The sequence below is a fragment of the Centroberyx affinis genome, unplaced genomic scaffold, assembly GCF_046629955.1.
Source record: "Centroberyx affinis isolate AG114_WGS23_722 - 3 ecotype Tasmania unplaced genomic scaffold, CSIRO-AGI_Caff_v1 ptg000198l_1, whole genome shotgun sequence".
In the NCBI taxonomy this organism is placed as follows: Eukaryota; Metazoa; Chordata; class Actinopteri; order Beryciformes; family Berycidae; genus Centroberyx; species Centroberyx affinis.
In genome coordinates, this window is record NW_027278891.1 from 13,800 (window position 1) to 157,978 (window position 144,179).

The 144,179-nt window shown below is 44.5% G+C and overlaps 3 protein-coding genes across 4 annotated transcripts; 1 reads left to right on the forward strand and 2 right to left on the reverse strand.

The window, feature by feature from the left end:
* Positions 1-14,281: 14,281 nt before the first annotated feature.
* On the reverse strand, positions 14,282-54,430 carry fermt2 (FERM domain containing kindlin 2). Of its 2 annotated transcripts, XM_071538567.1 has the most exons (16): positions 54,162-54,430; positions 53,052-53,209; positions 37,800-38,033; positions 30,943-31,071; positions 25,972-26,197; positions 25,699-25,801; positions 25,095-25,202; positions 21,957-22,091; positions 21,266-21,315; positions 20,505-20,629; positions 20,113-20,219; positions 19,299-19,520; positions 16,703-16,723; positions 15,570-15,694; positions 15,295-15,436; positions 14,282-14,461 (listed from the first exon to the last, which is right to left on the reverse strand). In XM_071538567.1, the coding sequence occupies exons 2-16, from the start codon at positions 53,206-53,208 to the stop codon at positions 14,288-14,290; spliced, it is 2,058 nt and encodes a 685-aa protein (XP_071394668.1). In that variant the 5' UTR covers position 53,209; positions 54,162-54,430; the 3' UTR covers positions 14,282-14,287. The 2 variants fall into 2 exon arrangements, with proteins under 2 accessions (XP_071394668.1, XP_071394675.1); XM_071538574.1 differs by lacking the exon at positions 16,703-16,723 and having other exon boundaries at positions 54,162-54,429.
* Positions 54,431-59,914: 5,484 nt separating this feature from the next.
* LOC139660500 (phospholipase DDHD1-like) lies at positions 59,915-84,287 on the reverse strand. The gene is made up of 13 exons (XM_071538663.1): positions 82,981-84,287; positions 80,535-80,711; positions 70,826-70,954; positions 69,782-69,929; positions 66,597-66,706; positions 65,841-65,947; positions 65,418-65,680; positions 64,388-64,463; positions 63,251-63,400; positions 62,817-62,881; positions 62,442-62,614; positions 61,030-61,224; positions 59,915-60,878 (listed from the first exon to the last, which is right to left on the reverse strand). Exons 1-13 carry the CDS (start codon positions 83,834-83,836, stop codon positions 60,691-60,693), a joined length of 2,637 nt encoding a protein of 878 aa, XP_071394764.1. The 5' UTR covers positions 83,837-84,287; the 3' UTR covers positions 59,915-60,690.
* Positions 84,288-128,333: 44,046 nt separating this feature from the next.
* bmp4 (bone morphogenetic protein 4) lies at positions 128,334-139,091 on the forward strand. The gene is made up of 4 exons (XM_071538582.1): positions 128,334-128,351; positions 132,837-132,959; positions 133,720-134,084; positions 136,678-139,091. Exons 3-4 carry the CDS (start codon positions 133,727-133,729, stop codon positions 137,535-137,537), a joined length of 1,218 nt encoding a protein of 405 aa, XP_071394683.1. The 5' UTR covers positions 128,334-128,351; positions 132,837-132,959; positions 133,720-133,726; the 3' UTR covers positions 137,538-139,091.
* The last annotated feature ends 5,088 nt before the right edge of the window (positions 139,092-144,179 follow it).

The window sequence follows — 144,179 nt, forward strand, 5'->3', positions numbered from 1 at the left end:
GTTTCTGCGGAGGGACCCGTCTGTCTGGATGGGAAACCAGTAGCAGGTTCCCAGCCAGACGGACCCAACCGCCAATCACGTACAGTACAGTTAGTCACCACGTAGCCTGTTACACATTTTGTGGGAGTCTCTTTGAAGTGCAAAATTTTAAAAATAAAATAAAATACGCAGGCTAAACAATAGGTATTATAATGAGGTGTGGCATATTTTTGGCAGAGACAATGGTAAACATGAGCTGCAAAGTTACCTTTTTTTTTTTTCTTTTTTTTTTTTATCATTTTACATCTACTGTGTTGTACTGGCAGCCTGCTTTAGTTTTTGAGACTTAAATCTCAAAACAATAATTTGTAGAGGCTCCTAATACTTTGCAGAAGCTCCCTACATTCCTAATAACAGCTAAATGAACAGCAGACGACCTGACTGTTTCCCTTATGAAAAACAACTATAAACAACTAGTAGCCTACAACACCTACAGTAATCCTATAAAACATTTAGAAGGATACCATACAAACATCACAGAAAACTAGTCCCAACAAGTCCCAATAGGAATGTCATAGTGATAGATAGGAGATGAAAAAATGCCATAACTATGATTAGGTCATTGTGGAGGGGACTCACTGTTGAGTACTAACAGTCACACTATCAGTCCATATGGGGATATTATTGGACTATAACAATGACAAATGAATATTTAACCCTTTTTATCACCTGCTTTTGACTTAAACATCAAAGAAATCCTAACAGTAGAAGACACAATGGCTAAATGAGCAGTAGAACTTCTAGGTATTTCCTGGAGTAACTGTGAAAAACAAAAATAGCTTATGACTAACTTCTTTGGATTACTGGTTTAGACCAGGCCTACCTGAACATTTTCCAGCAGCTCAGTGTGGGAGATGTTGGAGGTGTCAGCCACTGTGCTCCTGACTGTCCGAAACTGCCAGCTGTTGGCCACCATGCATCCTTTGTTCCTACAACCATGCCAACAGCATGCAGTTCCCTAGAAATTCACACACATGCAGCGGCACTGTGCGCGTGTGTGTGTGTGTGCGTGTGTGTGTGTAATGTTTTGCTTGGCTGGATGTGAGTCATCCAGATTCCCCACAGAGCTCTAATTCCTGTCCTGATAGAGTTTAGCTTCTTTTATAGGCTGTGTATCCATTTCAAACAGACTTGGACGCCGTCGCCTCATCTGAGATAGTTCAAGTTTTATCTTTGTTTCTTTGCCGCTGGTCATTAACATGTTTTAATGAACAGTGATGAACATCTTAGCCATCGTTATTTGTCATTATAAGCGCAGAAGACCAGCTGTACCATGGCAGATGTCCTTGTGTTAATTGAAAATGCCAAGGTATTAAATTCATGACAAAGAATCAACCTGAGAAGTGATTCACCCATACAAGAAAAATAAATCTTACTTGGTGGTCGGCACACAGCAGTCCAGTAATCAAATATTAATATTCCTTACTGGCCTTCAAAGCTTCATTGGGGACATTTTACAAGGCTTTGTCTGGGTTTGTACAGTATTTCTACGCTACAGTAAACAGTTGCAACACTTTATTCCTCATAAGATGTCACTGTAAGCACATAAGACCAAGTGTATTAACGGCAGATGTCACTGTGTCAGTTGACAGAAAAAGTAAGGTAGCCTATTACATGCATGACAGAGGATATGACAAAAACAATTCAATATCTTGGAGAACTGATTTCCTAATCCATGTAAAAACAAAAAAGTTATACTTGGCAGCTGGCACACAGCAGTCCAATAATCAAATAAGAATGTTCCTTATTTCTCTGGCCCTTCAAACTTCCTTGGGATCTTTTTACAGTTTGTCTGGCTTTGTATTTCTACGCTACAGTAAACCGCTCAACCATCTGGTTCAGCATGTGGAAAGAGTTCATTTCAAGAATTTAGAAATGAAAAGAGTTTGCCAAGTCTTCTGAGACTGTTTTTTTATATCCTTACCTTCAGACTATCCACTTTGATTTACAGAGGCTTTTCCATTGCCTGTAAATTTGGATGTGGAGGGGGAGTGTTTTGCTGTTATAGACACAAGGCCGTTGGGACAGAGAGCAAAAAGGTACAAGATACAGCGTAAGACTCTCTGTGACACTGTAGAAATACAGAACTGAGCCTCTGAGCTCCCCTACATGAACAAACACGCTCAGAGTAATGAGTCACTTTCTCCAGGTTGAGGAAAAACTGTGAGTGGCCAACGAAAGAAAGCAGATATAACGTGCGCACACACACACACACACACACACACACACACAAACACGCACACACACACACACTAGCAGAAAGGGTTAAAGGGGCATTAGCTGTTTCCTGCTGGCGAGTCTGGGAATTCAGGCAGCTGAGTCTCTCTGGGGAGAGATTGGCCGGTGCTATGCTCTGATGAAAGAGGCAAAACACTGCATTGAACCAAGTCAATGTTACTATGGCACTACCAGCCTCAAAACAGTCAGCAGAGTGATTGCCCAACAAACATGTTGAAAGCCTGAAACTGGTTATTGCTAAATTCTATGCTGAGGTTACATCTTGGATGCATGAATCAAACCACAGAGGCTGAAACGTCCTCCAGGGTTTTGCTAGCATGGCTAGAAGTTTCCGAGCGGTGTTAGAGGGCTGGAGTCTTTAGGACTGATGGAAAGAACTTTTTGAGTAGGTTTTATTTTCTAAAGCATCTACTCCCTCTTGTGCTTGAGTTTTATTTTTAGACATAACGGCAGTGAGTACAACAAGACCTATTATTTACAGTAAAATGAAGTAATTCTCGACTTTACCTCCCATCATCAATACTCATTTTTGATAATATTAGAACTAAACTAAAGCCTCATACTGGCCTAGTGATTACTTTTTCCAGGGCCATGCCAAAAATGGGTATTTGTTTAATATTTAGTGCAACAATTTTTGGAACACACGCAAAATCTTGTGCAAAGTGAGTACTGCTATGTGAGTTAAGCTACTTTGTTTGTGAGATTTTGCTTTTATGTGAGTCACTTTCTAGGTCAGGACTGTTTCCCTTTCTTTAGTACAATTTAACTCAAGTATCAGTGACGTTCCTTCAACATGAGTGAAACATATCAGCAGTTTTCCCATCCCAAAGGAACTCCACCACACACTCCCTCTCAGCTGACTCCATCACCTCTCCTTCCCTCCCTTCCCTCCCCCTCTCCACACACGCCCTCTTTCCCTCCGCCCCAAAGCGCCCTCCACAAGTGGAAAACGTAAACATCCTTCCTGCCCATGACGTGACAGGAGGAGCCGTGCGGGCCGGCTGGAGGAGGGAGAACTAGGCGCCTCAAGTCCCTGTGGAGAGCAGGGTAAACACGGAGATCTGACGATAGAGGAATGGAACGGTGCGATGGACCCTCATGCTCCAACCGCCGGCTGCCTCTCATCTCCCCACACGGCCAGATGGCTGCCACACACACACACACACACCCACACACACACACACTCCCCTGATACACTCTCTCTGTCTCTCTCTCTCTTTCTCTCTGCTGCACCAATCAAACGGTGTATTCATGTGGTTTGTTGTTTATTCTGTACAGTGTGCTGCATAAATCATGAGTTCATACACTGGTTACAGAAGAACTATGTTAGAGCTTACTAAAGAATGACACGTCTTGTTCTTTGTTAGTTAACATCCATACCTTGCTTCAAAAAGTGTGTACACTCAAACCATGTGTTTGAGTGTAAATACTGTATGACTTCATGTTTGAGTTTCTATTGTGTACATCTTTGCACCAAACAGAGAATATCAAGCAGCACATGTTTTGTTTTCTTTCATCCGAGTTGTTCTCTGGCTCTCGTTAACTCAGAACTTTGTGGAACACGTCAGTCTCCATTTTGAGCAACATTCAGGGAGGTGGACTGTGTGTTTATGTGAGGGGGGCGTCTGAACCTCTTGTTTAGATTTCACTTGTCAAGCCAGGGAAAGTGTGTGTGTCAGTGTGTGTGTGTGTGTGTGCTCCTTTCTACACCTTTTCCTGTACATTATTAAACTAGGTCAAGTGTAACAATACACTTTGATAATCATTTAGCAGTGTGAAATGAGAAGATATTAAGACCTCGGCCCCGACATTGATTTTACCTGCAAGAGCCTGACAGAATATCTTCACACATAACCCCTAACCAATCACATTAGATACACACCTAACCATTCACATTAGATACACACCTAACCAATTGCATTAGATACACACCTAACCGATCGCATTAGGTGCACAATAAGGCAACTTGTGCAATGCAGAACTCTGAGGTGAATAAACGACTGACTTCGGTTTTGTTTCTGACACTTTGTCTTTCCGATTGACGCTTGCCCATTTCGCACATTCAATTAGGCTTCTTCGCCTGAGTGCACTTCAGTCCAAATCCACGGGTAATCAGACCTATTTGAATACACCTGGAGTAATCAAGCCCCTTTGTTGCATGCAGAATTGTGTGTGCTGTAGCGTGGTAAAACAAATAAGCTTTCACAGAGAACACTGTGCTGAGCAGAACCACTTTATACGGACATTTCATACTTTCCAAGGCATATATTTATTTTTAAAATGAGTCATTGTAGGACAATGGTTGTCAAAAGACTTTATTTGATGAGCCCTCTGTCTGGGTGAAGAATTATCCATTTGACCTTTCAATCACTGTGGGATCAGACAGACCTGTCACTTCTTTAAAATTACCCCAAGTAAGTGCAGCGCTCATACTGACGTCGGTCTCAAACATTGTTTCCCTCTTTGAGTGTTGAATTTTGTGACCAGTTATAGGAATATTCCTTTGCCATGTTAATTAAATTTGAAGCAGATATTAACCATCAATCATCTGACTGTCAAGCCAGCCACAAGTAATAGCTTTCATATTCAGATCAATCATAGCTGCTATAACACTCTCTGAAATTATAGTGAAGAAATTTGCTTTGAATCCTTGTTTTGAATTCTGCATTGATCAACAAAACTGATTAAATGGTTGCTTGTTCAAGTCAATCACTCATTTAGTTTTAATATACAAAATCAATATTTAATTAAATAAACACTGTTGGTCTACAAAGACAAGGAGGAGGCCTCACTCAACTGGCACCATTAATCTATTCTATCTTTTCACATAACTGGTTGGTCAAGACTTTCCACTTTTCAACCTATAGTGGATTGTTTGTCCTCTATCTCAAACCATATGAAGAAACAACTTCCTTGAACTAAAACGAAAAAACGCCTTTCCTTCCTCCGCCTCTTTCCTTAATTTACATAACAATTGATGAACAAGGAAGACGAGGAAAGGAAACAATTCAAGATGCAACATGTGTCAGTGGAGGAAATGCATGTCTTTGTGCCACCTGGACTGATGTCAAATAATAGGACACATAAAGGAGAAATCTTGTCTTCTGTAAGACTATACCGCTGCTTCACTATAATGCAGAAAACAAAGTAAATGCAATGTGGAATGCAAGACACTTCATAGCTGTGAAATTAAGCATTGGGACTGTGCTCTAGTCAGTCTCCTCTGTTTCTCCTTACCTCCTATGCATTGTGCCAGCGCTGGAAAAACATTTAATCTCCGTTTGCCCACAGGCAGCGGCTTAACTCAGGGGTGAAAAACAGGATTTTGAGAAAAAGAATCCATCTTGAATCAAAGTTAATACTCAGAGGTGTGCCGAAGCCGAATTATAAAGCAACTAGCCGGGCGATAGACTCTGTAATGGAGACACACGCCATTAGCCGCCACAAACTGCATCCATCTCCATCATGACAGTCTCCTCAGCTGACTGATAGGTGTGTCTGTGTGTGTGAGTGTGTGTGTGTGTGTGTGTGTGTTACTCCTCACTCCACCAAGTCACCTGTATCATTACAGAGGATTAAGATGGATACTGACAACCTCATTTGACCCAAACGGCTCACTCAAACTCATTTATACTGGAGAAACTTTGGCCCTCTATTGTCGCAATGTATATCATGTATCCCATATCATAATCAATACATACAGTACTGTAAGTGTAAAAATCTGCCAATGGGGTGAGACAATTTCACTTCTTTCCAATGCAGAGTCACTTGTTTTGGGAATTTTCTAGAAATGAGCATCAAAATCTTGCACTACTATCAAGAAAATGACATTTGATTCTACAAAAGTTGATTTGCATTGGAAACAAATGAAATTATCTCACCCTATTGTCAGATGTTTTCACTTGTTTTAAGAAAATTGGAATTTTAGGACTCAATAATAGACTAAATGACTTGTTGATTCTTGCAGTGTAGAATTGATAGTGTTAATACAGGATGTAATACATAGTGAGGGTCTCTACTAGGCTTCATTGTCCTCTGTCCCGTGTCTCTGCCTGGCAGTATAGCCCGCTCACTCCCGGCCCCTTATCCTTTCTGTTGCCAGATAACCCTCAAAGGCGGCTAATTTAGCCGATCAATGAACACAGCCCTCTGGGTATCACAAAGAGCAGAGGATCCAATTTTATTTTCCAAGTCCAATTTGATCTTTATTGCAGGTGGGCGAGTGGTGTCACACAGAGACACTCTAACGCCATAGGGGGATAATATGGAGATGCAGAGATGGACACAGGGGCGCTGGCACCTTGGGATTAACACAGATTTATTTCTTATTATGTTTTTCTATTTGGGCGCAATCGAGGGTAAATTAGTAGATGATGAAACAGAGAAACAGCACCAACGGGGCCCTTAAGGTGATGAGGAGTCAAAGAGGGCAGTGGACCTCTTGTTGGTGTCATTGATCTGATGAGAGTCATTTATAGACATGAATCTCAATTCAATCACTACAATGAAGAGACCAGAATAAATGGATACAATGTGAAGCAATACAATAGCAATAAATATGAAAAATTGCACAATAAAAGCTGGTGTACAAATCCGCCTATTATTGTGGCCTAGCTCATATTAAATATGATGTCTGTATTGAATGAACCTGTCTCATTCAAGACAGCGCCTCTCTATGATTTTCTTGAATTTGGACTTATATTACAGGCAATGTTTCAGATGAGGATTCCTGTCGTCCTGTATTATAATTCTAATAAAAACCCTCCCAGGCCCCTGCTGTGCCCTCCTAGTCAGATGAATCAACAGACTCGTACTCCCAAAATGCCCCATGGGACAGACAGGCTCCGCCACCACACAACAACCAAAACAAAAACACCGATCCAGACACTTGTGTGTTTGTGCCAAATGTATTCCCCAACAACGACAGCCCTTTAAATTGTATTAGCTTGGGAGAGAAACAAGATTTAGCAGAACCAAAGAGGTTTTAGTGGGCGAGGCAATGCAAATTAGCCAATTTTGTGCAACAATGCTTAAAGCCGAAAGGTGCCCAAGGAGAAGTGGATTACCTTAGAAAAGACTCCCACAGCAAATAGGTGGATACTAAATGTTTGTAAGTGAAAATTCAACTTGAAAATGTTATGTAAGCTGTAATACACAACATCTTTATATAAGCTGCAATTCAATAGCGTACTGCACAGTTCACACTTTTTTACCATACTTGGCCTTGAACACTGAGTGACAATGTTTGGCACTGATAGTGAATGGTTAGAGAACACAGTGCCTATGTGTGTGTGTGTGCGTGTGTGCATGTATCTATTTGCACTTGTGCAAGCCTGTATATACACATATGCACACTTTTACACAGTTGCACAATATGTGTATATTGTATGTATGCATGACCGTGCAGTTCTCGTGTCCTGAAAGTGATGATGTAAGCGTCTTGGCTCACAGCAGGCTCTATAAACTCTATAAACACCATGTGACATGACCTCACCAGCTGAGAGGACACCCTCCATCCACCCACCATCGGCTCTGAGACTTTAATGACATGATTATAATTTCTCGACATCCTGGACCTCAGGATGAGACTAACAAGGTGGTAAGTGGATGACCTTAGGCTTCCAATACTTGTCCAGCAGGTGAGATTCAGTGGTGTCAAATCCTGTTTATGGATGAGACTGGTTCCGTGTCCCAGACTCTTCTGCACTTCACCTTCCACTGAGACGAGGACAGGTAGGGTAAAACTCCCTCTAGTACACATAAACAACACTGCTGTTACTGTGTGAGAAGGAATGTTAATATGCACTAAGGTGAACTCTGAGACACAGTCAAGAGGCAAAAAAAAAAGGTTGACGTGAGGAAAATTACCAATACATCAACCACAACCCATAAAATCCACCTAAAAAAGAATTCCCATGGTTTTTCCAAAAGCAACATGAGCAGGAATATCTTTCTCCAAAAACAAGAAATCACAGAACACAGAGATACTCATCTGACAAATTAATTGGGAAAGAATATGAAACTGATTTTGTGGGCCCATAGAATTGTTGTTTTAGCCTTTAAGCTACACTGAGCTTTGATTCTCGGTGGTGCTAACTCTTCTGAACCAGAACATGTTCTGTCACAGTGTCCTTAAAGTCAGTTTAGCAGCTCCAGAGCGTAATTGATGACATCAAGATAAGAGTCTTGGCTCTCGCGTTTCCAGCTTTGAGAGAGACTTTTCCATGGTAACAAATCTAGACTGAACTGTCCAAGATAATAGGAATAACATATGTGAGTTTGTTTCAGGGTGGATATTTGCTTTAACAATATGTGAATCCAAGAGGTCAAGCACACTCAAGATCATGATCTAGTGATGCTGCATGCTATATTGAAAGTTGCTGTCAGCAATTGGAAAAGAATGGAAAATGATTTGGAAAACATGATGCATCGGACATTTATGACTCCATCCAGATTGTTTGTTTGCACACTTTTTGCCTGTTATGGTGAATGGGATTTTGAAGTACTTGTACATACTACATTCATTTTTTCCACTAGACTGGAAAAAAATAGTATGTGCAGTGTTGCCTTCCAAAGATTTTTGGCTTGTAAAAAGCAGCATGAGGGAATTCATGCAGCACACGCATTGGAAACACATCAGACTACTTAGTGATTCAAGTTTATGCCCTTTGTTGTAGATGAAAAATACACAACTGAAATATCCAAGGCTCCCTATTATGCTGAAACAACTTTATTTTACAAATTTGGAATATGGCAATGATAAAAACAATGTAGATGGTGTTTCAGCTCCTGAGAGTCTGTTCATAGCTGTGCACAGCAGGCAATCTTCAAAAGAGAGAAGGAGGGAGGGAAGGGAAGAGGACTGACAGCCCAATCTGTAAGATCTCATCACTTTCTTTCATCGTGGCAGCAAATATTTTAACCGCTGTGCCACTATAAACTGTGTTCTGACACGTAGGTCTTGACAATCGGTGACAGCGGTTATTGAAAAAGAATACAAACCATTTGATCTGGCCAAAAGACTGGAGGTCTGGAGGAAAAAAAACTGAAAAAGAGTTGTTTCTTCACAGAAATGTCTAGGCTTACTAGAGAACTAGCTTATCAGCACATCTGCTGTCACATGGCTGACATTATCCATAGCGATGCATTCACCGCAAGACAAAACTGTGGATGTCAGCAGCACTTTCAAGACACTAATCTCCATGACATGAACAATGGCTTTAACAGGCTGTGAAGTTGTTCAGGTATGAGGAAAACAGAGCGCTACTTCTCTGGAAATGAACTACGCACTGGGTTCAACTACTGAAGAAAGAGGGAAGGCAGCAGCTGTCTCAAATTGCAACAGGTGCTATTGTACCTCATGTGTGTGTTTCCAGTCTTTGCTTAACCGCCTGCAGTATTTTCACAATCCACCAATTCCGCCCTTTCAGAAGTCTAGCAGTTGGCATCCGAGTCTTCTCTCTTTCAGCACATCAAGGTCGTCATCCACCCTGTCCTCCCCAGGGGTCTGAGGAATTCCACGTCACTAGGTGGAGCGACCGCTGTCTTCCAGGATGGAGACGTCCCAACTTCCCATACACACTGTGAACACACAATGGGCCAATTCCCCCCGGGGCAGGCTGAGGGAATATCAGAGGTAGTGGTCAGGATAGGAGGTGGCTTGGTGCGAAAGGGGCGAGAGCATAATAAAGACATGTTGAAGCCATTGCACGCACGAACACACGCATAAGCGCACACACCGGTCTTTGTAATATGAGATATTCAAAATTACAACTCTGAATCACAGGCAGGAGTGAGCCTTGATTAGGTGTGTGCTTCAGATGGAGCCTGGGATGTTACTGCAGTCGCTCTCTAAGTGTCAGACTGAGACTCATCTCAGACTTCTGCAAAGGACAGGATGTTCTGGCAGAATTCATTGTTCCCTCTGCAACGCCGCACACCTCATCTAGTCCCACACCCGGACCTGGAGGGTGGATACTGGTGAACAGGCTGCAGCGTAAGATGTAGATGGTTAAGTTGGACTACTTTGAAACCAAATGCTAAATGGATGAGGTGTATAATAGTGTGCAGAGCAGATGTACAGTACTATGTGACTGGGAAGAACGATCCTCCACACCGTCAGTGTTTCTCAACCATGTGCCATGAAGGCCCAAGAGTCTGTAGAGGCTGTTTTCATCCCAACCAATCACTACACCACCTGACTTCACTGGTTTGCACATCTTCAAACAGAGAAAGGAGGAACTAATTAGTGAAATCATCTGGTGTAGTGATTGGCTGGAATGAAAAGCTGCAGACACTTGGACCTCGAAGGCACGTGATTGAGAGCCACTGCCACACCATCTGTGACACCGCTTGAGAAAGGAAGATGTGAAGAACCTGATATGTTTCTCTGAGCCCCCTTCATCACCACGATTGCCCACGCTTTCCTTTCGATTCGTCTGTCCTCTATCATCCAACCCACACCGGCCATCGACTCACCTGTTGCAGCCGTCACGTGTGCTCGCAATCATCCTTAGCGTGATGCCAATACCTTCCTTGTTTAACCCGTGCCCCCCCTGTGCTGCCACTCTGCATGACACCAGCGTGGACATCAGGTGGTGTGAGCAGCTCCTCGGTTATCACGGCCACCACCTCCGTGTCCCAGCTGCTCAGCAGGTGACAGACGGGTGTACGGCGTGCCACTGCGGGAGAATGGGCCAGGGCCTGCAAATAGACAGACTGTCTGCAGGCATTCTCTGGTCTAATCTCCTCTTCAATCTGGTACTCTGTTTCCACTGGGATGCCAGGTAAACATGTCAGATTTACGCACAGAAATCTTTGGAGAAGTTTGGAATCCGCCTAGTATGAGACTGCAGTGGAGAAACGGAGAGTACAGATGGTTGTATACTGCCCTCTGGTGTAGATATCTACAACTGCCTACATCTGTACCTTAAAGAATGGATGTACTGTATGGTATTTAGATATGTATGATGATAGTAAAATTTGCAAGAATATGATGTTTGGAATGGAAAATCTTCAATGGTGACATCATTGTGTACCAGGAGACGTACATAAACATTCCAGCCCATAAAACCATCAGATTTTAGAACAATCCTGCCCCTCCACCCTTCCCATCAAATAAAACTGCCTTTTTCTCCTTTACTGATATCCCATTGGTTTACATTTTTCAATGATCCTTTCCTGTGTTATTTCCCACCACAACATCCTGTTTCAACAGGAAATACATCACATTAAGGAAGCAAGATACTCTCAAAATGTGATTTCATTGTGACTTTAATGACTTTTATGTTATTGTCTGTGGGCATAACTATGCGATCTATGTTGGACAACAATATGAATATAGCGTAATATGTGAAAAATTAAAACTCTTGAGGCAAAGATAGAAACAAAGACACCTTAGCTTAAATAAAAATTACTTTTATTTTTTAAAATAAATGCATTTTTACAGTCTGAAAACAGCAGGCCATGCACTGCTGCTCTGGACACTGAGGCAAACAAAAAACAACAACATTAGAGGAAAAAAAACATAGGCTAGGCTTGTTTTTCTCTTACTTCTGTTCATTTTTGCTGATTTGTCTCAAACTCCAGGGTCTAAACGATGTGGGTCTCCTTCATACTCCTTCATACATTATTAAATGACATACCTCAGTTGTGATAAAACCAGAACATTAAGTGATATATTTTAAAAAGGCACTGAACAAATAATTAAATTTGCAGCAAATCCATGTACAGTATCATTGGTAATACAAAGAGTGAGCTGAAAAAGCAACTCAGTGCCACAACTGCTAGAAGAGAAAGCAGAAAATGAATAACACTTAGAAGTAGAGAGGCAAGAAAAAATAAAGCACAATGAAAAGGTGTACTTATCCATACTTTAGAAAAATGATATGTGAGGACAAAAACGGTAATCAAATCCTATAAACCTGGAGTTTGAGACTAGTGTTATCTTCATATATATTCATATATATCTTCATCTGAAAACTCAGTAAGACCATAACATTGGCAGGCACAAATCTGGATACTACACATGTTGACAGATGGCTTTCCCCCCTCTTTTCTGGAAAAAATACACTTCCAACCCCCCAAAAAGCAGCAACAAAAGAACAACTGTACAATTCTATAAAACCTGTGTTTTTACATTAGTTACAAAAAACTAATACTTCATTTACTGATCCTTCATACTGAGGACGAAAAAAAAAAAGACTTTGCATATTCATTCTTCAAACTTGGTGACCTATTGCTGGTGTGTAATGATAAAAATGATAATAATACTATATGGTGTAAGAAAAAGGATGGCAATAAAGTAAAAGAGAAGGTGGCACAAGGGAATAATGATAGTATCCCTCCTGTAATGTTGTGTACATGCACTAAGCAGACAGATGGGGCTTCAAATCTCTGAATGCAATTCCAAACATGCTGTCCACAGAGACACATTTGGCAAAATATTACTCCACGTTGGCACAGAGTGTTCCTTGATGGCAACATAAAAATCTGCATTCTCAGTTCAATACTTTACTCTAGAACATTTAGTGCCAGGAGATGAAAACTCTTGCCCATCTGTGTCTGACTGTGGTAAAAGCTTGGACAGGATAACCATTAATGGATATGACATCCATCTTGACAAGCTATTTAGCCTCGTATTGAGTCTTAAAATAGTTTTCATACAACAAGTGAACAAAATCTGCCAATGGGGATAGATATTTCCAATACAAATCAACGCCATATCAAGTAATATTATCTTGATGTGAGTGATCTGCCTTATTTTAACATATTGTTACTCGTTTCTAGTGTAACAGTAAGGATGAGTGAAATTATCTCACCCCACCAGCAGATTTTTCACTTGTTTTCAGGAAAACAAAGACTGAATACGAGACTAAATTACATGTTAAGATGGACATTTTTTTTGCAGTGAGGACTTTTAGGTCATTTACCATTCCGATCTTCAAAACCACAGGACGCTTTCATCCCAGTGCACTGAACTGTAGTGTGTTTTCAGACATGGCAACTATCGACAGTCTATTAAAAACAAAGCAAGACTCCGTTCAAACTCTCAGCGTCGCACCTGTCAGCATAGGTAATGAGAATACAATGGAGAGACTTGACAAAGAGGAGACACCATTCACTACCACTGTAGACAGACAAGCTGTGATGAGACAAAGCAAACAAAGACATTAGAAAACAAAAGCAAAAGGAAATTTAACTACAGCTTATTCATTAAAGGGACTGTATACTGTAGAAGTGCTTACACGTGACTTCGAAGAGATAAAAAAGTGAAAATCCTTCAGAGAGTGGACAGGATGGACATAATGTGCCATTGCAGCTTGCGGATACCCCTTCGATTGGATTCTTTGTGTAGGTGTGTATTTTACGATACATAATTAGATAGAATTGGAGGTATCTGTGGCACCATCATCACAATATATTCTAGCTGGTTGGCTGGCAGATCGATGTTACTAGCTCCTTCAGTCCAGTTCCAGAAGAGAGACAGAGAGAAAGAGAGAGAGAGACAGTGAGAGAAAGAGAGAGAGTGGAAGAGAGAGAGTCTTTGGGATCGAAAGGACTCCTGGCGTTTGACAGGTTTTAATGGTTTGTCATGGACGTAAGTTGGTGAGCATCACTCCAGGAGGAGGGGAGGCGGGAGAGCTGGAGAGGGGTTTGCAGGAAAACCAAGACAAATGTCCTGCTTACGTTTCTGTTAGGCCTCTGCTCGATATATGGGGGCCACAGGGTTTGATGTTCAGAGTTCATCTGGACTGCGTTCAGCAGAATATTAGTGTTTTAACAAATGACTTTGTCAGCGTTAATGCAAAAAAAAACCCTACAATAAAAACGGTGTCAGCCATGGCAATAGTGGTGCTGCGCCGGGCTCTTTAGCACAGTTCCAAACAATTAAAAAGACCAAGAAATAGTAGAATAAAATAAACCCATAACATCTAGTCCCACCCCACCCAGCCGTGCCCCTCCTGACCCCTGGCCTGCAACCGCTGGCCCCCTGGTTGCCCGGGGCGACTCAGACCCAGCCGCTGGTCAGCTTATAGAACATCTCCTCATCTAGAGACTCGTTCTGGTCCTTGGCGCGCGTGGACAGGAAGATGTAGCCGCCGATGAACTCGTGCACCACCTTACAGTCCACTTCGGCACAGATGAAGGACAGGCTGGGCTCGTCTGCAAACTCTACTGTCACCTGAGCACACAGAGCGGATCACATCAGTCATGCTTTTGGGAACATGGTCATAATGTACTTGTGTTTCTTGCCAAAGTAAAGAAGATTTTGTACCAAGCATAGCACTTGCTATAAATGGGCCTGCTTATGGATACTCTTACAGTGTCATATATCATCAATCTGAGATGTCTAATGCATTTATATTATTTTGTGATGAAGTGTTGTAATTTACGTTTTTGTTGTACCCACTTTCCCTCAACCTGCCTTGTCTACTTCGGTGGTTGTCTTTCAACCACTGGAGAACATCTCTGAACAGGTTGCATTCAGTATGTGTAGGTGGAGAGAGCAATAGCAATAGTATAGAGCAAGAGAACAACAGTTTTTCTAGTAAAGAAAAAGTGAGAGCCCCTTACTCAAAATGCAATGCTCTTGCTCTTTGATTCTGAGGGACTGACACCAAAACCTGGGATTTACCGTTGATGTTTTAGACTTAATTTTTTTTCTGGTATCAAATTCCATTGTAGCTGCGCTGGAAATATCTCACTGTGACATCACATTGTCTATGTTTTGCCAGTTATCCGCATTAATAGAAAAATACACCACCAAAAATTGAAATGGGCAGAGAAATGCAAGGTACATCACCGTTTTGTTAACAGTGTTTTAGGGTGTATTTTTCCTTTAAATTGATACTAGGGTTGATTATCAAATACGATGCCTATCAGTAAGGCACCCACTTTAGGTATCAATATTGATTTTGGTATGAAATGAATGAAAAGTACTGACAAGCTTCAAAGCTCTCTGAACCTCTGAGTAAAAGCTCTGATATTAAACTGTATGTTTTCAGTGTCCCCTACCATCTTGATCTCCCAGTTGACGTTCCACTGCTTCATGTTGCTGAAGCGCCAGGTCTTGATGGCGTCTCCGGTGCTGGCATCCATCCGGATCAGACGGTTGTAAGTGATGCCGATCAGCTCCTCCCGCTTTCCACCCTGGAACCTGCAGACGACAAGAGGGAAATGACCAAATGAGTTGCCGTCAACACAAAATACACCTGAGTGTGTGATAGAGAGAGGTAGAGATAGACGGACAGATAATTTATTGAATTTTAGGAGGCTGTGATGGGACTTACTTGGCAAGGAAGTGGGTGATTCCGAACTCAGGCAGGGACTGCCACGCCTGGATGAAGCGCATCTTGGCCTCAATGAGACTCATCTGGGCCACATTCTGGTGGGCCTCGAGGATCCGGGCCGAAATCTGACAAATACACATACAAAAAGCTTTATAAACACGACTGTTCAATATACTCACACCATTAAAGTCGGCACAAACGCTAACACACTCCCACTGTAAACAAATGTATCCCATTCACCACACTAAAACCATCCCATGAGCCCAGATCTACAGACACCCAACACGTAAGAGGAAGCCCCGGCTGTCTCCATAAAGCCAGGAGGGCATCCAGGGTCAGCCTATAACCAGAGGCTGCCACAGTAAACATCTACTTCACACAACTAGAGAGCAGACAAACAAACATGTAAAATATATGGCCCTCTTGAGGAGCCAAACTAAGGTTAATGAGCCACAGTAAGCTTCCACGCTGTATGTGTGTGTGTGGGGTGTGTGTGCATGTTCCTTTACAGCCCTTAAGTTGTTGTTGTTGGCAGCCCAGCCGAAATTTTTTGCGTATGATTCAAAGGGATCAGCAGAGCAACAACAGAGATATCAAGAGCAGCTTCGCTTTCTAAGATCAGGATTCTGTCATCATCTTTGGTGAAGTTTGCTTGTTTCAGTCTGTCAATATTGACTGTGTCCATGTAACTTGGTGAGCTTATCTATATATGCCTGGCTTGGGTTTTTCTTTCCTCAGTTACATTTCATTGAATATGTTCCCGTTAGATGTCCGTCTTACTACTGCTACGTGTTCCTATTGTGCAAATGAATAAATACACAAACACAAAATAAATGCTCCATTGTTTCATTGTTGTATCAATAAGGTTATGTGTCATTTGTGTGTCTGGAATATTTCGGCCTTCTGAAAATGTGTTAGAAGTTGAAGGAGAAGAAACTAATGAGAAGTAACATCCAGAAACTAGAAAGAAGAACACAGTCTAGACTCTACTGACACTATCAGCCACTACAAAATGTTAGATAGCTACTTTTGGTTAAGTAAGACAAGGCAGACACATAGACAGTTCAGAGTTTACAGAACCGTGCACATATCTATGGCTTTTAGGCACCCAGTGGACACACAACTTAACTTACCAAGTCCCTGATATAGCCTGGCTGAAGAGGGGAGGCGGGGATGGGAGAAGGACACAGAGGAGTGAAGGAGATGCATACAGGGAGAGAGAAAAGAAAGAAAGATAGGACAAAGAAAACAAGCAAGTAAGTCCAATGTTGAGGGGAGAGAGATCCAAAACAACAAAGTAGCAGGCCGTAATTGTAAAAAAGACAGAGGGGAGAGATGCTGTGAAGCCTGGGGGGTGGGGGGTGGGGGGGTGTTCATGCAGTATTCAGTCTAAAGAGGGAGAGAAAGTACAGTAGTAGCAGTCAGACACTGTATAATCTGTAAAAGCAAGGAGAAAGAGTTACAATGAGAAATTTGTGTGGTTTCACATACAGGAGGTTGGCACTGGACCTGTACATTTCATGGTTGGACAATATATAGTTGTTGATTCAGTAAAAAGTAAAAAGTAAAAAAAAAAAGTAAAAAAGTAAAAAGCCTCAGTACTAGATGGTTACACCCATAATTGTAACCTAGGGCAATCAGATATCCCTTTACAGACTTTCATAATGTGTCCTTGTAGTAATCAAACTACGTGTCTGTAATGCCCTTTCCATCCACAAGATGGCGACGTGTACCACAGCAGCACACAGTGGAAGCAGTAAGCCCTTGGAGTGCCATGTCTCCAATCCCCCCCGAGTTTATTATGCCTTCATTGTTTAATTTCTCTTATGTAAAGCTATATGTTTGGCCCCACAAGTCCAAGTGATCTAAAAATCCCTGTGTGTATCCTCTGGGAACCGTAGCACGGAAGTCTCTTTGGGAGAGTCTGATGAGCGGAAGTCCAGTTAAGGGAGGGAGTGGGCGGGGGGAAGGGAAAAGGAGAAGAGAGGAGGGTCGGCGTCCTGCATGGCTCCCACAGCTGACTGGGAGCGAGCAGCTTTTCCCAGACGCTTCCCGCCCAGCGCTCCCGGGCACGGCTCATTTCCTGATGCCCCACGCCCACGACATGAGCACATATGTGCGTGACTGCATGGGTACACGCACACTGTTCTTTCATTTCGTGCCTGGGGATACCCTCGATCAGACTGGGTTTGTGACTGAGACTGGAGCCGGGCCAGATGGAACCACAGCCCCACACACACACGCACACACAGACAGACGAACCCCCTGGCTGAGGGAGACGAAGAACAACACTGGTTCTTGCTGCGGTCCACTATAAGAAAAACTGTGTGCTTTGAGTCTCCTTCTTACACAGTCAACCAGAAATGCTGACACCCTATTTCCCTGAATGTTCTTCATCTTGGGTTGTGAGCATGAGTCAACACGCCCTCAATTTCTGTTCCAATAATACTTAAAGGTTCCATTTTACAAGCTAAATACGGCAGAACCCCCTCTGGCTGTTTTTGGTGCATCCCGATTCCCTTCCCAAACATTTCCTGTTTGATGGCCCTTCCCTGTACTACGAGAGTCACCCATCCAACTCTTCCTCTCTTTCTGTCCAGCTCTCTTCCTCGACATCCAGTACACGTCAGGCTATGGTTACGGCCCAGACCCAGACTATTTCTGAGTCATCACTTACCAGCATCCTCCCAGCATCCCTCCAACCCCCTAGCAACATTCCACGTTTTCCTATACAGCTTAAACAAAACCAGATTGAGTGAGTACACAACAGGGAGGCAGACCGCCCCCCCCCATCCCATCCCCAGTTAACACAGCTATGGCAGGCGTGTACTCAGCTGTTCCAATGTACACACACCAGCCTATTATTTACATGAGAATCCATTGGGCACGGGGTACAATTTTCCTATCAGTTACAAGAAAGTTAATCCGTGCTTAGTGCTTAAATATTACACCTGGTTATTAAGATGTCTGTTGGTGGTTTGCCACTGATAGCTCAATGGTGACAACTCTATAATGTTCTGTTTGGACTGCTAAGTCTGTGCCACGATATTTTCCGATTTCTCTCCTCCGTGACCACAGATCTGGAGGTGGAGTGAGCGTAAGCAGTCCAGTGGACAAGATCGCTATCCCTCCGTTCCTTCTGTCTACCAGTGCAAACAAAAGACCGAGAGACGAGGTAAAGTATCCATTACAGCACGCGCTTGGGTCTGACATGAGCGACTCTACTGTAAGCAAGTTGAGTGGTTTGGATTGTCTGCTGTCCTGGTTTCCCCTCAGAAAGAGATAGAGAGAGAGAGGGGAGGAGGAGGAGGAATGGAGGGAGGAGGAGGAGGAGGAGGAGGAGGAGTGGAGGAAGGGGAGGAGAGGGAGGCTACATTCCAAAGCAAGACAACCCTGATGCCAGGAGGCGCCCATCTGGGAAACATCAGACACTCCTCCATCTAACCCCCACAACCCATGCATCAAACGTGTAAACAACCTCCCCCAAAACACACATAAGACTAGATAGTTACTGCTTTCTCTCCGTCTCTTTCATACCAGTATATTTAACATGTTATCTTCCATGTTGCTGTAGCTGCTGCCTACAGTGCATCGCAGCGGACACATCTGCAAAATCAAGTGCTGGTGCCAGTACAAGCTAGTAGTGTACCATTAAGTTTCAGAGGTTAGAACATGGACAAGAACTTGGCAGTGCAGTGAGACCGCCAGCCTCTCTGCTGCATGTTTTACCTGCTTGTTCTTGTACTTCTTCAGATAGCGTGGGGACACCAGGCACTCTGGGTTGATGTCGGTGGTGATTGGCTCAGCAATGAACGTTGGGTCAGGGTTCATGTGCTGCATCTTGAGGAAGGACAGAATGTTCTGGACCTCCAGGTTGTATGAGCTGTCAGCCATGGTCTTGCCTTTGGAGGCCAGGCGACACGCAGCCATCCAGTGGGCGTACTGTTTCTCCTGGAGGGGAGAGTCAAGCGGGAGGACTGTCAGGTCGGGCTGATGATGAGATACCTACTCTAGTGCATTGCCGATTCGATAACTGTAAAAGCACCGTTAAATTGTATGGAACCAGAGGTGGGGACTCACATGACTGTCACAATTTTAATTGCTTGAGACTTGACTTGAGTTCTGACTTCGGACTTGACTTTGAAGTCTTGACAAAAGATTGTGTGTTTGGGTAAATTAATTAGATTGAAAGTTATGAGATTTGCTCTGCCAGACAACTGAATTTAAATTATATTTTCTGAATTTGTATGGAATGATTGAATTTATTCAAGTTGAAACCGCACTTACCAGGTTTTTATACTGTTTTTGCATTGAGAAGTCCTAGATATTTTGTTTTCTTTAAGATATTTATACTGGACTCTTGATTTGTTCTGACTTGACTTGGTGTTCTACATTTAGACTTGGGACTTGACTTGAGACTTGTTCCTCAAGACTTGAGACTGACTTAGGACTCAAGCAAAGCTGACTTGCTCACACCTCTGTATGGAATGATAGGATTATGATGCATGTCTGATGGTATGTTGACTTAATTAAAGAGACTCACCGTATCACACCGAAGCCAGATCTCATTCATGCCGTCAGCCACAGGGATTAGCAACTTGATGTTGAATTTCTGACCGGAGATGTTGACATCTGGAGTTACCTCACAGCCTACAAACGGAAGCCACAGTTCAGAGGGGAGCGAGGGGTCAAAGGTCACACCCATTCTTCACGCTCACCAGCATGGATCACATACTTGTGTCAGACGAAGAAGCATTGCATTCTTGTATGAGCATGCACTGGCTTCTTTTGTGTGTGTGTGTGTGTATGTATGTATGTATGTATGTATGTATGTATGTATGTATGTATGTATGTATGTATGTATGTATGTATGTTTGTGTGTGTGTGTGTGTGTGTGTGTGTGTGTGTGTGTGTGTGTCTGTTGTGCACATGTACCTCTAAGATTCATTTGGTGAGCAGGTGTCCCATGTGCCTCCTCTTTGCTCTTGTAACAGGAAATTGTGATATCCTTGAATGTGCACCAGTACTGCTTATAGCCTTTCAGCGTCAGTTTCTTGGGTCTGGAAAATATACAACAGACAGTGGGAGACACGTCAGACCTCGGATGGAAAAAAACACCAATTTTCTTTATTAGTGGTCAAGAGTAAGCCTGGGGGAGGGGAGATAGCAAGTAAGCACAAAGGAAAGGGAGAAAGAGAGAGCTGCTTCTCAGGCTTTAACGCAAAGTCAGCACCCTGAGCGGGAGAGAAGCCAGCGTTGGGCGTGAACATAAATGGAAGACCATTATAGAGGAAATGCCTCTTGATATAATACCCCCCATGGTTTATATATTTTATGAGGCAACCAAACCACAAGGGCCACCTGCCTGTCAGCGAGGGCTTACATCCAAAGAAGAAATATGCTTTAAAATGCTTGATCCCATTGTAATCAGTTTCCAAACCAGAACTGAAAACTCAGCTTGCAAATGTCCTTTGGCAAACAATCCAGCCCATTTCGCTGATACAAAACAGGCAGCCAATTTATCCAGAAAACCTTATTTCCTCCTTTGCCTGATATTAGATACTAAACATCCTTTGGACAAATGCAATCTTTGCACGCACTCACATACAGTTGTGGGTTTTTCAATAACACCAGGAAAGGCAAAGTGAATGAGTATAGGGTTTTATAGTATGGAGAAGCTGTGGATGTGGACTTACTTGAAGACTTTGACATAGTCAGCTAGCTCAGGAATAGATGTGATGTCACCCTAGGAGGAAGGGGAAAACAAAACATAGTTAGCGTAAGCTCAAGAAGTTCTGGTGTGAAAGAATAAGACATGGTGAAACATAACCAAAACAATGACCTCAGGCTCGACTTCATACATTTCCAATGTCATCGTTCAGTGTGCTTAACACAACACTGCTTATGTAATATCTCAAAGCTCAACTTCCTCTGATAAGCTGTATAAACTTCACTACTTTTCAAGGCGGGGCAGCCTGAACAATGGAAGCGTATAATATCAATCTACCCATATAAAATGTAGCCTTCGTTGGGTTTGTTTTAGCGTCAAATATCTCACCCCCTCGGCCCTTTTGTCAGATACAGGCTTCGTAAATAACAGTGTGAAATTTTGCACTTGCACTGAAATTCATGATTTCCCCTCCCCTGGGTCAGCGCATGTATGCTGGTTATAGCTACTTTTTAATGCTATTGATGAAAGCAGACTTCATGAGAATGTCTGTAGTTCAACATAGAACTAAGCACCAAATCCACTGCAAAATCTTCACTGTTGTGAAAACAAACAAATTCACACCTTGTGAGACTGGATGAAAGCACAAGGCCAGTAATCCCTAACTTCATAAAAGTATTCCCTGTAGTGAATATTAAGATATGGTAGTGTTGTCATACCAGTGTGTTGGATGTCTTTCCTCCCTCCAAGGTAATCTCCAGGTCTGACAGAGCTGCATCCACCTCATCCACCTCCTTCTCACTGTTATTCATGTGGTTGTCTGAAGACATGATTGACAGCTTGTTGATGTGGTACTGAGGAAGAGAAAGGTAAGGTGGTAAGTTAGGCCTATTTTTTAGCACTTAACTTGCCATATTACACCAGGGTTTTCTACACATATTTCCATTTGGAGATTGTTGATGTGATTCTTGAAATTTTGTGAGTAAATATCAAGATTTTGTTGGTCTTCAATAACATTGTGATTGGTCAAATGCCTACACCATATCTCTCTATAACTGAAGAATTAATAAATACCAAAATATGGTAAATGACAGTGGGTTCACAACTACATACAATGTGCAGTCATGTGTGACATAGGACTGAGCAGCAGTATTTATCCATAATTTTCCACAATTTTGTCCAATTCCAAAACTTTTCAAGGTCAAGCAATGATCAAATTCATTTTCCATATGTTTCCAGACTTTCCAAACCTGCACAGCAACCTTGTTAAACAGAGTAATTTAAGACTATGTTTCTTCTCACATCCATCTGAGACCCACATGTGTTCATTTCACCAGAGGTGTCAGAGAACAGAGGCAGCTAGGAGGAACACCTCTGGATTTGATACGAGTTCGATGTTTTAAACAGCAATGTTGTTACGGAAATCAAACCTGTGATCTTCCAGTTACAGGACGGTCTTTAACTACCAGGCGTATGGAGATACAGTCTGCTAGCAATTGTTAGCTGTTCCAACACCTTGGTCAACAGTTTTGCTGATTTCTATAAAGCGTCCTGCTATGTGTGCTACTGGTGTGCAACCACCCAACTTTTTCTTATAAACCTGAATTTGTCTGTGATAATTACCAAATAAATACTTTAAGACCTGTTTGGCATCTATGTTAGCAAGTGCTGCCAGTGCACACTGCGCACCATGTAAAACCAGATAAAAAGCAGATACTGTGTTTACCTGTGAGAAAACAATGACTATATGTGTGAATCAGAGACACTAGCGTCAGGATGAGGGCTGGGGGAGGTGATTGGAGCTGATGATTTACTAAAGGAAATGAGTGGGAGGGTGTGGATGCCATGTTCTCAGCACATCTCTCATCTGTCGCCCACTATAAATGTGTCTTCACTGGGAACATATGTGAGACTGGGGCAGTAGGACGGGATAAGGGACTGTACGTTCTTGAAACAATGGAAATACCCACTCAACTGGTCGGGATGGGACCATTACCAAAAACCTGACCATGGTTTCCCCCTAGCGTGAGTCACCGACACTAAATACAACTTGTTGACAAATGGTATTTATAATGTCAACCCTTCCCCAACCCCCCCTATACATGAATGAACAGCTGTCGAGAGAGAGCAAGAACGAGAGAGAGAGAGAGAGAGAGAGAAAGAGAGAGGTGAAGCTATAGCCAGCTAAGGTTACAGAATGTGGGACAAAGGCCTCTGATGAAACCATTTCTCCGCCTGTTACGCCTATGCTCTAGTGACAGTTTTTAAAACTTGCTCCAATGGGGGGCTGGTTCCTTGTCTGTGTGAGCGTGTGTGTGTGTGTTAGTGACTGAGTGAGAGTGTGTGTGTGTGTGTGTGTGTGTGTGTGTGTGTGTGTGTGTGTGTGTGTGTGTATAAAGTACAAAGTACACTGACTGACCAGCTGTGCCCCGAGTATCTTTTCTGGGCAGGAGTATGATGCTGATTACTGTTCTTGACACTGTGAGCTAATCGCTAATTCCTATGCATCGCCAAATTGACACATCCAGGTGATAGCATGCTAACACTAGCCAGCCAGCTACTGGATGTGGACAATCACTGGTCTTTATTTAGACCCTAGGATCCACTCTCTATAGCCGGCTCCCTCTGTGAAGCTCAACCCACTGCACACCGCGTATCCTCGTCAGTGAAACCTTACCCATAAACCTTAAGCTCATACTACCCAGCTGAAACATAGTAAGAGAGCTAGCACAGCGCTAACAGACAGGTAGCGACAGACTAGCCACCAGTCTAAACACACCGATCGGATTAGCATCCCTTCACTGAGGAGAGTAACAGGAAACCCGTTACGTGTAATTATAACCAGTCTGATGAAACACACCTCACACCTCACAGTGTCAGTGGGCTTTTATAGGAATGTGAGCAGGTCTGTCAGACTCTCTCTAGCTGGGGTGGGTGGTCTGAGCTGAGGCGCTTCGTCCTGTGGCCCAAGATGCTCTATAATTACCCCGGGGGTGAGGACAGGGTGGCGTCCTCAGGTCTTGGCACCCACGCTTTATGAGGGTCGGAAATAGCAGGGGCACCACCCCTCAGACTAAGGGGGCAACCCGAGGGGGCAAAAGGGGCTCACATCCATCTCACTTCCCTCATTCCCCTATAAATCTACACTCACCCTTTCTCTTCCTCCTGCTCTTTCATTACACTGTTCATAGAAAACAAGCCATGTGTCTGATGCCACCGGTGGTTGTAAAGTCCAGGCCAGACCAGCTCTTGAACAAGGCTTAAGTCTCAACAAGGTGTCTGGAGTCTTGTAATGTTAGTAGTCTTGCTGTATGAGTGGCTATAACAAGGTGCCACAAGAGCAGCTTGGTCTACTACAATTACTCTGTAAGCTAAAGCTAATAGGCTTGGCACTACAGTAGAAACCTGCTTCAAATCACTTGAGACCAAACCTTATTGAGAGAATTTTATGTTGGGAATATTAAAATGTTATATCAACAAGTCTGGGGCAAGTGAATTAATGTCTTGCAAGTAACAGCAATTAATCATTCATAAGGGATATTTTGTTCAAAAGCCTAGTGATGGTGTGGCATACTGAGGAGTCCAGTGGGAGTATGGGTGATAATACCCTTATTAGCTCCTTCTGCAACAATGTACAGTAGCCAAGTTTTAGTATGCATGCTGCAGCAGAATAGGCAGCCATATGGCTCAGCTCTGGGCTGGAAGCCCATCTAATTCATTAGCTTGTGGTTGAGAAGGCAACGTGCCCAATGAGAAGAGAACTGCAGGTCTTCAAACTTCAGACCCTGACAAAGCAATACTGAACAAGGCAAATTAAGATCAGACACACACTCACAAACACACACACACCTCCTTACCTGCAGGGCAGCAAACATCATCATTTCCTCCTCGGTGCACTCGATTTCCTCCAGCAGAATGGCCCACTTGGCCTGTTCATAGAGCTGGTTCACCCGGATGGCATCATACTGCAGGGGAGTGGAAATAACAGTTACGTAATCACACAAACAAATATTTTATAAAAACAGACTCTCTCTCCCTCTGTGTCACAAACACACACACAAACACACACACGTCACACACACAGCACCAGACCTGGGTGAAACAGTAGCTGGGGTTGGGTGCGGTTTACGGCATCACAACCATTCAGATAGTGTAATTTGTCAATCACAGAAACATACAGTAAGGTGACTTTCAAATAATTTACTGTGGAGGTCTAAATTTGAAACTCAATATATTGTCATATCATTATCACCCATCTGGCACATAAGTAGGCTAAAACAAATTCTAAATAATTTTGAAAATATTGTTTGACCCAAATCTTGACAGCACAGATGTGATTCCATCTGTACTGTAAAGATTTTGTGCTGCTTCATTATATACTGTAGTATTAAGCAAGGAGACAGGAGAGAGACAGGGGGCTCTGAAGCTGCCTACTGTGAAGCTGATAATGAAGTGTTGTACCTTAGGGTTGAGGTCAAAGAAACTGTGGTATTTAAACCTCAGCAGGAGCACTTCATTCTCCTTCACGTCCTGCTCCATCAGAGACCTGGATGAGTCCAACCACCTGCACAGACAGTAAATATGGCGATTTAGAATACCTAGTCTGTCTGAAATAGCCTCTTGCAATTTTTTGATCAACTGCACAGCCCTAAAATATGCTGCAATCTGCCATAGCATTTCCGACTACGGGCAGTTTTGCCAAACCACCACACCACTAAGCAAAGTTTAACTCACCCCTGGTTGATTTTGGCTTTGTCCAGCAGGGACTGGGGCTTGTACAGTTTGACCAGGATGTCTGGTGAGGAGATTGGCTGGCTGACAGCGAGGATGCTGGGGTTGCCCTCGGAGAGGGGGCTGTCCCCAAACCAGGCGGAGGTGGGCGACAGGGGGCTACCGTCCCTGGAGTCATAGGTGGGGGTCATGGTCTTACTGTACAAGCCTGGGCTGGAGTAGATGCTCCCTGGAAACACACAGTCATCAGTTAGTCACTTGTAGTGGACTGAAGTGCAAAGAGAAAACGATACACACAACAAATGAATCAAAGAAACAATAATCATATACTTTGTGATATCTACGTCTTATACTGACAGTCAAATAATCTCATGAAATATCCCATTTCATTGCAAAAGTGTGCACATTCACAAATACATAGTCAAAACAAGCATCTGGGGAAAAAGGGTGAATACTTTTCACAAGAGCACACACACTTGCAGCCTAGCCAGGCCAGCTAGCGGTCAACAACACAGTGTGACTACCAGCCAGCACTTTGCGGATGAGTGGCTTCAACAAGGTCCTCCTGCTGTTGGCGGGACTGATGCGAGTCAGCATGCAGATGATGCACAACAAGATCAGGGTCACCCACTTACTCACAGTCAAAAAACCTGCAGGAATGCATCGCACACAGCAAACTACTGCACAACTAGCCACAGAGAGGAGAGGGGGAGCGCAAGGATATGGGAGGAGGATACATGGATTGTAACACCAACGCAAACATGTAGGGCTGAAAAAAATTACACCACAATTTTTAATTTAAAACTTCAATAATTAAGTCTCTAAATATGTTGACCGCTGATCTGCATGTGTATTTGTCTTTTTGTTTTTCCATGTATAATCTGAGTCTTTTGGCTCATGCAAAAATAAGCAAGCCACCAAAGTGAAGCGGTTTATATTTCCTGTTGGCTGGCCTTGTGTTGTATTTTTGGCCCCATACTCTCCAGTCCCTCTCTCCCTCTGTAGGGCCTAGGTCAAGCAACACTGGCTAAACCACTAAATCTCTTCTAAATCAGGAAGTGGGCTTGGTTTGTGTTAGTGTGTGTATGTTTGTGTGTGTACTGAGGTCATGAGAACAGGGTGCAGGCTATGGCCACCCATCCCTCGTGGGGGAGGGTGTTATTTAGTGGTTCTTTCAAGGTTTTTCCCCAGTGTGGAGTTCATTAGGTCAGGGAGAGTACTCCCATCTCCCATAGGGTCTCCTGAAGAATCCCAAATATCCAGAGAGAGCATTTATATAGTGAAAGTTGGCAGCCCAGTAAAAACACAACCAGGCACCCTCCATCCTGTTGACGGACTCTACAACCTAGGCTAAAAGGCATCAAGAATGTTAACATGCCTTGACTCCCTAATCCTCCCACATTGGGGACTCGTACAGGGTTTAGATGGAGGGAGCTGGACCACCCTGGGCTGTGAGACTATATGTAAACTCTGAGAGCGCCATCAACAAATGAAAGTGTCTCTTGTGTATCTGACTTTTACACACAGCTTGTGTGTGGGCTGTTGGTTGAGGTGTGTAGCTAAGATACAATTACAGACCAATAGGCAGGATCACCTTTCTGATTTCTGGACTACTACAATTGTACAACAAGAGCATCATCCAAAACATCTAATAGCAATTCTGTGTATACCAGACACAAAGTTTCCCTAACGTACGTCTGGCCATCTCACTAACCACCTAAAGTTTCCTCTAGCAACACTTCAGGGATCCTGGGAGCTAAAAAGCGATCAGCTGTCCTGCAAAACAGTCAACAGGCACAGTGAGCAGACCTGGAATAGCTTTAAGAAAGAGTGAGCTTTGAGCTGAATTCTAATAGGAGGCAAAGCCTTTATCATGTGACCACCCGAATCAGCTGACTTCCTCAGAGAGAGCAGTCAGGTGACTCGGCTGCTAGTTCCAATGGTTATGGCTTGTCAGGTGACCTGAGCACTCCAGCTGTGGGGGTGAAGGATAGGGAGGAGGGGGAGGCAAAGGAAAGGGGTGAGAAGCAGTGCAGAAGAGTAAGGGACAGAGGAAGAGGAAAGCTTACCTTTGACAGGTCCGATGTATATTATCTCAGAGGCTAGGATGGAAAGAGAAAGAATAAGAGAAAGAAAGACAGGGAAGGAGTGGAAAAAAGCACTGGAATGGGAACAAAAAACATCAAGTGGACAGATTAAAGATACTGAAAACTCTACAAAGGATAGGGGGAAGACAGAGAGGAGAAAAAGACAAATAGGGAAATACAAGAATGAGGAGATCCATGGCATTTCCATGGGCAGTGCCAACTGCCAGCCTCAGAGTAGATGACTCAGTTTACCCTCTCTGCAGAGGGAGATCACCCTGGCATGACCAGTGATGGTTCCATCGTTTCCACCCACCCATTCATAGCCATCCAACGCGGCATGACTGATTGAAAACCCAGGCAAGGCGTTGGTCAACGTGACCCAGCCCTGCATATATACTGCAGCACAGATGAGTACTGGACGTCCAAGGCATGTCATTCTCCATGCTGACAGGAAAGATAATTAAATACAACAGGGACTGTAGACGTGGTCGACCCAGTGGGACCCAATGAGCCGGCATCATGACCATGAATCTGGCTCTAAGTCTGAGTCACAACAACAGCTGAGGATTAATAACATGGCTTTTCTACCAAAACGACCAATTCTGTGGGTCTCGTTACACGAGTGTGTAGACAGACAGGGGGCACTGAGTTTTCCAAAATGGCACACTTAAAGATGGAGGTAGAAGTTGGGGTTTGGAAAAAGATTGTAAGGCCAGTCTTAAAGTGGAAAAGACTCCTCATGCACTTTTTATGACCTTAGTGTTGACCATCCACCCACTGTCCTTCGCTTCAGAGGTCAGTGCGTACTGCACTGAACATTTTGTGTTTGTGTGAGCTACTATAAAAAGGTATTTAATTTATGTTTTTATTCACTGTTTTATTTAACCAGCCTGGTCAATTACAGACAAATTCTCATTTACAGTGACGGCCTGGCAAAAGGCAAAAGCCCTCATGACGCGAAGGCAATTAGAAGCAAACTGGAGAAACGGGAGAAAAAAAAAAGACCAAACATATAGTTATGAAGAGATTTAGCCCTATAATAAAGTTAGTGGCACAGGACTTTGGTGAGCCTCTGGGCCTCTCTCTCTCTCTCTCTTCATGTCCAAGGTGGAGTGGAGTGCACAGGAGCAGTTGGCTGCAGAGGAGAGAGGGCCGTGGGTCTGGTTGATCTGCTGTGTGCTGATTACATCGCTGCCTCCCTGCAGAGCCTGGCCCTTGTGATTCCTATCAGGAGACCTAGGCTAAGAGGCCGGCCCTTCCCCACAAGGGACGGAATAACTCCCTACAACTTGGCCATGAAATGCACACTCTATGACTGTAGCATGTGATCTGATAGGGGGGACGGCAGGAGGCGTGTGTGTGTGTATATGTGTGTGCACGCGTGTGTGTGGGTACATGTGTGCGCAAGAGACACAAAGATAAGAAGTGTGGTGTACAGTAAACAGATTCTGCACATTCCTGTTGATACTGTTCCTTTCCACCACTGTAGTGTGACCACAGTCACCCACTGGGACCAAACCAGTGTGTTTTTTTAATCAGTGAAAAGAGGATGGCAAAAATTCACATCTACACCAATGGGAAGCACAAGAGAGGCACTAACAAAGCAACACCCTTGAAGAAATGTAATGACGCAACACTGGGTGTGATTATCATGTGCTGGTTCCACAAATAAACATGGACTATAATTGAAAAGTTACTGTGTCTTATTATTTACTGACACAGAGACGTATAGATACATAATCTGTTTGGGAGTGCACTTCATCTACGAGAACTGAGATAGTACTCTCCCTCACAAGTCAGTGTGTGCATGTATGTTGAGTAAGTCCAAGGATCTAGTGGATAGACCGGGTCAGGTCAGGGCAGGAGAGGCTCTCAAACCAGACAATTAGACCCATTCACCCCGTCTTATAGTGTTAGCAGTTTTGGTAAATGCCAACTGTGAGACAGCAGTATGGCCTGTTCTGTTCTGCTCCTCTCTGCTCACATGGCTGCAGCTCTCTCATCACTGGCAGAGGGAGGGAGGGAGGGAGGGAGGGAGGGAGGATAGGAGGAGAAGGGAGGGCTAGTATAACTGCTGTCGTGTAGCCTGGTTTGGGTTTAAAATGGCAGCGTGACCAACTATGTGTGGAATCTCAACCATTCTTCGTCCTCCCTGCCAAGGAGCAGGGAGTCAGGTCTGCAGATCCCACGCTGGCCTCAAACTCACACATTCATATTTGGTCACTAGAAACAGGGCGCAGCAATCTGCAGTTATCATAGTGGTTTTCGAACCACAAGGGCAATTAGAAAAAAAAAAAGAATATGAAAGATGCTCCGTGGGAGCCAGTGGAACCTGCTATTCAACCTGCTGCTGAGGGGAAACAGATCATTACACTTCACAACGAAATACAGAAAATATAACCCACTACTGCACAATTAGTGCAAAGTAGATCTTGAATTGAAAAGAAAAACGTGACTCCATAAAGTGAACGGGTCTGTATAAACCAATTCTCTTTACACTCAATCAGTTGAAAATGTAAAGTGCAACTGCTGTTTACTGGCTAATGATAAAGAATTTTTTTTTATTTTAAGGGAAAAAAAATACTTCCTAAATTAGCTCTAAGTGATTTGATTCCATCCCTGGCATAAACTAACCTTTTTAAATCGAGCTGGAAATCTTAGGACAAACCCTGTAACGAGTGACGTCTGCACTATTGCAGCCAAATAATACTGTATGTGCAGACTTTTGCTCTATCAGTGACAGGCCATAACTGTGGTAGTTTGAAACAGAGCAAACTGTGCTCTTGGAAAGGGAGTTGAAGATGTGAGGATTATCTCCGCTGGTGATTTGGAACCGACAGGTATTGGTGCTACATCTCCATGTAGGAGTTCCCATCCGCCAGCTCACCTGATCCAGGGGTTAACAGAGGACCCTCCAGCTCCAGAGCCTCCTCCTCTGCCTCCTCCAGCTTTTTCTTCTTCTTCTTGGGATCACGGGGCTTACGCAGTAGAGATAGCTCCTCTGGGTGGCGGATATCTGGAGGGAGGGAGAGAGAAAGAGAGAGAGAGACCTGAGTTCATTTGATGTCACACAAACACAACCTTGCCTAGCAACATGGCTAAAGCCAACCAAGACCCCATGATGGGGCAGATCTTGTGTCACTCTGTCACTGAAGTCATAATTTGTATTCTTTCAACTACAGGCATCAAATAAACAACTGAACCTAGGGCCAAGCGCACAGACAAAGTGTAGAATCTGCGACGGGGGTGAATATGGGGAAGCTGAGGCAACTTCTACTGAAAAATGGGTGAGAGAGGCAGAAGGGAAAAAGAAGTCGTAAAGACAGCAGAGGGACAGAGGAGGATTGTAAACAGCTGTGCACACGAGGGGTGGAAAATTGCAAATCCCTTTTCTCAGGGCCCCAACAAATCTCGCTCTAAATGTAATCCCCACATGAGACAGGGAAGACACAATCTCAATCTCTCTCCCTCCCTCTCTCTCTCTCTCTCTCTCTCTGTCCCCCTCCCTCTGTCTAACCCTCTCATACACAAAAAGCCAGTATTTGGTAGCTGTCGGTGAGTAATGGGGCAGCCTTTGTCAAAACACCACCAATCGATCCTTGAAGATGATACTACAAATGAAATAATCGTGTCCTGTGTATGTGTGTGTGTGTGTGTGATCCCAGTCAGACAGTAAAGACACATACACCACACATTCAATATGATGACTAAAACAGAGCAGCCTCCCTCCCCGGCTTCTCTCTTCTCTCTTTTCCCTCTCCTCCCTTGGGCCGGAGGAGGCCGGGGAACCATCACTCAGCGGCAGCAATGACGTTTTAGGATGGGCTTGGGACGGTTCTGATGCAGTAGGTGAGGCGGCCAGGACGTGTCAGACTAGAATAGATGGAGCGAGTCTAGAAGCACAGCTGGATCCTCAGCTGGATTTGCTCTTCTCTGCTCTAGGATTCCATATAAATTAGGGAGGCGGCTGATATGTGAGAACTATTATTTCATTATTTTCATTAATGTCACCTGCAGAGGAGTTGTAAAATTCTAATTTTCTCATATAAATCTCTTCTCGCAAGCTAACCATCTCCCCTAATTTTTTAAAGATAGGGAAAGGTGTTTTAGACTGAGTAAGCGATTGTACAGTAAGAGAGAGTAGGAAGGAGAGAGTGGAGGAGTTTAAATCCTTAGGGGGAGACAGAACTTCTTGGCTTGGCGAGAATGCTTGTTTAGTTTGTGTTACTAAAGCAAAAGCATTCCAGGGGTTTTAAGAACTACCAGATGGGAGCTCACTCTCTCTCTCTCTCTCTCTCTCTCTGCCTCCCTCCTTCCTCATTCTCTCTCTCTCTCTCTGCTGTAGCAGTGAAGCACAATCCCTGTGCCCTTATACAGCCATGTGAGTGCAGGCGTGCTGCCTGGCTTTAGCCCTGCTGAGCAGTGCGAGGAGAGGCACCATGAAGTGTGTTCTGGCCTGTGTGTGTACGTGGGTACGCCTGCGTCTCCTGGTGAGGCATCGCAGAGGCATGTGGCATTTTACTACGATGTCAAACAACCAAGTCACTTCCATCATTCATTCCTATTACCTCATTGTCAACACCAGGAACTTATCCATAGGGAAAATATCAGCCATGTATTGAGCACCCAACAAAATTCAGTATTATAACCCTCTATAAATCAAATTTTAGACCAGAAAACTAAGACAGATTTTGTTCAGAAGTCTTTCCTCTTAAAAGGTCTAGTGCACGGTGTGAAAAATAAACATGCGTCATTGTGCTTAAATCCATTTTTTTGTGACAAGCTTATCAGGGCACTATCAGTGGAGAAAATGCAGATACCATAATATCTGGGAAAGGCCAATTTCACCAATTCACCAATATTTTAGGCCCTACTATCAAATCCCTTTACCTGATCATCTGAAAAACAGGAGAGGAGGTGGGAAGTGGGTGGTAGATGAGGTAAATAAATTGGCAGATACTCTCTATTCCTCACTCCCATGAAAGGAGCGCAGGAGTAGTAGACATGATGGGAATACCACGTCAAAGCTAACTAGCATATGGAACGGTACAGGATGGAGATAAAGAGAAAAGAAGACCAAGACAGGCTAAGGTGACAATCCAAAACAATTGTCCACAAGGATTTCTCAAACGAGCAAGAGTTTAAATTCAATTTCCATAACCACTGACTTGAGTGTTGCACTGTACTGTATTTGTGTTTATGGTGATAATTTACGAAGTATGATCTGGTTGAGAAATCAGCTCTTACGCTCACTAGGTAGCGTCAGAAGAGGAAGGGGCGAGCGATGGTCGAAGTGCTTACAAAAGCTCAGTTGATTTCCATTAGCAGACATGACACCTACACAATAAGGCCCCCATCTTCCATCTTCCATGCTTGTGGCAGTAACCAGGCTCGGGGCCAGGGGGAGAGGGACTGACTGAGAGCCAGCTAGGCCTGCTAGGTCTACTCCTTGGAACGCATGATTCACTGGAGTGAGTAAGGCCGGCCACAGAAGAATCACAAACACCGTCATATTCTAATTTTATAGCGCCATAGTTTACCTTCTAAAAAGATAGAGACCCTACATGGAGAGAAAAGTAAAGAAGAGAGATTTTTACCATCTTTCTTCTCTTGCCTTTACTTCTAGATCTGTGTTAGAAAGAGCTGCTCACTGGGCTGCGAGCCTGACTGATCAGCTAATATGCTGGAGCAATAAATCAAGACCTTGTTCCAGGGTGGACTGAATAACACTGCAGCGACTGAGAAATAACTAACCTATAGTCTCAGTTCAAGGGGAAAGAGATAACAACAAGGTACATTGTGCAGACATTTATATTTTAAGGATTTCGCTTATGCAGAGTATGACTGTAGAAAAAACTTAAATTCCTAGATCAGCAAGATTATAAGAAACCAAAAGTAAAGAGGGAAAGAGCCATAGTGCCCTGACAATATTGCTGCAACCGTTCTTTCAACCCATTCTTTGTCTTAACCCAAAGGTGTGGGTATCGTAGTTGATGTTACCATGTCAAATGGCAGATCCAACCAATAGACAAAACTTTATAGCAGGAGCTACATTTCGGATTTTGCTCTAGCCACATTTACATGCAAACAAATAATGTGACTATTGCTCCTACTCTGATTACAAGAATAACTGGATTAGGTTATTTGCATGAACAATATAAGTAAATACTCCCATGTATATGCTGCGTCACATTAACCTGACTATTCAGTGTAGAGGCTATGTCTGGTGCCACCCTCCATATGCTATAATGTATTATATAGACTATAGACTCCAGGTGAGCTTTTACCTCCTTTCATTCAAACTTCAGCCATGATTCTCCTGTGCAATGCCCTGGTTGTAATTTTCCTACAATGGCAACATACTTGTTATCTCAAGCACTGAGTACTCAACTCTTAAAAAACACTATACATCAAGCTTAAAAGCACCTTGATGACTTGCTAAAGTTCAACAAAGCCAATGCAACAGGGTGTATTCCACTCTTTAGCCAACTGAGTGTCAGAGCATCTCCTCCCCCGTCTAACTGGGGGCTGAAAGGTGCTAATAGGCCAATAGAAAGGGATAATAACACTCTTTAATTTGGGAGTTGGAGCTGAGGCCAAACCACACTCCCCCTGTGTTATGACAACAGTGGCCGGGACACTTGGGCCAGTCAAGCAGACCGCAGGTTGATGGGCCATAAATCAGCCGGACCAAAACGATGAAGCAACAGTCCCACACAAACCCAGGCCAGAGCGTCCTGACCAAACCCGTCACTGCCCTCTCAACTGTCACCCTTGTCTAGCCACTGATCCATCCTCCTCCTTTGTGCCGGTCATCCCAGTGACCAGTGACATGTTCAGAGCAGAGCTTACAAATGCTACAGGTTACAGCGCTTCCTGCCTCTTACATTTTCCAGAGAATCAGGGGAAAACCAAGACACAGTAGCAGAGGAGTGCTTACTAAACAAGACACAGTGGTTAAGTGGGACAGCCTGACTGTTGTTAGTCATAAGTAGTGTTTAGTACCTTGCTGAGAGAAGCAGCCTAACTTCTTGCCACCTCAGGCCCCCAGGTCCACAGTCATGTGTTAGTCATTGGTGAAGACTACATTTCCTGTCCTGGCTTACAGGAAGAGTAAGACAGACAACAGCAGGATGAGGATTGCATGTGTGTGTGTGTGTGTGTGTGCGTGTGTTTTTAGTGTACACATGTAATTGCGTTTGAGGCGACTGAAGCGAGTCCAGGTTGTCTAGACGGGACAAGCTCGCCAGGTCTAAATGTGACTCTTTGCTGGACAAACGAAACTTTCAGAAAACCTGAATCAATGCCAACCAGTGCCATTCCTGCTGTTTCACAACTACATACTCGCCTTTTGTACAGCGTAAATATTTCATGGGGCCCTTGTACAGTATTTCAACTGGCACCGTGACACACCAAACACCATAGCAGAGAAATTCTTTGGACTTCAAAAAGCACACATACTTGAGATCTGAGAATTCTCAGAAAAATATGATCTTATAACTAAAAGCGGAAAATCACTCATGCCTTTGCTTCACTATCTGTGTGTGTGACAAGCCAAATAAGCAATGCAGTGCAGGATATGAGGGCTGCCAATGAGAATCAGAGTTCAAAACAGGAGTGGAGCTGAGTTATTTCAACCAGTACAGTACATTGGCCATTTGCTGAGGTCTCTTCCTTCCCAGCCAGTACCAGATGGGTCGTTTCTGTGTCAAGGGGGTGGGGACTGTACACAGCTGCCTCGGACATGGGAGAAGTACAGCAGGGATAATTGGTTTGATACATTTAACTTGGGAGTGGTAGATATGCTCTGCTCATGTATGGGAGACTCACTGTCAAGGCTGGAGTTGTGTGAGAGAGACAGGGAGGAATAAAATGTGAATTAAATACATATGTGAATATCAGAGTGTGTGTTATTCTGAAACAGTATCTACTCGAATGGGAGAAAGAAGTAAGGAGGAGGAGGGGATAAGATGTCCAACTACTGCAATGGCGGACTGAACTTAGAACTTGTTTTGGAACAGGGAACAGCTTCTGTGTGACCAACTGACTGGACGGCCCAGAGCAAAAAGCCCCTCCAAATAAATCATTCTAATCATCATTGCTGAAAGGAAAATCCAGTCTCCTCTCTCTCTCTCCTAATATCCCTGCCCCTCCCTTTTCTCTGTCTGGAGCGAAGGCCAGTTGGACAGGCCTCATCTCTTCCTGTCCCCTCTGATTCTCTATGCTCTGCAGCTCCCAGGCAGTCAGCAGAAAATACGCGCAGGAAATTGTAAAACTGCACTGTTTTCCAGATAACAAAAAATGAAATACTTCCAGGCCAGGCCAGCTGTAAGTCCACAAAGTCAGCTGTCATAGCCTCCAGTTACAGTTAGGACCTTTCCCACCATCCGGTATAAGAAAATCTACTTCCCGAAAGCAGCAATGTGCAGTGAGGTAAATGCAACAGCAGAGGCGCGTCACACCGCATGGCCCTGCACAGCCACCGTAAGTCATCTCGCGACGTCCTGGCACGTGCCAAGTCAGCCAAAAGCAATTTGTCCTGAATTTCTGTGGAGCTAAAATAGATTTATTACAGAAGCAGTAGACACATTCCTAACTAGGACTGGTTGAGAGAAGGACTGCTGGCCTGTACCCTGCCTCCCGTTTCAAAAACAACCTCTGTGTGTATTTATACTCCATTAAATGTGCTATTTGTTCTCTTCATTCCACAGAACTGCTTTGCGGGCCTCTTTAGCCTTTGGAAAAAACATTAAAGTTCCATTCCTGCCAAATTAAAAACAAGGCAAAACGCTACCTGTAGAGGCCAATAAAAACAGGAAAGCTGCCACTGGAGCCCCTGATCCTGCCTTTTGAACACAGTCCAATGACAAAGACCCAACAGGTGTCCTGAACGCTGCCTGATGGAAGGATTTATATGGGGGTTTCTCAAAAACCTGCGAGCCGTACTGGAGACAGTGACTAAGGGGCAAGGGCAAGGGGCGAGGTCTGGAGCCAAGGGGTGAGGCTGGGAAAAGTGGGCGTTCCAGGGTCAGGGGTCATCAGGCTCCGGTGTGTGACCTTTGACACGTCTCTGACAGGGCAGCGTGGTGCCAGTGATGGAAGATATCGATAGTGGATGGTGAGTGACCCCTGGGTGCTACGCAGATCATGGGGGGGACAGTTAAATTTGGACGCTTTGATATTGGTTGAAGGGACAGTTGGGAGTAAGCGAGAGAGAAAGACAAAGAGAGTGAGAGTATTTATGTGTATGTGAATTTGCACTTTTCTCATGTGCCTGTGTTATAAGGCCGAGTCAGACTGATAATCTCTGTTTACTAAACAGAACTGCGAGACCGATTGAGCCCAGGTGCCAAGGACTTGTCTCCAGAACTCACAGCGGACCGCCGGTCAGGAGAGGTGACTCCGGCACGCAGAGCTCAGGGTCTGTTTAATAAACACAACAAATGGCTAGGGATAAAAACAACACGAGGAAGGACATGACTAGCTGGGTTTGCACTTCCAGAAGGTTTCCAAAAATAGTATTAAAAGTAAGCGCTTAGGTTGTCTCAGAAATGTGGGCAACTTTTGGATTCGGCCCTCCATTGGATTTCCAAATGGATTTTAATTCCTACAGCTCATTACAAATCTGTCACACCTCATCTCACATTTGCTTCGTGACCGCTTTTCACCTCTCCAGTGAACATAAGATCCCCATGAATGCTGCCCTACCCGCTTTCTTGTAAAAGCGTCCCGCGCGGCACTTACTGAAGGTTTTGCAGATGTCGGAGACGGCCTTGAAGACGCGGTCGGAGAAGTTCACCTTGACCTTCATGTGCTTCATGTTGGGCAGCTGGAGGCGCAGCAGCTTGTGCTGCGGCGTGAAGAGCAGCCTGGCGTCGGCCTGGATGCCGTACTTGTCCAGGGTCCAGTGGGTTTTCAACAGCCACGTCTTCTTCTTCTCCCACCACAGAGCGTGGTCCGACCAGTCCTTCTTCACATCTAGGGAAGGGGAGAAAAAGAGTGTTGACTTTTGGTCCTTGCACAGTTAGCGGCGTGAAAACTGCTGAGATGCAAAAAGAAACACTACAAGCGATTCAGTAGCTGTATTTGTCTGATCTACATTCTCTTTGCTCAATGTACAACTCTCTTGGTTGCTACTGATCAGATTAGATTAGATTAAATTCGATTTTATTAGATCAAATTAGAAATTCCAATTAGATTTTTTTTTGCTTAAACACAGTTACAGCAGACAAAAGTTATTTCAACATTCAAACACACAAGTATATCACATGGAAGAAGTGGAATCACTTAATAAAATAAAATGTACAGTACTGTACCACCCTTTTGTTTATTTAATTTCCAGTCAATTGGACATTCAGTAGAGATTATTTATTTTTTGGTGTCAAACAATAATGCAGGAAACATATTTAACAGAAAATGACACAAAAGCCTCCAACACTAAGTATAATATCAAATCAGTATTTATTTTTTCCACTTTCCCATCCTTCCAATCTTAAAACTCTAAAATGGCTAAAGGCGATATTTCTAATGAGATTAGATATAAAATAACACACTTGCATAACGAAGGTGAAAGTCAAAATAAGTGAAAAAACAGGAGTTTCCAAAACTGGAATTCAAAAAATTTGTAATAACGTTATAGAGAAGTAAAGTTATAGAGTAAATGGGACTCCTAAGAACCGTGCAAGACCTGGTAGACCACCAAAACTATCACCATCAGACACACACATATCAAGGTAAAGTACATACTATAAAGTTTAGACAATTTACCATATGTCCAGATAAAGTGCACACTGCATAATGCAGCATCAGATTTAAGTGCAAAATAGTTGAAAATATCATGAGTTAAATCATTTAAATGAAAGAAATGATGATCAAGACAAAAACAAGCCAGCTAAAGCTAAAGTGCATGCAGCCTCAGGGGTAAAGTGCATATTGTTCATAGTATGTCAAGCTAATAATACTGGTGCCAAAGGGCCTTAGCATGCTGGAGGACAGAGACAATGAAAGTGTAAGTAGAGCCGTCTGTATGCGTCACACCGTAGTGACCTGAGCTCACCAAATATGTCCCTCCCAGGCAGAGGGTCACGTTTAGGGTGAAGGGGGGGGGGGGCACTGGGGCGTCTGAGTGGGTGTGCGTGGGGCGGCGGTGAAGTCAAAGTGAGAAGGAGGCGAGGACTGAGAAAGTGTGAAAGAAGCTGCTGTTTGCGTGACACTGCGGGGATATCGGGTTCATACCTCCCTCTTTGTTCCCGAGTCACGCTATGATCCGTCTAAAGCGGAGACAAGCCACCAAAACCCCACTTAGCTCCCAGTCCCGCGCTCCGCAGGGGCTCGACACAATGGGGATGGACCCGAGGTCTCATGGTGTGTGTGTCTGACTTCAGAGGGAAGGTGAAAACCATAGGGATTTGGGGGAACTCGAAGCAGCTGTTTTGCAGATCACCTTGCTCTGGCTCCTATATGAGCAGTATTGTGATGGGCTGTATGCTGAAGCTGAGTTTTTTTTTGAGCTGTGAATCACTTCAAAGCCCAAGGGGGGAGCAGAAAATGCAGAAATCCCCCTCACTTAAAGAGAGACAGAGAGTGCCTTTACACCCATGTCATATCTATTTATCCTGCTAATGGCAAATATTCACAATATAGCTGAGTACTTTAAGCTTCAGGTCAAAAGGTATAGCAGGCCGGGGCGCCCCGGTGGCTCACCGAGTAGAGCGTACCATAAGACTCAGTCCTTCCCGCAGCGACCCGGGTTCGAACTGCGCATAGACTATCTGTGTGCATGTGTGAGATACAATAAGCTCGCTGTATTGTTTAGCGGAATATCTGCTTGTTGAGATGGAGGGCGTATTATACTTTTGGATGCTCCCTGAGTGGTGATGTCATTCGTCCGGCATTAGTCCAGGAAGGCACTTCCCTGAACGGTGTCTCGTTTCCTCCACCCACGTATCCCTTGGTCGCCTCTCCAGCCTCTCCTCTGTCTCACTCTAGGTCTCTCTCTCCTGGCTGCACTGAGTCACTGTGTCTGGACACAGACGTCCGTCTGCTCAGTCATTCGTCCATGGGGGCAGTCTAAACTGTTTTAGCTTTGTGTGTTTACAGGCGGGCACATATCCTGATCGAGGATAGCATGTTTTCATCATGATGGCCCGTTCATAAAGATCCCAAATAAGATAATATTATGAATATTACCATGGAAACAGAAGTTAGGCAGATGACAAAATGCAACAGCAAATGGGATAAGGGATAAGGAGTATCCTGGCTATATCGCAATATCACAGCTATCATATTCAGGTTTCCAATAACCAACATATGAGCTTATCCATACTACTGCGAACAGGTTATGTTAACATGTGCCAACTTTTAACTGGAACACTCTACTCCCACATACTATTATAATTGTATGTCAACTACCTTTAAAATGAAACCAAAATAAATGAAAATATACCAAAATCTCAGGGCTGGAAATCTCTCTATATTGGCACAAATCCATACTGAACCTTCCCCACACAGAGCTCATTTTACTGCAATTCATCTGCTTAACATGCGAGACTAGTGGTCATTAGCTAAATGCAGAATTAACATATTACATCTATTTATTACACTGGGAAGGACACAGCTACTAAGTGACAATCTGGAAACCTCTCTTAAGCCATAATGGACTATATTTACTTTCTGACACGGAGCTAGCTAATCGGCTAGGCGAATGCAACACATAAAGACTTGTCTTCAATATGGCGGTGTGATTTTTCTCTCCATCCCCACACCAGTTTCAGGATTTCTGATAACCACATATGAGATTTAAACAGGATTTACGCTTCTGCTGTGTCCAGGCGCATTCTGACAGGAAGATGATAATATGATGATAGGGAGATGAAGGAAGGAAGATGACAAGGGGTGGGGGTGGGGGGGCAATCTCGAACGTTACCCTAAGTTGACCTCTTCCGTCTGTCAATCAAACCACAGGGTGCCATGGTAACCTAAATCTTGAGTAGCCTTCTGTTTCCATGTCCTGTTATTGTTTTCCCTGACCTTAACTTGCATAGGGGCATCTATATGCATTGTTGACACTCTCCTGCTGATCCCCTCTAAAAGCTGAATGAATGGGGTTAGGGGGTGAGTGGATGAATGACAGAACGGCTGCTTAGGACCAGTAAACAAGACCGCTGTGATGCAAGTAAAGCAAACCCGGCCGAGGAGGAGACACACCAGGAGATTACACTGGTGATTAGGACGGAGGGAAGTTTAGGGAGAGTGGCCACCAGCATCTCAATTCAGATGCCATTGTGAAGGCCCAGGGCTGCATGAATTGAAGAGGAGGGGGGTTGTTTGTCAAGCTGTTGGCTTTTAGACTGGTTACTTCGGGGCAAACACTTGGTACTTGAGTGAAAACATTCCAAGCTTTCTTTTCGGGACCCTGTGTGTGTGTCTGTGTAGGTGTGTGTATGTGTGTGTGTGTGTGTGTGTGTGTGTGTGTGTGTGTGTGTGTGTGTGTGTAGGTGTGTGTGTGTGTGTGCTACTCTAGCAGCATGGGGTCTAGCTGTCAACACTTCATTCTGATGTCTCAGCTGTGCAGAATACAACTTCATTGCTGCCATCACAGAGACTGCTCCCCAAAGCGTAGGCTATTACTGAACTGAAAATAATGAGAGGGAGTAAGGAGAGGAAAATTTAAAATAGATGGAGTGTATTTTCATAGCCCTGCTCGCAGTTTTTCCTCTTACAACCTAGTAATTTCTGGTGTCTGAGAGCGTTGCAGAGCAAGCTAGCCAGATTAACATTTGGCAACTCAGGTCTTGACCACAGTCCACGTTCTATAGAAGCTTCTGTATACTCAGGATACATGACCAACATACAGTTTGTGGGTGCTCACACACACATACCCCAAAGCAGGCAGACATGTACGCACGTCGTGGTTGGTGTCAGTTACCCTCACCACTCTCCCAGTGGCCCCTGCTCTGTCTCCGCCCACCGCCGAACCCCATTGGCCATAGCCTTACTCCTGCTTCGCTGTGTCATCACGCAACGGTCCGACGATGTGATTGGACGAGGGCTGCCGTCCACTGGGTTCTTTCAGTAACAGACTGGTAATTCAATCCGCAGAGAGGGAGGGAGGGAGGGAGGGCCAATGGCATCTCCCAGCTAAAAATACAGCCTGCCAGGCCTGACGTAATGCACCAGCTAGAAGAAACGGGGGCCTAAGTAATTGGGTGCATTAAATGCGGACCCGCAGTCCTTCAGTAGAGTGGTGTGTGTGTGTGTGTGTGTGTGTGTGTGTGTGTGTGTGTGTGTGTGTGTGTGTGTGTGTGTGTGTGTGTGTGTGTGTGTGTGTGTGTGTGTGTGTGTCTCTCTCTCTCTATAGGACATGGAGGGCTGGAAAGACGAGGGGAGGGGAAACAGAGGGGGAAACCATGTTTTATGACCTCTGCGGGAGAATGAAAGAGGATACGGAGATTGTGTGAATGTGTGTGTAGAAGTGTGTGTGCGTGCAGGAGTGGGGTGTGTGGGGTGCAGGGATTTGTCAATGGGAGGGTGTTCTTATCCATCCATCAGTTACATTAGCTCTTTGCATGTCTGCGTGTGTATGTTCTAATGAGCTATATTAATCCATAAATTTTGTCTAACCGAGTGCTTTTCATTCACCATCACCACAGCAGCCCTTGGATAACAACTCTCGACCAAAACCTCTTCCTCTGCTCTATGCACCATGTACCACAACTAGAAATACTGCTCTAAAATCACATTGAATAATACTGCCATATAGTACATGCAGCATCTTCAAATTAAGACGCAATTAAGCAAAAAAAAAAAAAAGCAAATGGGGAACAGTAAGGATGTATGAATCATGTTGTATTTTGGGCAGAGTGCCCAGTTTGAAGGATTTTGTTGGGAATCCTTGTTGAACCCTCCCACTCTCTGTCCCTCCTTGGCTCATTCTCTCCCTATCGCTCCTCTTTACTCCCTCCATCCCTCCCCTCCTGGTCAGAGTGTCTGTGGTGTTTACATTAGGAGACAGCCATGTTTATGGAGGCCTGTCTGTGAGGGGGGTTGGGAGGTGATGACGGAGGAGAGGACAAGAGAGATGGAATGAGGGATAGGGCTTGAAAAGGAGAGATGAAGATGAGCAGAGGACAGGGAGAGCGAGAGAGATCTGTGTGTGTGTGTGTGCATCTGTTATTCCATGTTATTCTCATGTCCATGAGAGAGAGAGAGAAAGAGAGAATGTCAAAGTGGAAAGAGGACTGCACTGCATGTCGCATTGGTTCGTTTGCTGATCATTTGCTATACTAATTATAATCAAATGAGGAATGAAGAAAATCATCTCAGACATTTCAAACCAGACCGATATTTGAATACCGTACAGTCTTGCCAAGTTGTGACATTTAGCTTTTTTGTGCAACACTCCATACAAGAACTAAAAAGGGGAAAAAAATCCCAAATATCCCTTTCTATTGCATGTCTACTGAGTGACCCAAGTTTACCCCTTACTAGGCTGTGACTGCTTCAACAACCACAGCCATGGTAGTCAGCTGATGCCTCGAGAAGATTTCAGGCCCATCTCTAGCATCACAGATGGAGCTGACAGCAAATCTAGAGAGAAGACAAGCCTATAGGCCACATGAACCAAGTGAACTTTGACTTCTTGTTCTATTTGTTTGTGCTTTCAATGTCAGTCTTTTCTCTGTTTTCCATTAGTTGTTTGTCTCTGATAGCCACGGCCGTGCAGTGTGAGGCTTTGTGATTTTCAGCAATCAGCTGATAAAATCATTCCGGCCTGGTGAGGCTGGTCATGCCGTTTCCTTGGCGACTCCTGGCTGACGCCGCGGGGGCAGCGGAGCAAGGCGACAACTCTTGTTTTCATACACAACAAAGACACAGGCCTGCAGGTCTTTTTCTCTCTCGCATACACTCACAGTTGATCCCCCCCTCTACAACGTGAAAGTCCTTGTCTTTCTAAATATATTCCATGTCTTTGAAGCAGGGTGAAGGTTAGTATTGACAAGCGAAGACACAGGAAGCAACTGTTCTGCACTGTCCTTAAATTAGATCTACTGTAAATGGCCTATAGGTACTCACTTGCTTGCGGTCTAGTGCAATAGAGGTAGACAGCATCAGAATCAGATTTCCAGCACATGACTAAGAGAGGGTCGATAGAGACAGGTGATGACAATATCTATATAGTAGACAATAGTACAGAGTCACGCCAGGATTACAGTGGAAGATTGAACTCTGATACAGTGAATTCAACAGCATCTGGGCTTGTGCTGAAGACAATGCGCAAAGCAACAAGTAGTCATAATCACTATTGTGAAAATAACAAAGTACGTCAGTGAAAGGACTGACGTCCAAAGAGCAGACAAACTCGTTTCTGGACTCATGATGACTGACTGGCAGATATTAAGCTATGGTAAATCTCAGATCTTGTAGCAAACAACAAAAGCACTACTTGTATTGCATCTCTTCCATCTCAATGTGCATCTAGCGCACAGACAAGACAACAACGCATGTGGAATACTGTAATACTGGTAATACTAGCGCTTGACATCATGTTCCCCGACTATGACAGCAGCATGAGGTAAAAGCATTGAATAATGTGCTGATCTATTCTGGCTATGTCCCTCAGGTATTCACCAACCAATACTGTTAAAACTCAAAGTGCTTTCCATTGACAGGCTCCGAGCTGAACAAGGTTAGCCAAGCTTATTTCAGTCCCTTATTATACAACAGCCCAGTGTCCTGCCAATAGCCAATCAAAGACCAACAGGCCATTTATCATCCATGCAGGTATTCAATATGCAAGACATACAGCCTTTGAACCCAGATCCTCCCGACAAGCAAAGAATCTGAAACCTTTCAAGCAGTCTAACTTTACCTGACCCAGCATGTACACAAAGAGACACTTAATGAGGCCATCAAGGCCTTTTAGGCTACAGAAATGAGAAACAGGCATTCACCCAGGCTGTGACCTGTGTCAATGACATACACACACAGACACACACAGACACACACAGTAAGGTCAAGGCTGTCCAAAAAGGAGTCAGGGGACAAGGTGACCGTTATTGATCCTATTGAGTGTACCCCGACCCCCCTCCACACAGCCTAAGCCTAGCCGTAGTATTATTTTTCAGGGAGTTAAGTGCTGTCCAAGTATATAATGTACACACAAACACACACACAATGCAAAACACGCACTCATCCATCTGCAGCCTGAGGATTAGAGGAGGAGCCAGTGCGATCCTTCAGGATAAACCCTGCCAAGGGCTCGAAACACCTAGGCTTTCCCTCTGAGTTTGGCCAGTACCAGAGCTTTGGTGCATCAATGTTCAAGTCCCAGCTCACCTGAGAGCTCCAGAGGATCAAATTTACAGCCTTTGCAAGAGCTGAGGCAGACATGAAGGCTGACAGGTAAGGTGCTGGTGGCTAGGGTGTGAAGTCTCCTCTGTTCCCCAGGGAAAGACAAAAAGCATCTTTCCTTGGAGTGCAGTGAATCTGAAATCTGAATAAACCAGAAATGATGCATCATGATGAAGATGGCAAACTTACAAGCAGCTAAAACATCCACTCTGTTAGAATAGGGAGGGACTGCAACAGTGCTGTCTAAAGCATTAGGAGGAGAGGCTAGCAGGCCATTAGAGGAGGCCTCCTCCGAGACAGATAGTTTGTATCCATTTGTGTCATAATCCAAACACAGCAAAACAATGGGGGTACTCCCCCTCCGCCCTGACGCAGCTTTATACAATTAGGTGTTCACGGACCCACTGCAGTAATGACATTACAAAGCGACTCCTGGCCTTAGATGAATGGGGCGGAGAGAGAATATCCATCCGTCCCTCTATCCATCCAGCCAGATATCCCCCCAGGACAATGGGATTGGATATATAGCCTTTCTTCCACTGTGACAAGCCATCCCACTAATGCCTCCTTGAGTCTGACCCCATCTTCTAGCTGCATCTCTCCAGAGGACCAGGAGATCCTGGTCAAGCAAGGCTTCTAAATACTTAATGCTGCTTAGAAGGACTGCTGCAAGGTAAAATATTGAGGCAGACTACAGTCTATACATTGGAGAAACTGACGTTAATGCTGCACCACACCTATTAGAACAGTCCATGCACATATGGAGCATCTATGAGGGAAATGAAGAAACAAACTGACATTACCCATAATGTAAATCATGTATAGAATGAAAGAGTGACAGAGCAGGAACGCATTTGCTTTCCACCCGCCTCTGCTAACTCCAATTTACTGCTTTGATAAACCCTCATTTAGTTAAAAGGTTTGCCTTGGTAGTGAAAACCAACATCTCTCTGTTGCTTCACTCGGTAGAAGAGAGAATACAGAGACAGACTGAGGGGAGGGGACAGCTTGAAATGAATGAAATGTGGGCTGAGAACCTAAACAAAAACACCAGATCAGTTTACCCCATTGACCCACAGGTGTGCGGCGTTACAGCAACAATGTGGTCCTCTGACATTTCCTTCGCCTGGATCCACTACACTGTCTGCCACTACAGGAAGGAGAGAGGGACAAAAAAGCAATGGGCTGAGATTCCCAGAGGAGCCGTGGAAGTCCGTTCCACTGCATGTTTGAGATGCCAAACGTAACTAATTGAATCTGCCTGGTTTTTAAAAAGCACACAGATCCTTCCAGGAAAATGGGCAATTAGTGAAAGGGTTGGAGTAGCAAATTTGAGATATTTCAAATGTCAAATGAATTTAAACATGCTGTGCATTTCAGAAGTTTATTTGCAAAGAGGCCACAATTTGTAGAGAGCTTGGTCTTGGTCCTATAGAGAATTAGTGGTGAACAGTGATGCAGATGGTTGTTAAGAGAGATTACTACATTGTGACAAATACAAACACATACGAGATAATATTATATTATTATTATTATTATTATTATTATATTTTTCCCCAGAATAATACAGAAAATTTAGCTATTGACTTGTCATGCCAATAAATTAAATTGAAACTGATACAAGTTCAGAGTGTATGCATACGTATATGTCAGGCATCTGAGTGTGTAGCAGTTCAATCACAGCAGGATCTTGCTGGTGTAACAGGAAAGCTCTGGCCTGGGCAGGACCGCTACTTAGGCTAACTACTTCCTGTCAGAGAGATTAGAGAACAGGACGATCACACAGTCAGTCAGGCCATCCCTCACTTTGTAGCGAGACCTTGAGGATGGCTCCACACTCGCGATCAATGAGTCTCATTACACAAGGTAATATATCTGAACTGTGCGTCATGGCAAGACGATATGCAAAGAGACACACGGCCTATCAAGGAAATTCACCTCTCCCTCGATGCGAGATATCGAATGTAAAGACATGAGAGCGATTCACAGCTCGCTCCTGCAGAGGAAAGAGAGGGCTATCTCATCTCTTCATCTCACTCTCTGCAGGGACCGAAGACCCTCCTTTTCCCCTCAGCCCAGCAGAATCATGGGAAGGCATCATATCCTTCAAAAAATGCCGTAAACACTGAGCGGGAGGGAAGGCGGGACAGAGGGAAGGCGGGAGGGAGAAGGCGCATAAAAAAAGCCCACGGGAAGTTCAGCATCCTGTGTTAAATCACGTCTGTTTCCTAACGAAATCTGCACTCCATTGTCACACGGAGGCCATCTTCCTCTGGTCACCTCCAGCAGACAGCATGGGTGAACCTCAGACAGGCATGGAACCACAAAAAAGACAGAATTTAAATTGCTCACACAGAGTGACGCATTTTAAAAATACCCAACCCCCCGCTTGCTGAGAGGAAATATTAAAGCGACTAATCCTAATTGACCATTATAAGAATAGCCAACGGTTGTTTCTTAAAGGCTATTATTAGAGGTGCCTCTGACTAGCCGTTTAGAAATGTCAAATAAAAAGTAAGAGAGTAACTACAAACACGTTTCCCATATGGTTTGTTAATCTAACCATAAAACGATTGTGGGACGACATTCACCAAATCAACGACCATGCGAATATGTAGGTCATCTCAAATGCAAAACACACATTTTCTCTGACATCTAGGGAAAGTTCTCTGTGGCTGGCCGGTGTTACGGCAGCCAAAAACTGCTGGCCCCTCACTGGAAACCATCACATGAGCTACCAGTGTCTCACTAGACCAATTAGTTTCCTCAAGTTCTATATATGGAACTTTCAATAGCCAGGACCTGGGCCAGGAACATCCAGGGATACTAGGTATTAAGAAAGTGAAAGATGTGTACTTTAATGTTTCTTATTGATTATTATGCCTTACCAGTTACCACATGGTTGGGTGAGTGTGTGGAAGGTATGAATTATTCACTCATGTGATTGTGACTATTTAAAATACTTTTCCAAAAAACATATTTAGAGAAAGAGGGAGAAAGAGAGTGAGACAGAGGGGTGAAAACACAGAGAGACAGAGAAAAGGGGGGAGAAAAGAAAGAGGGAGGTTGAGGGAGAGATGGAGCAAGCGGCAGAGAATCCAGCAATGACGGCAGCAACTAGAGAACAACATGCCAAACCCTGGAAGTCATTTCCTGCTCCACCGAAGACTTTTATGGAATTCTAGTGCCGTGGCTAACGTCACAACGAGAGAGAGGAAGAGACACAGAGAGAGAGAGAGAGAGAGGGAGAGACACAGAGAGAGAGAGAGAGAGCTGGTGCTAGACCCTCCTCTCTCCATACCCCCTCCTCCCCCTCTCTGTAAGCCTTCTCTCTTTCCCTCCCCTTTTCTTCTCCATCCAGTACAGGGTCTTTCTATCCTCTGCTGTCTTGTTGAGGCTAAGCAGAGCCAGTAGAACCAGGGAAGATACTGTAGTGTGACTCTACAACAAAACTCTGGCCCATTAAAGACTTGCTTCTTCAGAAGTTTACTCAATTTGCAAAGAGTTCTTGGTTTTTATCCATAGTCTTGACATATAGTCGTAGGTAGGGCTGGATATCGTTTAAAAAATTACGATACCAGTACCAATACCAGTACCCCTAAAGTGATACCGATACCAATAGAGTACTTCATTCGATACCTTTTTTTTTTCGTTTTGGTGGCATCTCGGCACGCTGAACTGCCAACTCCATCACATACACCGCGCTCATACACTTCACCACCACAGACTGTATGAGTTGTAGCTGCTGTGGTAGTGGGCCAATCACACGTCACATTAAATCAAAGAACGCTTGTGGTGACTGGCTGCGAGCAAAATCATACAAATAGTAATTTTTTTCTAGATCTGTGAACAAAAAGTATTGAATGCAGGTATCGTTTGACTGGAGAAGTTTTGATACTACTTGGTACTGGGTTATTTCGGTCGATACCTTAAAGGTATCGAGTACCGATACCCAGCCCTAGTCATAGGCCACAGTTGGAAGAGGGCATAGAGAACGCCATTATCACAAAAAAGATGGCCTTTCCACCTTTAGCACGTGCAAAGCAGCAGCGCTTTTGTGTGAAACGTTGATAGTGCAAATGCACCAAAAGCATTTACTGTTAGCCTCAGTACAACAGACCTAAGATAAAAGCTGTGTAGCTTGGGAACTATTCTTTTTGATCAAATAAAACCCCCGCCAGCTAATGGTGTTTATACAATCTTTGCTTTCCCATCTAAATGATATAAGCTTTTAGAGGGGGGGCACTTTGGAAAAGAACAAAGTCGGAGACGCCACCAAGTGAAGGAGAGCAATGGAAGGATGAAAGGATTACGAGAGAGGGGACCAGGGGGTGTTCAATCAGCTGGCTTTAAATACTGTTTTCCTGGAGGGTTGCAGGGGAAATGGAAGCTGCGTTCGCTGCTGTGATCAATAACTAAGTGCTTTCCTGGCATTTGTCTATTTAATCCATTATAGAAGGCCATCTGAGCCTGCAATGTGCAGGGGAGACCTGCAGCTCACAGGAGGAGTTGAAAGATGGAGGCCGGATACATGTGGAGAAGGAGACACACCCACCCACCCACCCACACTTCACGTGTGGAAACACATGCACAAATACTATTCATGAGAACATAAGTCATCAACACAGAAGACAGCTAACGTCAATACACATCCACACAGGCACATACTGTGTGCGCAAATACCCGCCTTCCGAATACACACGTACAAACACATACGGCTACACATGTTAGGAGAAAAACAGAGCACTGTCAGCTTTGTGGAAAGCAATTACTGAATCACAAGAGGTCCTGAATTTGGAGTGGGTGTGCATGTGTGTGTGTGTGTGTGTAAGAGAGAGAGAGATAGAGAGAGAGACAGAAAGAGAGGGAGAGACAGAGACACAGAGAGAGAGATTTGTCATTGCACCAGGATGTCCTTTCAATGTGAGACAGAGGAACTGCCTGCCAACTCTATGGTATCTACGTGTCACTTCCCACGAAACGACGCAACTTTGTGTGTGTGTGTGTGTGTGTGTGTGTGTGTGTGTGTGTGCGTGCATGTACACATACACATGTGTCTATGTATATAACCACCACATCCAACCAATCAGCGAATCTCTCGGTGGGTATGTGACAGCACTTGAGAGCCATTCAGCTGGGAATGTGCCACACTGAGCAACACTGTCACCAGTGAGAGTCGGGAGGTATGAAAGGAGGTCACCGACAATAGAAAGACCTGAAGACTTTTTCCCACACTATGCCATGGAGAGGGTGTCACATGAGAAGAGGGTGCCTACCATTCTCCATACTCCCACCACCTCCCTCTCCTCTTCTCTCATTCAAGTTCAAAACTGCTGCAATTCATTTACAGTAAAACATACAATTTGTTAAAAAAAATAGAATATTGGTCGTTTTTTTTTTCTCGTGAAGGTGAAGAAATGTCTTTTCTGGACTACTAGACTATCAACAGCATATCAACACTGCTTGTCCTGAGTACAGAGGTTGACTTATTGTGTGTCACACTAACACTGTACAGTCTCCTACAGTGTGTGGCCATGTGTGAAGCCTGTGTTGAGGGTGGGTTAATCATTACAATGGAAAACAACCTGTTGACTCAGGGTAGGAGGGAGACAGTAGTCAAATGAAATGTCCCCATACGCACTGTGTGAAAGCAACCAAAAGGCAAATAGTATTACTGCATGAATTCTGCTTCACTCTAAGGGGTTTGAAAGTCATACACATTATGAATTTCTGATTTCATGAGTACATACTGAAGCTAGCATGCATTAACTTCAAGCATACTACAGCCTAATATGCTAACTTTACTGTAGTAGTAGTAGTAGTAGTAGCAGTCGTAGTAGGAGCGGGAGGACCAGGAGGCGATTTTAATGTGGAAGATGAAGAATAGAGACCAAGACTATAGTTAGAATATAAATGCTTTCAGATAAGACAACGGCACAAACAAGCATGCACATCCACGCCCTGTTATTTTGCTTCACTGCGACAACATCCAACGACCGGTCATGGTCAACAGATCCACACTGTCAACTGTGGACATGAAGACCTCAAGCCACCGGAATCCACAGCAGATAAAAAAGGACAACTCATCAGCACAAATACTATATGCCTTTGAAAAGGGAGGCACGGCAACCTCTCATTATAAATGGATGATGGTTGCATAAAAAAAGCGAAAAAGGAAAAATCACATCCCTGAAACTACTGCATATAATTGTGATTTAAAAATTTCAAACACACCGGGCCAATTTTGAGATCTGTAATAAATACAACCTATTACAAAATTACTACAGTGTTATACCTCATCTAACCATTGAAAGATGTCTTATTAAGAAAAGTCCTAGGCTTCTACCAGACCTACGCGCTAACAAAAAGCATGCACACAACTCAAACAATGGATAAGGCCAGGCCTTGAGTACGGTTGGGGTGGGAGGACCAATGAATTCATGTCGTCCCACATGCAGCAGCAGCGCTGCACATGAGCCTGGTATAGATGCTGCTCAGCGCAGACGACCACAGAGAACAAAGACCTCAATTATGTGGAGCTCTAACAGGAGAGCTAAAAACAGGACCATGGGCAGGGAAATAAAACCTTGGAGCGTTGGAGGAATGCTGAGCATTCGGGCGCCATCTACACAACACACTGTCACTCCCAAAATGCACTGCCACCACCGCTGACCTTTCTCCAGCCTCCATGAAACAGGCCAGTGTTCAAGTGGCTGGAACAGAGGACTCTTGTGCTTACTTGCACCCAAACTTGTCAAGTGCATGATTGCAGTTACAGAAGTGTGCACGACACGGTGGGGGAGGGACACCATGCATGGTTTCTTTATGCCCTAGGTTACTGACCCATACATATGGCAGCGTAACAAAGTGGAATCTAAACCAATGGCTTGCAACATAAGGTCCACAGACCTCCCAGAGGAGCCTGAGTTGGCTCCAGCAGAAATTCAGGACAGTTTGATTTCCATATTTATTTAATAGTCTGCACAATAAGAAAACATATTGAAAGAATGGGTTTTCTGATCAGAACTTCTACCATCCCCTTTGTTATCTCCACAGACAGTAAATAAGCTTCTGTCCTAAATCAAATCCCCAAACCCAGATTTCAGAGATACCATTTTCAGACAGGGGCGAGATAAATGACAGATGAGGTCCTGTGGCAGAAATCATATTTCATAAGTTCCTAGCCATGAAAACGTATGAGAAGCTCTGTTCTTAATGAGGCCTGTATTCATAAACACGTTTGCATAAAAGAGTGGTGTTTACTTTGGAGTGGAATCTCAGTTCTCGGAGTAGTAACCGTGTTGCAGACAGGAATTTACTGCCTCACAAATATGAAGAGATAACACAGCCAGCCATTGACACACATACAGAATCCTGCATTGGCAGGGAGGTACAGGGTCAGAGGTCAAGGGAGAGAGCAATACTGCAAACCATAACCATATCCTGTCGGGAAAACTTCTTAGAGAGACACCGGCAGACTCAAAGGACAATTCATAGTGGGTAGTAGTATATAGTAATGTGTGTCCTAATTTGTCTTATCTATTAAGACCATGTTTGAGCCTGTTTCTGAGATAGCCGACTTTGAAAAGCCGCCCTGCACTGGCTCTGGGCCGTGCGTGACAGTGTGCAGCTGGTTTGACGTACCGAGTTTCTCCACCAGTTTGAGCATGACCCCACCGATGTGGATTTCCCCAGTGACCCTCAGGGACACGTCCCTGTGGAGGTCGGTGACATGCATCTTCAGTTCCCACGTCCCGTCGGCGTAGCAGCCATCGGGCATCCGGATCCCGTCCAGCGCCATCCTGTCAAACAGACCCAAGGTCCAGTTACACTTCTGTCACACTTCTGTGAACGTAAACCTTTCGACCTTCTGCAAAGAAAGAAATCTGGTGTACAGCCTATGCAAGGCCCGCTGGCTTTAAGGAAAAAGAACTATATCCTATAATACATTTTAGAAGGATACTATGCAGATATCACAGCAAAATTATAAACTATGTATACTACCCTACAGGAATATTACAGTGATATCATAGGAGATAAAACAAATACCAAAAAGTACAAGGAAAGAACAAAAAGAGCAACAGAGAGTAATTCCCTATAGGAATATGGGGATATGGAAAGGGAGGAGAGAGAAAGAAATCTGGAAAAATCTTCTCTCTTTTTGGAAAAAAAACATATTTTTATTTTACTTTATGAAGCACATCACCGTAGCTCTCATTCTACGTTTTCACCTTGGAATAAGACACACCCTTGGGTGTATGGTTGAAGCCATAAAGTTACAATATATCTGTCATTCTTTGATGTGAGGGTGTCAGTAAGTGGCCTGACGATCATAACAGCCCTCTAATCAATAAACACAGCAGAACAAAGGCTTATAGCCCCGGGGCGAGAAGTTCAACGAGGACCTTTGGCAGCGCTTCCCTCTGCAAATGTGCTTGTTCACCTGTTAAAAAACTAACGGTAAACGTACTCTTACAAATAGGCAGAGAGGTTAATTATGTAAGCAGAGCCCATACAAAAACTCTTGGGTTCCCACTCGGTCGGTCGTTACAGGAGTAAGTTCATTGGAAAGTGTGCGTCAAATGGCAAACTAAACGCTTACGTTTGTAAAAGAGTTGTCAACGAAAGCATGAATTCAATGTAGCAGTCAACATGCACAGAAACAATACAAAAAAACCTCTAAATGCTTTCATATTTCATAGCGGCGTATGAGCAAAAGCTTTGAGGACGAAAATTAAAAATCTGTCCACTCACCTTCACAAACCAACCCAGAGACAAAAACCACTAAAACAGTCGACGTCGCGGTAATCAAACAAGTTTACCCCGCTTTAAATCATGTAGAAAGGTGGTTTAAGAAAATAAAAATAGAAAGAAATCCCCAACGAACTCGCTGAAGTGAAGTATCCCAAACTGTTTTCGTGCAGGCTTCAGCTAATGGAGTCCAGCCGTCCCTCTTTCTCCCTCCCTCTCTTTCCAGCAGATAACGTCACTGCTCCAATCCCACTTTTCCTTTCATACTGGGAGCTTTTCTCTCCCCTGGTCGCCTAGTGGTCTCCCTGTCCCCTCACACACACACACACACACACACACACACAGGCCTGTGTCTTTATTCATAAGACCTCTTGTGTGTGACGCACGGAGATTGCGCACACGCTGTAAACAGCAGGTTAATTCTCCCATGTCTCTTTTCGTGTTGCCTCTTTATCAGTGGGCCACTTTGCATAAATATACTGGAAAAACATCCAGTCTCATATTCAGTCTTAAAATCTTGTTTTTTAACAAGTAAAAAAAATATACTGCTAGCGTTTCCAATGCAATTTCAATTTTCTCAATAATTTACTAGGGACAAGCAACAATATCGTGAAACAAGGCAGATCGCAGTATCTAGATAATGAGACTTGACTCAAGAAATTCCGTGAAACAAAATGATTTGTTTTAGAAACAAGGGTCATTACCTAACCCTAATCTACAGGCAGAATTTTTAATTTGTTTTAAGAAGAATACGATTTTTATTATACAAAATGACTTATTAAGACATCATAAAAATCACTTATTAAGCTCTCAACTATATGTGGACAGACCTGCAAATAGTCTGTTATTTTATTCCATATTTTCTCAAACTGCAGTACCCCAAAGGATAAAAATCAACAGTTTGTGGTAGGGATAAGGAACAAGGGACATAAAGGTCTCAAGCTGCCTTTTATGGAAATAGTAGTGAGCTTGCAGCCAGCATCCAGGGAGCATTATGGGGTCTCTGGCCTCTGGAGTAACACACAGCTAGTCGTTTGGAATGACTCTCCTGACTCCTGGCTTTCTCAATTTTAGAGTGCCTGTCACTGATACTTTTCCGCAAAATCCCCCCTTGCTAGTTGTTGTCAATGTGCTTAAGTTTAATTGGTTTGTCCATTTTTTTTTCTTACAATGTAGACTAGTCCAGGATTATGGGGTACATAAATTAGGCTAGGTTATATAAACCTATACATTCATTCTTGACAGATCATGGAAATTAAACTCTTAGCTTTCACATATTAAAGTCAATCATCCATTTTTCTCCAGTGTTTACAAACAATACAAACATTTAACTGACACATAGGGTCAGTTCTTATATCAGGAGTTCATTAAATTCTAGGAACTTTACAACAAATTCCTCTGATTTGCTGTTAGACTTTAAACATCTAAAACCAACTGCAGCGGTGTCCTGATATAGCCCCGTAAACTATGAGAAAATAATCTTGCAGAGGTCAACATTACAACATGCTGACTTTATTTTTTTTTCTCTTCCCTATGCACCAAATTCCAAATGGTTTGAGAAAAGCAGGAAGGGAATGGGGCAAGTAAATCACCCATATCTGTGGAGACAGCATGCATGGTAATCACTGTAAACAATGGAATGACATATCATCAGCGTGTGGAATTTCACAGGTTTCTTCTTCAAACAAAATGCAAAACACCCAAGATCATATTCTCTGCCTTCTCTTTGCTCGCATTTTCACTGCTGCAGATGAAGAATGGCATGTTTATGTGCATTCAATCACAAGCTGGTCAGTTTGACAAAAAAAAAAAAGAGAAAGCTTGCTGTCTCCTCTCCTTCCATTAGATTTTCTCCTTTGCACAGCAGCAGCAGCAGCAGCAGCACAGCACACACTCCAACACACTCCAAGTGGTAAAGAACTATGAATCATCAGGGTTTCTGGCTCAGTCCCCTGGTGAACTCACTAGCTCCAAGCCCCAAGCCTCCAGCTCAAGAGCTCCAAGCTCCAGCTCAGGAATTTGGGCCTTCAGACTATGGTCTGCATCAAAGCGATTTATAACCTCTCTCCCTGCAGCTCCGACCCCCTCGTCAGTGTCTGGCAGCCGACCCATTGCCTTTTATAGGCTGTGTTTTAATTGCAGGGTAAACATTTGAGTCAGTCAGATGCAGAGCAGGAGAGTCAGATAGGGAGCTGGCTTGGCTGCTGTGGATGGGGAGGGAAGGCAGGGAGGTGGTGGAGCTGTGAGGAATCTTATGATACGTTTACACAGTCAGATATTGTGCGAGCATGTGTAAGAGTGTCAGTGACATGACCTTAAAAAGCCTTGTTTTAGTCTCTCGATCTATGGAACACGGCGTGATATTCGAGTAGATACTACAGTGAAAAGACACTTGATCAAACTGTCCAAGTCTTTTATGTCGGTGTAAAATCAGTGACGCACATACCTTACTAAGTTAAAGACATAAATGATTAAACCATGTAATCATAATTAAGAGCATTAACAACTGTCCTAATAGCCCAATTATCAGACAACAAAAGAAAGATACATTGAGAGATAAGGCACTGGACAACAGATGGTCAATAGGGGTCAAGCAGTATTCCCTATAGATGACTGACCCCTCCTGGCCAAACACAGAACAGCAGGACCTAGTGCATTATTTATGTGAATCACTTCTGTTATAACTGGTCCCATCTGTGAGCCTGGCCTTTGCAGATGTTGCTTAACTGCATTAAAGAGCTAGTAACTCATGCTGCAACCATGGCTGCTGGTGGATTACAATAAGGCCTATTCATGATCTATCAATCAGCTTTGTCATTCACGCTAGGGGGTGCCTCGGAAAGAATTTGATCCAACTTTCCGATGAACAAATAGCTCTATTGTCCTCCAAAATCAGTCTGGAAACAAGTAATCTTTCCCTTTGAATATTATGAGGCCGTCTTCCTCTGATGCTCTTCACCTCCTCCTACACTGCAGTACTTTTGGCCCCCAACAGACTCCAAACTCAACATTTCTCCCCCTAGTATTACCCGTGGGACAGGACTGGATAATAAAAAGTACAGTCATTGTATCCAAAAAAGAAATGCTTTAATAAAAGGAAATAAATACAGTGCTTCGGATGGCAGTTTGAATCCATTACAGGCATGGGTTATTGCACAGCTAGAGACAGACAAAACACTTTCCAGGACTTTCCTTTCTAAGTTAAAGTAACAGTCATATCTGAAACAAATTAAAGGTATATTTCATTCAACTCTCCCACAATAGGTTCTAACGTGTATTTCTCTTAGATACCCCTAACTGTGACTGATGTCAAATGGATATGGGCCCTTGATTAATAGCCTCTGAACATTTAAAAGTTCGGACTGTGACACACTGCAGACACATCTGTGACAGAACTCAATACTTTTTCTTAACCATGGCTTCAAATTGGTGTCAACCAGAGTGTTAAATCTACAAAACATGTAACAACAGACGTTTCCCTGACGTTTGTGATACCTTTAACAAGAAAAAACTATCCCATCACCATTTAAAAATAACAAAAAGCTGTGCAGTAGATGCTCATGTAATCAAATGCTCGTTGTGTCTAGATAGCATTTCTCTCTCGTCATCTCCAGTTTAGTTGGTACATTTTTAGCAAGCTGAGAGTGAATATAGTTGACATTCTGTGCTTGAGTCAAAGTGAGAGTGGTTCACCTTTGAGAATTTGCTGTAGTGAAAAATGTGCAAATTTCAAATACATTTTGGAAACATACAGCCATATCACAAACCCCGACAACAATATTGTTGAGATGGTCTGTCTGCCCCGTGGGCTGTCTCCATACCCACCCAGTGTGATTTTAATGCAGAGGCAACAGTGGAACTGTCGTTGTATTTTCCTCTAACATAATGCAGTAGCGGTGTTCAGATTACAATAGTATAAGGTCTACAAGGTCAGTAGCATGCCTGCCTTCAGAGTAACAAAGTAGGTTAAAAGAAGAGTTACAATCACTGACCATGTATCTGTTAATGCTTTGTGACACGCTCAGCAAAAGGAAACATAATAGCAACAGAGGGCGATGTCTACATAATTTCTGTGCAATTCATAGCTGATGAGTATGTGCAACGTCCACCAGATCACATTTAGAAACACTTTCAAGTCACTTTCCCTTATTCCTTACTACTTCCATGACTTTTCGGTCACTTATCTGGTCCTCTAAAAGGCAGTCTGGTCTCGGTCTGCTCAAGTCAATAGGCCTTTTCTCACATAACAGACATGTGCAATGGTCCCAAGTAGCACGTTAAACACCAATAAATGGAATCCATTTCAGCGGTGGACCAGTCCACAGCCCTTGATTGTGTGAAATAGTAAAGCAGCAGCTTGCGCCATAACAAATCGAACTAAGCTTTTTGATGTTAACTATGATAATATAACAAAATAGTAGGACACAAGGAAATTTGACACTGACAATGATCAAGTCTGACACATGTAACTCCACAAAGATTAATCTGAGGTTAGTTCCGTTTCTTCATCCATTGCAATCATCTTAAAAATTATTTCATTAAAAATCCACAACCAATCAAGAGTGGTTTTCTAGTCAGTGGAGAACACAAAACATTTTCTGAGATGTGTGTTGGCACTCTCTGCAATGTCCTCCTGTTCCAACATCCAATTACCATTAACATGACACCATGCAAAGTGAGTGAGCTTTGTAACTTCTCATAATGACTCATAAACATATTACACACTTTTGCATAATCTTTCTGGGTGTGTTTTCAAAAAAGACCACAGTTGAAAAAAGATCCTAACCTCTATTATTACTGGAGAAATGCCCTTATACATGCTCTCATAATCCTAAGGCAAGATTCATACTTCCCAGCGAAGTTGGATTTTTAGGGGGAAAAATGGTTTGCTGTCTCCAATTGTTCACACTTTTTCTTCTTTGTGGGGGATATTTCCAAGTAGTTTATAAAATGTGTGAATTAGGCAATCACACATTTGTCCAATCATTGGAAAATGGGAAATGTTTCAAGAATAGACCCTTCCTCCATGCAGGTAAATGTATACACTGGCATAGACGTGAATGGTAAAGTGTGCAGTGGCCAACCTCCGCCAGGCAAACCACATCTTCTTGGATTATGAATTAGCCTCAATTTTAGAAGCATTGAAGCCCACCAGCGTAAGAAACTAGACTCATCATAAAAGATATTTGGCCACCAGTTTAAATCCCATTTTACAAGATGAGATCCAAGTTTATATTCACAACCGACCAAAAAAAACGGTTATGAAAAATATTTTCTTTTCTAGAAAAAATACATCTATAATGTTCCATTGATTTCATCTGGATATCAATGTGAACATGTGAGTTGCTGAAGCGTCTCTCCATAACTTTTCCGCAACGTAGAAGCATGGAAAATAGTTTGAAGGAGTGTCACTGTTTTGTAAATGGTGAAGGCTCAAAATCAAAAAAGTATGACATGTTACGATATGAGCCTCATGTGGTTGTAAACCTCTCTAAATGTCACACAGGGACCGCAATGATGTCATGAGGGTGTTGAGCTGTAATGTTCTTTGTTAGCGCCAGAGAGCCATGCAGTCTCTCGTACCAAAACAAAAAATTGTCACACCACATCACCATTTAGTTCTGAAAAACAAATCACATAAGGAAATGCTGTCTTAGTGAACTGTGTTGCATATAAAAATGGCTTTTTGCGGATCTTTTAACTGGTTGGGTAAATTATTCCAGAGTCACCCAATGGTAAAAAGAAAAGAGACAAACTTAATCATGGGGTGTTCTTTAAGAATAAAAAATAAAAACACTAGAACGTTCGTTGTCTCTTCTTTATATTTCCCAACGATTATTAAAAGGGAAAATAAAATGCCCTAAGTTTTTGTTGAAACATATTCTACATACTGTATATAGCATTGTTTGGCTAATTTTGAAAGGCATTGCATCTTTAACATGAAGTTTTTGAGATGTAGTAGCATACAGTTAAGGTTCTTATTTTCTTTATTAAACCACTAATCTCTGACAATCTCATGACTGCCTCCTTCATGTCAAAGTAAAGGTAACAGAGCTGACATCATCACTGAGCGAGGTTCAGGCTTGTGTGTCACAAGGCTCCAAACAGAGTCTGTGGGAGAGAGGAGAGAACTTGGGCTGGGTGGGGAACTTATGGATACGGAATAAACAGCTTGCAGTGGTTTCATGCGAGTTAAGGTTGGGGTCCTTTGGGTGCAGTGGACTCTTCTGCATGTGTTGGATCATCTTCAATGACCTCTTTTATTCCACATGTCATATGGGGTGACTGGTCATAGCGGCAAAGGGTTCACCTCCTTAGGGGTTCCTGGTCCAATAACTTCACCCTTGGGGTGAGCAATTGTGTGCACAAATCATACAAAGTGAGACAAAAGTATGTCTTGGAGTGAAGGTATGAGTCAGTATGATTTCCAGGGGTTAAAAGGCTGGAATCAGAGCAAGATATAGGGAAAAAAGAAGCAAATCAGTTATGTGAGTGTGTGTGTGTGTGTGTGTGTTTTGGCGGACGTGCCGTCTCAGTCCGGCTCCAGGTTGTCTTCTGGTGGTTCAGAGGTTATCTCTCGCTGCTTGTATATGAAGGTCAGCAGGAAGAGCGCTATGTCATGCGAGCACCAGTAGCCTGTGTGTGAGGTCACTGCCGACCAATAGCGGCTCTCCACCAGACCCTCTCGGAGCTCGAAGTCGACGCGCCGCTCCAGCTCCACTGGAAGACAGAGAGAGAGAGAGACAGTGTGACTGGCAGAGCACTGATCTACACAGTATTATTTCCAAGAAGTAAACCCCTTTTTGTCAACGACTTTCTGTATGTTTAGTGAGTTCTGATTATATTCAGCTGGATAGGTAAGTGAACTAACATGATGTGTCAGCGATGGTGGAGGTGGACTGAGTCATGGTGGAGAGGCCGTATGCTGATTGGCTGTCTGTCCGCTTCTGCTCCTCTCCCTCAGTAGTGGCCCCCCCATCCACTATTGACACCGAGGGCTGGCTGCTGGAGCGGGAGAAACGAGAGAAAAGGATGCCTCCGATGCCTTTCCCTATGCTAGCCGCTCCTAAAGTGAGGGAGAGTGGAAGAAAGAGAGAGAAATAAGAGGATCTAAGGCATGTGGGATGTGGGTTAGAACAAGACAACGAGAGATGGTAGTAATCATTTTTACCTCCGCCAAGGAGGTTATGTTTTCGGTGCTGTTTGTTTGTTTGTTTGTCTGTCTGTTTGTTTGTTTGTTTGTTTGTCTGTTTGTTTGTCTGTTAGCAGGATTACGGAAAAACTACTGGCCTGATTTTCATGAAACTTTGTGGAAGGGTGTAGCAGCAAGGAGGAACCCATTAAATTTTGGAGCGGATCCAGATCCGACTCACGAGCAAGCAATAATAGCACGAACCTTGGCGGAGGTCTGCGCTCTCCGAGTGCCCTTCTAGTTTTAAAATATATTTTACAATGACATGTTTCCAAAAGTATAGGAGAGGTAAAAGAGTCCAACTGTGAGAGTCTATTCTACATCTCTCCACATGATGGCATAGTTGAGACAGTGGTGTGGCCAAGGAGACATCCAACAAAACCCATTTCAGATATGAGGAGAGAATGGATTTCACCTGCAGAGTGAGGTCTACCTCCAGAGTGAAATGTAATTCTGTCAGCTGCTGCTCTGGGCCACCCACTGTCTATATCTGCAACTATCCATGGGTAGTCACACCAATGGATACGATTTCCCCCATAATACTTTCTAAAGGAAATGCGGAAAACAAAAAGCTCTTTCAACAGGAAAAAACCCCAGAACATATGTCCCATATAAAGAAATTATCCAACCGCACACTGTGAGGCTTTGCTGAAAATGTAATCACATCTTTATTTTTCTCACAGCATTTGCAAATAGGCTTATAAATAGGACTGAACAATGCGTTTCGCTTGTTGCTTCCTCATAACACATGTCCCTATCTTCTCTATCCCAGATATTTCACCTACTGTAGTCTTTCCACACACAGTTGAATGGATATAACGTGACCCATTTTGGTTTTATTCAGCAATATTACAGCTGCTCTGGACTGGTATGCAGTAATGAATAATAATTATATTTAGATATACAGTTTTACAGCTAAGATTCTTAACAATCAACTGTGATTCTGTCTAACTCTATAAACTGACAGATAAACTTCATAATGAGAGCCAGCTTTAAAACCTATTCTAGGATAATGACAGATGTTGCATGAGTCTTTCAGGTGCATTATCAGAGCTACATTTTGGACCAGAGTAGTGATAGTTGTGCCTTACCCAGTATGCTGGCCTTGCCCAGACTGGTGATGGACTCTCCATAGTGCCTGCGGGGCAGGACAGGGGAAGTGCTAGGGCTGGGGATGCTCTCAGTGTCAGATGCTGGGTCTTTCACTGGGTTCAGGAAAGTAGGTCGGATCTCATCGTAGGGTGTGGGATTAGTGGCGCTACACCTGATGGAGAAAACAAAATACCAACATCCATAACATATTTATTTGATAACATATTTGGATACTTTGGAAAGCACAATTCTGTGTCTGTTTAAGGGAGCATGCGATGGTGCTGAGGTAGTTTTATGGCCACATGAGAAAATAACTGTAATGTCACTATGAGATGACTATGAGATGTCAATATGCAAGACCAGACATTTCTTACCAGTGTATCTGAACAGGTGCAACGTTGCTGTAGTGTTTGAGGATGAGGGGCTCCAGTCTGTAGGCCTGAAGAACACAACAGAACTTGAGCCCATGGATAAACTGCCAAGACTAGGTAAACCATATAAAACTGTAAAATACTGTAGGTAAAGTGCATATTTTCAAACTTCTATTAGTAGTCTCTTGATACTTTTTTATTGTGGAGGAAGCCATAATCGCATATTTGAGAGTGAGTTACAAAGGTTTGTTTAGTTTAGCAGAGCACTGTCAGTGGGGATTGGCAAGTGCGGGAAAAAAATCCTCCTATGTAAAGCACACCCTAAATCTGTGTGGGCTAAGTCAACAAGGATAAAGAAGAAAAAAAATGAGATTTGCTATCATAACCCTGAGTCAGAGTGCATCCTGCATGGGCTGGGGCAAACGGGGGAGACTGACCACAGGGTCTGTGGGATGGAAGACATTGAAGAGCCTGTTGCAAATGGAGGTGGGCAGGATGTGGTCCTGGTGGCAGCTGGTTCCAGGGCGGATCCCTCTCAGGGCCAGGAACACCGCCAGAGGGGAACCCATACAGAAGAAGTTCTCCACCTGAAAGACAAACGGCACAAAGATGGTACAAATGTCCTAAAGAGAGTCTTTGGTATTGATCTGGGTAGGGATGTGATTTGCTCCCACTTCGACTGTTTCAACATGAACCTTGATATGCAGTTAGTGATTCAATAGAGGTAAGATATCTTTGAGCAGGTCAACAATTCGATTCAATTGCATTAATTTTTTTTTTTTATATGATACCACTGAAAATGATACAATTTGATGTGATTCAGTGCCATGAAGAGCAATACAGAGTTTACTTACTATGGGGTCTTTATTTTGAATTAAACATTAGCTGAAATCTGTGAATCCTTTCACATTTTACTGTGACACATAACCTTGTTTGATATTTCTCTTCAGCTTGATAACATAAATGTACTTCTCAATGTCCCTCACTGGTTAATTACATTTGTTTTGAATTGTTTTTCAACAGCTAAAAGACAAATGATACAATTTGTTAAAAATCTCCCCAGCTTTCTCTTGACCTGTATGTTTGAGTCGGTACAGCCATATCTTGCACAGTAGCACAGTCTCCCCAATTCGAATCTGATAAGACTATTATCATTATTATTATTTTTCTCTCTTATCTCTACTTTTTTTTATACCTTGTGTTTCTTGATAAATGGCATTCAGAGTGGAAGGCAAAGGAAGAATTATTTTGTATGGGGAAACTTGTTTTTAACTGTGCATATGACAATAAACGCTTTGACTTGACTTTGATAATCATTACTTCCCAAGACCCGGGTATGGATTGGCTTCTTAAAACCATGCACCAACCCACTAAATGGGAACACCACTGAGATTCAATATTGAAATGTGTATGTCTGCAACTCAGTTTGGATATGCAGACTTATTTTACAACATCTTTGTCTTCATCAGCAAAACTCAAATTACTTATTCTGCACATTGCAATATTAGTTATCTATCCAGAATGCATGACATTGTGATGAAGTACACCCCTCCATACAACTGAGTGCATTTTACCTTAAATTTAAGGGCTGGGGGTGCTGAAGGTTTAGAGGCTTCCAGGCCAAGGAGTTGATCTTCCAGCTCTCGTAATCTGTTAGAAGAAGAAAGGGTAATAATGAGTTAATTACAACCTAAAATTAAACTTCTCTAAAAGCACAGCTGAACAATTTCAATATAATCTATATATCCCTTCTTAAAAACACACCTATACATTACTACTATCCCATGCCATCCAGACACACACACACACCTTGTCAGTCTCCCATCATCTACACCAGACTTTTCCCCCTCAGGCCCCCCTGAAGCCAGGCACACACTACACGACTGTCAAAAACCCAAGATCTCTGTACTGCTCATATTAAACAACCTTCTTTCCTATAGTTTCTTGTCTCTGCGATGTGGTGTTGCACACGCTAAATGATATGGCACAGACAGCGAGTCACACATTAAAAGACTCTTCACTTGGATTTGGTTGCGAGGGATCTTGATACCCCGCTGTCTCACGTAAAAAAAAAACATAAAATGTGCTAAAATGTAGCTTGAGAAGAAAGAGCAGCTTGCAGCACATACTGTGTGTGCACTCATTTGTGCTGTGTGTTTGTGCTGCAGAGAGTTGGAGGTAAATTATAAAGCCCAAATAGTGAAAATCGTCAAAACAGCTAGCTATGACAGTGCATTTTTGATGTTCATACTGCTGCTGAGCAAGCTTTCACTGGCTTTACTGGTAACCGTTCTCAAAACTCAAACCTCCGATGACAAAATCAAACATGTTTGAAAATCTCTGGATGACAGGGTTAGGGCCTGCCTCTGGCTCAAAGACGGGGTCCTCCGGCCTCTCTGACCTGCTCAAACTTAGTGAGCTTCAATAACGGCTCCAACATGGGCATTTTGACAACAATAGTGCGTTGTTTTGTCCCAAGTTCTTGATCTCTCCCTCCAGTGTTTACCCCCAATACCTTTGGAAGACCACTAGTCCTATATTGGAGGCCCCCTAGGGTCCCTGGCCTCAGGTTAGAAGTGACTCATCTACAATAACTTGCCCTACCTATTCCTTGTGAGCTGCAGCTGCTGTAGCAGGTGCCTCTCCTCGTAGGAGATCCAGCGCAGGTCCAGCTCCTCTTCCATGGCGTGGTGCTCCTGCAGACAGAAGCGCACAGGGTCCCAGCCCGTCATGATGTCAAAGGTGATGACGCAGCCAAGGGAATGGGACACAATGGACACCTTGCCTCCCCTTTCCTCAAACTCGGGGTTCCGGGAGCAGAAAAGCGAGTAAAGTCGGTTCAGCTCCTGAGTGAGGCCCTTGGTAATCTAGAAAGACAGGACAGGGAAAAGTTGTGGAAAGAGAAACAGTGTGTCAAGACAGGTGGTTTCTGGAAACAAATATTAACACAAAAAGACTTGAACTGCTACAAACTTTTATCCATGGGAATACATTGTCCAAGTGTGTGTATATGTGTGTGTGTCTCACCTCATCCCGGTAAAGGGGACTGGTGTAATACATGATGTCCATGGCACTGCTGTTGAGAAGGTCTCTCAGTCCTCTCACTTTGTCTGGTGTGATGGAGTCTACCGTATCTAGGGAAACATACCAGCAATATCACAGGTAACAAATCAAAATGAATGTTGCATGTTCTTGTATTTATTAATCTGTGGAATCAAAGCACTTTGGGGGTGTTCAAAGAAGTCGCCAGAGGCATATTTGTGAGATTTAATATTCTGCACATGGCCAAATGTACTCGTTTTTCTTTACCCAGCTAAGAGTTGGTGAGCCCATGTGCTCTTCTTCAGCAACACCCTGCTTAATATTCATAAAGTTACAGACATTTCCACTTGCACATAATTAGATCTTGGTCTATATCCAAACAAATGAGCATGATTAAGACAGGTCATGGAGTTACTGTTGCCTGCGGATCCAAAAACCTGACCTAAATTGTCCAAGCCATTAGATCACCTTGTAAATCCTACAATGGATGCTTACAGCTCTGCTCACTCAGCTTTACTCATTGGGATAGGACACAGTGACACAGGGGTATGACTTATCATAGGCCTATTATACATACTGTAACACAGGACACACATCAAGGACAAAGCACACCATCTCCTACCAAAGTTACTTGGTCAGACAAACAAACAGATATAAACAGACATAAACACACACACGCACGAACGCACGCACACACACACAGACACACACACACACACACACACATATACACACACCAACCTCCATCCAGTGCCAGTTTGGAGCGCCACTCTACAGGCAGGAACTCCACATGCTCGTCATTGTGCTCTGAAAAGTGTTTCTCCTCCATCTTCCTCACCGCTTCCCTCAGCCTGAACACACATGTAACAACAAAGAACATATAGTATGAGGACAATACTGTACACAAATACTGGCCATCCCTTTTTGTTTTTGCCATTGAAGAGACAAACAAATTACGTTCTATTTAAGGTAAAAACATATCTACTGCTTATATTTACTCGATAACGTAGGTGTATCTCCATGGTATCATTATGAAATGCTTTTGTTCTCTGGGTAGCAGTGTGTAATAATTAGTGGTCCTGAGTGCATGAGTAACATCCCTCTACTTCCCCCCTGCTACAGGTCAACTAGGGAGTCTGTGTTTGCTCTCTTTCTCTCACAGGCTTTAATGACTGTCTAGAGGAGAGGAAAGACAGCCATTTTACCGCTCACTGATGCAGCAGCTTCCCTCCTACGGTACACACACAACACAATGGCTGCGCTGCAACTAGTCCTATGTGGAGTAGCTTTAGCTCGCAGGACACACTAAATACACAAAGAGAGAAATAGAGTGGCAGCTGTTGACAGGGGCAAATGGAGGTTGAGAGTGGCTTTTAGGTGAGCCGGTCTGTGACTAGGGCACCTAATGCAGGCTCTGATAGGACTATCTGCAGGCTAGTGTGTCTGCAAGGGGACTTTAATGCTCTGAAGGTTGAGCGCAGCCATCCAGAGCTTTCTGTGCTGCACCCACAAGGCTTCCCTAGCTTTTAGGTTGGCATTAATTGGGCAGTGAGTAGCCTCACACTGACTAACTCTGCTTTAAAGCAAATAGGCTGAGTGCCTCATATCCAAAACAGGCTAGATAGTAAGCTAATGGAGCTTCACTAGGCATCATTAGCTAGCAGAGGGTGGACAGACTGAGTGCCAGAAATGTGTTTGATTGTTTTAACAAAAAACCCATATGACAGCTTGAAGAGGATCATAGTGAGAGGCTATTCTGGGGTGCCTGGCTCTATCTAACCACACGGAGGAAGCATTCACGACTATTTTATCACAAGGTTGGAGGAGCGAGGGGCGATGCAGAGAGGAGAGACATTAAGTGAGAGATGGAAAAGCTGAGGATGACAGGTTGGGGAAAGGGCAACAGGGATAGGCTGAGAATGGGAGGTAGTGCAACTTCTGAGTGGTGCTTTAGTGAAAGATAGCAGGGAGAGGGAAAGGGCGCTGTGACATACAGGTTAAAGGTCAAAAGAATGCAAGAGAAAAGGGGGGAGAGGAGAGAGGAGGGACAGCAGGGCACTGAACTTGAATTGGAATTAATTCAAGTTCTGTGGGTAAACAACAAAACAGGGAGCTGGCTAGACATGTCTGGTTGATCTTTTCTCTTGGGGCTGAGGAAGGCCTGTCCACAGGGAGCTGGGAGTGAGGCTTAAAGTGAACTGCGGCCTGACTTGGTCTACTTTACCTGCTTAGCTGGCCTAAGCCCTTGGCAGTGGCCAGACACTAACCTTGTAACACAGAAACACACATGCTCTGCTCTGCATGTTCTGTAATACCGCCTGTCGTGTCCATGGACCATGGCCAGCAGTTATGCCTTTAGACCGCCAGATATAGCCCTACATGTACAGCTTTGGTCAGTTAATCTTTATGTGAGGAACTACACACACGTATATAACTACATACACAAAAGGACTGCACCTAGCTTAGGTAACAGTGATCAGCATTGATTTTTACGTCAATGTACTGATGAGCTGCAATGAGACTTAATCGGTATATTACTGCTCAGACGGGGATATTTTGAATAACTTGCCTTGTCATGTTTCTAAAGATAGGACTGTGTGTCTTGCCCTGTCATTGTGACTGCCTCGCTAGAAGCCCGTGGGTTCTACACAAGTCAATTATCTCCTATTGGGAGAGTTCATTAAAAAGGTCAGCCTTTTGAGAAAAACAGTGAGCACAGCAGGAGAGGACAAGGAGAGTGAGCTATAGATGGAGAGAGAGGGAGCAGAATGAAAGACAAAAGCTGCAGGTGGAGTGTTGCAAGTTAAAAATGTCTGGAGAAATGCCTGAACTGACTGACTGACGTCATAACAGACGCACATGGAGGGCGTGGGGGAGGAGAATCAGCCGTGGGTGGTTTGGGATGAACAAAGTAGAAAAAAAACGAATACAAAAGAAAACATGAATCATAGCCCATTCAAAACGCATTCATATATTTTAGTAAATCTATGTGATACTCCTTATTCACCCAATCAGTAATATGCCACTTATATTCAAATGCCTTAATAAGTTGATCTGTAGTGGGCATGGGACAAGAGCTGCAGATAGTTTGACAAAAAGGGTGTAGCTGGTAATTTTTCCAGATTCTCTGTGTATTGATGCAAAAGTGATTAGGTCTCTATGAACATTGTAGTTATGCATTCCGTAAATGTGGGCCAGTGAACATGGTGACAAAATAATCTGCAATCAGCAGAACCTGTCAGACAAGACTATATCTAACACTGTTCATCAGCAGAAAAACATTTCAAACATGCAGTATTGCAAGGTCAGGAGGGAAGGGAAAGGAACACACGTGAGCGGGCAAAAATCTTATTATATTTTGATAGGAACAAGATAGCATTAAGAGCTGTGTGCATGTGATGAGAGAGACAGAGAGAGAAAGATACAGAGTGACAAGAAGTGAGACAGAGCGGGGGGAGAAATGACTAGTTGCAAAAGCCGGAGAGAAACACAGAATGAGAGTGAGAGAGACAGGAAGAGTTTGGAGAAGATACAGAAGAAGAAACATCATGTCCATTCAGGCTCGGGTGATGAATTCAGTCATGTGTTTCTGCATAACCCACCAATGTCAGTCCATTAATTTGCATTCCAGATAGATCTTTGTTATCATGTGCTTGCATTAACTCGGATCTGATTTGGTCAGTGTGTAAATTAAAGGTAGAAATGGGGCAGAGCAGCACAGCAAGTTAAATCAGATCTAAAAGGGATAGAAGTTCTCCTTTATAAGTCTGCTTTAGCCCTCATGACAGACTCTAATGGGTGGGAGGGGGGAGTGAAAAGACTATGGCCTCATGGACATGCAAAGTGGAGACAACAACATGCATACAGGCAAATCCTCATTCAAACCATCGACCTCTAATTAAGCGGAGGACATCGCTGCCACTCACATTCCAGTGTTTTTAATGATGCGCCCCTGGTCCATCTTCTGCCCAATGCCGTGGACCACAAAGACAATGTGTGTAGTCTGAGGGGGCCGGTCCTCCAGGGAGGCTTCCTCCACATAACCGCGATGGAGCCGCGTTCCACTGCTGGAGGCTGGGAGAGGAGAGAAGGCAGGATTGGGAAGATCATTACTTAAAGAACTTTGTCTGTACAATACTGTCCTTTCACCACAGCATTATAAGCCTATCTAGGTGCAGATTAAACATATTTCTTCTCTGCAAGCTAAAAAAAATAGAGATGTACAGTAGGCTATAAATATCTCAGTGATGGTGTTTAAGTAACAAGCTGTTCTGAGTCCAAAGGGGCCAGTAGGTGAGACAAGGACTCCCACTGTGACTGTGGCTAAGACTGTGTGGTAGCAGCTGTACTGTGCCTACAGCACGCGTCCTTATTTAGAAACTACAGTCCAGTCCAGTCATGTGCTGTGTGCCAAAGCGATGGGAGCCAATGGGATTTGCTGCTGTCTGGACAGCACTAAGGAGATTTCCCCTCACTGAGCATTTGTGTGTCAGGGGAGACTGAGATAACCAATGCCAGATCCTCCTCTTAATCTGTGAGCAGGGATGAAAATGTGCTGTGGAGTCGGGAGATTGCAGATCAGATTGGAATGATCCATATAGATCAAACTATCAGACCTAGGGTCAAACTCTAGTTGCAATCTTTTCAATTACTTTTGGGCGTTTGTTTGAACTTAGCCTGAAAATGCCAGATGGATGGGGTGTGTTTTTCTGGGATAATCCAATTAACAGATTGGACTGTACACAGCCACATTCAATCAATTACTGAAGGATAGCATTCAAAACATACTGTTCTCACAGTTGATTTGAAAATAATGAAGTACTGATACATGTACAACCACACATTTGGGATCAAGAAATTGTATATCCACCTTATCATATCCATTTATCTAATTGGAAATCAGAGCAGGGTAACTTGATTTTATATTGCATAGCATATTCTGAAGAAGATGACAGTGGGTGAACGCTGACCTTTGGAGAATCCCAGTTTCTGGGTGACGGTGCGTGCAATTTTGGAAGTGGTGGCATCGCTGTAGAGATAGACCTCATCCACACTGTGCCAGTCCACATGGGTTCGACTCAACTTCAGACTGTGGATGGCTGCAGGGGGGCAGGGACAGAGGAGTGAACGAATGAATGGATAGAGGAAAGAGAGGAAGACATTGGCAGGTGGTGATGAGAGTTTGACAGAGAGAAGGGCAAATCAGGAAAAGGAAAAAAGGATGAAGGAGATTGGTTGACTGATACAGAGGGAAAACGATCCGGAGTGATTAAAAATGTTGGACATCAGGGGCAGAAAGGAGAAACCATGAGTAAAGGTAGAGAGAGATTGAACACATCATTAGAACTGTACTCAGGTGTCAACATCTTGAACGCAATACAAGATAGCAAAAGTCTAGCATCAATCTAGTCAAACAGCTCAATCAAATGCAGTCCAGGGCATTGATCTGCAGTATCATCAGAAAAACACATCACATCATCACACAATATGTCTGCATATTTCAGCTCTTGCTTGTCCACCCTGCTTGGGTATCATCATTCTGGGGTGGATTGTAAACAGTTCTGCATTTGAGATGTAATGTCATGTAAATTCATTTTCATTTTTTAATCTTTCTTTTTCTTGATGTGTCAATTTGAGATGCAGTCACTAGGGCAAGTAAGAGCAGAGGTATGGCTAGAGAGGAGACACTATTTGCTACAGAAGGCAAGAACGATAAATGAAACTGGTTGACTTGAGTGAGCGATTTCTGTCCCTGCAGCTTGTCCTTTAGATGTCCTGCGCAGCCGAGTTCATCTGGATGAGGTGGGTGGAAGACTTTGGCGTTGTTCCAGTGCACAGTCATGGTTCTTTGTACTGCTCAGAACCAGTCAGGGGATTAAAAACCCTACAGAACAGGGCAAAGTACTTGGAGGGAGAGGTGTAATGTTGCTTATTTTTTGCTAGCTTTAAGTATTATTGTGACATATAGACTGTGGGAAATATAAGTGTAGAACAGAAACTTGCATATTGTAATTATTTTTTGTGCTTTAGAAAGCACACTGTGAACCGAAGAACCTCTGAATGTGTGCCTTTCATAGAGAGAGAGAGAAAGGGGGGGGGGGGCGGACCAGGGAATCACTTAATACAAGTGTCACGCCTGTGCATCCTCTCCACCGCTTCTGATCATTTCAAGATTAGTGCTAATGCAAAGGCCTGTGCTGGCAGGCAATTAGATATTCCCTGCTAACACACTCTTTAACCAGGCCTGTAGGGCAGAAATGAGCAAGGGGTATAGCAAGCAATTTCCTTTTAAGTTCAGCTTTCTCCCTTTCTATCCCCTATTTATATTAATAAAACAGGAGGCATATCAACAGAATTAGACGAAAGCCTCATGGTGTGCGTGCATGTGTCGGGTCACATGCTGGGCCTCTGTGGCCCAGTCTAGGCTAATCACTTCATTAGAGAAGTGGTGGGTAGAGTCAGGCCAATCATGGGAGCTGTAGTTCCTGCTTCTCCACTCAGCCCTGCTCTCCTCTCTGAGGCCAACCAATGGAAAAGTAAAGTTTGTCACAAGGAATGGAACTGGTGGAGTGAATGGCACAAATCCCATTTGGTGGTGGTGGTGGGGGGGGACACTTGGAATGATTTAGGATTTGGGACAGATAATACAATAAAGTTGATGTCCATTGAATTCAAAAAAAGTATTTGCAGATTCCTCAGTCACGTGTTTTCATTTATCATTGCAGATCCTCAAAGGAAACTAATTAGGAGCAAAAGAAACACATGCTTAACATCTACCACAACACAGTACATCATTGTACTACTCTACAACAGCAGCAGCAAGGGAGAATAATTAACTCTTCCAAGGAGAAGAGCGCCTTTCACCATCCAGTTAGGGATGAATCTCAATCAGTTTAAAGTGGCCTCCTTTCCTCATCTACTCTCCTTCATATGCACTAACAAGTGAAGACAAAGGAGAGGAGAAAAGCAAGATGGCAGATGCCATGAGACCTGTACACTTTGTCATACAAGGAAAAGTGATGTGGAGACGGACGGAGCCACTTCAGACTGTTGAGCTATACCTGTAGTCTCGGGTCCACTGTAAAACAGGAGGTCTTTGAAACAGATCAGAATAGGAGATAACTGGAACTTCTCCAGTTAGCCAGCCATATCAATACTGAATGTAAGCTAGCTGATATAGATTGGTGAAAATGTAGCCAGTAAAATGGAATGATGCTAAGGGGTGGTACAATGACACTTCCTGTTTTACAATGAAAGGCAGTGCAGAGCTGTGAAAGGAGGGGGAAGGAAGGTGGGGTGGGGGTGGAGGAATCAAAGTGTGCACAGGATCTGGCAGTCCACCACAAAAGGGTAAGAGATTTACTGAGGGAGATTTTCAACACTGCCCTGGAGAATAACAGAGGGACACAGGAGGACAGAGAGGGTTAAAAAAGGGAATGAGAGAAAGAGGAAATGGGGAGGGACGTGGTGAGCTGTTGGAGGAACAGAAAAACAGGGAAATGGTGTGAGAGACAGAAAGAGATTGGGGGAGATGCAGGGAAAGGAGAAGGGAAGAAGAGATGAAAGGGCAAAGCTCCTTTCCTTGCATTAATCACAGATATGGTGTGCTAAAACTGGCTATTATGATACTGGTTTGGGGCTGTGCCATTTGTTTTCTAAGGGAGAGTTACAAGACACCACTTACACACTTTGCTTGGCTGAGGCCTGACAAACATCTCAGCTATGTCCCTAACTTCAAAAGGTTTCAGCACACCATGTAGGGGCAGATAAGGGAGTTTACTAGTGTGATCATATTATTAAGTGTACTACTACTACTACATCTTGAAAGACCACCACGATGTGCATAATGCAAGGGAATCTATAAACTTTGGTAATGTACAGGCCTCTGTAGGGGTCTGGTTTGGATACTAGGCTTTAGGTCAACAGCCCCTTGGATTTACTATGAGATGAGGACACAGACCTCTAGACCTCTCTATTCAGCATTTTTGATGGGGTTCAATGCACCCAGAACTAGGGCAGCGCTGGACCTCAAAGAGGCCAATTCTACACAGCGCAACACGCTAAGGCGCTATGCTACAGGGCCTCAATGGCTCCTCTGTTCAGCTCACCGCTTCTGCTTGCCTCTCAACAGAGAGCTTTGTTCATTACCCTTAGAGCGGGAGCTGGTGATAGCAGTTCATTAATGATGTGGTCATACTGCCAGAGAGGAGGAGAGAGGAACAAGGAAGAGAGGAGAGAGAGGGGGAGACGGGGTTGGATAGATAAACAGGGGTAAAGTAGGATGGCTTTTTTGAGGACCAGCTTATTTAGCCCAGATCCATTGGTTTGAGGGGTGTCTATAGGCCAACTGACTGACTGGCCCTTGTGGGTCGTCTCTATGGAGTGAGCCATGTTATCCACTCACTAGCCTAGCAAATAGATGAGGGTAAGATGTGCAGGTTTCCTCAAAAAGCAGTAATAGCAGTAGCAGTAGTGCCCAACTCTGGGTCACAGCACAGAGGGAGAAGTTCTAGCGACTAGGCCCAGTTTAGGCTGTAATGGAGAAGTGGGATAGCAGCCTAGATCCATTTTTGTACAACCATTTCTAACTGAGCCCAGGTCTAGTTCTGCTTGAGCTGTGCTCATAGGTATGAGCCACAAGAGAAGGGAAGATCTAGTTCCACAGAGAGCTAGGATCTACAAGGAGAGAGGTCATAGCCTAGCAGATCTACTGTAGTAGAATAAAAATAAAAATACTTTTTTTTTTACAGTACCTTGGCAGCGTTTGCGCTTGTGACATGTAGTTTTAGCACTCGTCTGATATCCACTCCATTTGAACAGAAAAGGGAGGTAGAAAGGGGGCAGGTGGGAGAGAACTAACAACCAAGAAAGAGTGAGTAATGGTCATAGCCACGGTGTCAGTCACACAGGCTACCGCTGTCATCACTCTTGGACAGGGCCATCTATCAAGTAGCGCTGCTATAAGGTTACCACTTCAAGGCCCCGGACACAGAACCTGTCCTGGATAACTGACAGAAGCTGGTTGCTGGAGGTAGATATTGTGGCATGGTCCAACAAATAACCTAGGGCAATGCCTTAGTAATAGGCTGGGGTAAAAGTACGGATGAGGCTAGAACCCAAAATGCAACGCTGCTTGAAATATGCCCAAGATGACTGAGGTAGCATCTAAATTATACTCATTAAGACAAGACTAAGAAAATGACAAAAATTAAATTATTTTTTGAAAATTTAGTGTTAAACAATGGAACTCTTCTGAAAAACAAGGTAGTCTTACTAAATGAAAAACATTTCATTTGCTCAATAGGTTGCCTAAGCGTGCTTTGAGGAACAAGTGTCATTTGGTGGAAACCAAAGGACACTTTCCTCACACTACATGGCAGTGAGTGAAAAAGAACACAGACTATAAACTGGTGTACGTTTCATGTTAGCACAAAATTAAACGACATGAATGATTGTTAACTGAATAGTACTTGGATCGGTACTCATATTGGCTGATCTAGTAGTCCAAACATTGGCATCGGTGCAAGAGTGACAGATGGCCTAGTTGAAAAGTTTTCAACCAATACCAATCACTTGATAAGAAGACTGAATTAATCATAGTATATGGTAATTACATGATATGTCTGAAAAAGATTTGCTTTGAACTGATATGAGTAATTAAGATCCTGCACTGACAAGAAGCAGTGTAACATTTTTCAAAGTAGAATATGGATTACATGGCAACATACTGTTTGATGGCTACAATATAAAATTGTGTTTTTTTCTGCAGAAAATGAGACTACAATAGCCAAATAGGTCAGTTCCCTACACTCTTAAAGACATAGGCTACACACAGAAACACACACATGGACGCACACAGAAACTAAAAGTAGGTTATTTTATAAAATAGCATAATTGTTCATTAATCATTTGTTGTATTGCCATACTGAGTCCAATTCATACACCTATATGTTAATCAGAATTAGTAACTACACAAAAAATTACATACTGGCTGAAATCAACATCAGACAGAGGGGTTTTCAGGGTTTTCTACACAAATATAGAGTCACTGTATTAAGCGTGAGCAGGAACAGACATCTGAGGATCTGACATTTAAAAGTCACCATCAACATTTGCTAATCAAATCAGTACTAGTCTACTAGCCTAAAATTTGGCCAATTCATTAATTACGTGATCACACAGGGATCAGACTTGCAAATGTCAGCAGTGCCTCTCTCAGCAGGGGTGAGAGGCTGAGGAGGAGAAACCTGCTGAGTGCACTGGAAGCGTTAGTATGCAGTAAAAGCTATCCTGGCCATCAGTGAGGTCCATCTGGGCAGAACAGCACTGATGGATCCATCCATAAACAGGCTTTCCCTGATGACCCGAATATCCACTGTCCACAGTATCCTATCACATGCATTACATAAGGGACAACTAACCCTCATTTGTGTGGTAGCCTGTAGCACAGAAGTGTATTACTGGCACTGTTTGCAATTTGACCTGTATACTGGAATACTGGTGTGAATGTCCTTACGGCTGGGGACACACTACACGACTTTCAGGCCGATTACAGCCACGATTTGGCCATTACAACTGATTTCCAAGCTCGACCAAGCAAGTCTGCGCTAGTTTGTTGCAATAAACAGTCGACACAGATGATCTTATAGTGTGTGAGGGTTAAAGACTTAACTCTTTTGCCTCCCGGTCCTGTTGGGATGATCACAATTATTTAAAAACATATTTGACTTTTACAACTTGAAAATGGACAAGTTTTGATGTAGTCCTGTAGTGTGAGCTGGTCAACGACTCAAACTTGAATGGACAATGAAAGTTGACTCAATGAGAGTTGAGCACAAAAGAAGGAAAAACATAAAGGAAACTTGAAAGAAAAATGCTCCACCTTCACGTTTGTTTTGGTTCTGTGCTAGAGCAGTGCTAGATCTCATGTTTTTGTGAGATTGGGGGTATTTGTGATCTTAGTAGTGTATGACCCCCTAATCCACCTTGTTGTCAAGTGGGTGGCCCTCTACGTCGTTAAGTGTGTGATGTCCAATCTTTTAACAGTGTGTTCAGTCGTGTAGTGTGTTCCCAGCTTTATGTTTCACCAGTACAGCCATGTCTAGTGGAGTGATGTTCACATCAAAGATTAGAGCTGGTCTGCTGGTATGGAGGGCTTTGGATAACTGTTCACCTCATCATCCATCAAAGCACATTTTGAAATACTGAAATAATGGTCTAGGCAGCCCTGAACATCACTAATCTTGCTCAAAAGCAAAAAAGCTCAGTTCCACTACTATGATATGTGCTGGATGAAATGAATGAAATGAATGTAGCTATACATGAGTGTTCACAAACAAACCTTTAGGCCTTGCCTACCTCAAAAGTACTGAGTGTTGTGTTGACACATGACCCTGTGCCCAGCCAGCTGGGCGTTGCTTTGGTTTGCCCAGAGGTTCCAGAGGCGTGACAGACTGGGACACGCCTCACTGTTGTCAGCAGTGTTACTACTCATGCAAATCACACATGTTCTTCCTAAACCACATACAACCACTGACTGTGTTTCAAATAGGAAACAACAGCCTAAGGTGAAAGAGCATGGGATCCTGTTGCAATTAAAAATAATGTGTTCTATTTTTTTCTTTTTTTAATTCCATAATCAGTGCTCTGAATAATTAGAATTAATATTTCCCTCTATGGGGCTTCTATCTGAGGCTAAGTCAATACTGCTAGCTCATTGGCTGTGTGTGTGTGTGTGTGTGTGTGTATTTAACTAACCACCTATTTCTATAACACCCTCATTCTGTGGTTCATTGATGTTCATACTGCAATGAGTGTTTGTCACTAAACAAACGCCCTTGAACCAACAGTAAACATTTGCCGCAGTGTATTGAGGGAACAATTTACCTTCTCTCTCTCCCCTCTGATTAAGAGAACAAAGTTGGACTATGTTTTCAGCCTCAATAGCTGAAATAAGCACTGTGAGTGCTTCTCTGCTGCCACATGGGTCACCATCTGTGACCACCGTCAACATTTCTCTGCTCTTAAATAGCAGCTATCACTCTTCAAAGGAAGTGGCAAACAGTAACACAGGCTAGCCGATAAGAGCCAACAAATCCAGGAGAGGGAGAGAGCATCAATCATACAATCTTTACTTCAACTACCGGCCTTTCTCTAGTAGAAGAAACTATGCAATGCATAAGTCTCCCTTTCTGTGCGCATACGATTCCTTAAGAAACAGCAGAAAAGTAATCTTGGACCATGAGAGGATAGGACATCCCTGCATTTCTTCCCCCAATAGTCCTGCCCGCATTATGATGTTATGCCTGCATAGTGCATACCATGCCGGTATGCCTGCCATATGTTTTTTGCTTCACTAAGCACTCTCAACTAGCTACTGAGGCACAAGGAGGGGGGGAGAGACAGAGAGACAGAGAGAGAGCGAGAGCGAGAGAAAGAGAGAGAGAGAGAGGGGGGGGGGGGGGGGGGAGAGAGAGAGAGAGAGAGAGAATAAGGGCTGGGGGGAAGGTAGATACTGCAGTACTGTCACAGCACAGCTCCCTTTATGATCCATTCATCAACTGTGATGTGGTTCAAGGTAGCCTACTTACAGCTCCCACTGGCTTCAGATTATTAGTTCCAAGATTGAAGTGCTCTACTGTAAAGACTGCCTGTAACAAAGACCTAAAAATGCTGAAAACCTAACCCATGACACTGGAACTAACATAACAGCGTCTTACTCATCTTGCCTAGACGCTCTGATAAATGTAGATGTGCAAAACAGACTGCAAACAACGTGGCAAGCTAGGTGCCAAAAAGATGCTGAAAGTTTGCACTTCTATGTGTTAAATGATATTATAAGAGCATGTAAAAATTACATAACTTTGGGGCATTAATAACATACACTGTATAAAAATATGAATACATTTCTAACTCCATGACATGCTGAGCAGAACTGTACTGTACTGTAAATTCTACCCTGCACATTACTCCTACACACTGAGCAGACAAGCTGAGCTCATGTGATCTAGAAGGCCATGTGTATGTGTCTGTGTGTGTGTGTGTGTGTGTATTGTGCAATGGAAGGGAATTCATCCAAGTGTCACGCAGCACGGTGTCAAAAAACCCTTTGGCCTGCCTTTGCATCGTATTTCAAACACCCTGCAGGCAATTCGATTATGATCACTTTGTCCTGTGTGACTGAGTGCTTATATGTCTACGTGTATATACAACCTTTAAAGTCTGTGTGTCTGTGTATGTGTGTGTGTGTGTGTGTGTGTGTGTGTGTGCACGTGCACACGCACGCGGAACAAGGGTGACCTCTCCGTCTTGCCACAACACTCATGTGATTCGGTTTAAGGGACGTGCCTGTGCCATGGGCGGGTAGCTATGAGTACATAACACAGAGGGTGACAATGCAGACGAAAGACTGGCCAACCTACTGAAGCCAGTCTCCTCCGCTCTGCTGATAGCTGTATTTATAGGCCTTTATAGCTTCTGAGTAGAGGAGAGTGATCATGTCCAGGCATGTCAGCTACAGTGCAATGTACTAGAGACTGGCGGCAGGCAAATCAGAGCACAGGCTGGATAGATTTGCAATATACATCGATAAGGATTTAAGGACTGGCTGAAGGTTTGTCTGATTAATAGTGATTCAGATAGTAAGTCATAATTAGGTTATTCAAATAAATTCAATCAGAGTTACAGGCAATCAGGATTCATATGACTTTGCTGCCATTCACTGATTAAGGCCTACAGTATACAAGAGAAGTCCTTTGCATTGGATGAAAAATACTCAGTAGAAGATATGCTGCACATACAGCTGCAGACATACATGTTCCAATTTACATCCTTGTTGCAGGTTTCTGCTTCTCTCACACACATTTGCTCACTTTTTAGAGTGCAGTCTAAACATTTTCTCCCTCTCTTTAACAGTTGCTCCATCTGTTTCTCTCTCCGTTTCTCTCTCCATTACTCTCTCTCTCTATTTATCTGCCACATTCACACACCCACACATTCATCACCGATGAAGGTCCTTTCCAGAGACTGTAGATCTAGCTGCCTTCAGAAGACTGCTGAATTAAAGAACCTCTTTCCCTTTCACAGCTAAAGCCTGCTACATTACGCCTGAGTCATGAAACATGCCAGAATGTACGAGCTGCACCTACTTTATATTTGGATGGCATAATGAAACCTACACACCCATAAATGCAAACACCTGCTCCATCCTTTTCCCCTTACTGTGCATCGATACTATACAGCAGACAGGGCTGCCACATAATTCACAATTTATGACGCTTTTCTTCTGACCTTATTGTAAAGTTGATTTCCTTTGTAATGGAATCCATAACTTACCCAGACAACACCTAAGGGAGAATTTCATCTCCTCACTGCTCTAGCACAGCATTAGGCTATAGGCTATATGTATTCTTTTAGAGGAGGCTACCTGCCTAGAATATGAATAGTGCAGAGTCAGTGCATCCACTGGCAAGAAAGTATACATTTTGGGTGTTGCTGATGAGCAACAGAGTGCTTTGGCTTTTGTTTCAACCCAGCTCCAGCCCATCTGACTCTTCCACTAAGTGCATCATTAAATCTAGTTGTAATCAAGTTATCAACTGCTTTAATCTATTCATACTTTAGTCAAGATTATACTATCTTATCCCTATTCTTCTACCCACAGCCTTCCCCTGCTCTCACCATCTTTGCTATCGACAGTCTTGGCCACCACATCCGTCTCGAAGGTATCCTGCATCTGTTGCCCACGGAAACAGTTTAGGTGCTCCCGCTCGATGAGGTCACTCTCATCCTCATCCAATGGGAGCCAGGTACCGTCGATGAACCACTGACCTCGCATCACTGGAATACGGTCCTGTTCTGTAGGACAGTGAAAACAGGGAGGATTTAGAATCACAGCTAGATAAAAATGGGGTGGGATGGGTATTTTCAATTTTTTTCACAAATTCAATAGTGACAACGCTTAATGCTTCTTGTACGTAGTCACACCAATGTGTTCCTCGTTAAGCTCCAACTTAGAAGCTATAAATATGAATTGTTGACACATTCAAGTACTTTTGGTTGGAAATAATTATGAAAGATTTGATGCAGTAACAAAAGGAGCTTTTTAGTGGGTGTTGTTTTATTTAAGAATGCCAAACAATAACATGATAATACATCACTTCTCAGCAACTTGGGTATCCTACAACACTCCCTATTTTCCCAGTTGTATTTACCACTTTGTTGGGTCGTCCATGCGCACTTCTAATTAAGATATTTCTGAAAGCAACTGAAGGCGGTAACACTGCCAAGTTATATGCTCCCCATGACAGGTCCTTCTGAATTAGGCAACAGCTCATAAATAGCTACAGAAAATCTCAAAGAAAATTACACCAATAAACATGGTGACATTTAAAAGAAGTGAAAACAAAAAATCACCACCCTAGTTTATTAGGTTTGAGCCTAGTTCTTGTGAGGGAAAACAAGCCTTCTGGGGAGAGGCGCTTATGGAGTGTGCCACTTACCCCACAGTGGAAAACCTTCTCTCAGTCGGCACGGAGGTGTCAGGAATGGCAAGGTACCGTTTGGCGAGGACACTAATCCTCTTCAAACAGTTTTTGTGTTTTGTAGTTTGAGTAATGTTCTGTTTCATTTTGGTCTGCATCAGTAGTCCTACCCAGTAAGAGTGTTAAAACAGTTAGGCCACTTTAAGGATCCATCGACCAGTGTATTTCACGCAGGACTTTGCTTTTTGTTTAAGTGAAGATAATAAATAATTGAAGAAGCCTATTTGTTGTGCATTATACAGTCTTAAAAAAATTGATGTGAAAAATCTATTTCAACATCCATTTTAGATAAATTGACTGCTCGTGCTCAATCCTGCTTAATACTAGTCAGGATGGCTTTGGATGAGCTAAATTCAGATCTTCAGTGAACTCAACAGGCATGGCAAATCCAGGAGGGCCAAGTCTCAGTGGCTTATGGATAGAGGCCAGTTTTGATTACAGTCTTGACTGGCACCGTTAATTGATTCGCTGGTGGTGACTAAGAGCGTATTCACAGACCTGTATCTAGGCCTATTTTTGCAAAAGACAGATGCCTTTTAACCCCTTTCTCTACAGAGTGAGAACACTTATCTGGCCAAATGTAAAAACACATAAACACATTCTCATTAGCAGTCACTGCAAACCAAGTAATAGACAAGTGCAGCCCTACATCACAGGGCAGAAGATAGATACCATTCACCCATGTGTTAGGCTTGCTGATGTCTGGTCAGAGAAGATAAGTCTGTGGGCTTCACATTACTGGATGTTTAACGATAACAATAACACCACGTCAGCACTGCAGTGATGTAGGCCAAGCTGAAACAGTACCTACATCCACAGCGGGAAGATCGAGGAAAATAACTGTCTCTCTAACTGTCGCTTTGTGTTAACCTTCAAAAGAACTCGGTCAGTTAACCATGCATCCCTTCAGGGAGGTCAGGATTTCCAAGGCTCTATAATAACCAGCACCACCATCATTGGTTCCCTACCTCGGCTGCCTTTTCTTGGAAATCTCCATGAATTAGTTAGCACGGCTCAGCAGAGCCCAATAGAATGACTGCCTGGGCTGGGTGGATGGTGAGAAGAAGAGGCCACTCTAACAAATTACTGGGCCAGTGAAAGGTGGCACAGATACCCAACACTGTGACACAATGCAGGACTCTGTAAGAAATGGACCTGAATGAATCGGCTGCTTGCTAGGTTGTATCCTCGATAGACAAGCTATGTCATATACTACCAAAGGCATACTCATGATGATATTAAGCAAACACACCTCCTATCTAAAGAGTAGACAGGAGGAGGGATGATGGATGCAGTTGCCTCTGAATAAGCATTAGACTTTTGAGTGAGTAGGGCAGTAAGCTTCATGCTGTGAAGCCATTCCATTGCAGAGAGTATATGGAGTATATGTACACAGCAGGAATTAGACTTAAGAGATTATGGACACTACTCAATCAACATCTGGCATGGGCTGGGAATTGGCAACAGGAGCTACATGACAATTTGTGACTACTGCCCCCAAAATACTGTGTCATGGGTTTTGCAGATAGATTAATTCCATTTGATACACTTATGATAGAAGGCAGATGTTTTAGGATACTCACGATTCCAGTAAACAGGATAACACTCTCTGTCTTTGATATCCACCTCATAGAGCCCTCCCCGGACACACACAGCCTCTATACTGAATTCAATGTTGTCAGGGTCTCTCTCATCTGAGGACACGGTCGGTGTGTCCAATGACCCCCGGTCTCCATGCACACTGCTAGTTCTCGTCTCCACGGGCACTGCTCCGTTTCTCTCCACCCCGTTCACCCCTCTGCCCTCCACACCATTCCCATACTCTTCTTCGTCCCCCCCGCTGACCTCGGAGTCTGCTGTGCCCGGCCGCTTGACAGTGTCAGGGTTCATCTCGCAGAATTTACGGTACATGAGCTCAATTTTCAGCGAGTCGTGCCCAACAAAAGGCTTCCAAGTTTTCTTGTCCTCTTTGTAAAACCACCGCACCTCCTCGGGGCCGAGCTCTGTGACAACCTCGTTGTAGCGGTGTCTTGAGCTGTTGGACCTCGACCTCTTCCTGCTCTCAAACAACGGACCGGTGTTATTTCCAGCATTCTCGTTGTAGTCCAGAGAACCGCTGTTGAGGTAGGCTGCGGCTGAACCCCGGCTGTGACAGCCGGCAGGGTAAGCCTCGTTCAGGCCCAGCATCAACCCGCCCTGCGTGGCATGATGTCGGCCGTGCAGAAGGGGCAGGTGTCCATCCAGTCCCGACTGGACAGAGGGCATCCCTGCCTGCATTGTTTCACCCATGGTCTTCTCGTAACAGCACAAAAACACATCGTTTCCCAAGTCCCAGTCTTTGTTGTTGTTGCTGCTGACGCTGACTGATGAACCACTATTGTCGGTGCTCAAGGAAGAGCTTAATGTGGAGGGTTTAGTTGTAACGTTAAAACTGCTCATAATGAGCAAACTAACCTATGGTATCTACCTCGTCTATCCCCTCACTTAAGCCAAGATTTGGCTACAAACCTACGCAATATCACGAGATGTCATGCTAGTCAGTGCTCAAATAAAAATTTAAAGTAAAGGCAGCTTCAGACCAGCTTCCCCCATTGCCTAGCGTGCACTGAAGCTATGTTAGCTTGTTAGCTAGGTGGCTAATGAAGCTGGTTGAAGAACTGTGAGGCTGTCCACGCTAACTGCCGGGCTAGCTTAGCAAGTCTCTAACGTTACAACCGGAAACCTGTTCGCCGTTTTTCTACTCGTCCACCTGGCAAAACCGGTGACAAACCACTCTCCACCTCACAGCAGTCACCGAGTCGCTTCTGTCCAGCTTTATAAAGGTAATTTTACAGTCATGATACTTTCCCTCCTCCCCTCTCTGTGGAATCTCGGTTCCCGTCGTATCTAAACAAATCGCCGGCTTGCATGGACACAGTTGTGTGTGTGTGTGTGTGTGTTTCGCTTGACAGCTGACGCATAGATCACAGGATTCCCAGTGAACGCGCACGTAGAAATTGCGCGAACGTGATGCACGTCCTTTCCATTCCCCTTTTTTCACATGTACTCTTCATATTGTGCACTAGATGGAGACAAACACCCACTTTTGACATGGTGAAGGCTTGATTTAATAATTTGGTGACAGTGTATGGCTTGACCCTCCACTAGAGTGTAGCAAAGACCTACTTGTAAGACAGGCCTAGTACTTATTTTAGGATTGGGGTAACTTTCTAAAAGCACCATTATAGGCTACTGCAAAGTTTCTATTTATGGTAACACATCTATAAGACTTTTCCCCCAAATAACATTCTTGATAGATAAATAATGTGCTGTAATTAAGGCTTTGGCAGTGAGCTAGATATAATCTAAACTGACTGGTCATTCAAGTCACCCCCTATCATGCTCAATTTTCCAATGAAAGTAAGTAGCCACAAAGTAATTGCCTCACTTTTATTTGTTTGTGTTCAGCCCACAAGTTAATGGTGTCATTGCACTATCAAAATCTCTATTGTTATGTATCTATTCAAATGCACAACCAGTGTTTGCATCTTTGTGTGTGTGTGTGTGAGAGAGACAGAGAGAGAGAGAGAGTGTGTGTGTGTGTGTGTGTGTGTGTGTGTGTGTGTGTGTGTTTTTGTCTCTGTCTGTGTGCCTGTATGCTCACATGCGAGTGCGTGTGTGTATGCATGTGCATGTGTCGGTTTGTTTGTTTATGCAAGTGCATGTGTTTGCATAATGTGTGTTTTGTGTAGTGCTATTTGTGTGTGTCCTTCTGGTCCAGGTGATCCTGAGGCCGTGGTGTGGTCTGTGGGGAGAGAGAGGGGGATAGGAGAGAGGCCCTTGCAGCTGTATTTGGAATAAACAGACATTACCCTGCTGTGTTCTAATTTACTGCAGAGTGGGAATTAAACTTTAAACTCGTCCCGCCCCTCTGCAGTCCAATACTCCATGCGTCTGGCCATCAACAACCAATTGCACAATGAACGTTATTAAAGTGGGACTATCCGAGCCACCCCCAACAGGACTTTACAACCCAGTCCTCATAAGCTTATCATTGCAGTTCTTAGTTTTCATAGTTTACCAAGAGATCAGAACAGAACAGTCTGAGGCCAGGAAATGTCAGGATGTTGAAACTTCAAATTGCAAAGTATAGTTAGTTGCTGTATGGAGAATGTTCTGCAATCCCTGCCAACTCATCACGAACAGTCTAATATCCATCCTTTCCAGATGATAGTCATTAAAGATTATTCTGACATTAATTATCCAAGTGTAAGAATAATTCACATTACAGTAACATCTAATGTGTATGACCAGAATAATGACTGGGTTAAATATGCAGTGAGATCTCTCCAAGATCTTTCTCTCAGTGCAGGTTTCCACCAGAGGATGACATGTGGCTTTTATATAAGAATTAGTCAAATTCCTCATTTCTGGCAGTCAGACTCAAACAGGTTGGCCTCTCTCTCTTTCTCTCTCTCTCTGCTCTGAAGTTTTGCAACCACCAGGCCCACCACCTGGATGAGTGGATGACAAACAAACTGCAAATTTTCTTTCCAGTAACTGACCAAATAGATATTTATAACCAGCTGGTCACCTCCCCCACCCACTGGGCCCCCCTCTCCTCAGCCACGGCTGTGAGAGCTCCCTTTAAAGACCAGTTGTGTCACTCCTGGCTTTGTTCTTAAACAAAGAGAACTGCCCCTCATCTGCCCGTAATTGGGCCGACTCTTGGAATGTGCTTGATGTCTCCGCGTGGGCCATTGCCGCTCCAACAGACAGGCAAGGGTTGCTGGGACATGGGAGATGAATGAGTGGAAATCCATCCATCCATCTGTCCTCTCTCCCCTATTCTGTTTTCTTTTGCTTTCCTTTTTCATTTTCTTCCTCACCTCCTCTGTCTTTCTGTGAGCCTCTAGCTGGTCCGCCCTTTCTTAGCCATCCATTTTCCCAGGAAAGAGGAGTTTTCTCCATAGTAATGAAGGAACCCTATGCACACGGTAAATGGAACAGTCTGCAGATTGACTTCACTGGGTCTGTTTGGCCTTGCTGAGCTGCACCACCTCGCTAAGGTGGGGTGGCTGGATATACTACAAGGCTGATCTACAGTACATGTCACTAGCAGTTACTGAGGTGACGTTGACCATGGGCAGATGGTTGAGAGGGGATTGGAGGGTGTTTACTGCATTGTTACTAAAGGGAAGCAATTTAGAGAGTTCAAATTCCACTTGCGAGGAAAGAAGAAATGTTGAAACAGTAGTTGGCAGGCTACCAAAAAGCCTGAGCCCCTAATTGTTTTCATTAATAGCAAATAATCACAAAGTGCTTACTCTGTATTCTGGGAAACATTATGGTGTTATGCGCAAGACATGTACATCTGGGAATTCTCTAAGGATTAGTTTAGAAATTTGTCTGTAGCAATCACATGAGCCCCACGTTCAGGTGAAAAGTGTTAAGGTCTTTTACTCTCCAACCACAGACATGTTAGTCATAGTGGTGATAAAGGGAAGGCTGTCTTTCTGGAGGTGTTGTGTACCATGGGGTTTTTAAGCAGCCTGCCCCCAGATTCCAACCTTTTGGTTTGGTCATGACTCATTTACTCCCGAATCCTTCACCTTTCACCCCCAGCTCCACTCTCCATGTCACGCGCAACACTAGCTAGCTACCCTGGATAAGTAAATACATGATGTAATGTGTGGTTTTCTCCTCCACCCCCAAGGCCCCCACCCTCCTCCATCCACATCCAGAGGTGATTAAACTGGAGCAGGGCAGTTAGGTGGGGATAGGTGGGTGTGGTCGCAAAGGTCTGCGGGGGGAGGAGCTGGTAGTAGTAGTAGATGAGGGCAGATGGAGGGGAAAATGGTGGTTTTGGGCTGTTTGGGCAGACATGATGAAGGGGAGGGGGCCCATGCGGGGCACCGGTAGCCCTGGGCCTGGGGAGTGAAAGCAGGGACACCATAGCCCTGGTTGCTCTGTCTGGGCTGAGGCTCCTCTATCCCTGCAGCCCATAGCCGAGGCCTGGCCAGCGGCTCCGCCTCCCCCCGGCTGTCTGGGCTCCAGGTTCCAGGTGGGTGATTGGGGCTGTTGACTGCAGCACGCGGCAGCCGCTGCCTGGTCCTGCTGGCCTTAACGACCTCCTCCAGGGCTGCCAGCCCCATTGTGATTCAGCTCCCCCCTACAATTCACAGGTCTGATATCCCTCCGCACCGGAGCCTGGCCTGGGATGGGCTGCCTGACTGCTGCCGCCACGGGTGTGTGAGAGGGAGAGAGTCAACAAGAGTGTGTGTGTCAAGAATAAATGCATGAGAGGGACAATGTATGTGTAGTTGTATTCTAATTACAATGTGTTCTTAAGGGAGAGGTCTCTTTTCTAATTATAAAAAGGCTAATTAGGTCAACATTAGTGGTTGTGAATTGCATGCAAACAACCACACCACTGCTTCTTTGGAAGATTTACTTTTTAAACTCCCACAGAACAAAGGACATGCCACACCTTTTTGTAAGGTGGACAAGTCTGCCTGCCTGGTTTATGTCTGCAGACAGAACCTTCTTGCTTGAGTAAAATAACTTGGTGTGAGTGAGTAAGAGCACTGCATGAAGGCCATCTTTAGACAATGAAACTTATGAGGGAACCTCGGTAACTGTACATGTAAGTTTTGATGTGCTCTATACAGCACGTCATAATAGAGCAGGCCCACTCCTTAACATGTCAGCCAGGAGAAGAGAGAGTATGTGTCCAAACGTATTGAGAATTCCATTTTAAGAGACAAGAGCAAGGCAGAGTGCACCAAAGAGTTCAGAAAATAGGACGGCATGAAAATTACAAACTGTGTAAATTATTACTTGTGGGTGACGTTGAACATTTTGTATTTTGAGGCGGTCGTTTGGGTATCAGTCACTTTCACCTCCACGTAAAAGTAAACGTGCTGCTAAAACAGACAGCCGTGGAGTGGAAAGTGCCAGGAAGATTAATGAGGTGTGTCTTTCCTCTCTTTCACACTATCCCTCTCTTTATCCCTCTGTTTGTCTGTGGGGGGTGTGGGTCGATGTGTGTGGGGTGAACGTGGGGTGGCCCGATGGGGTAACTTGCTGAAGTAAACATGTAGAGGAGACAGGAGGGTGATGTTCCTCTCACTCTGCTTCATACACATCAAACAGGGAGCTAGTGTTATGCTGTTTAGACAAACACCTTCTCTAGCTCATTTTCTCCCAATGCTAGCCTCTTCAATCTACGCTCCTACTATCTATCATTCTCGTTTCCCAGGAATGTCCAACTGAACTCTGGTTTTCCTGCCAATGGCAACACATTATGTTGCATGCAAATGTGCAGCAATTACGATAAGTGAGTGCATTTGTATGTGTGTGCATGCGTGTGTGAGCATGCGTGTGTGAGCATGCGTGCATATGCTGTTTGTGTTTGTTTGTGGTTGTCTCTGTCTGCGCCTGCACTCAAGACTGTGCTACACTGCTTTCAGACCAACAGCCTTTTATCCTCCCTTCATCAGGAAGGATGACAATACCAGAGCATGAAGGTGATGTCTAATAGTTTGTCCATAAGTAAAGTCTTAGATCTTTTAGATCTGCCTGTCATTTACAAGGTGAGTGTTCTGCCCTCAGGACCTCTGTGGCCTTGCGTGGAGACCTACATGTGTCGGGCCGATCCTTAGTGTTTTCAGATGATGTTTCACACTGTCAGGGTTGACTTATCTGAGTGGGGGAAAGTTCCCAGGGAATAGACATATCCCACAGACAGCTTTGGAATGTTTTTACAGAATGGCCTGGGGACCCTCAGAGGCGGCTCTGCTGCAGACTCTGTAGAAATGTGGTAACCAGGGCTAGAAACTAACTTTTTTGTAAACAGGTCACAGTGGCTAGTAAATCCCGAAGTTCACCAGCCACTTGAATAATGTTACCAGCCAACTTGAACCAGAATAGGGCCTCCAAATGATGTTTGGTTACCTGCCAGAGTGGCTGGTAAAGTAGACAGACATACCACAAAACCCTGTGGAACTTCAGCTGTGGTGTGCTGCTGCTCCACCAACCCGACAATACAGCTCTCTTTTTCACTACCTCCATTGATTCTATTTATCCTTTCTCCTGATAATGTTGTCATGTATAGCTCACTGGTTAGAGCATGGCACTAACTATAGGGATAGGGGTTACATTCCCTCTGGGGCCTACCATGCTAAAATGTGTGCACTGATGGTATTGTAAAGTGCTTTGCATAACAATGTCCACCAAATGGTACATGTTTTGTTATTTGAACTTGGTTAAGAAAACGTATGCACATGTTGAATAACTCCCTAAGATGTGGTTGGGTGCCCCTCTAGAAGAGCAAAAGCTAGCATTGTAGCCCAAGTTTGGACCAAAGTCTGGTTGTCAGAACTACCCATACCCCTTCCTTCACTCTCTTTCCTCCTCCCCCTTCCCTTCCTTTCTTTTCTCGGAGAGGAGCTGAGAGATGGGACCACAAGTCCCCTCAGAGGCTCGGTCCTCCATCAGTATCCTTAATGGATGTCAGATGTGTGTGAGAGGAGGCCGTAGCGTGAGTGTGTTTCATGTTAGTTCTCAGCGTGATGAGCAGGGAAGCAGCTGGAGGTGAACAGAAACCGCCCCGGCCCCCCTCACAATGCCTCCATTTTTTATCCCCACTTCTGTCCCTCCAAGTAATGCTCTCCTGCTTTTCCCAGTGTAATATATTGGTATTAATAAAGGCAAACAAAGGCAAACATTCTGTAATGGGAGAAGGAGCAGTAGAAGGAAGGTATTTTGGTTTCCTGGAGAACCAGGCAGCAGCCTCTTTACTTCTTCTCACAATAAATCTCATGGCAGTTTCAATGGTTGGATGGCCATGCTCTGTGTTAACGTTTCCCTGAGTTGATTACAAAGGAGTTCAAGGCAAGCTGCTCTGTTATTGCTTGCAGCCATGGTACCTAACTGTATGCTACAGTGGAGCACTTCAATCGCACGCGCTGTCATACAATATCAATTTGGACCTCTGAAGGAATTTGTTGTTCACCAAAGCAATTGCTGCATAGAGATGACTCTTTAAGTGGCATCTGAGTGAACACAACTCAAGGCCTATCCCCTTTTGGCAATGCAACTCACATCCCCGTTGCTTAATAGGAATTCAAGTTTCCCACAAAGGTCTTTGTTGGAACAGCATCCTTTTACCACAAGCTTTAAACACTATGGCTCACATTTCTCCTGCCTACTCAATAACGTTTTATTTGCATCACTGGAGGGTTTTCCTCAGCAATATTGCTCCTTGGAGGGAGCAAGGGATGAGGACAGTGCTGGGCTGTTAAGCCTAATGAGTGATTAATATAGCATGACGTTGGATGTTGACTACATTTTACAAGGTGAGGGAAAACAAATAACCGCAGGTGTTTCGTGAAGCAGAATCAATGAGTCAAAATGGGTGCCTCTCATTCAGCAGCAGACAGACGTGCGCAGACATACACACACACACACACACACACACACACACACACACACACACACACACACACACACACACACACACACATGCACACACAAACAGAACCACCACCATCACCATCAGTGAGTAGGACTGGACTTCTGCTGTGTGGGCCAGAGGAGAAAGGGGAGGTGAAGTGCATTTGTATGTGTGAGAGAGAGAGAGCGGAGAGAGAAAGAGAGAGAGCGAGAGAGAGAGAGAGAGAGAGAGCAAGTGAGAGAAAAATACAGAGACAGAGAGACAGAGCGTAATGTGAATGAGTAGGTGCATTTGTGAGGGAGTTGAGGGCAACTGGGGTTGAAGCAGGTTGGCTGGTTGTTGTTAGGCCTCCAAACGAGAATGGACTGAGCGGGCATTTGGGAATTCGAGCGGGCAGCCAGTTGGTAGGCCTCCCTCCGCTCTGTGCAGGACGGGGGTGGGGGGCCTCATTATATCTCTCTCCATGTCGGGCCCTTAAGTCCGTCTCCTCAGCGCCTGTTCTGTTTGTTTAGAGAGCCAGAGCCTTTTTAAGCTACGTTTGGCCTAATGAGCCCATTATCTGCCAATGATCCACAAAGAGGCCCTCCTCTCTCTCACTCCCTCTCCCTCTACCTCCCTGTGTAGTAGCTCGCTCCCTCCTCTGTCTCTCTCTCTCTCTCTCTCTCTCTCTCACTCACCCCCTCCCCTCTCTCCCTCCCTATTTTCTACGGCTCTCGCTCTCTTGCCCTTTCTCCTGCATGTAACTCACAGTCTCCCTCTTTCTCATCTACCTTCTAGCTCATTCTCTTATTCCTCTCTCTCTCTCTCCATCTCTCCCCTCTCTCCTTCCACACCCCCCTCCCCATTACCACACCCCTCACATACTGTGCTCGTTTCTCTCCCTCAGGACAACAGTGTAACCTCCTTTCCTTTTGAAAACACCCGCCTCCATCTCCTTTGAGGCTGTACATTTTTATGTTGTTGTTGGGAACTACTTTGGTCTGGTTTTAACTGCCTCACACCTGCAGATATTGTTGCCTCCCTCCATCGCAGCTGACAGTATGAGTTAACAGTAGCGGCAGAGGGCAGTTGTCCTCCTGAGAGTCCTGAGGAAGATTTGTAGAGACCCCATGAAGCTACGGGACGATACCTACAGGACACCGACCTTCACTCTGGGGATAAAAACTATGCATCTGGTCATGTTTTCATCTCAGTTCAAATGTATGTGTATGTGGGCTGGCATGTGTGCATCTATGTACAGGCAACCATAGGCTCTATGTGTCTGATTACAGGTACATTTGGAGCAGATTCTCATTCCCCCCTACATACGTGGGTACCCCCCCCCCCCTCCCCATTTCCACCAGTAGCCACAGGAAGCTGGTGTAGATCAGCTCCCCCCCTGTTCGGGCCTGGTCGCCCCGTTAACACTGAAGACTTAATTATGGTGATCTGGTAATAGCGGAGAAAATGGCAGGAATGCTGTCCACATGGCCGTACTCACAGCAGGATTAACTGCACGAGCTGCACTCTCCAACCTCCGCGAGCTCGACAGCCCCTCTCACAGCTGCTTTTGTCTCGCGCTCCGAGGAAGGAGGGTGTGAGGAGGGAGGAGAACAAGAGGGAGTAGAGGAAGAAAAGAGAAGAAAAAGACAAAGAAAATTAATCTGCTGGGTGCTGGATCTTAATTCGATTTAATGAAGGGAGCTTGAGGTCTGAGAGGCTTTGCACTCACACACCTCCGCGCACACACACACACACACACACACACACACACACATGCGCGCACACTCAGCGCTCACTCATGTAGGTCCTATTGATCTGTTGGAACAAACCCTATTATGGGCAATTATGTTATTCACCAGCCATGGCAAATCCATTTCTTTGCTTTCATTACTAGCTAATACAAGGAAAGGAAATCTATTAAGCTTGAACGTGATGCTTCCTGTTCGCTTTGAGTGTGAGATCGGAAATCTTTGTTTCCGTCCTGCTGTAATGCTTTTGTGTCATAACGCTTTGAACCTGACTCGTATGAAAAAAAGCTTCAGAAGAAAATGGTTACATTTTTTTGTTCTCTTTTTTCTTACCTATGATTGACCTCAAGGATACTTGACTCTAGTTATCAATTTGTACACTTTCATAACCAAAGGCTCATTGTGATTTTAATATGCTAACTGCTAGTCCAGCATTGTGTGTACCTGTAGCAGCTTGAGTTAAACTTGCAGAGTTGCGGAGCTGAGAATCTTGCAGTGCACCAGACCTTGCCATAAAGGAAAACAATCACAAAAGAAGGCCTCTCTTTGCACCCCCTTATTACCCCCTTTCCCCCCCCTTAAAAAAAGAAAAAGCAAAACCCAGTCTCTCCATCTCTCCACCAATGCAGGAGAAGCCCATTACTATGTTCATCTTCTCAACGTTTGACAGGTGGAAGTAGAACTTTGGGGTTTACGTTTTAATTATAAAGAATTCCAGATGTGGAGGGGGGCTCATAAATTAGAAGCAGAGCTACTCAAATGTCTTTTTTCAAAGGGACCAAGCGGGTCAGCATCTGCTTCTCATTGTAGCCAATGTTATTAAGGGCCCTGACTACAGAAAGGCCCAAGTCCCCCGTCTGGCCCCACAATAATTGACACTATTAAATGTGCCTAAACAGATTTAGAGCGTCCAGAAAAGTTACATTTGTCTTGGAGAATGACTCTAATCATCTATTTCAGATTGAAGGAACCCAAAGAGGAGGAACCAACCACCTAATCTGGTACATGATAGAGAGGGAGCGAGAAAAGAAACAAGGAGGGAAAGTAGAAAGCGGAGAAAGCCGAAAAACGCACAAATACAAACAAATTAGGCCAGTATGGCTCTGTGTAGGAATGTCAGGGAGGGAGGGAGGGATGGAGGGAGGGAGGGAACGACGGAGAGGAGAGAGAGAGAGAGAGAGGTCTGAACTGTATTACCACACTCCAGACCATGCTGCTTGGGCTGGAGCGGGTTGAGGAGAATGCACATGGATGGCTTTACAAAAGCACCAGTCATGAAAGACCATCTGCTCCACTCCTCTGGTGATCTTTTAAACCCACATTAATGCAGTTTTTTCTCTTCCTGGGATAATGTGAAGCATTGAGCGTTTTCCTCTGTTCTCTGGGGCTCGATTCATTCTGTTGGCCAGTGTTTGGGAGTGGATACATTTAACAAGGTATGAGTTTGATTTCTGTTACATTACTGGTATTTTGGACCGGCATGTTTGAAGCCTTCCCCCTGTTGCAGAATCAGGAGCAGAGGCAGGAGGGAGGTCCTGCGAACTGATTGGCTGCGGAAACAGTGTTTGTAGTCTGTTGGTGTTGGCCAGTGGGTGCAACGGGGGTGCTGAGGGGCGAGAGGGGCGGGGTGGGGTGCAAGGGGTCACAGGGGCGTGCTCGGGTTGGTGTGAGGGTGCGATGTTTCTCTACAGTGTGGGACCAAAAAAAAAGAAAAAGAAAAAGGATAAAAAAAAAAAAAGAAACAACCCCCTCATCCAAAAAGTGGAGCCAGATCGGCAGAAGTAAAGTGGGGCAGGAACTCTCAGGGGTGTGATTGAAAGGGTGAGAAGTTAATTTGGCAGCTTTTCCTCCTCGCTTTGCTAATGTTTCCTCTCAGGACTAAACACCCTCTGCACCCCCTCCGCCACCTCACCTCTCCAAACTCTCTCACCCCCAGACACCCCACCACCCCACCACCCACTCACCCAGCTTCCACTTCCACCCCCCACCCCCCTCACCCAACTTGCCACCCTACCAATGCCACGGTTCTCTTCTTCAAACATCCTCATGCCCTGCTTCCATTTCTCACTCCCCTCCTCGTCCTCGTTCTTCCTCTGTCCTCTCACCATAAGCTGACCCCCCACCCCCCCAACCCACACACCCCGACCCCCCCAACTCACACACACACACACACACACCACCGTGAAAAAGCACCCTCCGTCGCAGCAGTACACATTGACCCGAGACGAAACCTTTTCTCCCCAGGAAACATCCTGCTCTGAAACACTTTGGCTCAAGTGTGTTTTCTCCTGGGACATGGTGGGGGCGGGGGGCTGGGGGTGGGGGGTCTGAGGTGATGGTGGTGTGGTACTTGAGCTAAATGGAGACCATGTTGGTGTATCTTCACGGCCTGTCAATCAGAAGCCCGCTGATGTGTAGGGGGGCTCTGCTACAGCTCAGGAGAGGATGAGGGGTCATGTGGGGCAGTTGGGGAGGGGGGTAATGGGGGAAGGTGTGTGTATATATGTGTGTGTGTGTGTGTGTGTGTGTGTGTGTGTGTGTGTATGTGTGTGTGTGTGTGTGTGTGTGTGTGTGTGTGTGTGCCTCTGCGTCTGTTAAGGGGGAGAGAACCACATGGTGTCCTTGCTCTCCTCACTCACCACATGCAGGATCGCTCCCATCAACAGCAACACTCTCCTGAGTCAACAAAAAGAGAGAGAGAGAGGGGGGGGGGGGGGGGGGTGAGAGAGTTAGAAAGAGAGAGAGGGAGAGAGGGAGAGAAAGAGAGAGAGAGAGAGTGTCTTAAATAGACTGGTACATTTCCCCTCGGTTTGGCCCGCACACGGCTCAGAACATGGACCAGATTAGCTTCAGCCTAAGCCAAACAACTTCACTCATTGGACTGAGGGAAAAAAGAGGAGGGCCACTGAACAGGAAGATAAACGACAATATATTAAAGTAATAAATGTTCCATGTAATAAACATGCCCATGGCCTCCATGAGTCATATACAACATAAAACTTTACACGTGGGAATGGGGCAGAGCAACGTAAAGTTCCCAAAATATGTCTGCCAGAACTTGATAAAGCCTCACAAAGATAAGACTCAGGGTCGACAGGATGTATACCATTACTCGGAGATGGGAAATAGAACATGATAGAAATATTTGACGAATAAACGTGAAATACTTGATATAAACAGCTGAAAGCACTGGTTCCAAGTTTATTGTCGTGACATAGTGGCCCCCTGGTGTAAGGTCTCCAAGCCTATAGCATGGAGGGTGGGGTTGTTCCATTGGGTTCCAATAGGGTTGACGTCACCTTTTAGCTGTAACTCATTTCTCTACAGCGGACCCTGTTGCATGTACTGCAACACTAATCAAACATACTTGTTGGCTGAGGCTAGTCGCTCGCACATACGCCCATGATCTCAGACATGTACCTAAGCACACATGTGCACACACACACACACACACACACATACAATCTCATACACCACAAACGCATGATCTCACACATGCGCACACACGAACATAGGCCGCTTCCCGTAAATTTCTGGTCCCCTCCATGCCCATAAGTGCCACTGGGGTCCCCGTTGCGTGAGCGATCCTTTTTAGCGGTATTATTTCTCGACATTCCCAGACGATCTCCACGGAGGGATCGCAGGAATCTCACCATGATGTAATTTGATGTGACACGTTAACTGCAAGAGTGGAGAGTGTCGTTATCTTTGTCAGTAACCTTTCTATTTTCTGTTGCTAAAATTAATATCAGAGGGATTACGATGAGGCACTATGGCTAAATGAGCGACAGTTTGTTTACATTGCTTATGTCAGTATGGGTAGTCTGTATACCTGTCTGTTTACTGTATACCTGTCTGTCTGTGCGTCTGTGTGTTTGAATTATTTCTTCTGCACCTTCTATGGATTATGTGTGAGATTGTACAACGACATACTTGTCTATGGTACTGTGTATGTGTGTGTGTGTGTGTCCGTATGTGTGTGTGTGTGTGTGTGTGTGTGTGTGTGCGTGCATTCTCCCTCCCTGAGGCCAGCCGTGGGTGCCGGATGGAAGCACACGCGGCTAACACACTGCAGGTTGCAGTGTGAGACAGGCCAGGTCGGCTGGTGACAGTGTGCAGCCCCTCTCCTGCCTCATTTATCTGCTATGGCAGCGGACAGAATGCAATTTCCTGCGAGGGGGAGGCCGGGGGGAGGGGGGGGGGGGGGGGGGGGGGATGGTGGGGTGCGGGGGCTGGGGGGATGCAGAGAACATCAAAGGCCCCTGAAAGCTATCAGGAACTTGAGTACTGCCAGCGCTGCGTGCCAGCCCGCCAGCCCTCACTCTCCCTGTGGCGCACCCGGACGTCAGCTATAGCTATACACCCCATGCACGGTGTTTGTGAGTGTGTGAGTGCGTGTGTGTGTGTGTGTGTGTGTGTGTGAACATGTGTATTTGTGTGTGTGTAAGTGAGGAGGATAAAAATACCCCTCCATTTAGAGGCTCAGACACCTTGGGCTGGGGCACTCAGGGCAGCCATTAGGCACGTTGCAGTACGGGGAGAAGGTCACAGTTTATCACCCCTGCCACCCTACCTCTCCAACACAAACACCCCCTTGCTCTCCTCTCCATCCCTCCCTCCGCCTCTCTCTCTCTCTCTCTCTCTCTCTCTCTCTCTCTCTCGGCCCAGACTGCTAGCTGAGCGTCCTCCAGTTGCTATCAGTAGAGGTGAGTGGACAGGCCAAAGCAGGGAGGTTCGATTAGGACCATTTGGCGGTGTGCGTGTGTGAGTGCTCTGTAATGGAACCTCTAAATGAGAAGCAGCTTGACTCTGGATGCTGTGGCTGTGTAGCTGTGTGTGTGTGTGTGTGTGTGTGTGTGTGTATAGCTCCTGTTCCCCTGCTGTCTCTGATCTCACTGTGTCTAATTCTCACTTTGAATCCCTCCTTCTCTATTGATGAGAAACTAACACTACATCATATAGGCCCCTAATATTGACTATTTGTAGGTGGTTTGTGTGTGTGCGTGCATGCATGCAGGCAAGTGAATTCACGTGTGCATGTATGTGTGCATATTTGACTGTGTTCCTGTCATGTATGCAGATGTGTGTGTGTGTGTCTGCCTGCATGGGAGGAGGGGGGCTAGAGTATATGAGAGGAAGTAATAAGGCACCCCCCCTGGATCCCATCTCTGCCTTCCCTTCTTGGCCCCCTCCTAACTTCTTTTTTATGTGGCGTTAAACAGGCCCTCTCCACAGAGCAGAGGAAACGGGTCCATCCACGTTGTCACACTGACTGGGCCCATGTGACGGCACCTGCACCTTATATAACTCAGATTTATTTTATTTTTTTTATAATTCCATTTTTCACTTTGTCTTGCAAGTTCTGCGTGACAAATTCATGCCAGTGCCAGTCACTGCAGGCACTCATTCCCTTTACACAGCTAAGTTTGCAGTACCGAGAATCCCCTTTAACTTAACAAAACACAAATGCATGAACGACTTTTCTTTCCAGTCAGCATTTTATTGTTGCTATATCCATTGTATATACACAATACACACTGATTATACAGTATGATGGCAGCTGGCAGCTGGTCAAACAGTCAACAGCACTGACCTCTGTACATCCAAAATGTCTGCATCCATATGACCGTAGCTGGGCCTCAGACAAACACAACATTCCCTGCATACAGCAGCCAGCTGCATGGAGTAGAGTCCTATATAGGCCCTATCTAGAGCCTATCACTAACAGGATGGCTGGCATGGCCTGCGGAATGCTTTTGTCTTAACAGTCCCTGCATTACTGTGTGTGGGAGGTCATATAAGTGACCCCCACTCGTTGCCTTTCCGCTTTCACTCAGGCCTGCTACATTTGTGCATTTCAGCGAGAGACCACCTTACTTTGTCTTTCAGTACCAGCTCTTGGAGGGAAGGTCAACCTGGTTACTTGAAAGGCTGGGCCTGGAGGTCTGGTTGGGGCTGGAAGGGTTAGGCGCTGGGGGTGGGATATCTTATCACGGCCATCAGAAATGCCTTGTCGGCAGCCATTCATTGGGCTTGGGGAAAATAAACCAAACCGCCCCCAAAATGACTGAGTTAGACAGATAACAGCAGACCATGGGGGTCCCCTCTCCCCTTTCCCCACCCGTCTATCACTCCTGCTCCCCCTGTCTCTCTCTCTCTCTCTCTCTCTGGCTGGTTTTATTGGGGAGGAAACAGAAAACAGAAAGCCTCAGTGTGGGAAGCCACTTGTTATCTGAGAGTCTTGGGAATCGAGGCCTCGGCAGAGGCTTCACTCAGCGCACTAATGAAAGCAGGACAATTTGGCCGCTTTCGTTCCCAACATACTTAGACCCCCCATCCCCATCTCAGTGCAGGTACTCCTTCTGCTCCCATTTGCCTCCCTTCCTCAGCTTCCTTCTTCCTCTCCAACAGCTCCACACACCTTGACCTCTCTTCCTCGTACGGGGCTTCGGGAGTAACCCAATAATCGTGCAAATTGCTTTTGTCTGGCAAAGCTTTTGGAAATGCTCATGAACCTGCTCTAATGCTGCTTTATTGACACTACAATTATTCAGCAAGGCACTAACTTGATATTTGCTGGTGTTGTCCCTGTTAATTTGTAATTTCACAGTGGCTGAGCTGAGCAGGCCGGGGCTTGTCTTCCAAACAGACACCATAAATATTGATTATTTTTAGTTATCAACTGTGTGAATGCCTTCCTGAAAGTTCATTGTTGTGATAATATTAAAGTAGTAACAGTGTGCTTGTACTGTAGTTGCTGAAATTTTAATTTGACTGTCTCATAGGAGATCCTAGCATGTATTGTGCGCAGCCTGTTTGTCAGGCCTGCCCCTATAGAAAGCATGATGGACAGGTTTTTAAAAGTCACACATGGCCCCTTGAACCATAGAAAATCCTTCCCATTCAACAGTTCATTAAGGCTAGAAGATTTAAGTTTCCACAACTAAACAATGCAGCAGAGATCCACTAAGTTCACCTTTGTTTGCCACATAGCTGAGGTTTACCATCCCCAGGTGAGCGACTGAGAGCTCCTCTCTGTTCTGATTCCCTCCATGTTATATTCTCCCAGTGGAGCCGGGGCAGGGAGGCAGCGAGGCCATGTGAATGCTGTGTAGTAAGGTAAGACTTGGCCGCCGGGCATCCGGAGAGAGGGCTCAGCTCCCTTTGTGGTGGATCCCTGACAGGTTGGGGCGATGCACAAACCAACCCCTCCCATCCACTTTCACCTGCGATATTGTCTGGTCCCAGGTGGAGGGGTGGAGGAGGAGACGGACGGATAGGTGGAGGGGTTGCAGAGGAGGCACTGAGATGTCCCCACAGGGCATGGCTTCTGTGTAGCTCGATATCCCAGCGGGCTTTGCCGGCCTCCAGAGAGAGGTTAAATGAAGCCAGGGCTGTCTGACGGACAAAGGCCGCAGGTCAGCACCCAGCCCTTTGATCCATTCCTGCCCTCTTCAGACCACAGAGCCAGACCTTTTTGTTTCACCTTGCTTTTCTATCCCCAGGGCTAGCCCCCTTTTTTCCTCTCAATCTGCCCCCGACAATGGAGTCACTTACAAAGCACTGAGCGTTGTATGGTCTGCCAGTCACCAGAGGGGAGAGGTTTCAAAGGGAAGGCAGAGGGGCTCAGTGTCTCCCAGGTCCCCAGTGAGGAGATAGATACTGACTCTTTCAGTCCCCAGCACCGGGCCACAACCCCACAGCTGCACCCAGCACTTTAGAGGCCATACACAACAAAGACACAGCAAGGGAAGTTCATTTATAGGGGTACACAGTGGAGAAGGGAGCGGAGAAATCCATCGACACATGCTTGAGTCCACCTCCACCGCCGTACTGTGAGAGGATCTGTAATCTTTTTTCACTTCTTTTAAATTTCAGTTGGAAGTGTAAGATAATGAAAAGCAGACCTGGGAAAAATACACTCAAGTATTTAGAGGGTTGTAACTTTATGATTTCAGCGCCAAAAAACAGCTTGAAGAAATATGGCTTTCAACTTTGTGTTTTTTGATTTCTCTCTAATGGTCAAAAGGGGGAAAAGGATTTATCTTGGATCTGAACATGCTCTTCTGCAGGTGTAGTAAGACAGAGTAGAGCTAACATGTTTTGAGTTTGTCTCCTGCCTGTCCTCCAGCCAAAACACTCAGGTGGAGCCCTGCTCAGAGACCACAGTCATATAAAAGCCCAGAAGTAGCTGACACTTCCCCCTCCCCCTCCGTCCCACTGTGCCTAAAGACCTTGAAGTGTCAGGCCATCACTGCCTCATCGACATGGCAGATTTGCACATTGGCTGGGACCCACCAAAAATGAAACCCCATTTCATTTTGAATGGTGGCTTTCATAAAACCAATATTACTTAAGAGATTTAAAGCTACCGTACTAATATATATTTTTTCAACCTCATTTTACTATATCCCAGTGGTTGTGGTTAACCTCAGAAGTGAATCATGCTTTTCATCAGAGCACGATGTGCTTGGTCAGTGAAGATAGCCGATACCTGACCTCGCCATGTGCATCAGCACTCGAAATATATCTGAATGTGAATTATGACAGATGAAAGTCGCAATCAAAACTATTTTGAATGAATGGCTCATATTAAAAATGTCCATCTTGGCCTCATATTGAGATGTCCAGTATAAGCAATGACTAGATTTAGAGATACAGCTTGATGCACGGCGGCATCCAATATGCAGAATAATGGATATTCCCTTCAAGCTAAATGCTTAGCACATTTATTTTTGCTGAGTAAACAGTCTGTTGATAAGGCTATACGGGTCGTTTTTGTTGCAAGGAATATTTGTCTTACTGTTGAGTCTGTGTTTGTGGAGGAATCGAAGTGTTTTCGTCCACGTCTACCATCAAAATAGGTATAGGTGTGTGTGTAATTGCGTGTTTGTGTGTGGTGGGGGCCCCGGCTGAGGGCCACAGGGGCTGGAATGTAAGGGCTGCACTGGGGGCCTCTGTGGTGCTAATGGATTAACAGGCCAGCTTGGCATGCTAATGGAGATTGTCTGTGATGTAATGAGCTTCTAATTAGGTCACCTCTGAGCTTGACCCTCTTGTAATGAGGGGGGCAGAAGGGAGAGGAGGGGCCGGGGCTGGTGATAGCACCCTGACCTGCAGGTGTGAACCGGCCCGGGCTGTAAACAGGGCTGGACATTCCTGGCATTCTCAGCTCAGCATCCCCTCCCCAAACTCCCCTCCTCCTGCCTGCCAATAACCCTTCTCTAGCGCTATGGGTGGACACACACACAGAGAAACAATTGGAGCCACATTTCATGCTCCAAGGTGCTCCCCGGTTTGGCTGAAAGAGAAAAAGTACCCTCGGGCTCCACTATTCTTTGATTGTCGGATACTATTTTTCCTTATGATATCCCTTTCTCACTGGGGTGTCGACGCATTGTTCTGTGACCTGGATTCAAATGCTAAAGTGATCTGCGGGAGGGGAAATATCTTATTAAATGTGTGAGATTCTAATCAGCCGGTCTTATTATGGTGTCTCAGACATCATTCATCATTCATTCTTCGGCGGCTCATCAGCTTCTAAACCTCTTCTCTCTCTTAACTGTCTCACTCATTCGCTCTCACTTTCTTTTCTTCTCCCCTTTTTCTCTCCCTTGGCACAATGTGGCGCACTGATACCACCCCACAGCCCTTCCCTGACAGAACAAAACGCCTCTTTATTTCCAAGGGGGAGAACAACACCCAGTGTGCCACTCGGCGAGTGGAGAGGTAGAAAGACCAATCCATCTGCAGTCATTAGAAGTGCCCCGCGAAAGGATTCCAGGACCGCTGCCAGCACTTTTATTGCACTATTTATGGGCATTGCATTATTATAAGTATTGCATGATTATTCTAGCAGGGGTTTTACAATGTGGTCCTGAGCGTGGTGTTGGATAAAGTGTAAATAAGGAATACTCTTAAGGTTTTCTGTTGTTTTTTCTCCTTTTCTCTTTAAGATGAATTATTCTGAAAATATTTCACAAAGAAACATTTGGTTCTAATTAAGATTATGGAGTTGTGTGTGTTTGTGTGTGCATGCACGTGCTTGTGTGCACGTACACACAGGTGTGCAAGCATGCACGTGCACATGCATGTGTGTGTCTGTGTGTGTGTTTGGGATGGCTTAAAGAGAGCTGGTGTTAAGATGTAGCGTTTGTTGTTCTCTGAGGGACAGATAGGATCAGAGTGGGTTATCAGTCAAGGAGGGCGGTGACCAGGATGCATGGAGCTGCAGGGGGAGTGGTATGACGGATGACCTATAGGAGCTTATCGTTCTGTTTGTACTGTAGGACTTATCAGATGCCGAGGGCCCAACACCCAGTTGCTTGGTTTGAGTTGAGTACAAGCTTTAGCCTCTAAGAGAAAAAGTGTTGTCTCACACTCTGTGGAGAATGATTAATTTATAATATAGATAGAGGGCATTACGATGTAGTTTTTTATTCAGTTAAACAATATCCAGAACATATCAGTGATTACTTAAAGCAAAATGTGAAAAGCAGAAGTAAAGACAGCAATCGTTCAAATAGATATGCACAGGCCTTGCTGGTACTTGCAGGGTAGCTTGTTAACATTACTACTAACATTGTAACAAATCAACAACAATACCAAATAGATGTTTAGATTTGATCCGCACTGGCAGGACCAATGTCACCCCACTAGCATGTTTATCCCACTTACCCCTCTCTTTCCATGCGTATCTATAGCCTCAGGGTCAGGAAGATTTCTCCAAGGTAGACATTCATTCATTGTCTTTATCTGCTTATTCCTATTCAGGGTCATGGGGGGCTGGAGCCTATCCCAGCGTACTTTGAGGGAAACACCCTGGACCATCACAGGGCGAACACACAGACAAACACACTCACACTCACATTCATACCTATGGGCAATTTAGAGTCTCCAATGCACCTGACTTGGAATGTGGGAGGAAACTGGAGCACCCGGAGGAAACCCACGCACCCACAAATAGAAACCAGGACCTTCTGGCAGTGAGGTGACAGTGCTAACCACTAAGCCACCGTTTCCCAAGGTAGACACAGATTTTCAAAAACAAACGAGAGCCTACTTGTTTGTTTTCTAAAATCTTATCTCTAAAATCTATATCTATGCTTAGCCTGTTTTTTTCTCTGACTGTTCTCTGGCTGTGCGATGTGATTGATATGAGATTTCGGCTATCATTAAGGATAGACTTCTTAGAGCAGGGAGCTACAGGGACAGAGACCCCAAAGTAGTAAGTGGACACTCTCTTTATCAGTCCCTCGTTCCCTCTCTTCTTTTAGTGGCCTAGACTCATTAAGACGTCTATAAATGGTCCGGTCTTAATGAGGAGGCTTTTATAGGGCTCTCCCTGGGCCTCTGGGGGATAATCAGACTCCAGTAGGAAGTCGTCTGTCTTGATAGCCTGCCCCTTTTCTCAGCGGTGGTCCGGCCAGGCTTAGCCCCAATCCAACACACACCCATCTCCCTCCATCTCTCTGTCCATCTCCCTCTCTCTCTCTCTCCACCATTGCCCCTGCGTTTAGTTATTCCATGACACGATAAAAGTCAGCTGGTGCCCAGTGCTCAGGCCACTTGCGGGTCTTTTAATTGCCTCCTTCCTCCCCCTCGGCCCAGCCGGCTGCGGCTCTTTTACGAGGCCCAGGCCCCGAACCCACCGGCTGCTCCTCAGCCTCTCCGGGGTCTTCCTCCTCTCCTGAGGCTCGTCTTTCTGGCCCCCCGAGGCATGGAGACTTGTCCTCCTCTTGTCTCCATCTCCGTCCACGGCTCTGCAGGACACATGTGCGGGGGCTCAACACAATGCAATGAAAACCTTGCAGGCAGGAGGAGCGGGGAATACCAATAGGGTTGTTGAACATGTGGAGTAGATGTGGTGAAGAGGACAATGAAGGAGAATGGGTACTGAAATTAATTAGGGCAGAGTTGAACACTTCGATGGTTTCTGTGGTGGAGTCTTCACCCCAAACCGATTTGATATTTCAGGCTAATAACTCAAATATAACCTTTACATAAACCCCTGTGGATTAGAGACCGGGTCACTGCTGTTGACGATCCGTAGCGAACTAATCAAAAGCTTGAAACTTCCGCTTCATTTGTGTCAATAAAGCTTGCTTGTACAGCTTTACTAGTGGCTCTGGTACTCACAAGACAGCAGTGTTTACTTAGTTGCTTAAGTAGATAATGAAGATTCATTTTATGTGTTGCTTTTGGTGATTAAAAGCGTATTCATCAATGTCATGTCAGGCTGTGCTAGAATGAGGGTGAAAGCCTATCCCTGAACAGATGTTTACCACAAAGGTCAGAGAGCACGCCGTGTTTACATCAGTGGGTTTAGGACGGACATGTTTAGAATTGGAAATGCTGCTGTAGGCAATGACTTTAATCAAATTACTTTTTTCCTTTCCCCCTTCTCTCTCTTTCTTTCTATCTTTGCTCTTAAGAACTTTTTTTTTTTTGTCTTACCAGATTCAAAACAACTGCTGCCTAGCGTCATTGTGTGTATGTCACTTCCTGCCTGAGGGTGAGTGTAGCCTCTCCACTTCCTCCCTTATTCATTCCAGAGGAGGGCTCTGAAATGCTGCTCCATCTGAGCGAGCAGAGGGCCCAGTTTCAGCCTTGAGGCCCTCTAAAAGGCATGCAGTTTGTGATTTGGAATAAGATATGTAAATCTGGAATGGCCTTTAGTATGTTTCTAAGAGGAAAGTAACTCACCAGCTGCTTTGTGTAACTGTGTCTAAAGTCATGCCTTTTAATTCTTGGCAAGAGATACAAAGAGGGGCTGAGAGGAGAGAAGGGAGAGGCATGGCTTATGGGAAATGGAATGATAGCTCAGACCAAAACAAATTGTTTCTGGTTTCACTTGGGCCCGACCCTATTATCAGGCTGAGTGTCAGATCAGACAACTGCTGAAACAGAGACAGTCCAGATGGAAGAGAAAAACACTGACCGCTTGGAGACAGTTTGCACTTGTGTAAGTGGGAATTCTGTTGTAAATTGTAAATGCTGAGATTTCTAGTGTGTGTGAGTGCACGTGTGTGTGTGTGTGTGCGTGTGTGTGTGTGTGTGCATGTGTGTTGTGGAAGGCCAGTAGGTTGAAGGTCAGGTCTAAGGCCATGGTCCTTGCTGGGGGGGAGGCAGCCATTACCTCCGAGATGCGGACATGAGGGAAAAGTGAAATCCACTCTCAGATCCTAATGATGTTTTCTTTTGGAGTGAAAAATCTAAACATGTCCATTGCTCAGTAATGTGACCCAACGCGGGGTCACAGTCTGGTCACTCCAGGAAAGGCTTGTGTTTCAGTTACTGAAGCTTGAAACAACACGTTTGCTGGGTTAAACTAAGAAGGGTGTGGAAAAAATGTGTGCGTGTGTGTGTGTGTGTGTAGGGAGAGAGAAAGAGAGAGATCTCTACCAAAAGTCTCATCAAGAGGTATCCCGCATTTAATCTGCAGAAGTCATAGTACAACAGTAAAAACAAAAAAAAAGTAATTGCCCATTTACTCAGCTTCGGTGTCAGTTCCAGAGTGTCTATGTGAGGGTGAAAAGAGTAGCTATGTTTTCGGGGATGGGTGGGGCAATACAAGCAATAAGTCATGTCAAACACTAGCCAATGATGGTAATTTATAGCGTTTTCATTGGGGGGCTGGGGTGGTGGGGTGTGGGACCTCTCGTCCAAAACCCCTGTGGTTGTAATTAAGTGATACTTAAGCTAGAGAAGGAACCACTTGAGATTTTTTTTTCCTCTCTTACGCTCTGTTCCTCCCCTCTCCTGCTTTACTCCAATTGCATCATCAGCTTGTGTCTTCACTTCCTTCTCCTCGGCTCTCTGGTGACACCTCCGCCTGGCTGGCCGCGATACCTGCGTGGTGTTATTATGGCTGCCGAGCGGAGCGTTTGGGTGAGGCCCTCTCTTTGTTGTTGACAGGATAGCGGTGATTAACGTGCCTTCTCCTGACCCCAGCTGCAGCCTGCTCCCTCGGCCCTCCCTCATCGGTCCCTGCTGCTCCTGATGCCTGAACCTACGGCCCCAGAGACAGCCTCTCTCTCTCTGTCTCCCTCTCTCTCCTCTCACCTCTCTCAGCTACCACAGAATGTGTGTGTGTGTGTGTGTGTGTGTGTGTGTGTGTGTGTGTTTGTGCACACATGTGCGCTGCTTTGTATGTTAGGGAGGCGGTAATGATGTGTGAGAACAGTGGGGGGTTTGCTTAGGTTGCTTAATTATCAGCTAATCGCTTCCTATAACTTTATAGTGTTTCCACTGTTTTATAGAGAATAGTTTTAGCCATTCCTTTTTTTTTCTTTCATATGGAATTTGCCTAAATGGTGTGATGTCACCCTCCCCCACCCCCACCCTACCAGCCTTGGGGCACCATAGACAAGGAAAATTAGAGGGGAACTTTCACATAAAAGACGGAGGCTTGGCCGGTTTCAGACCAGAGTCAGGTGATGCAAAGGAAAACAGGTATTTATGGGCCAGGTTCATTTCTGCTGCTCAGTAGCAACAAATTCATTTCCAATTACAGAAAAAAATCCTGGAAGTCATCTGATTTTCCAGCCAAGCGCTGTAATCAATTTCTCTTCAGTGGGGCCTGTTGGAATGATAGCTGACCGCAAAGCCTGCTAGTTAGTTAACCGCATTAAAGTTGCTCTGTTGAGAGACGTTGGATTAAAGAACAGGCCTAAGGCGAGCTCCCCATACTGGCCCTGAAACCACCCACTGTTTCTTGTGTGGTTCAACTGTACGTGGGTGGAGATGTGCATGCAAGGTGTGTGTGTGTGTGTGTGTGTGTGTGTGTGTGCGTGCGCGGACGCAGACGTGTCTTGACTTTCAACGTCTACGTCTATGTATGCATGCTTACGTAAAACTGACGCTGCCCAGAACTAAACTCCAAACTCGCCAGAACAGGCTGTAAGCGGAGTTGCTTTTTCCATCAACCCCTATCGTCATTGTTTGCCTAAACACAGCCTGAGCTTTATTTCATGGTAGAAAACAAATATTAAGAGCACAACTCACTGCTCTACCTCTGCTACTGTGTATCTGCCTGGCTCTCGCTCGCTTCTGTTCCTTCACGTCCCAGATATAATTATAGCTGTCCGAGGGATGATTATATGTTTACTCTGGAAGCTGGCCGACTGCCTGTCCCCAGTCCCCGAGGAGCTGCCTCTCAAAGGGGTTCCTCTTGAAAAGCACCACAGAAGTGGCTTCAGCTGAAGATCTCAAACACATAAGGGAGTAGATACAACAACTCAGACAGAGGGGAAGATAGAGAGAGAGAGAGAGAGAATGAGAGAGAAAGAGAGAAAGAGAGGGAGAGAGAGATTGGCGGTGCCTTTATGCTATAATATCTATTTATACAGGCCTATCACCACAGCCGCTCCTCTGCTTCTTCTCTTGAGCGGGCTGGTTAGCAAAGTCTGGCCAAAAGGCAGCAGACGAAGGGAGGACCTCAGAGGTTTTGGGGGTCACAAAATGAATGCCTTCAGTAGACGACAATACATTTATATTTATACAGACATCAATCCATCTAACAGGGACTGGCCTTTGGAGATATATGCATGTTATTGTATTGAGGCTAAGAGAGAGAACAATGAACAAAAGCTATAACAATACTGTTCATTCCCCATTTGCACAAATAGCCTCCACTATCTTTGTATTGTTTTACATGTAGCAGCTGTTTAGTCAGCAAATTGGTCACTAAGAAGCCATGAGCAATAAATATGTGAACACTTGGCAAGCAATGGAGCCTTAGATATCGTTCACCATGAACTTATTTTGAGCAGATGCCTAAGAGATGTAACCTAGCATTAAAATCCATATAGATGACCTTTATTGGTTAAAGCATGGCTTAGCAGTCCACATCCAAACACTGCATGTAGTTTTTTGTGTTCACATGGCCAAATGAAGTGCTTTTAATGACTTGAGACAGAATTTGCAGACCACTCATTCATGTTGCCTAGCAATACCTATTAATCTCCCCATGGCTGCTATGCATAAAGGTCCCTTTAGGCCAGGCAAAGGTCATCATTCCATACCTAATTAACACTCTGTTCTCCACACATGCATGCACGCACACACGCATGCACACGCGCACACATACACACACACACACACACACACACACACACACACACACACACACACACACACACACATACATCGACCAACTCATTCTACGCCACTCACATTTTTTTAATCATAAAATCACATAGCAGCTTGTTCTAGGGTACAGTAGAATGCAGGTTTGCAGCAAACTAGGACCAAAACATGTGCTTATGTCATGCTTTGACTTGTTTACAGTTTGGTATTTCTGCAGGCAGGCAGGGCTGACCTGTAACTGTTAGTTGACTGGTAATCCTTGGGAATTTGCTACAGCTAATCACTTCAACTCTCATACGTGCTCAGGACTGTGGGCCAGCCTGACAGGAATGAGAGCAGAAGTTGCATACAAAGAAGCAAAAGCAGGAAATGCAGTGTCTAATATCAAATTTTTTTCAACAGTGTATAAACAAATGAATAGTTTGTTGCTTGGGCACAGGGAGGACGGAAGGACAAGCTGATAGCTGACTCTGCAACATTATTTTTGTTGAGCTGTGATCATCAACATAGTGTTTGCCTGAGGGGTCCACAGAGTAAATGTTGGCCCCAGTCAGGTTAAAAGTTGGATGTACACAGCTTGTATATTTGTGGATGTTTGGTTGTAAACTGCTCTTGGTTTCCAGTTACCTAATTTCCTGAATGAGAACAAATAAATAAATACACACTCGTATAAAGAGACTTTAGAGGGCTGAGCACACTCTGCATTTATCGCTGTAAGTCTCCCTCCCCTACCTCTTTTTCTGTGAATACACATCAATGCACACGCGCGCGCTCACACACACACACACACACACACACACACACACACACAGATACTCCTTTTAGTTGCAGACATGCCGAAGCCCACGCATCCAGGCTCGCCTCACTGCTGTCCTTGTAATGGGCGGTATCTGTGCTCCCTGAGCCCGGGAACGACGATAAAAGCCAGGGTAGTTGGTTTTTATCTGCCCTGCTGAAAGTCGGCCATTGACACTATGCACTTTAGAGGAAGTATCACTCACTAGGAGGACTCTTCCATCCCCTCGTCTCCTCACTGATAGTTAGTGCCCCTCGAATCAGAATCATATTGATTCACCAAGTATACTTGCACTTGTCTTGGTGGCATTGGTGCAGAGAGACATATTGACAATTTACACAGTGTCTCTAGTGTCTCCATATCACTACTCACATGTAATTCAATATTCAGCATCAATGTGGATTGTGGATTCTGGGAATTGATCGCTGATAACTCTGCTTTCCTGTTTGCCTCCAACAGTTGCTAAGCACCATACAGGTGTTTTTTTTTACCGAGCAACTGGAAATGAAAAGAAGTGAGGCGAGGTTTAGTTCTTATATGACAGGGAAGTGTGTGAAATCAGAATACCCAGTCCAATCTACGGTGTCCGCACTGCCTCACTTAAACCCCACAATGACTCAGTGTCTCCCATCTGGGTTCTTTATCCATCCGAACTGGTTGTTTTTTTGTTAGCATTGTAGCGAATATAATTCTTTCGCAATCACCCACTTCACCAACGGCAACCCCAACAAAAAAGTCAATCATGGCGAGCGCTGGCCTATTTTTACGGACGGACAAAAGGAACAAAACCAGAGTCGGTGGGTTTGTCCGCCATAATTTGATTGCTGACAAGTGAGGGGAAAAAGGTCTGTCAGCTTAGCGACGATACCCAACAAAGGGCAATCTCATTGTAAACGTTGTAGCACTCAATTGCTGGATGATGGGGCGCTGGACAATGGAACAGCAGGCAGCGCTGGGCATGGCGAGGGCCCTCCCTGCCGCTCTCCACAGCGGTAATGACAGCCTAAGTGCCAACAGCAGGTGTCTTCCATTCAAAGCTGGGCAGGTTAATAAAGTTTCCCCCCGAAAGTCAATAAACAAGAGCTTGTTCACACACTGGCTAATTGTTCTCGTTCCTGTCCTTGTTCTCGCTCTCTCTCCCTCTCTCCCTCTCTCTCTCTGCTCTCTCAGTCTCTATCTTTAGTAGGTAGACATGATGGGAGATACCGGTACGATCGAGACACACTTAGCCATGAGGATCCTCCATCAGGACTCGGTCTGCGCTTCCCGCATGAGTCTATGGGGTGTTTTACTCCTGCCGAGAGTTCAGATAATCAGTGGCAGCTCCATTGGTGGACAGGATCAAAAATGTTCAACAAAGGGGAATTACAGAGCACGCATCAAACAGCGATGTGTAGTGTACACATACCAGCTTATGGTTTTTGAAAATCCCCAGATACTTTCTGTGATGTGGAACCTGTCAAATCTTATTGTAATCCACATGTCCCCTTAGTGAACACAGGCCGTCCTCTGTGTTATGGATATCTGTCATATGTGCATGTTGTTGCCATTCTTTCCCCTGCATCACTTTAACTAACTCAAGTCTCTGGGGTTAGTGTTCCATCCTTAACAAGAGCCAAGTAAACAACTCCTTATGTTAAAGAAAAAAGAGTGGGGGGTGGGGGGAGACGAGAAAGTCGGTGGAAAAGCTTTCACAGAGGGGGAGAGAGAGAGAGAGCGACAGAGAGAGAGAGAGAGAGAGGGATGGAAAGAGAGACTCCCACACCACAACCATGCAGCAAATTGGTTCAGTGCAGTGAACCTGTGTTCTGTGTTTGGGCAGGCAATAAGCAAAATGGGGAACATGAAATGATATCTCAGCGCATTTATCTTGATAAGAGCAGAGGATGTTGAGGCGTAATAGGAACAACATGGCTGGTAATGAGAGGAACAGGGCATGATGGAGGAGTAGACATGGATTACCAGCATTCCTCTTGATGGGGTTTTATGGAGGGAAAAAAAAGAATAGAGCTCCCTCGTTTATTTGATTTTAGAGGTTGTGGTTGGGGAGAAAAAAGCTAGATAAATGCATGTTTCATCAGGGCTAAATATTTCCACCCCGTGAAAAAATGCCGGAAAGCAAACACAAGCCAGATTGCGGACTAGTGGTAGGACGATCGTGGGTATTTGTTTACATGTTGCTCTGTGTGTGTGTGTGTGTGTGTGTGTGTGTGAGTGTGTGCCTCTGCAAATAAATACCAAGCCTAACCGCTCTCCATGGCATAGCAGGTGCTTCTAAAACAATGGTAGCATAATGTTACTGTTTACCAAAGCTGTTTCCCCTCCTTTTACTGTGAAGTGTTTAACCAATAAAAGAGAGAAGGGAAGAGGGAGAGGAGAAGATTGATTAGAAGTGAAGAAGCAGGATAGGGGAGAGGGGTGGATAGTCTGGGCCCAAAGCGAACACATTCATTGCTGACAGGTTTGCTAAAAGGCTTCCATCAAAGTGAAAGATTTCCTCATAATCTTGCCTGTCTCTTCACATGCCAAAAAATCTGTAGCTCCCGCTGTTCTCTTTTTTTTTTTACGAGTGACTGCTGACCCTCAAGGTAATCAAATGCTCTCGCTCTCTATCTTTCAGAATGCATCTGTTATGTCCAAATCTCTTCATTTTTTTTTTTTTTTTAAACACATTCTTGGTCTCGCTTTCTCTCACTTGCTTTCAGCGTCACATGTGCTTCTGATATATTTTGTAAAAGGGAATGTATGTGAGTGTGTGGGTTTGCGTGCATGTGTGTGTGCATGTGTGTGTGTGTGTATGTGTGTGTGTGTGTGTGTGTGGTAGGAGTGTGCGAGGTGGTGTGAGTGAGGTGCAGAGGGCAGAGCAGACAGACACAAAGATGCAGATCAGTGGTGCGTTCAGAGTTCCCGGCGTTAGGTTTGGTCAATCTCCTGTTGTATCCACAAAGCAAGCAGCTCCCTCGCATTTCTGGAATGTCTCACATTTCTCCTCTCTCTGTCCTCTCTCTTATTATTGCTGATCTACTTAGGGTTTCAAAAGCAGAGCCAAGATGTGTTCCTCCCTCCCTCCCTCCCTCCCGACTCGTCCTTTCTGCCGTGTCACCATCGGAAACCGAGGTGAGATCAAGAGAAAGCCCAGATCCCCTGAGCTGCAGTGAAGGATCCTCCCTTCTGGGTCAGACTGATTGTCATCTGGACTCCATTTTGTTGCCACTAGATGTTATCATATTATAGATGTTTTCATTTTGGTTTGCAATGAAACAATAAAGAGGCAAGATTATGGAAAGGAAAGCCTATTATGTGAGCGGATTAAAGTGTTTAAACTAAACAGGAGTTGTAATATGAGAACTGTTAATTTTCTTAATACATTACCAGCGCCAAGTCCTCGCTGATATCATAAACAAGGTTAAATACCAGGACTGAAACATGTTTTTCCCATGCCCTGTGACTCCCATGACTCCCATATCCAGTAACTAGAGAGATGAGATTTTATCCCACCGCTTGTCTGTGAGCAGAGACGTTTACTTGATCAAGATGAAGACGATGAGATGAAAAAGGTGATTCTTAGAGGGAGCTTGGGTATAAAGTATGGGAGCATTTTCTGCTTTGGAGTTATTGGAATTGCCATTAGATAAAGCTTACTTTGTATAGCCAAAACACATTTTATCATATCAGTTTACCATTCATAGTAAAATGAATCAACTGTACATTTTGATGATTTCTCAGGTAAGAAGCTTGGAGAAATTACATATGTAAATTCTTAAATTGACCATCATTCCCCTTTAATCCCCACAATGCCACAATTAAACCCATCATTAATTAAAGCTCGCTACTATGGCCTACCATTATGTACCAAAGCTATTAGATCTCAGTGCCTCGGCTAATGGAAGAATGTTAATGTGACGTCTGCAGCGGAGGACGATTAGTTGGAATCTCACCTTCAGATTTATTTTCTGGGAGCTGAAAGTGGGGTGACGGAGAGTAACTCAATACTTTCGCACATTATCCTTATCACCTCAGACCCAGTTAAATCACCACTGTAATGGCTGCCGTGTTTTCTCAGCTCGCAACCTTCATTAGTTATCCCTTTCTCTCCTCCTCCCTGTCCATCCCCCCCCCCCCCCCCCTCTCTTTCTCTGTGTCTCCCGATCTTTCTTTCTTTCTTTTTTTTTTTTTTTTACTCTTTTCCCTTGATTTCCTGCAGTCTGCCCCACAGAGACTGAGCCGGAGCACCTGCAAGCGCTCACTTTGAAAGATGTTGCAGGCCCAAGAATGCGCGCAGTAAACACACGAGAGCTGTATTTATAATAAATCAGCTTTATGGCCCTCTGATGGAGGTGATATCAGTGAAATTTATGCTGAGAGACCTCGCCGTCCTTAGCAAAACAGCTGCGAGATAGCACTACCCCCCCCCCCCCACCCCACACATACACACACACACACACACACACACACACACACACGCCGAGCAGCCTGGTCTGACTGGGGTTAGAGAGCCCAACACAGTCCTCTCTATGTGGTGGGGCCTGTGGTCTCTGGAACGGTAAAGTCCAGACTGAAATAGAGTGTGGGCAGGGTGGCGGTAGTGGGCAGCTGTGTGTGTGTGTGTGCTTCTGTGTCTGCGTCCCCATGGTTGTGTGTGTGCATGCAGGGGTGTGTGTATTTAATGTAGGCAGGGTTGCAGAAATAGCATAGGTTTAGTGGAAGAGACCGGAAGAGTGTCAGGGAGTTTTAAGATGGATCAGCACTCAGTGACTTCAGCTCCAAATTATCTGTGTGTTTCTGGGTGAACCCGACATTCCTAACAATCTTGCACATCGTTCCCCTGCAAGCCCCTCAAAGCTCCAATTATAAGTGAGCTAAACGGCTTTGTCATAGAGTGCACATCTTGGAAAACGACGCACAAACCCAAACAAAATACAGGCGTGTAATAATAGTGGGCTTAACAAAGACCACCCCCCCGTCACACACGCATAAATACACTAACCCGAGCACACACACACACACACACACACACACACTGCTACTCCCTTGATCATCCAACCTTCTCCAACCAGTCCAGATGGTTCCTGTCACTACTAGCGAACGGACAGAAAACGAATTTAAAAGCAATGATGTCACGGCCGTGCCTGTGTTGTACGGTTTCACCTTACCGAACCCATTCCCATCATTCCATGATGAAAGGTGACCACCCGCCATTATTTGGTTTTCAACAGATGCAGGCAATAATAACAACGGCTGAGGCCCAATGGTTAGAAGTGTTCTTAAAGCCTCTAAAATGCTGTGGGGTTACACACAATCAAGCCCAAAATAAACCACGTAAACAGTGAATTACTGCATTTTCCTCTGATGTCATCTCCTGCTCGTCGTGCCAAGGAGGGCGCAGCAGCTTCTGTAAATGTTTGTTGTCCTTTTGTCAACAACTCCCCTTGAGGAGGCTTCATTCAAACATGTCTGCTAATTTTGTATCATGCTGAAATGACACATAGGTGGATGAGCTAAATCTGAAAAATTGGACTGGAGTCAATGACTTGAGTCACCTCCCGCCAGTTGTTACGCTGATTAGATAATCGAGTGTTGAATCCCTTGGGAAAAACTAGGCAAGGTAAGTAAATGGGACACGCTCTCTCCTCCCTCGACAACCACTTGAAGTGCCCTTGAGCAAGGCACTTACCCCTAATTGCTCAGCGGCCGACAGTGGAAGACTGTGGTTGTACACAGAAGCTCCCAGGTGTGAATGCCTCTAACTGAATGAGCGTACAGCAGGGCGTTACTGAAGAAGAGCATACATGCTCAGCGAGTCTTCCCTCGGTAAATAAAGGTTTGGAAAAATACAACATGGAACTGATGAATAGGTTTCAAAGTGGCGGTAGGCTATCTTGTGGTTAAAATCACGACAGAGCCTTGATCCCACTGCCAGGAGTCTTTGTGTGTTTGTGTGATTGTGTGTGTACATGCGCACACATCCCCTGTGCAGTTAATTGCTTGTGTATCTTGTGTGTGATAAATAAATACCAGAGAGACTGTTATAAAAGGTCTTTTTTTTTAAAAGCTCAGTGATGGGAGGAGAAGAGAGACCATGGGGGAACGGTGGCATTTTCTTGCCCAAAGCAGCGTGAGGCGGGTTGAGAGACCCTGAGAAGGTGCTGGGTTGCCCTCTTTTTTCCCTCCTCTTTTTCTCTCCTCCCCTCTTCTCATCCCTCCTTCCCTCCCTCCGTCCTCCCCGTCCTCGGTGTTCTCACCTCCTCTCCCCCGCTGCGACCCGGACTCCCCGCGGGTGGGGTAAGGTACTGGAGGGGAAACCGGTGGAGAAACGCAACAAATTTGGCAGTTAACCCAACACCAACCGCTGCCGTGTTTGAACAGTCGCCATGGTGACCGGCGGGCCCCCGCGGCAGGGATCAGGCTTCCCGTTTTTCGCACCTACAGCTCCCTGGGAGGGGAAGCAGCTTGGGATGGAAGGTGTTGGTTACAGGAACAAAGGAAAACATGATGGAGAGAGGGGAGGAGGTGTGTGCAGAGAAAGGTTTACTCACACATTTACACACACACACACACACACAGTTTCTGTATAATACTGTATAATAGTTCAGTCCTGGTTAAGATTATATTCTGGATATTCTGTTTACACATATCTTTTTTTCGTCCGTGGATATCCCCACATATATAAATAAACAGAATATTTCAAATGAGCCCTCAGATACTATTTAAAGTGAGCTGAGCCGCAAAAAACAACAATAACTGGGATAGCATGTACACAAGCCTCATATTCCTGCCTAATGTCAGCAAAACTGAGGTATATTATTCCGGTTTCTCATGACTGGGAGAAGAGCTTATTTGGGTCATTGTGAACAGGATATGTTTACATGCGTCAATACAAAAATTTCATATTTGTGTTTCCTGAATGATAAAGGGATATTGGTGTGCATATAAACACACAGAGTCATTATAAATTAGATTTTCCGATGGTGAATATATGTGTATTCGCTTTTGAGCCCTCGGAAAACAAAATCCAAATGCTTACTGTTACCATTATCATTCAGTTCCTTGTCCCAGCAGGCTGCTTAAGGGCCTGGCCCCGTCTTTCACTAAAGTCTGTGTGTGATCTCCAGCTGCAGCCCTCAAGTAGGCTCATGCAGTAAAAAACACAACCAGGCCTAATGCTCCTGACTCATTTTGGAATCACCGACCCTTTATTTATTTATTTATTTATTTTATTGACAGCGGAAAATTTGTGTCATGTCAACTGGCCCCGGGGACCAGTGTGGAAGCACAGAGAGGAGAAAATGTGGCTTCAGTTAGCTGAATCCATTACCGTGTCTCTAAAACTATCTGACTGTTTTCCCCCTCTCCTATAACTTTATGTTTGTTTAAATCATGTTTGTTTGTTGAGGAGCATCTTTACGACACGGCATACTTCCTCCCGTATTGCATTGCATTGGCATTACGGCTATGTGACTCCTTCTTTCACCAAGGAGCTCGATTTGACGTGGAATTACAGGTAATATGACTAAGCATGCTTTTAAGAGCTTCCCAGCAGTCAACAACTCGGGTTACATCCGGCCTCGTAACTATCTGATTTAGGATCTGCACTAGCCAACCCGAGGTCCAGACCATAACCTTAACTAAGCTGAATGAAACGACGCGCAGATTCATTCACAAATCGGATTCAGCTTACAACAGATATGATGGGAAACGAACTGGATGACCTTAAGTCTTTAATTACAGTGGTGTCCTATCCGGGCAAGCAGAACCTTGTGCAGCATGCCCTGGACTGAGACGGTGTGTGTGTGTATGTACACGTGTGTGTGTGCACGCATACGTTGTGTTAGCATGTCTGCGCGAGTGTATGTGGGGTAAAGTGTATCCCACCCCTGAGCTTCAGCTCTCAAATCAAGGCCCAGAAAGTAAACACTGCACTGCCAGAGGACCTCGTTTATCAAATCTGCAATTGCACTCATAGAGCAAAATGACCTACAATTACAAGCCCAGCTAGAAATTAACTTTTCAGTCAGCCATCCAGAAAAAGATCATAGGATATCCTACAAATGGGAATTCTTCAGTAGTCCTCCCCTCCCCCTGTACCTTCCTACTACTCCCTACTTACTGAGATGGCTGGTTTAGTTCGCTCGCTCCTTAAAGGGAGGGGATGTGTTTTTTGCATCCCGGATTGTAATAGGGTGAGGTTGTGAGAGCTTTGAGGGTAAATAGGCTCTTCAGTTTTTTTGTGTGCGTGTGTAGGTGTGAGTGTGTATGTGCATGTCTGTTCGTATATGTCCCATCATGCTCATATCTGTAAATTTTCCTCCCAAAACAACCACAACAGCCTCATACTTCCAAGCACGAGAGCTTTGTTGCTACCAGTTTTGCCAAGATATTCCGACCACTCCTAAAACGTCAACCATTCCAGCAAAAGCAATTACATGCTGCTGGCCCGAAAGCAAAGTGGAGAGGTTCTCTCTTTAAAGTGTGTAAAATTCCCTCCTAGTTTAATTATGTGGTGCTGGGTGGAACCTGGAGGCTACTCTCCACTCCGCTCCAGTGTAAGTGCATTTTCCATGGCACATGCATGCAACATATTGGTTCCCACAGAGAGATCGGAAGCTCGGCGGATCCCAAACCTGGGTTACAGCATTCCTGGAGCCCTGAGCAGTGTGGTGACCTAATCGCATGACCACCTACTGCTCCATGCCAAATCCCAAGCAGCAGACCAGACACCCCTGAGAGTGGCATCCGACTGCACCGTGAGATATTACGTCAGGAGTGAGTCATCGGATTCTGGGGCTTGGTTTCAACGACTTTACATCCTCACAAACACAGGAGCCGTGCTCAGACTGGATTAAGCTGGCTGGCGAACCGTATCAGTGAAAGCAACTCGTCACCTCTGAGAGCCATGTGGAATTTCTGATCATTATTACTTCTAATTATTATAAATTATGTAATCATATGATAAATGGATAATTTTTAATGCAAATATAAACAAAAGCCAAAAAGGGAGTGACTTTTTTTCACACTTTAGCTGAAAAATGTCTGGGACAAAACAGTTAAATATGTATCAGCTGAAGTCTATTGATAAATCGAAGCTGTAAAATCTGTTAACATTGGCGTTGTTTGTAATCAAGATCACAATCAAATCAATCACATCTACAACAGCATTTTGACTTATGACTTTATTTTCCATCTACAGAAACTATTGTTCTAGTATTTTTGTACATGCCATAACTAATAATACTGGATTGGACTTTGAATGCAACTATTTTACAAAGTTGTTACAACGTTATTACACTGGTTCAAAGAAATTTCACCATGACTTTCTTCATGGAGTGTCAGACATCTATAATCATGCACTGGACACTCTCAATCACAAAAGTATATCTTTGATAAGTTTCAGTTTGACAGAAATCTTCTTTCTAATCTGCATCCAGCTGTTGTGCAGTGTTGACATTACAAACAAATTTGCTTCAACAAATATCCAAGCTTGGAGACATCAAGTTTGATAAACAAGTCAGTCTCTCCTAATAATTCAATTCATGTTGCTTTTATTACTGTTTTGACATATCAGTCAAACACATTATCAATCAGTAAGTTGATTGCACAGCATCTGTAGATTACTCACACGGTTGACCAGTAAAAATATAATCAGAATTATGTTCTATTCATGTTCTCGCCCTTTACAGTATTCAATGTCAAATGAACTGATGCTGACAGTGTATTAGGCAACTAAGGTGGAAATCATGTAAATAACTCAACACAACAGCCATAAAATAATAGCATAGCTCCTTCCTTAAAGGATAATTCTGGTCATTTTCGTGTCATTTTAAGTAGAAAGTTACTACAAGTACTCTGAAGTTCACATCATACCGGACTTCCTGATTATATGAAATGCCGAATTACAAGTAGGATAAAGGATATGGGAATTTTTTTACAGCTCCGATATCTCCCATCTGGTGTCATGAATTGCGGAAGTGTGTCAACAGAAGCAATAAACATAGCAGGGAATCCACTGATGTCAGCAGCCCAAGGTAATAAAAATCAAAACAACAGTACACTAATACAATTAACAATACTTACAAATATCTGCTGCAGTTTGTTTATGTTTGAGTTTAAATTCATAAATACAAATTATTTCGGATGTTGCCATTCCAACGAGTTAAACACGTGAACGCATTCAAGTTGAAGCAACGAAACCCCGTTCTACCGCTTCCTCCAACATGACATGAACATGGCAGAAGACCAGCAGCCAACAGAGTAAACAAGGAAGTGTGTGAGCGATGACAAAAAGTGGCAAATCGACTATTATCTGGCAGGTGATAATGTGATAATTGTTCAATCGCAGTTATTTAAAGTTGTGTGACTGCAATGTGAGTGTTACTGTGTTGAAAGGGCGTGTTTTAATCGTTTTTTTTTTTGGGTTCGACTGTTGACTTTCCGTTCGCCCCTTTGGATTGCAGCCCTGCAAATTGAGAATTACGTAAAGCTCTACAGTGAAGCAATTGACAAAATTTTTATCAGAATCGATCAGCATGATGGCAAAAACTAGGAAATTAAGTTGAAATATTGAAAACGACTCATTTTATTTGACATTTTAGTGCCTCTAGTTTTCATGTTGTGTCCAAACACCTCAAGCATCAACTATTTTGTCTGCTGTTTCACCTTTCTCCTCTCCTCTCCTCTCCTCTCCTCCTGTCTTCTTCTGCACAGTGTCCCATCTTTCTTGCCCATGGTTCGCCCACACAGGGATGTTAGCATATTCCGACTGCTTGGAATTCCTTCCTGCCGTCTTGGGAGCGCACACTGCGTTTTAAAACTTGTTGGGCCCTTTCAAGTTTTATTTGAAAGTATGTAATTACATTCTTGAAAGAATAACAGGTCCCTGGAGTGATTTACATGCTGTATTAAATGTCATGGTTTGAAAAGACACTGTTAACACTCGCTCATCCACTTAAGAGCTTCTCGATGGCCTGAAATGCTTTGGGCAATAGAGGTGCAGTAAAAATATAATATGGAGGGGGGGTGTAAGGAGGGAGGGAGGGCAGAGCTCACCCTCTGTAAAGTCTCTCATGTTGATGTCTTACTTCACCGAGGTCCAAGGCTGTTCCATGGTCCATTTCTGATTTATCGGATTACACACTTTGCCACAGCGAGAACATAAACTATGGATGATATGCAGTTTGGTGTGCATCATTACCATAGTTCCTGGAATCAGTGAAGTCCAGGAGGTTAAATGCCCGGCTTGATGCCTTTGCCATTCTGCTTTCAGTCAGGGTCAAAGAGTTAGGTGCTGCATGTTTACTTTTGAGGGACTGTGACCTTCTGGAAATTGGATTAGGAACATTTTGGAGAACTTTGTCTGCCTTGCTGTTATTACATAGTGAAAGTGGGATGTACAAACAGCTTCTTGCTGAATAGCTTCTTCTTAGAGTAACCTAATATGCTGATAATGAGACTATTACATAATTCGATTGGTCCCCAAAACAACTCCAGATATTCTATTTTGAGGCTATGATCATATGACCTCTCTGGGCAGTGTATGAGAGTCTATTACATTGTATTTTACTTAATTATGTTCTATTCTGTGCTATTTCCATCTATGCCAGTCTAATCTATTTTCCCTTGAGCACCAGAACATAGCACTTACCAAGCAGCAGCACCATTGGAGCATTTGCTTGGCCGCCTCTTGGCCCGGCTCTTAGGGACCTCGGCCTACGCAAAGTCAATTCCCCTCTCAGATTAAAGGAGTATCTCTAAGTGCCAATCCAGAATGGTGATAAAAAAGCTTTTTAATCCATTGAGAAAGTTTCCCGGCGTAACCCCCCAGAGTCCCGGCATCAGGCGTTGCCCCACTCAGGCAGGGTCTGGACAGTGTTGAAGGCAGAGTGTGTCTCCCCGTGCCCCCAGAGAGAGAGGGAGGCCTAAAAACGGCCCCTTCCGCCACTCACTTGAGCAGCTCCATTTGATAACATCTGGCAGGGGCAGGTTTGCACCAGTGACAGCGGGAGATGGAGGGACATTAAAGTCCTGTCACTCACTTGGCTGGAGGGTGGCCGGCGATTCCACATCGCCCACAGACCTGGGCCCAATCACACAAGCTGGAGTGTCACTGATGCTCTCCATTTCTAATGGGTCTGATGATATTCTCCAGCAAGAGTGTTATATGAGCTGATGGTTTGGCATGGCAAGCTCCTGTTCACTTTGTATTCTGAATACGAATCCCATCATCTTATCATCAAAGGACTAGTGATTCTCTCTTAGCTACTCAGGTCAAAATGTTCTTGTACAAATTTATTTTTCACTATAACATATGTTAGCTTGGCCTGTACATTCAACAAGAAGAAGTAGAACCTAAAAAAATATCGAACTATGACTTTAAACCTAAACATTCTTTGTCGAAGCAAACTTATAGTGTTTATCTAAACAGCGTTGCCTGTTGAGAGAGAGATGGGCCGGAAAAGACTTCAACCTATCTTTGTTCTGGCGAAGGGGGAGCAGGCAGTTTGGAGGGGGGTGAAATCCCCCCGGAAAGGCTCAGACCAACTCAACATCCATCCCTCTCCATTTTCCTTCTGTTTACTTCTAGGTTCATGAGTTTACATGCCAATTCCATTACAGGGATTAAAATAGTTTGTCCAATCCATCCTCAGACTCTGCTTCCCTTGTCCTTTCCCCTCCCTTAACCCCTCGCGCCACTTACAGGCTTTCAGGTCCCAGCGCTGGGTTAGGGGATTACAGGACGAACGCGTTGTAGCACAGACCCAGAGAAGCCAACAAGCAACGGGAGGCAGCCGCGTTGAAGAATGTTCCAGCAAGAAGCCCTCGCGTTAGTGAAAGCTAAGGTTTGATCAATGGCTGCGGCGCGTGTCTGCACTAGTGAACACTTCACGGCCCGTCTGAAAGAAAAGAAAGAGAAAATGAAGGTGTGTTATGACATCGGGCTCGGGGTCCGGGCGGCCGGGTCACCTTTGAGCTGCTGCTGATTAAGGGCCGGCGTTCACAGGTGAGCGGCTCCAAGCAGGATTTAGTGACACAGGCACAGAGGTGAAATCACCCCACTCTCTCAGCAAACATCAAACCGGCAAAGCACCGCTGACCTCGCCTGAATGGCCACAGGCAAATGTCAGAAGAAAAGTGAGTCAAAGAAGAGGGATGGCAGGTGAGGTTTCCAAAACTTTTTGCAATAAGCAAACTATACACAGGACAAAAGGGATAAAGAAATATGATAGATGACATGAAGTGCCTTTTCCCTTTTCTATTTGAAATGAGATGGATATTTCTTGTATCTGTTCCTACACACACACACACACACACACACACACACACACACACACACAGACACACACTCCTCCAGACAGTGGGTGATTTCCAAGTAGTGAAATCAGTGAGTCAGTAAGCCAATCAGTATGTCAGTGCCTGTCGGTCTGTGGTTCTGTGGTTGGTAATCTCCTTCGGACCCGAAGGGGCTCAAAGGGGCTACGCCTGGTCAACACCTAGGAAGGGACTCCCATAGCAGACCTTTGGGTGCTCCTGGCAGCCCTGCCAACCAGACGTGGGTCTGGCAATCCCTTCCCAGCTCAGCCCTCGCCGTCCCAGCTAGGAGGACCTCAGCAGAGAAATAGAGCTCATGGATCCCAAATGCATCTCAGTGCTAGGGTTAGGGGTTTGATTCCCACTTGGGCCACCCATGCTAAAAATGTATGAACTCATAGGCGCTTTAAATGAAAAAATCTAGCATATGTTCTCAGTTCTGAATGCAAGAGCAAAAGCAACATCCACTGGCCCATTGTTGGTATATGATTTATTTAATACTCTTAACTAGAGTGACTTAAAATGATTGAAAGGGTTCAGTCTATCTATCTATCTATCTATCTATCTATCTATCTATCCCACTAGGCCACCTTGCAGCTCAGTAATGTTTTATGTAAGAAGCGTGAGCAAACTTTCAAACAAAGGCTGGACTGAACGCAGATAGACTAAATTTTCTCTATGAGTCAGAGGGAAATGAGACTGAGAGAATCCACAGACATGAATGAGATATTTACTCGCTTCCCGTAAGAGTGAAGAGGCTTTTGGTTGGTTAGTGTGATGGGGTTGCTGACCGCAGTGTTGCAAGCAGCACTATCGCAATTGAACGGACTCGAGTGAAACACTTGACTCTTTGTTTGTTCAGTTGAAGTGTATTGTTAATTCTATTGTGGGCTGATTTGAGATCAGATCTGATGATAATTTGTTATACCTCCAGAGCTATAGAGTTTTTATATCATCATCTGACTTGATTTGTATATATGTTATAATCTGATGATTTGAGGTGTCACTGCTGTGTTACTCTGAAAGCAGCAGAGTTTAGTCTAGTTAAGTGTCCTGTTACTGGACATCAGAAAGCACATTCTAAAAGCCCAAAACAGAATTAACAGCAACACTTGTGATGCCTCTTCCAGCCAACTAACAGGCTTCAGTTTATTTTATTTGGTTGAAGCCATGTTTTCAGACCTGAGAGTGAGAGTGCTGACTCATACAGGGAAAAACACCTACATTTTTTTGAAAGCGTCAGGAGACTGTCATCGGTTTAATTTGTGAGCAGGGGAACACTAAGAATACTGTATATGTGGAGTTAGTTTCTCAACACTTGTTGCACCCTTTTTTTTTTACATCCTCCATGGCTGAGTCCATTTCCATTGCCCATTGTTATTTCCAATGTGATGTGAATGTAGATAGATAGATAGAAAAACTTTATTGATCCCAAAGGAAATTCCAGAGGTACAGCAGCAGTCAAACATATAAAACATAAATACACATACATACAGGCATCAGAGAGCAATCAGCACTGATAAGACATAGACACAGAGGGCCTTAAGATCTATAATATACAATTCATATACCACTACTAGGATGTGATGTGATGTGATGTGATGTGATTTTAGGTCATGTCATATCATATCTTGTCATGTCATGTCATGTCATGTCGTGTCATGTCATGTCATGTCATGTCATGTCATGTCATGTCATGTCATGTCATGTCATGTCATGTCGTGTCATGTCATGTCATGTCATGTCATGTCATGTCATATCTTGTCATGTCATGTCATATCATGTTTTGTCATGTCATGCCATATCTTGTCATGTCATGCCATATCTTGTCATGTCATGTCATGTCATGTCAAGTCATATCATGTTTTGTCATGTCATGGCATGTCATGTCATGTCATGTCATCCCAAGTAATTTGATGTGATTTGATATATGATGTGATGTCATTTCATGTCATCTCATGCAATTTGATGTGATGTGGTGAAATGTGACACATTGCAACACAATGTGATGTGACACAATTTCAAAGGTCATACAACCTGAATCCCCTGCTGGTGAAAAACAGAAGGTCACAGGTAGGTCTGGTCTCTAAAACAACAGTGGAAGTGAAAGGAGTTAGGGCCTCCTTGTAGCTGCTGCTGAGCCTTAGGTAGTATTGGAAATATAACTGTAGTCCCAATAATCTTTAGATGTCATATCATGCAGTGAGGCTGACACAAAGGAATATTTGTTCCATTTGTTCTTGCATACACTGGTGCAACATCAGGCCATCGGCATGTCATGATGACTCCCAATCGTTAGGACTTGAAAGTCAAAATATGAAATAATCAGCCCACAAGAAAGGCTAGGAGTTTGACCAGAAATAAATTGTATATGACAAAGTCCCCAACAAACAGACAAAACACAAATGGTTTCAGTAATGGTGTTGAAATGAGACAATCACAGTTTGAGATCCAGCATCAAGAGTCATGCAAAAGGCATGCATTAGAAGGTGAGGAATATTAGCCTGTCTGAGTCACAAAGCACGTCCCAAAAGCCACACACATACAAGCACACATGAATGCACAGATGCTCACACACACACTCACCAGTACCCCAATTATCTGCAGCTTTTGCATAACTGTTTTGCATGGGGATTTATGCTTAAGGCAAGGCAGTCAAGAACTAACTAGTGCAAAAGGCTTTCCAACCAAAGCCTAAACACATTCTAGTCTGTCAGGGTGGCTGAGAAGTTAAGTAATGATTAACAAATGTAAATTCTCTGGTAACTCAAACAGGCCCCCAGTGGAGACAGTGTGTAAGAGACAGGACCACAAAAGTAAATGAAACATAAGGAACCGTGTCAGACGATTTGCATCCCAGATCCCCTGATCAGTGTTTCCTGTTTAGACCACTGTTCGGTCTCAGTCAAATCCCCCAGCATGGCCTCGCTAGGAGGGTATTTCTCAGGGTGCTTACATGACCCCAGCCGGAGAACCAGAGCGATCCAGAGCAGATTTAAGGCATTAAGGAATCATAGTAGCCAATTTCTCGATGCTGCAGCCTTTAATAACTGTGTCTCAGACCTAAAACCATACTGTGGGATTATTTTGGCCATACACCTTTTGGGGAAATTCAGAATTATTCTCGAGCAGTTCGAACTGAATGTGGAAATTAAACTTTCTATGATATTGTGAACCCGTTCTAGAGGACAATATGTCTTTTAATCCCATATTTAGACAAAAAAATCAAATAAAAAAAGGCACAAAAATCTGTTTTTCAGTCACATACTGTCAATGCTTTTTCCAAAAACTTCAATTAATTTTAGAATGATAAACCGTTTGTATGCCATGTTTTGGTTTTTAGATATGGGGCTACACTTTTGTTTATGTTTGGATTAGGGATTAGAAAAAAGGTAAGGGTGCAGGCAGAAACTCTTGTCTGACCCATACATAAGATTTTGAAATAGCTTGTTGAAACTTGGGTGGTACTGAGTATGATCAATCTTATTTCACGTTCAAAACCATTTTTAGAATTTACAAACCTCTCAAAATTTACTGAAAGCATTCCGAATAACTGACAATTAGCCTAAATATTCAAGCTAACTATTCAAAAAGACACTTCCTCTTGTTTAATTAATTGTATAGGCTTTTTTTTTTTTTTTTGTTATGCAGTTTTGCTGCATGGTTCCCTAACCCCATCTCCACACCTATAATGTGTGCGTCATCCCAAAGATATTCCAGTGTTTCCCAAAAGGGAGTCCAGGGACCTCCATCGGTCCTTGAAGGAGGATCCCCACCAAATTAAAGATAAATTTTACTTTCACTATTATTTAATTCCCTAGACAATGAGCACAAGAATAAGGATAATAAGGCACAAGGTATAAGGATGAGTATTTTTTTGTATTGTAGGCCTACAGTGTCATTGTGTTCCTCGAAAGGCGCTTTAAATAAAATGTATTATTATTGTTGTTGTTATTATCATTAGTATTATTATTATTATTATTTTCATTTTGATCAGAGGTTTCACTCTTCTGTGGTTGTCACCCCACATACAGTATAGATAGTTATGCAGTTCTATGCCAAATCATGACGACAAAAATCTTCTCAGATGGGGTTCCCTGGGTCAAAGTCATATCAAATGGGGGTCCAGTGTGTCTCTACTGGGGGTCCTTGACATGAAAAAGTAGTAGCAGACCTCTAAATGCTCAATCCCAGATGACCGTAACCATAGGAACACAATAAACAGAGAAGCTGTTGAGTAGTGGAGGACAGGGAGCACTTGAGTTTCTCCATGTGCCATCAATGACAGTGAGCGAAGAGATATAAAGGACCAAATTGACACGTAATTACGTCGGTATAACACGGGGAGTTATATATGGCATATGGGCCTGATGTGTGGATAAATGCCTCCACACATAGGCTATCTGCGCAAGAAAATTAATAACCAAGAAATCAAGAAATGTTTCGGGAAAAAAAATAGATAAATAGATGAATAAATAAATAAATAAATAAATTAGCCTACCAAATTTTCCTCAATTATCCTCAATCCTCAATTCAATATGCGGGGAACCCCCTCGTCTAATATCATGTGCCACCAAAACTCTGAGGCTATCGAATACATTTCTGGGGGCAAACGGAGCAGCTGATGACTGAGTAGATTTCATTATTTGATAAATTATTAGAAGTAGGTCACCAAACTGTTGCAAAGCAGCGCACAGTTTAGAGGGAACATTAGCTAGTCCTGAATATCCTGATGGGATTTTTTTGGATATGGCTTCCGAATAGATTTATGGCATTTTCTTTACTTGATAGGCCTTTTGGATCTCTATTATAATGATAAAAATTGCAAAATCTAATTTGGACTTAGGCTAAGATACGGAAAGTGCCCGTACCTTACCATACCCAACTGACGCCCAGTCAAATTCTCTTGCTCTATTCGGACAGTTTGGCGCAGTTTAACACGCCAGGACTTCGGGCATATTTATTTTGGATGAGGGGAACCGCGACGTTATAGCCTCCCACATGAGACTGCATTCAATAAACTCGTTTACTGTCTGGATCCCAGCATTTAAATGCAGATGCAAACTATTGAGTATTTGGCCCGTCGGCATTATTCATAGTCAAATTACAAAGTTTCACGCAATGAAAAAAAAAAATGCTGCGCGCAACGTGCTTTCTTTATTTCCAGTGGAGGAGGAGAGAAGGGGGGTTATCCAAGGTGTTTGAGACAGATGAGTGAGGTGGGGGTCGGGCAGGGAGGAGGAGGCAGGGAGGGTAAATTGGGCGGACACATAAAAACTGCAAGGGGCCATAGATGCTGGATCATTTGGAGAGTCTGCCCGTCCTGCGCACTGTCCGCCCTCACGAACTGTACTGGAGACAGATAGGAGAGCCCGCCGCAGAGCCGGAGCGCCTTCACACCGACCCCCGTCTCCTCTTGTCTTTTTTAGAGGGGTCGTTAAGGGATTAATGAGCCAAAAAGGCACCCAACTTCTCCTTTAAGGCTCATTTCGGCGTTTTTTCGGTACACGCTTTACCTGGACTGCCTTTGCGTGGAGAGATCTCGCACCTTCCCTTTTGTCGTATTCACTCCATTCGAGGATACCTGTACCCCTACTGATGGTAAGCGCCCCGTTTACTCACTCTGGCACACACACACAGACACACACACACACATATAGCCTAACAAGGATTCAACGGATCAGCTTTTAGAAACCGAACCTGTTGAATAATATAGTGGGAATCTCGTTGACAGTTTGAGACTTTACGTGCTGGTCGGGGTCGTCCGCATTTAACCGACTTGGGTCTTCAGCATTCCTGTAAGAAATGGACAAGGATACAAGCTCATAAAAATCCTCAAAAAAACCAACCATAACGAAGCTGCAGCTGAAATAAACAGGAATAAAAATGTGTTTTGAGAGCAATAGTGCAGTGATTCTGGTGGAGCACAGTACAGCAGGTTAGAGCCTGTTGTTCAGCAGCGACAAACCAACATAATGAGGTCATTTTCAAACACACAACAACCAAATTCTCCGGACTTCTCGCTCTTCCACACACTTAGAATTTATTTACATTGTGCACATGTGCAACTTTTCCCGAAGTTAGGCCAACATTTGCCAGTTCAGACACCTGCATCTGCTTAATGTCCTCCCCGTTGTGCGCATAATGCTGTGTAGCTAAGATGGAAAATGACTATCGCAGGATTTAAACTGGAGTAGAAATCACACTTTTGCTCTCGCATAACCTCATGTTCAACCTACATTAGGTGCATTATTAATCTCTGGTTCACTCTACAGGCTTCAAGAATATATATAGCCTATATATTTTTTTTAAATGTCTGCTTTAATTCCCACGTTTAGCCTACTTTGAAATGACATAATTATTTCTATCCAGCGACGTTTGGCAAAGTCTGCACAAACTTTACCATTATTATAAACTTGTGTCAGCATATTTAAGTATCATATAAAGCTACAGTAGCTAAATGTGAATTCAGTAGAACAACATTATAATTACACGGGCGTAGGATCACATCTGTCCTCTTATTTCCTAACAAAAGTCGGTAATTACAAAGTATCGAATTGTGTCATTTTATACAGTAAAGCGACAGACCAGACATGAGAGGCCTACGGGCGCATGGCGTCCTTGGCACACACTTTTCCTTTCCAAATCAAATTTCTATGCAATCATGCAGGGAAATGGACTCATCAAGGCTTGAGTGCTTAATTCGACTGCATGTGTTTTGATGAAAAACCAAACAAGTTATTTCCTAATCCGTGTAAAGTGAATAATTTTTTTTGCATGCGGCAGACAGAAGGTAAACTTCTCTCGTTCATTTGAGGAAAAAGTTGGCCCAGGGCTAACTTTTGTTGATGCTAACTGATGTTTTGTAGCTTTCAGGTTTTAAAGTTGGATCACGAGCGGTTACATTTATCACAGCTCACTAATTGTTGTGTAAATCAGCTGGAGGGCACTTGACGTTGCCAAACCCAAGTGTTTTTATTTCGCCTTAATTCATTTCTCCTTAAAGAGGGCTAAATCAACATGAGGATATTTATCTCTGGAAAGACATGCAGCTCATCATTTATATCGGAGGACTTGCCTTTCAGAATATACAGCCTAACAAAACCATTAACCTGGTTTCAGTGATCTCACTGACTGCGAATGTTCTTACTGCTGAATTGCTCACTGGGAGCAAATAAAATCCCAAACCTAAACTGTTCGACAACAGGAGACAGTGCTGGACTCTTTTTCACACAATAAGGATATTGCATTTTGTTACGGGCATTGGCCCAAAGGGAAGCCTCGGTTACAATTTAAACACATTCTAGCTTTCGTTTCAACTCGGTCGTTATCAGAAAGGTAAACAAACCATTTAAATTCTTTTGTAAAAAGAAAAAAAAAAGAAAAGAAAAAAAGGTAGATAGTAGTTGACATTTTGGTCGTTTTTTCCCTAATAACTGTTTGTGCAACTAGTGGCAATATGTTTGGTTAATTTTTTTGGAATACATAGAATTAACACAGTATCATAATGTGTGTATTTAACAGACGCACATAGCAAAAAATATAGCAAGCAAATAAAAAAATAAGATTATGAAGGTGCTAGCAGCATGTTGGTAAACTGAGCACTGGCAGATAAAACAGTAAAATCAGGCCAGGGATTTGTCTGTTCCCGTGGTAACCTGCTGCCCTCCTCCCTCCCTCCTGTCTTCCCTCCCACCATCACTGTCAAATTCCTCAGGAAACACATCTGAAGAGCCATGTGCATAGTCTGATCACATTATCTCTGGTCAGAGAGAGGGAGAGAGAGGCCAAGGGGGATCTAGCAAAGCCAAGGGCAGTTGACTGCTCGGGCCTAATTGCACCCTGCTCTGCATTTGTTGCAAAATATGGCTCTGCCTGTAATCCAGTTCAAAACGTCTCCCAAGTGTGAAGTTTCCTAAAAACAGTCTATAATCTGGGAATTGTCATTTGCTTTCATCCTGCTGAACAACCATAGGAGTAATTTAAGTTCATGAAGTTGAAGCTGATAGTAAATCTTCTAAAAATCGTTCAGCCATCGGTATAAAATATTCTGGTTTTGTGTTAGCTGCTAATGTTTTGCTTTTTTATCATCACTGGTGAAAACAGGCCAACAAACATGAATGCAATGACTTTTTCCAGAGTTGAAAGTTCCTCCCTGTCTGTCTTACATCTTCTTTCATCATCATCGCACCACTTTGAGAGTCTGTCTTTTTTAGCCTGCAGCTTTGTCAGTGGCTGGTTACAGTTACAAGATGTTCTGTATGGTCAGTGTTTTTGAGTGCTATGAATCCCTGTAATCATGGGAGAGGCCCTCTCTGTACAATGAGCGTTTGTTGTCAGAGATGCGCACACACACACTCACTCACACACACTCACACACACACATACACACACGTTATCCCCCCACCCCATGGGTAATAGAGCTGATCATGTTCTGAACCCTCCTCTCTCTCCGCCGCAGTTCTCACGGACATGCAAGCAATGGCACACACTCGTGCACACACACACACAAATTCTCACTCACACACACACAGCATTCAGCTCATGTACACATACCGCACATCACTCTTTCACACACACAGGATCTAGTGTCATGACCGAGAAACGGGGGTCAATCGGGGGTCAAAGTCTAATGCTGTTAGGAAAGAGATCCTTGATTGCATGTACAGTGAGCCATGCAGGGACCGAGATAATCACACAGATATGAACCCAGACATGCTCACACACACACACACAGACACACACACACAAACCCACACATGCACTGTATGTTACACACACACAATGTTCCTGTTAATGTGCATCCTAGCTGTTGTAATGCTTGGGTGCATTCCAGTGGAACGGGCTCCAAATGATGACCAAAGACTTGCGTCGCTCTGGAGCACTGAGTTGAAACGTCTGCTCTGCTCTGTGGTGCTGTTGTTTGCCCAGGCCCACTCACTCTGAAACTCTTTAATTTTATTAGCGTGATTCAGCGATGCACGTTTAAGTGACGTTTAGGTAACGGAATCATTAGAGCCTTAGTTGTTGTGCGTTGTGATACCAAGAGTGTCAATCACTGTTTAGGCTGTGGAGAGTCATTTTTTGCCATTTTGAAGATTTCTGTTTGCAGCAGCTGCTCCTAAATAGCTCTACATTCTCAACAAAAATAGCGTTCTCTTACTTTTTTGAAAATCTGTTATGTTGTGATTGTGTCGAGTTTTAGTGCAAAATATACCCGGCACAAAACATACACTTAACTGAGTATAACTATCCACCGGTGGACTGAAAGCTGTGCTATTGATGACAGTGAGGTCAGAGGGCAGAAGGCCTGTCATCAGCGTCACCATAACCCGTGTGATCCCTGAAGTGGGGAAGCGTTACCGGAGAGATGAAGCTCTTTTGAAACGGGTGTGTTTAGCTCCTTGTCTGAAACAGGTGATCTCAGTTGTTTGGACGGATAAAGGTTGAGTGAGTTCAGTCGGAGACACTTTCTGTAGGCAAACAGTCTTCTCCTCTTGGATATCTTGGATATAGATTTCCCTGATCAAAGATGTCATGTGTTATCAGTTTGTGGTCTATATGTAAACATGAAATGATAGTTTGAGTCGTTTGTTTTTTTTTTCTATTGAAGTGAGTGTTTATCTAATGATTTCTTTCTGGGGCAATGACTTGGCCAACAGAGTAAAAGTTGGCCTTAAGTAGCTGCTGTTTGAAAGGGTTAATCTCTGGAATAGATGTCATTATTTGATCATGTGCATTTTATGTGTTTTAGGTGAGTGTAAAGCATAAGGCATCTGCCCTCTGTGTTGTGGCACTTACCTCCTTACATTCCAGTTACAGTAAATAGCTAGCTTAGCCCACGAGCCAAAATGATAAGCCTTAAAGAGACACTGGGTGCCTCTCTCTCTCTCTCTCTCTCTCTCTCTCTCTCTCTCTCCCTCTCTCTCTCTCTCTCTCAAAAACACACGCACACACACATGCGGTCACTGAAACAGACACAACACATTACCAGCTACTACTCTTTAAGTAAATACCACGTAAAAACCTCAAGTGTTTGCATCTGCACTCGGTTTATAAATCCTCCTCTTCCTCTGTATTTTTCAGGAACAGGGTCACTCCAACGTTCTCCTGCAGCCTCCCAACACCACCTAACATTTCCTGGAAGAACGCGTCCATTGCCTGCTCCCAACAAACATGGACTGTTTTCCCATGCTTTATTTTCTGTCGGTAAGTAAGTGGACCACAGCAATTCAATTTGTGCCATGTGACACATTGTCACATCTTGCATTTCCCCCCCTTTTCTATCCTCTAAATCTCTGATTTATGTGGCATTCATCCAATCTTTAATTGAAAGCCCCTCTGGTGTGTTGAGTAAGGCACTTGTATGAGGAGGACCTTCTTTTCAGTGAAAAATGTGTGGCACATGGTCCTGCGTTTGCCCATGGCTTGTTGGATCAGACTGTGAGGGACTCTGGCTCCTTATCGAGTTAAGAATTTGCTCTGACCCCCGGGCTGCCTCTCTTATTTGTCTAATCATAGTGGAGGAGGGAGGAGACGGGGGGAAGGGGGAGAGTGAAGAGGAATGGCCCTCAGATTCCATTCAAAAAGCTGGGTTCTTAAACCAGCTGTTTACCTTCGGAGGATGTCGCCAGAGATAAACTGCAAGTGGTCTATCTGATCGGGGGCTGCTTTACTGTAAACAAGGCAGACCGGACTATTAAAACCAATTAGAGCACACTCTCAGTGGGAAAGTTTAGAGGAGTGAGGTTACTTTGGAACTGGTGAAGAGATGTAGCAGAGGGGAAGACAAATCTTTAATGCCACTTAAAACCTTGGCCCTCTCTCCCTCTGCCCCTTCCTCTCCCCCTCCCTCCTCCCATCCTTCCTCCTCTATCTTTCTCTATCTTTTTCTGCCCTTCTTCCCCTCTGGTCTGTTCAGTCCTCTCCTAATCCTTTATCTCCCTGTGCCATCTGCTGCTTCCCTCAGAGACATCATGATTCCTGGTAATCGAATGCTGATGGTCATTTTAATATGCCAAGTCCTGCTGGGAGAGAGCAACCATGCTAGTCTGATACCTGAAGAAGGGAAAAAGAAAGTGCCGGGCCTGCAGGGTCGTTCGGCCGCTCAGAGCCATGAACTGCTGCGGGACTTTGAGGCCACGCTGCTGCACATGTTTGGCCTCCAGAGGCGGCCGCGGCCCAGCCGCTCGGCCACCGTGCCCCGCTACCTGCTGGACCTCTACCGGCTACAGTCGGGCGAGGCCGAGGAGGCCGGAGCGCACGACATCGCCTTCGAGTACCCCGAGAGGTCGGCCAGCCGAGCCAACACTGTGAGGGGCTTCCACCATGAAGGTAAGGAAAGCAGGGAGGGAAGTGTGGGGATCGTGGTGTGGAGCAGAGAGGAGAAGGAGGGGGATGAAGTCATGTAGAAATAAGGAGAATCTCTTTTCATCAGCGGGAAGAGAGATGACAAAATGCAGTCGGTCTGCACAGAAACACTAAACCACAATGGAGGTCATTGTCTCTTGGCATTCCAATGATTTTGGTAGTAGTACATTTCATTAGCGTGGGCGTGGACTCCTAAGTATTAAGGGTGAAAAAATACAACATTTCCTACGTGATTGTAAGGCAGCCCCACCCATCTCAGCATAAACCAAAGAATCTAAGGATGTGGTTACAAAACGCTGTCTAAAGAGGGGCAAAAAATTCTGCTAGACAAGCTTCGCCTCTCTCAAGAGCCTCATTTGACAAAACTCACTGCGTGTTTGGTTAGCAGCTCAAGGAAAAGCATACCTCCATATTACTGAGTTACACTTCTCACCCCACCCAGCACAACATGGCTTAAAAAAGCCCCGTCTCGGCCTGGAGTTGGAGCGTGCTCCTCTCTCATGTCTCCAGTTTATATGGAGGGCTCTTTTAGAGGGACCTTCCTCAACATGCAATTATCTTTAATGCTACTCTGCAGCCTTCTAAATAAAGCCCCTGCTGCCAACAATGTGGGCGCTGAGAGCAGACGCTGCAGCTCTCCGGAGAGATGGAAAAACAGTCTCTGAAGCTGGGGTGATAGAGGGACTGGAACGTGGAGAAGAGGGGGGAGAGCTAGAAGGGTTTCTGTTTATTGTGGCTTGGATCTGCTTAGTTTTAGTTAGAAAGGCAGAGGTTTCAATTAGGCTCGGAGCATCTCCAGGTTGACTGATCTGCTCAGAGTACAGTGAGGTTGGAAAGCAAGACTGACAGGCCTTGGGTTAAAGTTTGAAAAGTCCTCAGGATATGCAGGGAGAGATTGAACTCGTGTACCAGAGTAAGCAAGTGAGGAAGTGATCGGCGTAGCGTAGTAAGTTGAGGCAACCGGGGAGCTTTAGGGCTGCAGAACATGTCCGCCCTCAGGGGGAGGAGGGAGGGAGGAGGGATGAGTCAGCCTTAATGGGGCCTGTCTAACACACTACCAGCGTTAACACACACCAACACACACCAACACGGCAGAGTACCAAGGCTACTCAGGAAGAAAGAGCACTGCCGCTGGAGGAGGCACTGCTGCCTATGATGCAATGTGTGTGTGTGCGCGCGCAAGAGTGTGTGTGCATATGTGTGTTTCTACTGCTCTCTACAGGCATTTACCCTCCTTCTCCTTTGCTAAACTATGTTAATAACACGCTTTGAGGCCTTTGGAGTGGGAGTGTGGACTTGTTGCTCGCTTTCATGGAAGCACCATTGTGTGATAGTGTAATTCAGTGGAACATAGATGTCTTCCACAATGGGTTGGTCAGAGAGAGACCAACAGCTATGGACAATTAGGTGAAGAGGAAACATTTTGTTTGAGTTCAGTTGGAGAATAGGATTAAAATACAAGGCATCAAAGACTACGGATAATGTAAAAAATTGAATGATCTGCTTTCTATCCCTTCACTTTCTTACTTGCAGAATCTCGTTTATCCAAGCCTCAGACTTCTGAAGTGGCCAATCTATCAAACGGGATACTTTTAGTAAAAAATACATCAAAGGGCAAATACATTATACTGACTGTTTGCATTCATTCAGCTGAAATTACCTTCAGCATGTAACTGCGAATTAGACTGTGCAGAGTATCTCAGAAGGTGTGTGCGTGCACATTTCAAATTTTGAATAAGCTTTGGTTGGGGATTTGAATACATCGCATTTTTCTCAAAAGACCTCCTTTCCTAAGGGTTTCAGATAAACGAGATTCTACTGTATTGTCTGAATCGGTAATGATTATTCATGATGAAAATGATAAATGTCTTAAGTGAACAAACTGCAGAGCTAATCAAAAACACAGCAGGTTTTAATAATGAGAACCACCTGGGTAAGATTAAGGCCTGGGTGTGAAATAACAGGGGTGGATTGAGCAGGAAAATAGTAGACACAACATTCCTTTCCCCAACAATGGTGATCTTGCCAGAAATCTGCAGACTGAGCGTGGAACAGGGAGCCTCCACTGTGTTTATACTGTAGCTGTGGTACGTTAATCACCACCCTCCTCGTAATGCATGTTTCAGCAAAGTGCTCAGAGAAAGGCATTGAGAGAAGTGCTGGATAATCCTTATAGATAGATAAGGAAGCGTGGACGATGTATATTTGTATTCTTGGATACCCGAAGGCGAACATGTACATTCTTTTATGTCAATTAAGGCATGTTAGAGTGTGGAGGTGTGTGTTTAGCACAGCTGAAAGCAGACTGCAGCAACTTTAACTGCAGGTAATGTCAGAATGGGAAAAATAGGGATGGAAAAAAGGGACCATTAGGGATAAAGATTTTATATTTTCATGGCAGCTTCAATCTGTATATTTTTGATCGCATAACATGTAAATCTGAATCAAAGTTGTGAATATATTTTCTATACGTTACATCATTGTTTCATTTTTCTTTTCATATGAGCCATTCTGCCATACAAATATCTCACGTGTTTCTCCTCTTGTTAATTTTCAGAACACATGGAGCGAGTGCACGAGGGCAAGCCGAAGGACGGAGAGACCCCGCCCCTCCGCTTCCTGTTCAACCTCAGCAGCATCCCAGAGGACGAGCTGCTCTCTTCGGCCGAGTTGCGGCTCTACCGTCACCAGATCGACGAGGCCATCGCCGACGCCGTCTCGGACGACCGGGGGCTTCACCGGATAAACGTGTACGAGGTGCTGAAGCCCCCGCGGGCCGGGCAGCTGATCACGCGGCTCCTGGACACCCGGCTCGTGCGCCACAACGCGTCGCGCTGGGAGAGCTTCGACGTCAGCCCGGCCGTGCTGCGCTGGACGCGCGAGCGCCTGCCCAACCACGGGCTGGCCGTGGAGGTCCTGCACCTCGACGAGACGCCGCGCCACCGGGGCCGGCACGTCCGCGTCAGCCGCTCGCTACACCAGGAGCCCGGCGAGGACTGGGAGCAGCTACGCCCCCTCCTGGTTACCTTCGGCCACGACGGGAAGGGTCACCCGCTGACCCGCCGGGCCAAGCGCAGCCCCAAGCAGCGGGGCCGCAAGCGCAACCGCAACTGCCGGCGCCACGCGCTATACGTGGACTTCAGCGACGTAGGGTGGAATGACTGGATAGTGGCGCCCCCTGGGTACCAGGCCTATTACTGCCACGGGGAATGCCCCTTCCCTCTGGCGGACCACCTGAACTCGACCAACCACGCCATCGTTCAGACACTGGTGAACTCTGTGAACACCAACATTCCCAAGGCCTGCTGCGTGCCAACAGAGCTCAGCGCCATCTCCATGCTCTACCTAGATGAACACGACAAGGTGGTCCTAAAAAACTACCAGGAAATGGTAGTGGAGGGCTGCGGCTGCCGCTAACACGCTGACTAACTAGAACTCGGACTGGGCGACTTGAAACAAGCAACACGGACGCTAAAAGAAATCAGAAGGTCTTTGCTCCAAAAATGTTCACTTGGACCCTTATTTATAACTTTTATGTTGAGGTGTATGTTTGTCTCACTTTTTTTTGTTTCCTTGACAATATGATCATATATTTTGACAAAATATATATATTTATATCTACATATTAAAAATAAAAGTGAGTCCTTATTTTAAACATAAATAAAAAGCTGTACAACTTTTCATAATGTATATTAGATTGTATAAGTTTTTTTAATGAGAAAATAGTAAAAAAAAATATAAAAAGTAAAGTTTATTTACTGGTAATATTTATTGCTTTCATATTATATACATTTTGAAGAAAAATAAAAACATGAATTGCCTTCCAATAATACATTCGAGCAGATCAAGATGCACCATTTGTGTACTTGCGTAAATTAGAGCACTGCGTGAATTTGTCACAACACTGATTTTTTTTAATGAATCAGTTGAAATAATCAGAAATGTACATTGACTTTAATTAACCTCTTTACATTGATCTTAAACTAATGATTTTTATTAGGTAAGCCCCTTGGAACAAAAAAATCCATTTTACATTCTTGTGAAATATCTGTAAAAACGATCAAGTTAAAAGGGGTTGTAAAAATGAAAAGTTGACAGCAAACTTCTTTTACTGTTTAACATGAATTTGGATTTAAACTCTAAGTCTGATACTTAGCCTGATGGCCTTTTTTTAATGTGTTCAAATCATTTTTTTTTTTTAGCTAAAAGATAAAAATAAGCAGAGAAATCTTTCTGATGCTCTGTGTCTCCCAAATAAAAGAATGTTTGGTTTATTATCTGGCATCTCACCAGCTTCGAATGATTCACACTTCCGCAGAGAATGACAAACAGTGGAAATTATTACCCTGGACCTATTGTACTGCATTTATTTAATTTCCCTCCTGTTTTCAACAATAAGCTGTTTGCCATTTCAGTGATAGCTCACGAGACAGAACTGCACTGCTGCCTGGAGTCGGCCTGCGGGCTAGCCCTTATTGTTCTCAAATTTCACTTTTATGTCAATTAGGCTAACATGTGGTGGTTGGACACTCACTAATCCAATTGCAGTCTGGGCGGGTTGTTGAGGCTGACTGCGGGAGACTCTCGGGGAGTGATCCTATTGTTCTTGACGTCCCCACATTGGGGGCATGATTGTGGCCGATGCGTCCTGCCCTGACACAAGGCGGCTGAGTCCTCAGAAGAATCAAAGGTTAGACGCTCTGTCTCCTGCCTTTGTCTTCAGCGGCTCATGCCGGCAGAGCAAAGACGCCTGTCTCCAACCTGTGCCCCATCACACAATAGGCTTCTACATCACTTATTTACAAGCCGACGGCTGGCCCAAATTATATGATAACGTTTAGAGAGGGCGACTCCTTTGAACTGTTGGGGGACGTTGGGCCTGCATTGTTTCACAAAGAGCGGCCTGTACACTGTAGTGTCAGACTGATGAACTAATGGACTTTATTTAACTACACAGCTGCCGGTATCATCGCTCCCTACATGAATTGTTTTATTAATAGCCTATGTTTATGCATAAATCCAACATGGTTCCCACTGAAAACTGGGCCCAGATTTAGATTCACAATTAAATATCGTCAATCTCAGAACACTACTTCTTTGTTCGTCCAGAGCTTAAATAGAAAGGTTTGTTAACTGGTATGTCCGACAGTTGTGTCAACAGAAATAGTGATGACATTAGTCTATTTTTAATGACAAGTCAGGTTTGTTAGTCTTTCCTAGTCCGTGCTCACCTACTGGAGCGAGCGCAGGCCCTCGGGCGCTCTGACGGCTGCTGGGCTTCTCTTTGATGCCTGCATATCAGCCGTAGCCTCGTCAAAAACAGAGGGAGACTGGTGGGGAAGGAAAAGAAAAGAATTTCATTTTGAAGTGGCTGAAGGCAGAAGAGAAGGGGCTGAGGGCGGGAGGTGTGTGTGTGTGTGTGTGTGTGTGTGTGTGTGTGTGTGTGCGTGTGTGTGTGTGTGTATTTGGGGAAGGGGAGTGGGGGGTGTCTTTTCAGCAGCTTGACAGTGCAATTACACACATTTCAACTGATCTCCCCCGGAGTTGAGATAACATCAGCCAGTTATGGTAATTGTCTGCCCGTTCATTATCCCACCTACCCTACACAAAGAGAGGACGCATGTTTATTAAAAGGCCCGGAGAGGGACGTTTATGTAAGCTCAGCACACCCAGTGAGAACTGCCATTTAGTTTACCACCGGTCTGCGTCGAGCCCTCAAAAGTTTATGTTTGGAGGAGGAGGAGAAGGGAGGGGAAGCTTAAGCCTTCAGCAGCAACATGCCTCATGTCCCAAATGTTTCGCGGAGTGTCACTAGCCACACTGCTGATTGTTACCAACTTTAGGAAACAGATAAATAGATAGATAAATGTGTGAGTGTGTGTGTGAAGGGGGATGGGGGTGGCGGGGGGGGTTAATTACAGAATGAGTACTTAAAAAACAGGGAGAGAGGGCTTTGTCATTCCTATGTGACGTGCCACTCAGTCTCCTGTAAGTGCCCGTTCTCACGCAATTACAGGTGAGTCATTATGCAGCGGGTCTATTGACACTGCTCGACTAATTGACTGGGCGAACTCTTCAAAAAGCTTTTTATTTGGACGTTCCGCCGTAAAAGCCGAGCGTTTATAGACAATAAACCTCCCCACAGGAACAAAGGAGGATGATCCCCGGCTTGCATTGCCTTGTTTGGGTGGGTGCGCTCCATACCTCTATCGCTCAAATCTCCTCTTCCTCAGGGTTCCCGGACATGAGGACCTATGTGTGTGTGTGTGTGTGTGTGTGTGTGTGTGAGAATCAGACTTTCAGGTAAGCCATGACTGAAGTAGAAAGGGTTGAAATGCAACATGGCAGCTACTGTAGGGTTTTATTTTAGATCCTTTTCTAATAAAAATTTGCTTTGTGTGTTTGTTTCAATTTCAATGGTTTTGCTGTAGGATGCTACACAACTTTCAGCTCTCTACCTCTTTCTCCCTCTCTTTATTTATCTTTTCACCCTCTCATCTCTTCACAATGGCAGCCCTTGTGCACCTGGCTTTGCCCTCAACCTATTTGAGTGCAGTCATTTTAGATAAAAAAAAAAAAAAAAAAAGGGGGGTGGGGTGATGCTTCCCTATGCTGGAACGAGTGTTTAGAGGCTCTTGTATTAAGCAGAGGAGACGTCACGCTGTGCTGTGCTGCGGTCCCAAACTGGAAAGAGTTACTCTACGCTCTCTTAGCGTTGTTCCATGCTGTCTGTTTGGAGGAGAATCAGGAGGGGCGATAGTGATGATGGCTGATGTCAGTGCAGCTTGAGGTCAGGGCCTCTTGTTTCACTCTCCCACTCATACTCTCTCTCTCACACACACACACACACACGCACGCATGCAGACACACATACATTCTTTCTTACACTCTTTTTCAGCGTATATCATCCTTGCTCACACACACACACACACACACACGCCGGTCTGAAACCCTAGACCCGTGCCGCTGTCCATCTGTAGGGGTTATCTGTGTGTGACACCTCCTCTCACCCCGGCCTGTGACTCATCTCCACCCATCACACACACCTCTGCATTGGCACATGGCAGCCGGGAGCGCTCCACCCTGCATTTAGGGGATAAGGCTGTCATCGATGGAATACTGCGACCTCGGGGTCACCGGCAAAACACACGCAAACGGCCACACACACATACACACACACACACACACACACACACACACACACACGCACAGCATACAGTGCGCAGGTGTAAGGAAAGTATCTCACCCCATGGCCTTTATTGATGTAATAGTGTGAGAGGATGGGTGATTTTACTCGTCAGGGTTCAGACACAGGTCAATTCGTCATAAAAGTAAGTGCAGCGGTCGCTCGGTGGCGACCCTGCTGACTTTGGTTACATTAAGGACAAAACAAAACACCATCGTTGCTAGCCAGAAGCCAGAAACTAAAAATGCTGTAATTTTGAATGACAGTTAGGGTTTTGGTCATTCCCTCCTCAGGGTAATTTTGTCTCACACTGAGCTTTGTCTTCCTTTGACATGCAGTGTGTGTGTGTGTATGTGTGTGTGTGTGTGTGTACATGCTTGCCTGCGCATGCACGTGTGTGTATGTGCGCACAGTCACGAATCTCCAGTTGCTCGCTGTGTTCTGGCTGTTAACACCCCTGGTGTCTGTCAGTGGTGTCAGAAGAAAAACAATGTAGCACTCTCAAAGAAAGCTTAATAACAGTAATTGTTGCTTGAGTGATTAGAAAGACTATCAGATATTTCCATCTTGACAACTGTTCCCAAACAAAGCGTACGGGGACGGAGGGTCAGGGGCATGGAGTGTGTGTGTGTGTATGTGTGTGTGTGTGTGGGGGGGGTATACACTGTGTGATTAAAACCCCTCGACAGTCGTCTCTCACCAACCCGCCCCAGCTGGGAAGGGATCACAGTGGAAATTTCCACTTGTCGAAGAAACAACCTGCGGGTTTAAAATTTGGTGTCAAGTGCCGGTGTCGCTGTGTGGACGGAATGCTTCTTTTGTGGGGCGAGTCTGCGGTGTAATTTTGGGCAGGGCAGGGTGTCCCTGCAGTAGGCCTTTCTTCCACTGGCCCTGTGCAGTTTCATTAGATACGGCTAATGAAAAGATGGCTGCTGGACGGCCCGGCCCCCTGCGCTCCTCTGGCCTGTACTTAGAGCCCCTGCCTGCATCTCCCCCTGAACAGGTGTGCTGGCTGCCTCTCAGCACTTCACCAGCCCACATCTTCCCGTAGACGGGCTAGGGAACGTTATTTTCAAACTAAACTTATACAATTGCAACTTTATTTTCATTTAAAATAACTTGATAAACTTCAAACAATAACTTTTTACTTTTGCTGTTTCCAAAAACAAAAAGAGGTGCTTCTTCTGTTTACTGTTGTGTTCTTTACAGTCAACAGGCACTTATCCATGAGGCACAGTTCGCATTTATAGTAATATTTATAACCTTTTTCCTAGACTAATCTTGGGTAATGAACAAAATTTGAAGGCTATTGATACAGCCATTTCTCAAACTCCTAACCCACACAGATTGTGCAAATCAGGAACAAGGTGAATGTTAAGGGAAGTCACTTTTTTCCCACCAACAAATAAACATAACAATAACACTTACTGCCCTGAAGACAGTTTTCCTGCTGCTAGTAAAAAATTGTAGCAATATAAAACTGTCACATCCATGGTCTCTTTACATCCTTGTTTTTACTCACCCATATGGCAGGAAATTAAAGACAGTGGGCTATGTATTGCGAGTATCACTCTGTTCATTTAACAACCTCCAAGGCTCTGAAGTCTCTAGCAAACTGAGAAGTTGTAAAAAAGCCTCCTCTAATTAGACAAAGCTGTTCAAACGGCTCTATCTCATTCTCTCATTCCCTCAACTATGAAATGCTAATTTGCCTTTGAACATGATAATTGCTGATGTACAGTGTCATCTGGGGACAGATCATTGTTTTGCTACGGTTAGTTACAGTAGCCTATTTAGGCTACCAGCAGCTTCTCCTATTCAGGTGCATAAATATCTGAAAAGAGAAGTGGTGTTTGGCTGGAGCGCGGCTGGAGTTAGATCTCAGTGTTTATTTGCTAACAGACTCCCTCTGTGTTCATACGCTGACCCTTTGTGTGGCTCTCTGAGAGGCAGGTGGATTGTGCCCCAGGTTTGCGGGCTACAGTTTGAAAGCAACAACGTGAAACCAGAGATGTAACGCGACCCCGAGGCAATTAGGCCCACAATGAGGACGTTTTTTTTGCATTCACTTCTTTTGTGTTGCTAAATACTATTTAAGAGGAAAAATGAGGAACGTTGGGTGCGTTGGCAAAGGACTGAGGAACATTCACAACCAAATAGCAATCAGCAACACTACAAGTTTTTTTCTGTGTGCCTAAGCAAAGGGTGCTTGTTGTACATAAGTTGAAGGAGTCGATCTAACGCATGTCTCTGCTTTGAAGTTGCCCTACCTTGTTGTCCCGCGTTTTTGAAGTGTGTGTGTGTGTGTGTGTGTGTGTGTGTGTGCGGGGAGGGGATGTGAATGTGGGGTAGGGTGGGGTGGGGTGGGGTGGAGGACACAAGGCTAATGGAGTCCGTTTTTGGGGGAGAGCAGCGGACCCTTTCCCATGTTTGCAGACAGACTGAGTGAAGTGGTGGAGAGAGAGAGAGGCGCAAGGAGGGGTGGAGGAGAGACCTGCAACTCTCCCTCCCTCCTCCTTCCCCTCCTCCCTTCCGTTGCTATACTCTTCTCTGAATGGAGTGTGTCTACCGGATCTGCCCAGGATGAAATGTCATATCTTAGACTGATCCTTATCTCTTAATCGCTTCCTTTGTCTCCCATGATTCCCCAGACCCTCCCTGACTTCCCTCCATGGACACGGCCCTTTGATGTGTCAGCCACAGTTAGGGACGCTGGGGGTGGGATATTTGTGGTGTGCGCATGTGTGTGCTTCTGTGTGCTTCTGTGTGTGTGTGTGTGTGTGTGTGTGTGTGTGTGTAAACTGGTGGTCTGGTTCTGCTCTGAGCTAACAAGAGCCCCAGAGGTTATCAACATTCACTGGTGGAGGAGACCG

What these genes read in the sequence shown, in the direction of transcription:
- LOC139660500 (XM_071538663.1), bottom strand. Translation starts at nt 83,836, where the DNA reads ATGAGCAGTTTTAACGTTACAACTAAACCCTCCACATTAAGCTCTTCC. An exon ending in GAAACTGGGATTCTCCAAAG is followed by an intron (nt 69,930 to 70,825) that starts GTCAGCGTTCAC and finishes CTCCTCTCCCAG; the next exon opens with CCTCCAGCAGTGGAACGCGG. An exon ending in GCACCTGTTCAGATACACTG is followed by an intron (nt 62,615 to 62,816) that starts GTAAGAAATGTC and finishes TTTCTCCATCAG; the next exon opens with GTGTAGCGCCACTAATCCCA.
- bmp4 (XM_071538582.1), top strand. Translation starts at nt 133,727, where the DNA reads ATGATTCCTGGTAATCGAATGCTGATGGTCATTTTAATATGCCAAGTC. An exon ending in GAGGGGCTTCCACCATGAAG is followed by an intron (nt 134,085 to 136,677) that starts GTAAGGAAAGCA and finishes GTTAATTTTCAG; the next exon opens with AACACATGGAGCGAGTGCAC.
- fermt2 (XM_071538567.1), bottom strand. Translation starts at nt 53,208, where the DNA reads ATGGCGCTGGACGGGATCCGGATGCCCGATGGCTGCTACGCCGACGGG. An exon ending in TCTGTTAACCCCTGGATCAG is followed by an intron (nt 26,198 to 30,942) that starts GTGAGCTGGCGG and finishes GTGTGTTTCCAG; the next exon opens with GGAGCATCTACTCCAGCCCA. An exon ending in TGATGTTTGCTGCCCTGCAG is followed by an intron (nt 22,092 to 25,094) that starts GTAAGGAGGTGT and finishes TCTCTTCCTCAG; the next exon opens with TACCACATCAACAAGCTGTC.